At 38.4% G+C, this 104,463-nt stretch overlaps 3 protein-coding genes and 1 long non-coding RNA gene across 4 annotated transcripts; 1 reads left to right on the forward strand and 3 right to left on the reverse strand.

Moving 5' to 3' along the window:
- Positions 1-3,649: 3,649 nt before the first annotated feature.
- igsf9a (immunoglobulin superfamily, member 9a) lies at positions 3,650-57,638 on the reverse strand. The gene is made up of 21 exons (XM_067574268.1): positions 57,364-57,638; positions 47,191-47,285; positions 46,835-47,035; positions 39,928-40,074; positions 33,662-33,810; positions 31,995-32,106; positions 30,021-30,162; positions 25,820-25,965; positions 22,370-22,512; positions 20,611-20,751; positions 19,770-19,886; positions 16,612-16,762; positions 16,220-16,331; positions 14,398-14,588; positions 12,874-13,091; positions 12,428-12,512; positions 11,091-11,261; positions 10,678-10,714; positions 8,029-10,356; positions 7,309-7,382; positions 3,650-4,983 (listed from the first exon to the last, which is right to left on the reverse strand). The coding sequence occupies exons 2-21, from the start codon at positions 47,249-47,251 to the stop codon at positions 4,820-4,822; spliced, it is 4,890 nt and encodes a 1,629-aa protein (XP_067430369.1). The 5' UTR covers positions 47,252-47,285; positions 57,364-57,638; the 3' UTR covers positions 3,650-4,819.
- An 819-nt stretch (positions 57,639-58,457) lies between these two features.
- tmem230a (transmembrane protein 230a) lies at positions 58,458-66,473 on the reverse strand. Its single transcript, XM_067574476.1, has 4 exons — positions 66,322-66,473; positions 63,985-64,099; positions 63,440-63,562; positions 58,458-59,416 (listed from the first exon to the last, which is right to left on the reverse strand). Exons 2-4 carry the CDS (start codon positions 64,084-64,086, stop codon positions 59,276-59,278), a joined length of 366 nt encoding a protein of 121 aa, XP_067430577.1. The 5' UTR covers positions 64,087-64,099; positions 66,322-66,473; the 3' UTR covers positions 58,458-59,275.
- Positions 66,474-79,397: 12,924 nt separating this feature from the next.
- On the reverse strand, positions 79,398-92,742 carry LOC137171151 (uncharacterized). Its single transcript, XR_010924717.1, has 3 exons — positions 92,601-92,742; positions 89,444-89,526; positions 79,398-79,782 (listed from the first exon to the last, which is right to left on the reverse strand). It is a non-coding gene; the product is annotated as an uncharacterized lncRNA (long non-coding RNA).
- On the forward strand, positions 84,497-94,108 carry adra1ab (adrenoceptor alpha 1Ab). Its single transcript, XM_067574923.1, has 2 exons — positions 84,497-86,575; positions 93,268-94,108. Exons 1-2 carry the CDS (start codon positions 85,678-85,680, stop codon positions 93,735-93,737), a joined length of 1,368 nt encoding a protein of 455 aa, XP_067431024.1. The 5' UTR covers positions 84,497-85,677; the 3' UTR covers positions 93,738-94,108.
- Positions 94,109-104,463: the final 10,355 nt, after the last annotated feature.

Consider the following 104,463-nt stretch of genomic DNA (forward strand, 5'->3'; position numbering starts at 1 on the left):
CATTGGTTGGGATACTTCATCTCTAAGCCCTTAATTTGCTTCAAACTAAGTGCTTGTCAGGATGTCTAACTAAAAATTTTGTAACTTCCTGAAACAGACCACAATACAATCACACCAACTTTAGGGCAGTGACTGGCCAGGTGTGCGAGGTGTGAAAGTAGGCAAGGTTTGACCTTCTCTCTCAAGCTCTCTTTCTTAATCTGTCACAAAACTACTTTTGTCACGTTTTGTGCAAAAACAAGTGCAACATCATGAATGCCTTCAAGGAGACACTGTTGATCTGTAAGATATGCAGACAGTTTTGCATTTAGATGTGGCTGGATGACACCTCAAACAAACTAGTTTGTTTCAAGCATACTGACCTCTAAATGATATCCGAGAAATAATCAGAGTAAAGGTCATTAGAGATTTTAGAAACAATATTAGACAATTAACCTGGAACTTTCAGCATTTTTAACATGATGAAAATGTCACCTGTGATTCAGCTGTGAAACATTTGTGTTAAGGGTCAATGAACAAGAGAGGATTACAAATCAAATATAGCACCATTCCTACAGTATTATCTACCTTCTCTATGAAGCTGATATAAAGCTGTCACTGTGTCACTTCTTGTATAGAAATCTTGGAAAAGGGAATCACAGGAGGAAAAATATCACTTCTCAAACAAACCGTCACTGATGTGTTGACAGTTACAGACTGAGCTGAGAAAAATGCCTGTGAATACATGGATCACACCATGAACATGTATCAGAAAACAAAAAAGTTACCTGTCAGTGTGAACTGCTGTTTGTCATTCGAATGCTGCAAGTGTTCGCCTTTGAAATAAGCTGTTGAAGTATCTGTACTGCACTTGTACACACTCATTACTGCATTCAGTGTTTGCTCTCAGCATTGTGAAAACTCTACTCCAAAGCCAGAGACAAGAAATACGTGTTTGTCCCACCCCATAATCTCTGATGTCAAAGTGATATAAATAAATGGAATTGCAGAGGATTAAAAAAGATGACTGTGACATTACCTCCAATCATTTTCTCGGGATGGGGTTGTCTGGTGCTGCAGTACCACCATTAGTATAATTGGAAGCTCGTTCAGATGTAAGACAAGTATTTTATCAGTCAATGAAGTCAGCTGCCCGCTAACTGTCAAAAGAGCAGAGCCGAGCTGTATATCTGTACACCATCACAGATTGCTTCGCTGGTTTAACATCGTGTAAATGGAGCAGAGAGAGGAGGGAGAAGCTGCTGTTGCCTTGAAAAATGTGCTGTCACTCAATTCTTGAAGATCAATGACAAGCACTGAACAGAGGCCTTAAACCACACATTTGTAGATGCGGAAATTAAGCTGTTTTAAATCTGATCAATCCAATACAACAGTAGTAAATAGTACTTCCTTTAATTTTCTTGAGTTTTTTTAAAATTTCAAAATATTTGAGCATCCTCGCTCACATATGGAGGGAAACCTTAACATGAATATCTTGATGAAATCCAACAGCACAAGCTATAGAATGGGCTTTTCATCGTTTTTTTTTTTTAAAAATCTGCAGCATGTCACAGCAACATTTTAAGCTTTAATAAAATCAATAAAAATCTGATTTTAAAAAAATCAATAATACAACACTGTGGTTGAGATTTGGGCTATTAAAGTACCGTTTGCAGCTCAAACCTTCTGTAGTTTAACAGTTTTTTAATTGCTTGTAAGGACTTTGGTACATAGTCAACAGCTTATTTGCATTTCCCTACATTTTTATCTTGACTTTATATAATATGATAATAATATCTTTATATTAATAAAGGAGCCCCTTTTGAATGTGCTGGTACAGTACATTCAGAGTGAAAATCAGTTTAAACTGATCTGCTTCAGTTAAAAAAATCTGGGTATTTTTTGGTGAAAATTGGTTAAAAAAAAACAAAACAAAAAAAAAACAATGAGCCCTAAAGCCACTATGTACAGAAACTGAACATTTCTGACTTAACTGGGACTGGCTTGTTTTTTCTACAAACAGACAGTTGCCATCTGAATTCTGAAAAATGCTGTAATCACATAGTTGTTTTTATACGGAAAATCCTATTGATGTTATTCTGACATTCACTCACATACCATAAAGACTTCAGTTAAGTACTAATTATGGCGAGTTTAGAACTCTACAAACGCAACATGAGCACAATGGTGTTACACTTTTCAATTTGTGTATGACATCTCAATTCATAAGACCTAAATGGGTTTCTAGCTAACCTTGATTGGTTTCTTGATTGGTTTCTAGCAGTGAATGAGTCACTTCCTGGCAAATGCCAGGAAGTGACTCATTCACTGCTTAATGGACATAATAAAAGAGTGCTCATTTTAAAGCTAATCCCCCTAAGTACACACAATAACTGAAAAAGGTAGCAGTATAATGATCAGGTTTATTAGCCCTCGCTGTTGTCCACATCTATTTTTGAACACGTTTCCTTTCTGCTGTTTATCCATGTAATTCTCTATAGCCAATGTTACATTTTTTGCAAGAGCACTTAACATACAACATACAGCAGGTCCCTGTAGGATCCTGCTATTCAGGTTTTAGCTCTGAATGTCAAAAACAAGCAGAATTACTTTTTTTAAATATTACATTGGGTATACAGAAAACTAATTTCACATACTTTTCCTTGTTTGATGTTTTGGAAGCACAATATTTAGATTCAAAAACGTAGGCAAAAAAGTAGTGCTGAGTATAAATCCCCAGAGCAGCACATGGGGTTTGATCATTTGTGGACTAGCAGTACAATATGTGTACAGCAGAAAATGAAAATGTTCTACAGAAGTGAAACATTGATTTGCAGTAAATGTAGCCTCTATGAGTGAATTCCAATTATAGGATGGATACCCAACAATGCTCTGGTACACTGGAGTTCTGAGTTAATTATTTGTTTGACTAATGTGAAGGCCTTGAGCTACAGCAGTGAGCAAAACCCCTTTTTCCTACATTGTTCACGAAGGCAGGGGAGCATGAGCATGTTTCTCTCAGCAGGTTTAGGGCCAGGTTTGTTCCTGGAAAGTTGTGTGGTTTAATCGCACAGAACAAACAGGAACTATCTTGATCTACATTGGGGTGCAGGGGTCGGTGAAATCAATGGTTTTAGTGTGTCCAATTTTCTAATATCAATAAACAGTGTATCACAAAAGGGGATATGTACCACATATAAAATAATGAAATAGGTGTTGAAAGCAATGATCAAAACATGTGAGTGCCCAATCACACCAGAAAGTGGAACAGCAAAATTCATTTGTGCTTGTCAAACAGGTATATTTATATAAAAATTTAAGGGTACACCACAGATAATATGACAGCCTCCCCCAGTTTGGACTCTCAGATTTACTCCGTTCCTTCTATCAAGATGGTTTTCAACTGGTCAACAGTGCAAATTTGTGTGTCAAAGTTCACCAAAGTTGAACTAATGCTACATTCATATCAGCAATGGGAAAGATTCCCATGTTGACCCCAAGCATTCACATACCGCACAACTCAAGATGGTTGTATGATTGCAGAGTTGGTTGTGTGAAATACCGTGTGTTGACAATACAGCACTATATCCATTAAATTTGGGTTTATTTACCTAAAATGGCAGATTTTGGCTGATGTGAGGCATCTATATTTGTTGGTCTTTTCGTGCACATCCATATTATCTAGTGCCAAGTGAGATATATTGGAGAAAATCTTGGGGATTCCATAGAGACGAATTGATTGTGGTCTGAAACTATTCTGTCGTAAATACTGATCTGATTTGCTTGTAACCCTTCATGTGGACAGTTAATGAAGAATAATGTTGAATTATCACCAAGCCCTAGGAGGATGTGTTAAGTATCCATTGTCAATGTGCCTTTGACCATTGGCATTTAACTACTCAAACTGTGTCACTAAAAGCACTCCCAAGTGTTATGTGAATAACATTGAGAATAAAGAAAGAATGAAAAAAAAAATCACTCAGTGAATTCACCCTTGGTAAATTAAAGTCAAAATAACAAATAACATTTAATTTCCCTTTTTGTCCATAAAAAATAAACAAGGACAAAACCTACAAGTTTACTTGACCCTCTTCAATTACTGGACATAATTAGAGGTCTTGCTTCAATGAACAAGGATTTCATCCAGCCTGAGTAGATTTTTGGAAACCAAACATTCACAGTACCTTAAGGGCAAAAAAGCAGATAATGATCTCTGTTGGGGAATTACACTGTTAGAAACAATGTTACATTTACAAAAAATATTAACATTGTAGCAAATATAATCTTTTATATTCAGTTTATCATCCTTATTTATTGGGTTTTCATAAGCAGCTCTTTTGTCTTTTGTTAAACTCAAAGGTGACTGATAGTATCTAAAAACTTTATCATCCACAGCCAAAACCAGTGACTTGATGATGACTGAGATCCTTTTTGTCCCTTCTGTCGCCACAGAATGATGAATGCATAAGAAACAACAGAGAATGTGGTGAATCCATCAGCACAGTGAACTGCTTTGATATTAGCAGATTGGCAGACTGTCTCAAAAGAAATTGTCAAGAGCGTGATGTGATGGTTTTGGGTCACAAATGTTTAAAGCTCTGCATAAGAGTAAAAGTAATTTTGTGACTTCATTACTCTGAGTTCAATACTTGTTGTTCCAATACCAAATGCGAGCAGTGCACAATACTGCCCAAATAAGCTGTTCTGAACTTTTTGAAAGAGAGAATTGGATTGATCAGACAAAAGCTCAGTTTCTGCCACATGCTCTTTTTGTCGCCTTTTGATCAGAGTCAATAAGTGAAAGGACACACCAGGTGAGATGAGCCGAAGGCTGGCGCTGTCAGAACAGCACGGTGTCTGGTTCTGGCTCAGCAGAGCAGCTGCTTTGATGCCCCGGGAGCAAAGAGAGCTGAGTGCAATTTTTCAGTGCCTTAGTGGAGCACTGCATGCTGGGAAGGCTACAGAACGGAGCAGGCTTCTGTAGATTCAATGAAGGAAGCAGGCCTGTGGGTAAAAAGAAATGGTAAAATAATCTTTGAGTTTCCTGATATTTTACCGCAGATGTTATTTCATTAAATTGCTTCTATCCTAAACTCCCACGGATATGAAACACTCACAGGTTAAGGATTGGATATTAAATATTTTCCTGTATGACTTCAAATTCAGCTTAGCTTCTGAATTAATTCAGAGGAACCAAAGAGTGAAGACATATCTGGCCTTTCTCTTAATTCCTGATGTCACCTTCTTCAGATTTAAAATTGCTTAATGTTTCAGTAATGGCCCTTCAATGTTGGTCTCTACCACACATGCTGAACTACACACCACTGAAAATCAAGTTAAGATACATGGTCCGACAGGTCTGGTTTGAATATATATTTGAGTCATTAGAGGCCACAATACTATATATATATATATATATATAAATATACATATAAATCATATCAAATATAATAGCACAGACAGGTACTATTATATTTAAAGGAAAAACCAGTATAGGCTGAATGCTTGACCCCTACAGTGAAGGGATCTGGTGGCTCTGTTATGCTGTGGGGGCCATTTTGCTGGCATGGTTTGGGTCCACTTGTCCCCTTAAAGGGAAGGGTCACTGCAAATCAATACAAAGTTGTTCTGAGTGATCACCTTTATCCTATGATGAAACAATTCTATCCTGATGGGAGTGGTCTCTTCCAGGATGACAACGCCCCCATCCATAGGGCACAAGGGGTCACTAAGTGGTTTGATGATCAATCAACTCAATCAATTTCATTTAAAGTGCAGAATCACCATGCATCATGGTCCCAATACACTTTACAGTTAAAAAGGACAACATACAGCATGAGTATGAAAATGATGTGAATCATATGCTATGGCCTTCACAGTCACCAGATCTCAACCCAATTGAACATCGATGGGAGATTTGGACCAACATATTAGACAGCGCTCTCCACCACCATCATCAAAATACTAAATGAGGGAATATCTTTTTGAAGAATGGTGTTCATCCCTCCAGTAGAGTTCCAGATACTTGTAGAATCAATGCCAAGGTGCACTGAAGCTGTTCTGGCAGCACGTGGTGGCCCAACACCTTACTAAGACACTTTATGTTGGCTTTTCCTTTAATTTGTCACCCATTTGTATATACCCAGTATCTACTGTATATACTGTATATCAGCAGACAAATCAATTCATCAAAAAAACCTGTTTCCAACTGCAGCAACTTTTCTGGAATTTCAGGAATTCAGGAACCTTATCCTGCATTTTGACCAGAGTCTAAATTTTGTTTCTCAACCATAGTTGCTGGTGCTAAGAATGCCTCTGCTCCAGGAGTTGTACTTTCTTATGGTAAGTATTAGGGCAGAGTTTGCAGAGCTGGACACCACTCATTGCTCAAAAACATACCTTGCAGCTTCTACAACTTGTGTATTCACATTCTTACAATCAGCACTAAAATCATGAGAACAATTTCTGATGTTAAAAACAGAGTTATGTAGTCAGCTTCCTGACTAGTCTAAAAACAGCAAGATAGAGAAAGAAAACTTTGCTGTTTGTTTTCCATGTAGTTACATTCTAAAGTAGAAATATATAACCCTAAAACACTCATCGGGTTATCTTTAATTTGGAGACAGGCACTTTGGATTTTCTCCTTTTCTACCTCTTTATGTCTCCTCTGCATCCATTCTTACATCCATTCACATGGCATTAAATAACAAAGAACATGATCACCCAGTGTCGAAAATTGCATCATCTAATTTTTCCAAATCTTAACAGTTTTTCTCATGCAGCAGAAGCACAAACAGGAGGTGGGACTTTTAGTTGCTAGTTTAGTTTCTGTCTCCCCATAATTCCTGGAACTATTTGGTCGAAAATGAGCTCATACTGCCACGTTAAAGGTAAATGCTACTGAAGAATGGTAGCTGACCACTCAGGTAACGACTATTGCTCTCCCATACCATCACCCAGTGAGATCTAGAAGCCCACCTCACACTGAATACAATGTCCCTTCCTCAGTTGATGCCCTGTCCAGTGGCTATTTCTCCATCTTTAGAGAGAAGTTATCCTTACTCATTTTACTCATCCACTAGGGTTCTTGGTATTTCAGCTGTTTAAATGGTGAGGATTTGTCTACTGAACTGATGAAGCAGTTTGAATTAACAGTGAAGAGTCCTCAGTGACCTCACAGCAATCGCCCAGCGTATCATTTTGATTTGTCTTGGCATGGTGCTGCCTTGATTAATGATTCCAGACACATTTATCTGTTTTTTTTTCTTCAACAGTGTTTGTACCTAAAAGCAAACTGCATGTTATTAATAAGAAAAGAAAAATCCTCACCATCATGGTCTCCAGGCTGTGAGCAGAAATCAGTAGCATCCCACTCATAATTCTCATCCACTGAGGGCTTTCTCCTGGAGAGAGCACAAAAGCATCACTTAATACCAAACATAAAGTTAGTTAGAATATTTAAAGAAATCATACACAAACTTCTTCCCAATAAACTATACATCAAGTCCAATAGAAATGCAACTTTTTTTTAAGTACACTCTTTTTCTTCTACTCAAACACTTAAATATAACATAATACATATTTGCTTTGAGTTTAATTCTTTTTTTAACTGACCAGAAATATGTTTGTGAAAAAGTCTTCTACATTTTACTTAATTGAATGTTAAATGAAGAAATGTTTACTTACAGCAGAAAAGGGATGATGAAATCACCATAATTCTCAGTTATGAAACATGTTGCTTTATGCAATTCATCAGTGTTTGTTGAGCTTTTCAATTTTGTTTTATTGTTTAAACACTGCTGACAGCTTTATATCGTTTAAACACTGCTGACAGTTATTTCAAATTCTTGCACAATCTACAAACAGAATTATGCACCCATGCCCTTGTGCACTTCTATAGTTTATATCACAAAATATCAAATAGTCTATATAAGCCTCACCTTGAAAGCCTTACAGTATATTGACCACACAAGACCCTCTACTGCTACAAATGCCAGCCCCCACATTTTCTTTTATAAAACATAATTTTCCATTTATATGTCCTATTACCTTTGGCTGTGTTCCATTTGGTGGCTGTGCTTGTCCTCTGTGCTCCCCTGACTCTCCTCTACAATCTCAGGTGAGACGGTGAGGGTTGGGGAAAGGTGACACAGGGACAGGCGTCTGTTAGCAGGCTCCATACTCCCTCGGCCGCTGCTGGCATAACTGCTGTAGCTGCTCCCAAACTCGGGCATTCCCTCGGAGCCTCCTGCCTCCACTTCCAGTACATCTTGATAATCGTGCAGCCCACTGTTGTTGGGCGGTAAGCCTCTGGAAGCTTCCTTCATGACCTCCAAGAAACCCCCTGCCTCTTTCGTGGGCTCCTGGTAGGTGACTGGCCATTTGGCGGTATTGAGTAAGATGGATGCCTCACTTCTTGGCTCATAGTGGCAAGGCATGTCAGGATTTGGTATAGGACTCTGTGGACTGCTCCTTGGAGATAAAGCATCCACAGCATGAGGTGAACAGGAGCCAGCTTGGGTAGCAGAGGGAAAATTTGCAGGAGATTTCAAGATTTTCCTAGTAGGAGAGCTCTGTGGTTCCCAGAACAGAGAGTCTGGGTGACAGGAGGATGCAACAGAGCAGTTCTCTTGGCTGAGAGAGTCTACCCAAGCATCAGGAGTCAGGAAATTCCTCTCTTTCCGTCTCCTTGAGTCTAGGCTCTGACTTCGCTGCTTTGCGTTGCAGAGTTTAGAGCCTTGGCTCACAGCTCTCCGGAGTTCTGGTTCTGGAGGTTGCGGAGAATCTGTGACCCTGATGATATTGTCCACTGAAGTAGGACTACGGCAGTTAAAGCTTGTGCTCCTCCTCGTGTCTTCATACCGGCCTTTGAGAGTCAGTGAGTGCCCGTGTTGCAGATGAGAGGCGATTCTGTGGTGCAGCATGGGCTTTGTAGGCCGCATTACACATACCTCAAACTCTGGCTCATCCACACTCATCTCAACACACACGTCTTCATCAGTGGGCTCCGGGAATGCTACCTCCGCTTTTGAAGTGCCTGGCACAGCATCGAGAGCCGAATTAGATCCTTCAGTATATTTATTGCTATGGAAAGACAACATTGAAAGGCTGCCATAACTAAGATTGTTCTGTCTCCGTGCCTCAGAGCATGAATCATTCGTTTGCATTTCTAAAACTGTGGATTGTGGTGAATTATCATAGCCCTCTGGTGCTGCCTCTACCCTTTCATGTCTCTGGTGCTTTGAGGAGAGATGTGGGAGAGTTAATCTGTCTTTGGAAACACTGCCTGCCTCCTCAGATCGGAGGGGGGTCTGTTTGTTGAAGGATGGAGCAGGATAATGGTTGCCGGACTGAAAACAAGAAGGACTCAAAGGTGAAGACACATTGAAACCGGTCCTGTCTGGGATCAATGTGGGAGGAGAGACAAGAGGACGAGCTTCCCAGTTGACAGAAGATAAAGAGTAAGGGCTTGGTGACAGGCCAAAGCTTTCCTTGCTGCCCTGGGGGTATCTATGCGGCAAGGTGCTGCTCTTATATTTCCAGACAAGCTCATTACCACAGTCCTCTCTCTCCTCCGAGTCTGGCTGCTCCATCCTCATTTCCCTCATAGAGTTTCTTTGCAATGTGTACTTCCGGAGCTCCCTCTCCAGCTCCTCCCTCTCCTGAGCTAGTTTCAGACAGTGACTCAGGTTTCCTGTCTCCCGCTCATGCTCCATTTGGAGCACCAGAGTGCTGGCAGTTGTAGAAGGCTGACCAAGGCTGGATCGAATATGCGGGAGCACAGGAAATGTGGGAGTTAGGTTTCTGTCTTTGTAAGGAATAGTGGCAAAAGTGCTGTTTGAGCACAGGCTGGTAAGGTCAGGACAGCCATCATAGTTTGTCTTTTGATCCGATGTATAAGGACCATGACAGGGGAGGTACTGGGCCGTACCACAGATTTGGCTTGAGGAATTAGTTGATTTGGAAAGTGGGAGATCAATAGAGAGCACAAATGGCGGCTCTTTCCTGTCTTCCTTGTCCGAGCGCAGCGACACAGACCTTCGGACGCTAGCAGATTGGTTATATTTTATACTTTTCTTGCTGTGAACGCTCAGCGTATCATGGTCATACGGTGGGAGTACGAACCGCCCATCTGGACCTCTACCGATCAACTCAATTGAGGGAGAGATTGGAGAAGATGTTGTCCTAGTAAGGTTGCCTCTACTGTAGCTGGAAAGGAATTGTTTCCGCCGATTATGATTCTCAGTGCTGAGGGAGGAACAGTCTGTCTGCGAGGAGGAGGAGTTGGTGGTAGAGGAATTGTTGGGATAGAGGGGACTGGCTGGAAGTAGGCTTTTCTTCAACACACTGTCTGGACTGCTGGTGCCTGAAGTCTTTCTGTAAGAGAGAGACAGAGAGAGAGAGAGAGGGAGAAGGGGGGGGGGGAGAAAATTGTAAGAAAAATTGGAGGTGTAAGAGGGAGAGAAATAGAGACAGAAAATAAGATTGAACAAGAGTGAAAGAGGGGGCGGGAAAGATGTAGACAGAAAGAGACCAAAACAGCAGCAGCGGCAGCAATAGAAAAAGATGAAGAAGAAAAAAAAAAAGAAATAGAAAACAACTGAAGTTCTAACTGTTTGAACATACTTTAGCTTCTAAAGGAAGCAGAAAGAAAGGTCAATGGGAGGTATAACAATGACATGATAAAGGGGTACTTACCTTGATGGGGAGTATTTATAGATGGCAGAAGAGGGCTCTGAAAGGGAGGGAGATGGGCAAGATGGTATCTGACTCATTAGGATACAACCATACTGACCAAGAAGTAAAAACATAATCAACCCTAATAAGAGCCCATTAAAGGGCCTGAGGCACTCAGGCTTGTCCAAAAAGTTAATTACACTTACATTTATCAGCCACTAATGAGAAATTACCCTAATTAGCAAGTAATGTAAATGACATCAATAACTTTTACAACTGAATGGACGAGCAGGGACAAGATCCAATGCAGTGGGGTATGATTTATATAATGGATTGAAAGCGCCTTCAATATTTTATAGAATAAATGATGATATTCATGATGCAGTTCATCAAAGCGAGTATCTGCTGAGTCTCAGGAGTGAGGGACGGTTTACCATCGTTCTTCTTTCTGCGGCGCTGGTCCCTCTTGTGGCTGATGACACAGGCGGACCCCAGCAGCAAGACCAGTGCCAAGCACATGAAGCCAACCCCTCCCAGCACCCCGGCAAGTAATGGCTCCGGGATGAACTCCAGGAGTCGGGATGTGGCAGGGTAGATCTCCATCCCTGTGACATCATTTCATCAGTGATATATTGGTAAATACAAATAAAGGCGATCTAAGTGTGACTGCAGAGTTAGCTATAACCATAAAAAACAAAAAAAAATGTCATTTAAAAAAAGTTACCATAATGACAACATACATACTTGAGAACAATACTAATAACTTAAAGAACAGTTAAAAAAATATAGATAATCTTTTTTCCTTACAAATACATATATATATATATATATATATATATATATATATTCATTCATAAATGTGTTTAATTTTTTAGAAATTACAAAAATTATAAATTTGTACTCAATTTAAATCATGTTTAAAAAATATACTGATTTATAATGAAGATAAGACATAAGATAAGATAAGAAAAACAGTTTTCATTATTTTTATATATTAAATTATAGTTGTGTATGTGTGTTTAATGTATACAATATATAATAAAATATATATAAACATAATATTTAAGTTTATATATTCATTGTTTTTATTTTTAGGTTGAAAGAAGAAGCTTTGTTCATAAAGCTGTACAATCATCTGATTGTACTGACTGACATGCATATTTCATGCCTCTTGCATCATCAGCCTGTTACTACTACATTGAATACAATTCATATTCACATAAACAGGGAAACTCATAAATACAAGATTGCTATGAGGTTTGATATTACCACTCTTAAGTGCATCTACTCTCCAGCCTGATGATCATTATCATCAAGTCATAAACTTGATTGTTCTGCATAATTTGCACAGTCAGACACTAGACTGAGATTATCAGCTGAGCTATGTTAAACAATATACAATCTATGGCTCTGATTGCTGTAAAGCTCCTTGGGTAAGCAGTGGGGGGTTGAAGATCTGTTTGATATCTCTAGACCGTATCTAATGAAACATTCTTCTCACATTCACATAGGAATCAGAAAAGACCGGTGCAAATTTTATCACCAACTCTTTTGAGAAGTTATTAGTGAGCTATTTCTATCATTCAGACTTCTAATGGACAGCGTTCCCCGGGGCCCTGCTCCAATTCTGGTCTAACATTGGGAACAAAGGGATGGGGGAAAAATAGAGAAAGAGAGAAAAGAGTTAGAACAAGAGACTGAGAGGAGGACTGGTTGAAACACGGGTAGGGGCAAGAATGCGAAGGGGGCAAGGTTGCTCTCGAACACCTACCCATGGTGGAGACATTGACTGATGGACCGGGCTCGCTCAGCAACTCCCCGCGACGAGATAGCAGTCGCAGCTCGTACACACAGTCCTGTGACCGGCATCCGCACACACACACACACACACACACAAACACACACAGTGGAGAGGACAGAGGATGAAACCACACTTTGTCAACACGGGACTGTGCCTGCAATGCTAATGAATCTCATTTGAATTTGTGTAGGCCTATATAGGAGAAAAAAAGGAGGATGAAACAGGCAGAAAGAAGAAATGGCAGCACATACAGATTGATAGAAGACAGAAAAGTGATGGCTGCCATGTAGTGTGCATAATTGAGAGTCTACAAAAGTAAAAGCACAGAGGTATAGCCTAGATAAAAATCTCCAAGGCATTCAACAAGCAGCTTGGACTGATTAGTCTCAGAGGGAGCAGTACGACTGGCTTGTTACCTTGTGCAGACCCGGAACGACTATCTCGCTACTGTTAGCACTGATATCCTCATCCAAATTAAACCACTCCCCTTGCTCAGTGCGAGATTGGAGTACAAAGCCTGTGATGGGAGGGTGCTGAGATTCAGGAAGGGACCATTGCAGAACAACACCTGCTGAGCCCTGATTAGCTGACAGCGACGCGGGGGGCTTTGGTTTATTTCTCTTCAGCAGAGGATCTGATGGAGAGGGAATAAAAAAAGACCTTCAGTTGTTCAGCAAGATACCTTCTGGCAGAAAAATTAAATTACAGTGGAGGAAATTGCTGCTGCCACAGATGCTCAACCTTGAGAGTGTGAGGGTAGTAGGTTTGGTTGTTCTTTAGAGTCCAAATAAGTTGCAGTATATATCACTCCCTGCCCAGCTTGTTAGCATTCATAACATTCAAGGCAAACATGATGTGATGTAATTTTACTATATAATGATTGATTACAATTGTAATAATAACATTGACCATGATATCTTTGGCCACAATAATCATAGCATTAATATTTGATAATAGCATATGCCTTTGGTACATCTTATTATTCACAAGCTACTTGCTCCAAATACTGGACTTCCCATTTCCATTTCCCACTATTAGACTGATAAGCTGGAAATACTGATGATGATTGATTATGCATGAAAATTTAATTGGGAGAGCCCAACTACTGAATTTGTCATGATCAGCTAGATTGTTTCATTGTCCTGGCCTGCCACAGGCTAGGGCAGAGGACTAAACAAACCCAAATGTACTTTAGATCCCGCTAAGAAAAAGAGAACAGCTGCAGCACATCTGAAGATACCACTCACTTCTAAATAACAAGTACAACAAGACTAGGAGTCTACAGACACACTAGCGGTTCTGCAATTAGGCACGGCAGCGCTTCGATGTAAATGCATGCAACATGCTCTGACAATGCTGACATGCTGATCATTTGCAGGTTAGTTTTGCAGATTAGCAGCGACTACAAAGTGCAGCTGAGGCTGATGGGAAGGTCATTAGTTATGCAGGTGTTTGGTCATAAACCAAATTTTGACCTGATTATGGAGCTAGATGAAAAGTTAAAGAATAACCAAAGTTATTAATTCCTGAGGGTTTGTGTTGGGAAGGTGACCACACAGTACTTAAGTAACAGATAAGGCTACTTGAACTCAAAAACCACCCATGATCATAAGGTGGTGTTAGTGATGACACAGGCTTGCAGCAAGCCTAGTAACCCTACTACAGCCAAGTCTTATTTTGGTCTTTGGGCAAGTTAGTTATGTAATAAACTTTAATTAGCAACAACTGATATAATCTACTGCCTGCAAAGTTTTGACTGCCGAAAATGACAGCCAGCACCAGCTTAAAATGAAAAGCCTGCTATATGAATGTTTGTGCATTGCTCATTGACAATAAAAAAAGAGAGAAAAACTCAGTTTTTTTGCCAACCTGCAACCAGTTCCAACATAAAACCAGCTATTATAATTCTGATTCACAAGACATTGGGAGATGGTACTGACCCAAGGTCCTTGTAGTGGCAATTTCACTGAATGGTCCCATGCCCATTTTATTGTGAGACAGGATGCTGAACTGGTAGTCAGTGGCAGGAGACAGGTCTGTCATCTGCAGCCTGTTGCCAGAGGAGGAGGGCACGGGCACAGAGAACCAGTCCTGTTTCCCATCATTATCACTCGCTGAAATCTTCTTCACCCTACAGAGGGAGAGAGACCGAGAGAAAGAAAGAAGTGAGAACAAAAGAATGGCGGGGAATTCTGGGAGTCTGGTTTTATGAAACATGACAGAAAAGTAGGTTTCATTAATCATTCATACTCATCATCAGCTCCAGATTTTGTAGCAGAGACAGTACTGATGTCTCCCTACAATTGCACAGAGAGCTTGCAACTCCAATTATGGTGATTTCCATGTTCCTACCAGAGCTGAGGTTTTACATATCTATTTAATACAGAGGAAATTACTTGACCCCCGAGGCTAAAAAAAGACCTCGTCACCTATTCAAAACTGGAGGAACTTTTGAAAATTATTAATGTCAGTCTGGCAAGGTATCTGTTAATATGGTATTCTTTTGTTTTTGAAGATGATGGCTTTGACTCAACAGAACTGGTATTTTCTTTTTATGAGAAAATCGAAAAGGGCAGAATATTACTCATAATACTATGGTGTGATAATTATGAGGCCCTCTTTTAGGCACTCAAGAGTAATTTGAATTCAGCTTTGAAAATGTATGTTATTGTGGTGCATAATGCAGGTCATGTCTATAAAAGCAAAAAAAGTAGTAGTTTACTTTCTAACAACGAAACATGAAATATATGGATGCTTTTTCTATTCCTTAATCATTCATTTTACAAGTATATGGTGTGAATATTTACCTGTAGAGCTTTCACAAGAGTCGAATCACTGCATTATTATTAACATTTCATTTGTTGGAAGTCACAAAGTGCTAATAAGGCCTATCTGCTATCATTTTCAGTCTAAATGCAAAGAAAAGACTGCAGTTGAATTGTCATTGAGAAAACATTCACATTATATAATGTTCTTACGGTACAGAAAAAGCAGTAAAAAATTTCACTTTGACTCCCCTTCATAATGTATGGTCATGACATGTCAGGCTGTCATGGCAAGCAGTAGCTAAGACTTCGGGAGGGTTTTTATACTGATTGGCTGAACTATTTTTATATTTTTGATGTAATTTATATTTATGTCTGCGCTGCTCTTTGCTGCAGCAATGACCCAGTTCTCTCTCAGGGATTAAGATAGCTCATCTCATCTCCGTGCTCCCAGGTTACAATGTGATTAAGATGAGCATTAGAAGAAGTTTTCTGTAGTTTCTCTGTTTCCTCAGTTGCATTCTCTGACAAAAAAATATGAAAATTGTAGTTTCTATTTGATTAGAGTATCAAATCAAAGAAAAGCTTTTTAAGACATCAAGCCTGTACACTATAAGTGTGATAGTTACAGTGTACATCCCTTTTACCATGTCCATCACTCTCTTTTAATACAAAATATCACGGGCAGACATTATCTTAGACACTTCACATTTAACTAAACACAAGACATTCTGCTGTGATTTCTAAGCCAATATAAAAGTGCTGACTCACAAGAACAAATGTATTACGCTCTCTTTTGTCAGTAACCTTCTATTGTAGCTAGCATGGCCACTGCATTATAAAGCTGTGCTCTGCAGCAGCATATTTTATTGTAGCTGCCAAGAAGTGATAACAGATAAATGAATTCCTCATCCTAGAGATCAATAGAGTAATACCAGCGCTGTCGATGGCTGCCATGGTTACAGCCCAAGAAGAAAGTGGGAGGCTTTACACCCACCAAACTGAAAATGTCTGTGCTGATCCTCCATCAAAGCCTGCCTCCCAGGATATGTTGGCCTGCTTCACCCCTGAAGAGACGGACAGAGAGGTAGCTGCATGGGGAGTGGTTCCTGTAATGGAAGCAACAGAGAGGAGTTGATGGAAATCGGCCAGAACTTCAACTGCCTGCTACCGGTAAAGTTTAGAGGCCATCTCTAGATGTACCACATTTATCCGTTGGAGGCGGAGTGGAGGCACAGGTATCCGGCCTATGCTGGATGTAATCGAGGTTTACACAGGTATGCATAAAACAATTTGAGAAATAAAAATAAAAACGTGGACAGCTCATGTAATAGGAAAATTGACTTTTGTTATGGTCTTCTCAGATAGGATGCTTATATTTGCACTCACCCAGGACAAAGACTTGTGTGCCAGCTTTCACCGAGGCTACACGGTTAACAGCGCTGCACTCCCACGCCCCCTGGTGTTCCTTGGTGAGAGGCTGCAGCAGTAGCGAGCCGTTGGGTTCTATGGAGTAAGATATGCGGCGAGCCAGGTCGACCTACCAAAAGCACCAAAACCATTCATACATGAAACAGAACTCTCTGTATCTGTCTGAATATGCAGTATATACAGTAGGAATGGACAAAAACATTCTAATTTTGGAATTACCAACATAATGACTCTAATATCTCTCATTTACTCAAATTGCAAAGTTCAATAGATTGTCCAACTATCATAATTTATCTGAGAATAGATTCAACAACCTGTCTGTGAGTCTGTGTCAGCAAGGAACACATTTTAAACACATTTATATTTTACATCATTTAGCCTCATTTCCATTCAGTCACATGTGAGGCTGAAAATTCCTGAGTGTCAGGTTTGATATGAGTTACATCATTTCAATTTTCCCTGGAACATTTAGCCAAATACATAATTTCCAGAGTTCAAAAGACACCCTAACTATATTCTGGGCTATTAAATAATGAATTCAATTGTCAGATGTCTTTTGATTATTGATTGAGAATATCAATAAATACAGACACAACGATTAATAAATAATACAAACACATTTTCCGGTAGATATGTTCCTGTGCCTCTGAGCATGACACAGTGTAAATACAGAGTGCAGATTTTTATTCATGTGCAGGTGTTTGTTGAACAGGTAACAGGCTATAGAGAGAAAACAACTGCTGGCAGTGATAACTGTGCACCGTCATTAGTATTATCACAGTGCACATATGTGCAGACACAAACTCAATAAAAAGTCGCTACAGCTGTTGAAGCCGACTGACAGCTGATCCAGCTGTGATCAGCTGCTGCTGTCATCAGAAACAGATGTCGCTTCATATGACGCTTCAGAAAAAAGGACGTCTTATTTCTTTAAAAACATATTTCCTCATTTCTTCTCTCCTCGTGTGGTTTCCTTGGGTGCTTTTCATTATGCTAACATGTCTCCTTGCTTCCCTCACTCACGTCTCTTCCTCACGTCTTAGCTCCTCCCAGCGAGGATGTGAGAGAGAGAGATGCGAGGACGGAGGAATTTAATTCAAATGTGACGTCCTCGCTCAGTCCAGCATCATTTTGAGGAGATGGCAACTACTCATGTTGCACAGCACCTCAACTGTCAAATATGTAGAAGTCAGCTATTAATATGTAGAAATGATTAAGTAACAGTTAACACTCTAAAGTTTAAACTTCAAATTCATATATGCGTAATTAACACTTTCCACTGTTACTTAATAATTTCTACATAATGATAGCTGCAAGGAAAATACCTGACTATTTAAATCTGTTAATTACTAAAAGAACAACTGACAAAAAGGAGCAATAGAAACAGCTGTAGCCTGCAGAATATGTTTAAAGTCTGTGTAAAGGAAAATCATAGATTTCTTTTTAAACACATTATACATGTTAGAAAATAATTGCTGAGAACATTTTTATGTGGGAATTTGGTAGTGGTGTAACGGAATGTAGTTGATCCGTGATCCATATGGATCGCCCCCCACGGTTCAGCACGCATGTGAACCATGGATTAACTGCAAAATTGAATGTCTCATTTAAGACATAGTAAACAAACTATTGTATATACAAGTCATGGATAGACAGCGTGTTGCTAACAGGGATTTTAAAGAACAACGACCAAACCAGCATCTAACGGGTCCGTAGTGACATCTGCAGGTATGTTTATACACTGTTTAATGTGCTGCAGCTGAGCAGCTAATAGCTACCTAGCTGCTAACTGATGTTATCGGTGCACTTTTCCCTGGTGAATGTTTGTTTGGTGGCTCGTTCAACAAGCTGAGCTGCAGGACAAGATGTGTGTTCATGTTTGTAAGTTATCATCTAGTTTTGATGATGTGGACACAGGCTATTGTTTCATTCACTACCATGTTTAAAGGAGGAAGGTATCATGCCTCATTTTGTAATTTAATTTAACAACTGGGCATTGAATATTTATATATTTTAAGATTTTATTAAAACATCGGACATCTTGAATGTTGTTTTCATTTAAGACCATGGGCAAAAGTTCCGTGCTGTAAGTTTTTTAAAGAATATATGGAAAGCAAAGTTTTATTTGTCCATTTCAGGCTTGGGATGATTTTATAGGAGAAACGCAGCTGTGTGACATCATATTTTCCTAAAGGAGCTGAGACATACTTGAAACAAAAAAGAAGAAAGGGGAAGCCTTTGGCTTATGAAGAACAAAAATAAAGTTAGAAGAGTGTTTTTGTGATTGATTCATGATTTGAATGTACAGTTTTCCTGATCTGCTGTATTACTACAACAGCCCGACTGTTTATTGTCCTGTCAGATAACCTGATGATCAATAAACACATTGGATCAAAGGGGTGTTGCTGTCCAGAAAAACCTTTGCGTAGGATACACCTGTGGTTCCTTGCTTCCTCTCTCCTCGCTCCTCATCTCCTCCAGGTGCATTTAAGGGATTGGAAGATCCTCCATGATGGCGGAGGGGGATCGGTTTCCAGGTCACAGTCAAAGGATGGAGGAGAGAGGACGTGAGGAAGCATGGAGCAAAGTTAGCATAACCCTCCCTCAGTGGGAGGGAAATGTGGATGCAATTAAGAGATGTGAGATGTACTCAGTGAGTGAATCAGTCAGTCAGTCAGTCTGTCAGACTATTGCTACACTGACCTAAGGGGGTTGCATTTCTGACCACACTCATCACATCACAGTTGGGTCTGGCCAGGTATGGTCTATTTTACTTTTGATCATGCCCAACTATGATTTAGCATTGCACAGTTGTGTTTTTGTAGCTATGTACTGCACAGATTGTGCACAGAGCAAGGAGTAGATAGCAATACAAGCAGAATTTTTAGCCTGGGTGTAGTTACTCCATAGGGAGTAACTTAACACCAAAGCTGTGTCAAAGCAGTGTTTTATTGACACACACACACACACACACACACAACAGTGATGTCACAGTGCACTGACACCCTAGAGTACACTTCTACATCATTGTTGTAAGGAACATGGCCAAATTTTTTTAAAAAGTCTGAAGATTTGCAGTGACATAGCAGTTAAATAAATTGTACTGGGTTATTTACCTTGCTCCAGGTCACTTTAATTGTTGGGTCCTCGTTTCCTTGACATGGGATGAGCAGGGTTCTACCAACCTCCTGTTTGTATTGTTTCTTTGGAGTGACACTGAATGATGGGGGGTCCTGTGAATTGCCAAAGCAATATATCTGAATCAGGGAGATTTCAGCAATGCAAACAATGGATTTTAAGACTGGATTACTGCCGCTTTGGACAAGATTATCTTAATAACAAAAGGATTAGCCACACAATTAACTCCCCAATAGTGCTGCCGTTGTAGTGAGTCTGAGTTGACTTCTATTAATGCCAGAGGGCTCACGCATCGGAGTGAAAAGGTCAATAAAATGTCATTTCTGTTAAGTTTTTTAATTCACTGTGACAGATGCAGTTGTGGCTAATTAAAATACACGCACAGTGGTGTAGATAGACAGTTTTGTAGAACTAGGAGGACAGATTAAGTGTCAGTTTCTGCGCTTCCAGTGCATGACTGACCAACAATTTGGTGTTGGTATAAGAAATGTACATCCCACCAGACAAGTTGTAAGACATATATAATTCATCTGCTTTGAATAATAATTTGTGTCTAATATGATTTTTCCATGAAAAAGTTGAACTATCCAGTTGGAAATTCTTAAAATAACATCTGCTCCTCCTCTCTCACTGAAAAATCCAGAATCTATGAATATATATATATATATATAGTTCATTTCAAAAGTTTAACTTCTTGATGCAAGATGTTTCCTACTGCACTGAAACATGCATGTACACTGGAGGCTTCACCAAGTGAGGTAACAATGAGAAAAAAACAATGTTGAGTGCAGGCATACTTGGCCTTGAATACACACTAACCTGCAGAATTACGTTTGTTGGGCCAGATGGACCCATGCTGCCATAGCTGTTGTATGGAGTACACATGTACATGCCTGCCGCGTCATCATTGACTGTGGCCATGAACAAAGAGCCCTCTGGTGTCAAAGTCCATCCTGGATACTGAAAGAAAGGCAGAATGCTCACACCACTCTGACAGCTAGAAAGAATAGAAACTAGCACATGCAGTCTTGAATTATATATAGCATTAATGACAAAAAAGTTAAAAATGTACAGCTTAAAGTCTCAGTCTTACAATCTGTAACCACTCCAGAGCCACATATGAGCTCCTCCGTTGTGTTTGAAGGATTTACAGTTATAATGTTTTTGATATCTGCCTGCCACCATCCTGCAGTGGTTAAGTAATTAAGTCTCCACTGTGCAGATTATTCCCAAACTTCTTTAAAAATGTGTACTATTTATTAATGCTGTCACAGCTTTTGCAAGATTATATCTAAACTACATGTAAAAGATAAAGTGATCTTCTCTTCTCCTGATCATTTGGATATTCCCTTGATCATGTCTTAGGTGAATCCAGACACATGTGACAGAATTGCTCTGAAGAGTTTTCAAAATGATGTTATGAAGCATTTGCATTAAAAGCAGTTAAATGTTGGATTCATTTTTTTTTTTTACCATTAAGCCACAGCAGAAGGCTCATGTTGCACTTTGATTGCGCAAAAGGTTCCCACTCAGTTTAATGAAGTCGAAGTCTGCTATTATCCTCCCCAGAATGGGGCTGTGAGAAAGTATTACTGTGTGTATGAAAGCTTGTGACATCCAGGGTGGAATTGGAATAATTGGCTGAATAACAGCCTGACTCCATCCGCTGTGTCACACACTACAGGAATCTATCACATTTCCTGCGGTGCATCTCATCCACCGACATGTCCATCGCTCAGACCAAAGTGTTGGGGGTGGCAGAGGGACAACTCAGCATGTGAAAGGGGGTAAGTAGAGGAAATGGGTGGATCTTTTGCACACAAAACAAAGGGAATGGTTTTATAAGCTGTCACCCTGTGCCCTTATTTTTAAAAAATATGCAAATATGGTTTTCCAATCCAAAAAAGTGAGGAGGACAAGGGTTAATTTTTTTTTGATTACCTCCTGGGAGAGACTCCCTGCCCCTCATCTATAATGGTTCCTACACCCATCCCTCAAACGAGGTGAGCAGCAGATTGAAGTGGAAGTGAAAAAAAGAAAAAAAACTTGAGAGCAAGGGGCAGTGAAGAGTTCCTTGGAGATTGCTTGAAAAGCTTTTAAGATTGAACACATCGTCCCTGTCCATTAGAATATATGTTACTGAATATTCTTGCAATTGAAAAACTGAAAGAATATTTCCATCAGTGGACACAGAAAATGTCCCATTAAAATTCCTGAAAAAAACCCCATAATGTCTCACTCCATGTTCACAATGTAATAGCAAGAAAATGGTTCCTCTGCTGTTCAACAGGCAAGTTGAGTGGGCTGATTGTAAGAAAAGCTTTTGCATGATGGGCTGCTGACGGCTGATGTGTCATAGATGCCTGTAGTCAGTGGTGTCTGACATTTCACTGCTAAAAGAAAATGAATGGATTCAGCCACTGGCTTCCTGTGATGTTTGCAGTATCATGAATCAATAAATAGAGTAGTGTTGACCTTTGACAAAATGAGTGATAAAAATTTGAGTTTGGGCACACAGTAAAGGTCAGGAAGTGTTATGGTGACTGACCCCCCATCAGGAAATTTTTATTTTGATTACCAAGGACAGGTCAAGTGGTTCTCCATCTTTCGTCCAATCCACGCGGAGCAGCGGAGGCTGAGCTGCCACTGGGCAGTTAATCACGCCATCCATGCCTGTGGGAAGATACGTTTGCTGGGGCATCTGTAGAGCCTGGGCTGGGTCTGAGTAGAGGAAAAGAAATTAAAGTCATTTGCTTTGTAATAACTAACATAATTTAGATAGTGCTTAAATACCACAGGAAATCACATACTGGTGCAGAGAGACTGCGCTATGATCCATAACTTCTGATTCATTTTGAGAACAGATTGCTTTGTTGTAATCAATTTTCTGTGACCATGTTTTTACAAGTGCTGTTACTTGTATTAACAGCTTACCAAATGTGTCTGAACATTTTACTGTTGTTTGACTGCTTGTCTATGTTTCTAACTGTTAATGATTTAATCCAGGAGCATTTATTACCAACTACTGTACACAACAAACATGCGTCCTTTAAAAAAGGTACAATCCATGATAATAGGCCTACAATCATAAATTCAACACACATGATTGGAACCTGCTGCTGTCACCCGAAAAATGGATTAACACATCTATTAATACACTGACTAGCAATAAACAATAATAAATCTTAGTTATTAATGTTTTCTGATGGTGTTCAAGGTTAGTTTGCATTTGTACTGTTTGTGAACAACAGATAAACAGACTTATATTTTCAATAATGATTAGTTGACAAACACAATATGCTTGTTTTTCATATATACGTATGTCAAAGTCAATTATATGTGAGAATATACAGTGCTGCTTGAAAGTTTGTGAACCCTTTAGAATTTGCTCTGTTTCAGTATTAATAAAACGTGATCAGATTTCCATACAAGTCCTAAAATTAGATAAAGAGACATTAGTTAAACAAATGAGAATAAAACCTTACACTTGTTTGTTTATTTATTGAGGAAAATGATCCAAAGTTACATATTGATGCATGGCCAAAAGTACGTGAACCTCTAGGATTATCTATTCATTTGAAGGCGAAATTAGAGTCGGGTGTTTTAATCAATGGGATGACAATCAAGTGTGAGTCTGGGAGAAAAGAGAGAGAGATCTGGGTCTTCGCTATCAAAGTCTGAGCTTCACAACACAGGTTTGTGGAAGTGTGTCATGGCTCGAACGGAGATTTCTGAGGGACTTAGATGAAGAGCTGCTGATACTCACCAGGCTGGAGAGGGTTACAAAACCATTTCTAAAGAGTTTGGACTCCACCAGTTGACTGTCAGGCAGATCGTGTAGAAATGGAGCATAGAAATTGCTACCCTCCTCAGGAGGAACAACGAAGATCACACCAAGAGCAAGGTGTATAATGGTCTGGGAGGCCACAAGGGACCCCAGGGTAACGTCTAGGAAATTAAAGGCCTCTCTTGCAGTGGCTACGCTCAAAATTCAGGAGAACATTGAACATCAATGGTGTGCATGGCAGAGTTGCAAGGAAAAAAGTCACCTCTGTCCAAAAAGAACTTTGCTGCCGTCTATGGTTTGCTCAAGACCACGTGGATAAGCCAGAAGGTGATTGGAAAACCGTTCTGTGAATGGATGAGACCAAAATTGAACTTTTCGGCTTGAATGAGAAATGTTATGTTTGCAGATGAGCAAACACTGCATTCCAGCATAAGAACCTTATCTAATCTGTGAAACATGGTGCTGGCAGTATCATGGTTTGGGCCTGCTTTGCTGCCTCTGAACCAGGACAGCTTACAATCATTGATGGAGTTATGAGTTCTGAGCTGTACCAGCAAATTCTATAGGAAAATGTCAAGGTATCTGTCTGTGAACTGAAGCTCAACAGAAAGTGGGTCATGCAGTAAGACAATAACCCTAAACACAAACGTTGCTCTACCAAAGAATTGTTAGAGCAGAAGAAAGTGAATTTTTTAGAATTGCTGAGTCAGAGTTCTGACCTTAATCTAATAGAAATGTGTCTAGGAGGCAGTTCATGCAAAGAAGCCCACCAACATCACCGAGTTGAGACTGTTCTGTAAGGAGGAATGAGCTAAAATTCCTCCAAGCCGATGTGCAGGGCTGATAAATAGTTACCGGAAACGTTTGGTTGATCTTATTACTGCAAAAGGGGGTCACACTGGTTACTGAAAGCAAGGGTTCACATACTTTTGCCTCACACAAATATGTAAGATTGGATAATTTTCCTCAATAAATAAATGAATAAGTTTAATGTTTTTGTCTCATTTGTTTAATCGGGGTCCCATTATGTAGTTTTAGGACTTAAAAATCTGATCATGTTTTAGGTCATATTTATGCAGAAATAGAGCAAATTCTAAAGGGTTCACAAACTTTCAAGCAGCACTGTAGCTGTAATTCACAGTCAGGAAACTTTTCATTTAAGAAGTGCAAATACAACATAAAACATATAGTTTTGGGACTATAATCTCTGCTAAACTTAAATGACAAAGCAATATTAATAAAATATTAAAGTTCACCAATTATATTTCTTGCGAAAGTTTAAAAAATCTGGATTTTTAAGGAAAGCCATGGTCCAGTTTAACACAACAGTTGTGGAACATGTGCTAACTTTCTCATATCATATAATTTGTTACCATGGTTACAGTTGAAATTAATGTATTAGAGAAAATAGTTCATACTGTTTCTAAAATTACCCTAACTGGGCCCTCCAATATCTTTCTTTAATTTTGAGTAAACCTATGGCATTAGAGGTACTTATTGTTCTTTAGCTCATTGTCCTTGCTGCATTTATTTATGGTACTTTGAGTATTTTCATGTCTCTTTATATGATAGTTTTGTGAAGATGCTGTGTTGAATTAAAGTTCCTTTTACAACTTTTTGTTGTTATGGCAATAAAGTTAACTCAAATTAAAAATGAACTTAACAGCAGCTTAAAATGTTTTTATACTGCAGGGTGTGTCAGTACACTATGACATCACTGATGAGTGTGGTTACAGACACAGCAGAGCACTTCTGACCACACCTATCATTGTGGTCAGAGGTTAAATACACCTGAAACTTTCAACAACAGAGGACAGTGAAACACTGCTTTTCAGACCGGTAAGCCACTTCTTATTACTTAGCATTTTAGAACTAGGATAACTTACCTAGCTTAATCTAACCCATTCTAATTAAATAGACAGCAATGTATGTAATAATCTAGGATTAAGATGTCCTTTCAATTTAATAACAATTTAGCATTTATACATTTACAGTACCAGTCAAAAGTTTGGACACATCTTCCCATTCACTTGAATGAGAAAGTGTGTCCAAACTTTTGACTAGTGCTGTATATCAATAATAATTTGACTTTATATAATACTTCAGAAATGATGCTTTAGTGTACATAAAATATCCCTTTGATTGCAGAGTTAATTGTTGGGTAATACTTATGTTAAAAATTCTGAAGAAATATTTAATGTCCTCTGAAGACTCACAGCTACAGACTATACAGAAACGTACGCATCACTGTGAGGTTGGCAGAGGCGGTGGGTGGGGTCAGCAGGCCATTGGTCGGCATGCAGGTGTAGTTCCCAGAATCCTCTGGGGTGAGTCTGGAGATGAGTAAAGTTCCATCTACCATGATCTTCACTCGCGACTTCAAAGACCTTAAGAAAAAGCACACGGGAATTATTCAATATGAAAGAACAAACCAGCCACTACAGAATAACAGTGAGAGGTAATTCAGCTGTTCCATTCTAATAGAGTCAAACTGGCTCTCAGAGCATCAACAGTGTAGGAGGGTTTTGTTTTGTTTTTTTCTCCTGTGAGTTATTCAGCACTGTGCAGATGGAGGTTAAGGAAATTTCATTTCATTTCAGTTAAGAGTGGGAAGAGGAGTGCCCACTCATTTTATACACTCTTACATTTACAGAGAAAACCTGAGCTGTCTACCAGGCTGTAACACCTCATAAACAGGTTACATATGCATCATGATGATATGTATTCGTGGGACGACTCACAGTCACACATTTGGGTTAATCACTGTACAGGTCAGATGACTCATATACTGTAACGGACCTGGATATTGCTCATCACTAATCTGTTTCTTTCCCTCTGCTTTAAACGCCAACATGTGTGACTGATTGCTGCTGTTATCTCATCTCCACTTACTAATATTTTTCATATTAACAATGAATCAAATGACTAATGTGAAAGAGTCGCTCGTAGTAATGAACACAAAATGAATTATCACAAATTGCAGCTCTACAGAGCTTTTTAGCCTAATTTTACCTCATTGATATGATTTACTATATGTACAGTCTCAGTGCTCCCATTTAACCTTGTTTCCAACAGCAGCAGTCAGCTGTTTTCTGCTCTGCTAAACCCACTGTACACTGCACACTGTCCAGCACCAAACAGTAGACAAAGTTAGCAACTAGCTAGTGAAAAATTGGAACATTTAGCAGCTATGGAGCAAGATGGAGCAAAAATGAGTGAACTTAAATTGATCGGTTGGACACAAACAATACTCTAAACCAATGCTGATGTTGATGTGTGTACTGTAGGTGTTCATATGCTAACACTGTTTGCTAACATGTTAGCCATAGCAACTTTATGTCTGGGTTTGTCAGATTTAAGTGAAGTTCTACTGCCCCAAGTGGAAAAAAAGAAATAATGCAGCTTTAAGTGTAATAATTTAACCTCACCTCCTCCAATGAATATTAAGTTAACAGCTTTGATAATAAACTAAAAATGCACTTTACCAGCAAAACACAAGGAAACAAAACAAACCACACAAAAAAACACCATTAACTGAATTTAACAGTAACCTTTAAAAACTGCAGGAGGGTTAAGTTTAAACTGAGAAAAAAATCTAGAAAAACTAAACTGAAAGTCCATTTTGACATTTCTAGAGAGAGCACTATTTTTAACAATGCAATTACAAAAGAGCTTATTTCCCCAAATTAGTAACAGATAATCAGAATAATCCCGGGGTGCTCTACTCAGCTGTTAACAGCATTATACATCAGCCCCAAAAAGCCTCTCTGAAACTTTCTCCTCGTCAAAATCAGGTTAAGTATTAACCTGAGTAGGCTATAACTGTAATGAATAATCACATGTGCGATAGAGAGATGCTCAGGAGGAGAAGTAATGCAAATTAAGCCCTCCACCTGCTCAACTGACCCTATCCCAACCACCATTTTTTAAGAGTGTTCAATTGTCTGGTGGATGATGTGCTGGCAATCATGAACCATTCCCTGTTCACTCAGATCTTCTCCCTGGCGCTGAAAACTGCAATTGTTAAACCTCTCCTACAGAAAAGCTCATTCAGAGCTTCACAGTTTCAGGCCAATTTCCTTTTTTTTTCTTTTAAATTGACATGAGTGAGGCATTTTTCTCTCTTTCATTTCATCTGTTTTGAAGTGTCTATTTGGTGGGAACGACTACATATCGTCCTTATTAAGTGTGCATTCATTTATACAAAAACAGGCTGACAGACACATAGCTGAATATATCATTACTTTATGAATTTATTCTGCAGAACATGTTGATTGTGTTTATGTCCACCTGATGAATGTAAGTTAATTCAGTCTTGTCTGAAAACTCCATTCATCACCTTTAACACAAAAGCTGAAAACTATCACTTTCTGGCCCCCTCTGGGTAAAAGAGCGGAAACATGACAAATAAAAACAAAATGTTCAGCTTGTGTTAAGTTTCTCTTTAATATAACATGTGGGTAGGGTTGGGCAATATCATGACATATATGCATATATTTGTCAGCTGTTAGAAATTCTGCCATACTGTTTACATTGTGATCACTATCCTGTTAATATCACTGGTTGTATTGGTCTACTGTGGGCAATGTTGCAAATAAATGAGCAGACCTGCTTTATATACAAAACAATATATTTTTCAGCCACCTTACTATATCCTGATATGTATAAATATCTTAATATAAAGTTACATACAGTACCAGTCAAAAGTATAGATCCATACTTTTGACTGGTGCTGTATGTAAGATTATATTAAGATATTTACACACCTTCACATTCACTTGAATGAGAAAGTGTGTCCAAACTTTTGACTGGTACTGTATACTGTCATAGAGTCTTTTGTCCATATCTCCCAACACATTTGTGGGGTACCCCAAGGCTCCACTCTGGTACCTGTGTCTTTCGGCCTTTAAATGCTGCCATTGGGATAAGATTACAGAGCTGACAATACACAAGGTTGAGATTGAGATTATATCAATTTATGGATGTTATCGTGCAAAACACTGGAGCAAAAATCCAGAAGGAGAAGCTGTGCTTTAACTTAAAATCCCTGGCAAAAAATGTCAAGCCCCGAGCTATTAACCTTGATGTGTTTTTTAATGCTAATTTGAATTTCACATCAGAGGTAGCAAAAAAATCCACCTTTTATCATCTCAGGAATATTGCCGATGTACAGCTCTCTCTCTCCTGGGCAGATACTGGAGGAATAAAGCATTCTTTCTTCTCTAGCAGGCCTGATTACTGCAAAGCTCCATTTTTTTTGTCTGCCAACGAAACCTTTCAGTGTATAGTTGGACCTTAGATCAGCACCAGCCAGTGAAAGTGTTTTGTGCAGCCAATGTTAACTACAAGTAAAAAGAAATCAAACATGATCTATTTCAGTTGATTATTCTGTCCCTTTAAATGTTTTCCTTCATACTATGGCAACCAAAGCAGGAATCACCAAAGACCCTCCCAGGGGAGGCCACTGTCTTTGTGAATAACAAAAACATATGGAGTGGTATGTATTTATTCACACAGAGTGCAGCATCAGTGTGAAGAGTCTGAAAAGAAATTGACCTTATAGCTGACTTTTTCATACTTGAGGGGCAGAGGTGTTGAGTGTGTAATAAATTATTGAGTAATAACATATAAAATGGATGGTTTTGGACTAAAATTACTGTAAATTTAATGAGAACATTTGGTGTTTTCTCACGTGGTTCTCTATCTAATGCAGAGCAAACTCCTCAGAATATAGCAACACATGTGTGAGACCTGAAGCAAAGCAGGTATTGCACTTGTCGCTACACTTACTCCATGTCAGTTTAAGAAGAAAATTCAACATGTGTCATCAAATCATTCAGTGGACCAGCACATAAGTACATGTCAGACAGGCTTTTAAGAAATGCCCTTCTAGATTTGTCTGGTCCACTGGTAATGGCTGTCATGTAGCTCTATGGGCCAGAACAAAGACCTATGACGCAATGGATTTTAGTATCAATTGACAAAGACGCATATTGTAGCACCTGTGGACATAAAGATTGCAATTTTAGTTGCTATATATCTCACTTTCAGTACACCCTTCCAGAGGACTTGAGGAGACCAGACCTGGAACATTTTAAAACAAACAAACTGCTTTTTTGTTTTGGTATCACATGGTAATTTGACTGATCTTGATTAGTGTCATTTGTTTATTTCACATTTCCACTATTGTGTTCTATCTCTTTTTGTTGATTTTTTGGGGGTTATTTTCTTTGTGAAGCACTTTCTTTTGCAGCCCCCCATGAAAAGCACCATGGAAACAAAGTTAAATTTAAATTAGATGTAACAACCACGACCTAGAATGTTTAGAATTTTAAAAAGATTAAAGCCACAAAGGTAGAATTGTTCTCCACCTGCTCAAACACACTACATAAAACATCAAAGGGTAAAAATGGACTTGCTCAGGGACAATGATCACACTCACTCTATGTGATAGACGTTTTCTCCACCTTTCTGCCACACGTAGGTCATGTTGGGGGGGTCGGCCACTGCCTGGCACTGGAGAAGGGCATTCTGGGACATGTTGAGAGAGGTGCTTTTGGGAGGGACAATGATGACAGGTGGACCTAGAGAGAGGCAGGTCACATAAATTCATAATGACATCATACATTGATCTGTTGCCAGTTATGTTAATATTATGTTATGTTATATTATATATTATTTTACTTATAGGTGGGTAGGTTATTTCTATTTGGTTTCTTTGACTTCCTTATATTTGTACAATATATTTGTTTTTTGGTATATAACTTATATTATAATGTATCAGCTAGATTTGTTTTCTTTGTTATCTTGGCCTCACCTACACTGAGGTTTGCTTTAGCTCCATCTTTTACATAACAAACAATCAAATAAGTAATTATATGCAATCATGTGTCTCTGTAGTTACTTAAGATTTGAGGAAGCTACTGTAGGGTCTTTTAAAGGATGGGTTCACAACTTTTCAAGTCTGTCTTAAAACAATAGTCAGATGGCCAATGAGCATGAAAATAGGTTTTTCTTGCCATATTCCTCCTGTTCCAACCAACCATTAGAAGATCCCTTCATAATGCACTTACAGTGTAAGTGATGGGGGACAAAATCCACAATCCTTCTGTGCAAAAATGTATTTAAAAGTTTATCTGAAGCTAATATGAAGTGTCAGTCATCCATTTATGTATGTGTGTGCGTGTGTATATGTATATATATATATATATATATATATATATATATATATATACATATATATATATATAAATAACTGTGCCGTCAAATGTGCTGATGTAATTATCACATACAACCTATCTTCCCTCTGCCGTACATGCAAAGAGCTAATAAAAGAGGCTTAACACACCACATTTCTCATGTATAAATAACCACATGATCTCTACAGCAGTCATTACTGATCAGGTTTATAACCCAAAATGCTGGATGGATATATGCATGAGTGACACTTTAGAGGTTACTTAGGGCTTTTAGACTGAGTTCATCCAGATCAGCTATAAGGCTACTGTAATCTATCCATGTGGCAACGCTGTTGAAAAATGCAGCCAAAGCTCAGATAATGTGACTTAGATCCGAACAGTATTAGTGCAGTTACGTGCCACTGATGATTATTACTCAAACACGGTAATTCAAAATATGACTACATGTAACTGTGAGATCCCAAAATTAAGTGAAACCTCAAGAAGACATTGTGTCAAAAACAAAATATTTCCCCATGCACCACACTCCAGAAAAGTGCTGGTTCTCCAGAGAAAATCAGCAGTAGGAGTAGGAGTAGGAGTACAGGAGGAAGTCAAAAATAAATTCCACAACGTATTATGCAGTGGTGTGTTGGTGTAATCCAATGATATGCAGTTCCATACGGTATTTGCATATTCTACATGTATTTCTCCTTAAACTGGACTGTAAATTTGTTAATCTGTAACCTGAAAACTGAATCTGTCACGGGTGTATTAGGACCTGAAAATACTGAAAATCACAATATACTATCACAATATACTTTTTTGACCACATACCTCAAGAGAAAATTAACAATGTGAATTTGATAACTATACTAGAAACATTTGCTCATTTCACTCAGCTACAGCAGCCTAACAAGCTCAGACAACTGTCACGTCTCTATAATGCAGCCTTGAAATTAAGTAAAACACATATTTAAGTTTTATCACGATAAAGCCATGCCCCAGATCCCAAATATCTTGTCTTAAATCATGACATGAATATTATCTACACAGGGACAGAATAAGAGTCAAGTTGAGTTTGAGTTGCTGTTACCACTCTGTAATATGATGCAAGAGGGAGAAACCAAAATGTAAATCATGGTGGCTCACAACCAGTCAGGCACACAGACATCAGAACGATTGAAGGAATTGGCAGGCGAACAGACAGATAGACAGGCCATCAGGCGACAACTGACCTTTGATCTTCACTTTCGTCACGCAAGTCACGTTTCCCTCCGAGTTGGAGGCGTGGCAGGTGTACTGTCCTGCTGACTGCATGCTCACTGCTCGCAGAGATAAGGCTCCTTCCTGGTAAATATGATATGATAGATAAACAGAGAGGTGGATGGGTGCAAAGAGTACATGTAGACACATATTTTGATTGACTGATAGAAACATATATACATGCAATAGATACACAGACAGATCAACAGACAGACAAAAACACACATACATATGACAGACAGATGTCATCCTTCATTTCCTCAGTTTGACACTATGAACTCTGGATGGCGCTATAGGATGCTTTTGACAACCAAAATTAGTTTTAAGAATTATTTTATTATTAAGTGCAAACAGGATTTTAAACAAAAAAAAATACAAATAAATACAGCTAATAGATAGATGTGATAGATAGAAGTGTAACACAAAGCTACTATCTGTATCTGTATATGTCACAAAAATATCTGCATTCGTATCTGTATTCAATTTTATACCAGAAGTGGGTGTGACTTATACCAAAAGTTGTTAGAAATAGACTATTTTCACTGCACACATTTTGACTTGTCAAAGCAGGAAAAGCACAGCTGTAAATAATAACACTAACGATGGCTCTATCGCATTAGGTATCCCAGTAAACCATGTCAGTGAGTGAGTATGCACAGTACCAGAGCCTCCTGGCTTATCATTAGTGTTATTCATTCCACCTGTGCTTTTCCTGCTTTGACAATTTCTAAACATCTGCCGTGAAAAGGTTTTATTATCTAGGCTGCTTCATTTTCTGCATCAAATTGTTTTCTACTACTATTCATACTCCTCATACATATAACCACCAGTTAATCTGCAAACAAAATAAGATCATACTTCACTTTAATCAAATAATAAAACATTATCTGTATTTGAAAATTGAAGTCAGAAATATATTGGGCCATATTGCAGGATTTTCCTTACAAATTAGGGGTTGTATATATAATGGGAGAAAATCTAGATGAAATTAAAGTTGGTCTGAAGTATGTATAATAAAAAATAAGACAAATGGGCCATAGTAGCTCATTTGCCCGCACTGCATATTTTTAAAAAAGGGAGGTTGTGCATGCAGTGGGAGGAGGTCCAGATGAAAATAAAGTTGGTTTGAAGCGTCTATGAAAAAAATGAAAACGCTACTGACAAAAATCTGAAAAGCTCCCTTGGCCCATTTTGCATACACTCTTGAGATGGTCCCTAACTTCAGCTCGTCAGTCAGATCTTCAATGTGCCAAACTTCAATAATGGATTATAAAGTAAGAATAACAGCTGTGGAACATCAGTCAAGCTTTATCCTCACTGAGTATTGAAATTAAATCTGAGTACATCTCCATGTTTTTAGCCTACAGCCTATTAGTTTACATTTTGTCACATCTTTATCATGAGAAGTGCCTGCCTCTAGCAGTCCGTACAGACGACAACCACCTGGATTACTCTGAAACTGAAGAAAGTCTAAATATGATGATTATGCAAAAAGAGCACCTTTTTGCATATGTTTTCTGAACTGATTTATAGAAGTCTATCCTTGATGGATAGATAAATGAGACGGATAGAGAAATTCATATATTCAGTCAAGTGTACATAAATGCATTACATTATTGTATTATCAGTCCACACATACCTGATAATTTATTCTTTGAATCATACTGCCGTCCTTTAGCCAGGTTATGGTCGGAGTAGGGTTGCCATTAGCAACACAGGCGAGAGAGAGGTGACTTCCAACCAGACGCTCCACTACAGGAGGCGGGGCTTGGGTAAAGGTGGGTGGAGCTATAGAACAAAACATTAACATTAAATCAAAGATTTTCATGATATCAAACCTAGTCAGCCTTTTTTTCAGAAAGAGCCATTCATTGTATTTACATTATGTAATAATTACCTTTTTGTATATTCATTTTTATTGTTAGTGGCAGAGTCTGCCATTCCCACTCCAGATTAAACTTGCCTACCTACACATGCACAAGAGATTCATAGGAAATTATGTATGCATGTAAGATAGCCATACTGTTTTTAATTTGATCTGATCAATAACAGCCTCACTGTTAACTCTTCACTCTCTTTACTCCATATCAGAACTGTATTGAGTTACTGCTGATAGAAAAAGAACATTTCATAATGTCTCTGCTTCATGTTAAAAGCATTCAACTGGTAAATACAGGGTGGCTTTTATTGTAAAGCAGTCACAGGAAACACAATGCATTTTCTCACCGACAATAGTGCTAACCACAGTTGTTCATTAAAAATGTATCTACATGTACAGCATGTTTTGACTAAACATTTCCCATTGATGACAGAATTCTCCCATCAGTAAGATCATGCTCATATGATGCAATATTGATATATGACCACACCCTTCTCATTATGAATATTCATTTTAAAGATTTGGATAATCCAAGCCTTTTGTGGCACCTAAACACGCACTTTCTATCAAATGAAGATTTCGTAATATTTCTTATAATCAAACAGATTTGTTCTTGGACACAAACAAAACTCCAGATATCTCTGCATCTTTACTATGGGAGACGTTGGAAGCATAAAGATAAAATTAGATGAACTAACTGGACAGATTTCAAATCTTGATAATATTTATGCTACCTCACACTTGTAAGATGTATACAAGGAATGTCTCATTTTACAATCAGAATTTAATAAACTTATTTCTCATCAAGCTGCTCAATCTCTCTTGAGATCTAGGTATACCTATTATGAACAGGGTTACAAAGCTAGTAAGCTCCTGGCACATCAGCTAAGACAAGCATTATGTTCCCATCAAATTCTCCGAATTAGAACGCCATCTGGTATCACTACAGAGCTCAAAAGAATTAATGAGTTTGAAAAATTCTACACTTCCTTGTATGCATCTGAACATCATGCTGGCTCTTTCAATTTTGACAGCTTTTTCAATACACTTGACATACCCTTGGTTAGCCTTGGTAAGTGTCTACTGGGTTGGAGAAACTATTGAAGAGCTCTCTACAACGACTAAGTCTATGCAAATTGGTAAATACCCTGGTCTTGATGGCTATTTGTTAAGAGTTTTATGAAACATTTTTGCATAAATTGGCCCCTGTTCCAATATGCATGTACAATGAATCATTTGAATCTCTGAGTCTGCCTCCAACGCTTAACCAGGCATCGATTTCTTTGATTTGAAAAAAGATAAAGACCCACTTATTTGCTCCTCTTTTTAGACCAATCAGCCTACTAAATGAGAACGTAAAACTACTTTCCAAGATGCTTGCTTTACGGTTGCAGGCAATATCACCAACAATCATATCTACTGATCAGACAAGATTCATTAAAAACAAACATTCTTTTTTAAAACTCAGACAATTTCTTCCCCCACTACATCAGAAGCCCTCATTTCCATAGATGCAGAGAAGGCATTCGATCATGGGGAGCAAGAGTACCTTTTCTACACTCTATGTGAATTTGGCTTTGGTAATTCTTTTTCCACCTGGATTAAGCTACTGTATTCATCTCCCCAAGCCTCAGTGAGGACTAACAACACCCAGTCTGACTTTTCCTCTACAGCACTATACCTGGCAAACTTGCTCCCTCAGCCCTTTACTGTTTGCGATTGCCACTGAGCCTCTCTCCATTGCATTCCACTCCCATCCAGGCATCTCTGGTATTACCAGGAATGATGTAGAGCAGAGGGTGTCCTTCTATGCAGATGACCCTCTGCTCTATTTCTACAATCTTCCAGCATCCATTCCTCTTATCCTTACAACTCTGGAGTCTTTTGGTCACATTTCTGGCTACAAGCTAAAATTGAATAAGAGTGAACTATTCCCCTTAAATAAGGCAACATGCAACTACACAAAACACAATTTACCATTTAAGATCTCTGAATGTAGCTTTGTGTATTTGGGGGTTAATGTCACAGATAAATTCAAAGATTTGTATAAAGCAAATTTTGCCCCAGTTCTTACTACTTTATCTAGGGATTTTGAGAAGTGGTCACTCTTAAATCTATCTTTGGCTGCAAGAGTTAATTCAGCGAAGATGACGACTCTTCTGAAATTGCTGTACTTGTTTCAATGCCTGCCCATTTTTCTCCCTCAGACTTTCACCTTTTTTTTGTGCAGACAATTTTACAAAGGCCTTAACCACTAGGTGGACTGTTCCTCCCCAATTTCAGGTACTATTATTGGTTTGCCAATCTTAGAATTATACAATATTGGTTACAACAAGATACACTGAGCTTCCATCCTTCCTGGTTTGTAATAGAATCCATGTCTTCCAAGCCAGCATCACTTACGGCTCTGGCCCACTCCCTTCTTCCCCATATAAAACAAATATAATAGTTAAAACCTCTTTGAAATTCTGAAACCAACTCAGGTGCTGTTTTGGCTTTTAAGCATTTTCATCCTCTGCTCCATTAACTACAAACCATGCCTTTCCTCTGTCTGTTTGACTGACGGTGCATTTAAAATATGGTTCAATCTTGGTATCCAAACGTTCCAGGACCTCTACCTTTACCTCCTTCAAGCAGTGATCAGGGAAGTATAGTCTCCCTAAACATCACTTCTTTACATGTCTACAAGTTTGTAGTTTTATCTGCCTGAGACTACACCTTTGGATAGTGTTCTCATACCTATCCCTAAGTTGAAAAGCATGTTGTTTTATCTTTACAGTAAGACACTCACTACGTCTGGCTCCTCTAGACTTTGTAAGAAGTCTATGGGAGAGTTATCTTGGAGAGGAAACTGCAAAGAAGCTCTGGAAATAAGCTCTTAACAAAGTACATCTATCTGTGCCTAACATTGGCTCATACAGTGCAAAATTATTCATTGCTCTCATTTTAAAAAGGTCAGAATCTCTAAGATTTACAGAGATGTAGAACCAGTCTGTGACAGATGTCATTTAGCTCCAGCTACACATGCACATATGTTTTGGTCCTGTCAAATGAGACATTGTCGGGAACAGTTGGGAAGCTGATTAAACCACATGCTATGATTGCAGTATTTGAGGTTTCCCCACCCCTATTATCACTCTGTGCCTTAGAAGTGGATCTGATTGCATTTGCCAACTTGCTGGCCAGACGCTTAATACTGCTGAAATGGGAATCTTCTGTACCCCCCTCCCACAACCTTTGGATTGTTCATGTTTTAACTATATCAAACTTGAGAAGATAAGATATATGGTTATTTGTGGGGGTCCACAAATAAATTCAATAAGGTGTGGGGCCCATTCTTTAGACTTGTTGAGGGGTTCAGTTTCCCTGCTGTTCCTGAGTGAATCACATAAGGGTTCCCACCCATTTTCTAGAGTAATTATCACAACTTGGAAATGTGATATAGAGTGTAAGATTATATGATTATAACTCACTTTATTTATATGATATATGGTGTATAGTGTATATCGTGACAGAAATTAATGATTTTATATATTTTTGACGTTCATTTTTTTATCTGTTTGTTTCTTGAACTTATTAGATTTGTGTAACTGCTCAATCAGGGTTTCTTTTTTGGTTCTTTTGTTTGTTTGTTTGTGGGTGGGGGATGGTTGCTGTACTTGTAATTGTATGTTTACTTTGAAAATTTAATAAAAATTTTATTACCATCTCTCGGAACTCATACTCCTTGAGTTTGAAAATGGCTTCAGTATTATTATCTTTATAAGAAAGAGTAACGTTTCTTCTATGAATAACAAGTTGACATGTTAGTTGTGTTGTCTGTAGACAGGAGTTCTAGCAAAACTCTTTAATTACAAAAACACCTGCAAAATACTAATTGCTAAATTACTCCTGGTCTTGCATGTAAATAGATTTAGTCTCACATTAACAGGACTTTTTTCTAAAAACCACTTTTCTTTCATGGGGATTCAGAGTGCTCTCATCTGTGTATTCCCAGCCTCTGAGGGCCACTGACAATCTCACACATTTGAGGCAGAGTGCAAACAACAGGATATGAAAAGCGTACCTGCAGGGCATGTCGATGAAGTTACATCCAAGGCCTCAAGTACACAGTCATAATCTATTATAATTCTCATCTCTAACCTGATGCTCACACAGACCAGCTCTGTGAAACTGTCTCGCCTCGCTTTGATCTGCAGCGTGCGCCGATACTTTGTTCTGTATGTTTGTGCGTAGAGTCATAGCAAAGGGTTTCTAAAATACAGATAAACTTCAAAGCACAAAAAATAATGATGCACATTTCATATTTAGATCTATTATTTAAAGACATAAATAAATATGACAATAACTCCAGTCAGCGATGATTACTCCGAACCCTGCGTGAAGAAAGTCAAAACTTATTCAAATTACCTCATCTCTCTAGAAGATTTTAGACACTTTTGTCTTTAAAAAGGAAGTTTTTGAGAAGGTTGTTTAAACAAAACTTTAAGAAGTTCAAAGAAGTGTTTGAATAATAATTATGATGTTTAAGAAGATTAACATTAATTATGTTAAAATGTAGATAAAAGTATAAAAGACAAAATGTGCAGGAGATTTAAAAGCACTATGAGAGAGATTTAAATAGTAGTTATCATATGATGCATTTCTTGTATATATTATCTATGTTACAAATGTTGTTGCTCTCAGTTCAGTGTGATGTAAGATAATGTCACTGTGACACTGTGGTATAAGAAACCCCACTCCTAGGCTAGTTGAACTCTTGAACTTGTTTCTATCTTAGGGTTGTTTGCTGACTTGTTAGCTAGAGATATCTTTGCCTTAAGCTTATTGTCTTAGAAACTGTGTGGATCATGAGGTACCTAGTTGAGCTAAATTGGAAAAATGTCCTTGTTTGAAGTTATTGACTGACCGATAGGTCTCTGCGGGATCATACTTGTTTTAGAAGGGGTAACAGTTTGTGGAAGTGTCCATTTAGGGACCTGACCGTTTTTAGCTTTGCTTCTGGAGAGATATAAAGCTGCCTGGTTTGTGTTCACAATCTTTAGAGAAAGGGCCGACTGAACAACATGCTTTCTCTCCAAAAATACAAGATAATTGTATTTTTGTTTTGTGTTTTTGTGGATTTGTATAATTGTTACTGATTGTGTGATGGATTGTACAGTGTCTACAACTGCTTCAACAAGTAACAATGTTAAATGCTGTCTTTATGTCTCTGTGTGGTTCCTGAGCAACGATGCAAAAACTTCCACAACAGTACCTGTTCAATCAGCCTTGTACTGAGATCCCACAGATTTGCATGACTTTCTGCCAAAACATTTTTTCTTAAATCATCACCATCTCTACCAGCCAGTAAGAAAATATATGTGGATAAGAAGATATTTCATTAATTAAAGATCATTTCTTGCTGCCTCTGTAGGTCACCAAAGTGTAAACCAGCCTGGTACAACTTTCAGGGCCTAGTCAGTAATATTCTGACTCCATAAATTACAGGTATACTGTGTTTAATTGAAAGATTTAACTTCTTCAGAACTATTTTTCCTTCTCATTTGTTAAATGTCTAAAGACCGGAAGCTGTAGGAGAACTTCTTAAAATACAGTCAGTTAAATCAAGATCTATTTGATCAAAGAATAAGTAAACAAGACCACAAATTTGATCAGGCATTAAACACCAACTTTTGATACTTGACAGTTTTCTATACTCTGTGTAACAGACACATTTCTGTAGGTGGTTTAAAAAAGTATTGGGGTTCCATACCCAGCCCTTTACACATGCCCACTCGAGGCTGGCTTTTCTTTGTTGTATGTTGTGAGCGTACGCAGTTTACAGTCTGTTTGTATTGTACCAGGCAAGGGCCATCATCTGGATAAAATGTTATTTATCATGAAATCGGGTTTAATCTCATCCTTTGTTTACTATTTGGACCACTGATTTTGTCCAATGAAGCTAAATATAATCTACTTTGCAGACAGCCATAAAGACATGAAGCAAACATATACATGAACACACACTATTCCATAAACCTCACCAGTTACAGAAAGCAGGGTCCAGGTGCCATTTCGGAGCTCATCTGTGGGTTTATCCAGTAAGAGGATTCGACACTCGTACAAGCCCTGGTCATCCAGCTGCAGGCCCTCCAGCCTCAGAGCGGTGATTCGTACCAGAGACACCCGCCCTGCAGAAACAGAGTGCAAGTAAAAAGGTGAGAGGGAAAGCATGGTTGAGTGGTGTGGGGCATGAGAGAGGCCGCCAGCATGTGATGTTGATTTCACTTGTCATCTCCAAGGTCTGAACTGTGTGTAATAGTTGGAGTGTGATGCTTTGCTGTATTGAAAAAGGACATTGTCCTCAAACCTCGCCTGAAACGACTGCACACAAACACATGCACAAACTCACACAAACAACAGCCAACACATGCGCACACAAACTTAGAAATATGATCTCCTGGTTGCCAGGTGACGGCTCCCTCGAGCCATAGCGTAGCTCGCAACATCAACCCTTTATCTTTTCCAGTCTGCAACCCACACTTTCTGTGTCCCTCTACTTTTCACACTTTCTTAGACAGCCAATTGTCCAGTGACCTAACAGCATGGAACAGCATGGCTGAGGAGAAACTGTCAATGAAAGCATTATGTAAGGACACACAGTCCTCTCTCTGTGCCATCTGAGAAATAAAAACATGTCAACAGCAAACACACTGCAGTGTGGAAGCCCCTGCGCCACTGGGATGTCTGTGTTAGAATGGTAATTATTAACAGAGGCTCTGATTTCTGGTGACTGTGGCAGGGAGGGACAGTCCTGACAGTCAAAAAGAACCAGGAAGTTTGAGTTAGGTATGTTGGCAGCGATAACACACCCTATTTACTTTTCCAAGCCACCAAAGGGGACTAAATCCACAGGGAAAAAGAGGGGTGGGGGGTTAAAGTAGAGCAAAATACACATCAGCATACACTCCGGGATTAGTAAATTTCAGAATCCTACCCTTTGACCCCTGGCAGATTTTTTCCTCTCTCATGTTTACTAGCTCAGTGTGATATAGGTCACCATAGCACCTTAGAGGGAAGGTTGTGCTGAGGCAGTGATGTTGTGGGAACGTGACTGGGAGTTGTCAGATAAAAGGAAAGGAAAGGGTGGGGATGAAGTCAGAGCATGACCTTACACCACAACTGCTGCCATCTGAAAAAGGCATGATTGCAAGAGATTTGAATGTGAGGTAAACTGAGCATGAGGCCGGATGAGAGGTAGAGCATGGTAAGAGAGAAACACATAGGAGAAATTTTGAGTAGTTGTTTCACAGCGCATACAGTAAAATTTACTGTATGTCTCTGTGTTTGTGCACTGAGAGTGTAAAAACAAGGGTGTGCAGGCATTCAACACAAGCTTTAGTTCTGCTTTAGTTCTCAGCAAACAAATCAAGGGTGTAGTTAAATTATGTCAATCTTGATTTACATTGTTGATGTAAAAAAACATTTCCATTTCTTCTTTCAGTCCAAACTCACACATGGCCACCGATGAAAACAAAGTGTTTATAGTGTATATGGGGGTTTCCATTAGAAACAATTAAAATTCTTTATCATAAAAGTTCCACATAAATTACTTTTATCAGTTGAAGAGATTTTCAACCATTAACACTATTGTAGCAGTAGAATTGCAGTTTCTTTTCTTTTGTTTTGCTAATTTCATTCACAAATGTATTATTTATTTTTAAATATCATTTGCACTCTTGCAGAGATTAGTCTGCTAACCCTATGTGGTCAAAACATACTTTTTGTGATTTTGGTCTGGGGCTGTTAGCTCTTAGTTCCAAATGAGCGTAATTTTAATGCTGCAGCATACACTAATATTTTAATAATGATGGTTTCAACAGTTTGGAAAAGACTGCTTCCTGTTTCAACGTGACAACGCCCAAATACACAAAGCCAGCTCCATAAAGAAATTGTTTTCCCAGTTGGCTGTGGAAGAGCTTGACCGGCCTGCACAAAGCCCTGACCTTAACCTCAACTACTTTGAGCCAGACTTTATCACCCAACATCAGTGTCTGACCTCACTAAAACTCTTATCTGAATGGAGGAAAATCCCTACAGCCAGTTCCAAAATCTTGAGGAAAGTATTTACAGAGGAGAGGAGGCTGTTAATGTCCATGATTATACAACAATCACATATGGATGTAATGTTAGGGTGTCCACACATTTTTAGCCATGTTGTTTATCCTTGTTCATTGAACTTTGTAGTCATTAGTTTTACTGGAAGAATAGCTGCACTGGTAAGAGCTCATGGAGATCCAAATAAAAAACACAACCATAAATTTCCCTGTGCTTTATTTTATGCAACATTTAGCCATCAGCTGTGTTTGCATGCAGTATGCAATACAAGCATAATGCTCTAAAGCTACAACAGGGAATGAAAATGATACAACAGGTAAGCCCCACCCCCTCCAACAACACTGACTGGAGGAAACTAAACTCACTCCTCCTCCACTTCCTCCTAACGTCCTCTGCCCTGCTCATCCCCCCTCTGCTCACTGGCTTTATTAAGTGATCTGTAGAGTAGCTTTTTGAGTGGTCCGAGCTAACCAATATCCTCTATCAGCTCAATTCATGCACACACACACACACTGACACACCGACACACCGACTCGCTCACACACACGCACACACAATTGCCCGATTTAACAAACTGTTTCCAACTGAAGCCGTCCCCCCACCCAAGGTTTCATCCCTCAAAACATTCTCAGGTGACAGAAACACAAAACCATTCAGCGCCGTGACGAAATACAACTCTCCAAAAATGAAAAGGTTCTTTCTGAAATGAAAAATCTGCACGCTCTGACAAAAAGTGTTTTGCTGGTTCAGAGAAGAATAGATTATCAAATGTGGTAGTCGTGTTTTTTATGTTGTTATTGCTTTACTGGTCTTGTGTTTTGTTGATTGATAATTCTGGTCTTGTCCAAGGCTTAGTAGAAAATGAAGAAATGGATCATGTGATTTCAGCTACAAAAAAGTCTGACTTCAAAATGACACATTTCAAACAAAATTCTTGAGACATAATTACTGATGTGAAATCCTTATAAAATTCAAGACAAGAGGCAGGCCCTTTACTGACAAAAGAAACACTTTCAATGCCATGGAGTGTGTGTTTTTTCTGAGCTTTATTCAGAGTGAAGGACCAGAGATATTGATTTTCTTTCATCCAAAATGGATATGTAACATTTTGGAAATAAAATTTTTAAATGATAAAGTACGTCTTTTGGTGAATCATTGGCAAAGTGTCTTGTGTGGTTTGACAGGGCTCTACACGAAAATGTATTTAAATTCAATACCGTTCCACACAAGACACGGACGTTTATGTCCCCGAGAATGTGATATTCACGGGCAGGAAGCCCACATCATCTCTGGGAGATGTCGTCAGCTCAAGGCAAGCCGTCCCGCTGCACAGAGTCATTCAGGTTTCAGCGACAGAAAGAAGCAGATAAGGTTTCACTCCTTGCTGCTTGTTGCCCTATTAAGCTCTACTGTGTGATCGTTTGAAATTTGAATTGAGAGCTCTGTTGCTACCAAAGGCAAAACTACTCACTGCTGTAAAACATGAGTAATCCCAGTGCAAACTCTCATGTACATGTGGGAAAGGAAGCATATTATATATGTATACATATAAGCCATGTTGGCTGTGTGTAATGTGCTACGCCTGCACACAGTCTGCTCTTGCTGATTGTGATGGAATTTACATGTGAAGAGCTGTATTTACTTTTTACAAAGTCTGGAGCTGTATGGGGGCTGAGGAACTCTGTCCTGTTCGCAGAGCAGACACTAATCCTTTGATCTTTACTGCTATTGCAACAAATACATTTTAAACCCTTTTAGCTCTTAACACTCTTAGAAGGGAAGAGGAAAATATAATGTATCTTGCACTTTTTGAAGCTATACAGACAGTCAAACACAAAGACTACTGATGTAGGAGGTGGCCTGCAATTGGAGAGGTTCATCCATTTATGGTGGCAAAGAGGGAGGAAAAGTGGGAAATAAATGAGTCTCAGCAGAGAGAATCGCCAGGTGAATGTCATAAGAATCCCAACAGCCAAACAACAGTTGGACTCCAGTAGAGCCCTGAAGCCAAACCGTTAAGACACCCGAGAACATTCACGGCCTGAGGAGGTGAAATCCACACCAGTCTCCATCTCTAAAGCGTTAGTTTCCCATGCTGCACCTGTTACTCCCACACCAGCCCAATACCTGTGAGAAAGCCTGATCTCAGCATCCGATTGGACAAAGCATCTTTTTCAAACCTTTTGTATCCGTAAAGAACAGCAGCTTTCTGTTTGTCACTGGAGAGCCATGTGATTAGCATACCTGTCCTTTTAAACAAGGTACTTTTCTGTGCAGGATGCTTTATGGTCGAGTGAAGTGTACAAAAAAAAACATTTTGCCAAGTGTTAATTCACGGGCCAAAGGGTGGGTAAATTTTAGGGTTTTTACTACCAGTATATTGCCCTGCCTCTTCTGAAACTGACATTGAGTGTAATGAAGTGTGACATCAGTGTATGTTGAAGGATCGTCTTCGGAGTCAGCGACAAAAGGCTACTGTCTTTTATGAGCCCGGGCTGGAATTAAAGTCTGCTCCGCTCCCACTCACGATAATTCATCAGCCAAGGTTCACACTGTCTTTATTGCTATGTAAATGTCTGTATCATATTTCCTGGTCAGGTTGGGTGAGGGAGTGGCATCCCACTCAGATGAGAAAGGCCTTGGCTAAGCTGAAAGCAGGTTATGATCCTTTGGCAAACAAACACCTAGATGCACTGATTACTGCTCTTTACTGAATATCAGAACTACCAATGAATTTGTCATACCAAAGATTTTTTTAATGTACTGATGTAATGACTTAAAGGATCAGCTTGCCAATAGTCTATATTTTTCTTCTTGTCAACAAGCTGCCCAAAAAGACTAAAACCAACAATGATCTAATCCTAACAAGTATTCCCTGTGTAGCTAAAGCTTGATATGCCTTATTCCTCTATGCCACAGACCCCCACTGTTGTCCAAAAACAAGTTAATTTTGAGTCAGCCCCACACACACACATCATCCTGCTGCTGGAAATACTGACTAGAGTACCAAAACATCTATTAATCCACAGCTGAAAATAGTCCCCAGCAAATGTGACATTTACTTCTGTTTAGTAATGTATTTAGTAATGTTTGTGAGAAACTAGAGAGCCCAGCTGTTTTAAGAATTTAAACCACATATCTGTGAACCATTTGTAAATGTACCAATGGACTTGCAGCATAGTCAGACAGTCGGTTTTTGGTTTTGGTCTTTTCATGGGCTTTGAATAAGAAATATAAAAAATAGATAGAAAATAGAAATAGAAAAATATTATTCTTAGGGCTGCAACTTACAAATATTCTCATTTTTTGATTAATCCATCTCTTTCCTCAACTGCTGTTTAGAAGGTTAAGAATGAAATTTCAACCTCAGTTTTTGCAACATGGGCAAGGGTCCTTAAAGTGCTCAGAAAAAATGGAAATTTGAACATTTACATTTCCATGACAACCGAGACAAACCCCATCTGCTAATGAAGATCATGTGACAGGACCAAAAGCTCCAGAAGAGCTACAACATGGAAGTTGTAATTGAGTTGGACATATGTGGCATCTCTGGGATCCCCACTAGAATTTAGTTGTCTGTTTGTAATAACTGACACAAAAGTGCACCAGGAGGGTTTAAGAGGTAAAATTTCTAATTGGTTCAGCAGTAATAATTGTTTGAAATATTGATTGCTTATATCCACAATCTACTAATATTCAAGCTGCTTAAACTAAATAATAATTAAATGTCTTAGTGCTAGTTAACTGTCTGCTACTGTGTCTGCTCCAGCCTCAAACTGGAATTTATTTTACTTTGAAGTGGTATCATCATGCCTGCTTGGGCAGTTTCTTTCTAAAAGTGCACTTGAGTCAAAACCCAACATGGTGCTCCTGCAGAAATTCAAATAGCCTTAAGGTCAATAGGTTGAATTTCACTTCAGGCAGCTCTGTGGAAAAGAGAACGACTCTGACAAAAGGAAGATCTGAGCCACCCAGACATGCTTTCCTTTTGTCCACATTAGTCCCATTGTTTGTGACTTTAAAGGATAACAGGGGCTACACAAAGGTATTCTTGGTCCAATGAGGATCTTTTTCCCCAAAGACTCTCTTTGTTCTCAGAGCCGTGGGCAGAAAGTACACAATAGATGATGATGCAATGCGAGAGATTCAGCTCCTTTAAAAGTAGCTCCCACTGAGGCTGGTTTGAAAGGCAATCAAGGTGTGGTGGTGACTATACTCTGAGAACCAGATATTGCTATCCTTTACATTCTTTCCATGGAAGAAACAGGGACTGAGATATGTTAAAACCGCCCTCATTCTAATGATTTTCAACTGTTATAATGACAATTTAGCAGACCCAGGCTGATACAGATACCTACAAAATGAACTTGCAAGTGCTCTCTGGTATCACAATTATGTATGTGTATGTAATTGTGGCACAGTTTGTGAATGACCACAAACACATCTTTAGATTTTTCTTTTCCTTTCATCATTTCTGTACTACGATTGCATGTTGCTTGGAAGCTGACATATCCGCTGATATGGATATATCTATGATAAAATAAAATTACACAAATGTTTCAAAGTTAGTGTCAAAATCCTAGGCTTCACATGCTTTCATCGTGACACGAACACCACGGAACACTGGCAGGAAGCTTTGATCATAATAAAATGTTATCATGCCATATAAAACAAGGGTCTGGAAAAAATTAACCAGAATTACTCTTCACATGTAGAGAAGGAAATAGCTGTTTTACATACAAATATATTGACGCATAATATCCTGCTTCATACTGTTGTAGATGATTATAGTCATTTTTTACGATAATTTTTTACGATTTTATAATTGCTCACCCTCATATTGTGGATGGACGCGAGGCACGTAGGATCCAAATTTGATCAGGACGGGAATGTCGAGTCCCTGTCGAACCCATTCCACTACATGCAGGGGCGCAGAGGACACAGCAGCTGGGTCTGATGCAGGAAAACTACACTCCAACTCCACCACACCTCCAACCTTTCCACGCACTTCTGGACTTGCACCTTCGATGGTCACTGTAGGGTTGTCAGAAGCAAAAATATGCAAAATAAATATACAAATAAAATAAATCCTTAATATGGACAATAATGTGCAAATATCTTGGATAAGATTAGCTGTAGGGACAGTGAGATGCAAAATATCTTTCTAATAATATGATGGAGATACTTACGAAATAGGCAAAAAACTGCCACCACAGTGAAAGTCTGCAAATATGATCTTGATGACCCCATATCTGTCACTCATACAACCTGCAGCATGTTCAGTCTGTTGGCAAAAAGAGACACAATTGTCACAATCACATTACTTCCTTGGCCGCACACAAGAAGACAGCCATCTGTGACAGATTTCCAAACTAAAAAGGCTATACAGCAGAGCTGCCACTTCTGTCATAATTTTACAGACAGGGGGAGACGAGCGTTCAGATTTTTATACAGCTTTCCAATAACTGGAATTCATCCCATATCATTACACAAATGGGCAGAGCCGCCTCTGCTGCCAGAAAACTCCCTGGCCTTATATCCCTTTCTGAAAGTAAATGTCATAAATGTCACATAAATCTTTTGAGAGTCACGTGCATAGTGACATCTAAGTGTTTTATTTAGAGCACATCAATGAAGACATTTGGCTGGAGTGGCCAAGAGACTCAGCACTCAAGGACAGAGATGTGACAGAGTGCAACGTAATGTCAAGATGCACTGACCGATTCCATCCGGACAAACCGATCCCTGCTTCCATTTTTGTCAAATGTGTAAAACAGAGTGAGGAAATCAACATGATGGAGCAACAGATTTAAGATAAAAACAACTTCCTTACACATTTGTCCTTTTGTGATATCATGCAGGCCATTTACAGTGTGCCAAGCTGCTAATGGTTAAGGTCAGATTTGATGGGAAATGGGGTGATATCAGCTCTGTAACTACACCAACCAGTCTTCCCTCCCTTGCTTCAGCCCACATTTACAATGACATCTCATTAAGCTAAGTTAATTACAGTACTCCCATGTAAGAGCAGAGGCTAATTTTTGGTAGCAATGCCACAGAAGAATATTGCAGGACAGTGTTAAACATGTCTTCATACCCACATAGGCAAACATCCAGAAGTGTGCCTGATAGAAGCCACAAACTGGCTCTTTGTTCAATAGACATACTAGGAACTAAATTGCAGTTTGAGTATATAGTATGTTAACACTGGCATAGTGGAAGAACTGTTCAGATTCTTTAGGCTACTTTAATACCCCTTTTCGACCAAGGCATCTCAAGGGCCAGTTCGGAGCTGGTGGCTAATCTCCTACCAGCTCTTCGCATTTCAACAGCAAAAGATCCAGTTCTCGGCCGGGAAAACTGGTTCTGGAGTGGCACTGACTCTTTGCTGGTCTAGAAGCAAGAACCATTTATGTCAGGGGCGGGATTATCGCCCCTGACAGGCAAGAAAGGCAAGAAAGTAATCATGTAGATTCCCAATATGTGGTCAGTTTATCCAAATAACACCTGTTTGGAAATTTGCTGCAACATGTTTCAGAGATGTGAAGGGGCCACTGTCTGGTGTTACACCATATTTGGTGACCCATCAGATTGTGTGACCTGCAGTGTTGGAAGAAGTACTCCTTTACTTAAGTAAAAGTGTCTAGTATATGAAATACATTTAAAAAAGTATATCATTAATACTGATGAGTCAATGCATAAGCAGCATTTTAATATAGCAGTCACAGCCTGATCTGAGTACTTCTTCCAACACTGCAGGTCACACAATCTGATGGGTCACTAAATACAGTGTAACATGGGGTGAGACAGCCGTCAGTCATGTGATACAGTCTGTCTTGCTTGAGTATACTTCAGTGTGATCAGTCTGCTGGTAATGGCATACTTAATCGTTCATTTAGTAGGCAGGATGCGGTATGTACGAGAGAAAATAAGGCTGTGATATACATAGATGGTAACGTAGTCCGCCATTGTTGTTGTGCTTGAAGTTCTTCCTTTTTCCGTTTTACGGTGGGTGGCAACCAGTGTTACGGTGCATCATTGCCACTGTGTTGGAGTGTGAAGTGTAGTTAGTGTTAGTGCTTGGAAACCAGAGGCATGTACAGTTTTGTACCCTCACTGTAGGGGTCAAGCATTCAGACTTGTACAGTTTTTTCCTTAAATTTCTCACCCATCTGTATATATATATATATATATATATTTCATGATGAACTTGTCTAGAGTATATGACAGGATTTTGTTTTTGTTTTTGAGAGTGAACGGTATCAGATGTAGCCATTTTTAAATCCCCCACCACCGTCAGGTGAATATAGGCTGTCGTAGCTGTCACTAGCTGTACTCATATGAGAGAAGTCAGTCTATGTTTTCGAACTGGATAACAGACAGGCTTAGGTGTAACACAGCAGTAGAGTTTCCTTCCGTCTCACACAGTTTCTCCATAAGCGATATGATCTAACAATACAATCTGATCTTGTTTGTTTTCTTTTTGGCTGCTTCCATTGGTGGCTGTGGGGAAGGGGGGGGGGGCGTTAGGTCATGAATATCAATTTTAAGTGTTAAGCACTGCTATGGTTACTGTTGACTAAATTATTATAATCATTATTATTATTATTATTATTATCATTATCATTAATGGCCTGTTGTTGCTGTTGTTACAGTGTTTGTTGTTATAGATTGTAGTTGTTTAACTAAATAAAATATATGAATGGTCAAACTCAAATTACTTATTCTCTAACTCTACTTAGTTCACTTTCATATAGTTTGTTTCAGGGCAACTGGCTGAAATTCACCATGACCATCCATCCTCCAGGCAAGGTTGGTCCCTGAATAAATACCAACATACACCAGCCAAAAACCACCACTATAGGCTGGTTACCAGTATGACTAGCACAAATACCAACTTAAACCAACCGGTCATCAACAAAAACCACCACCTTAGACTGGTCACCAGCACAACCAGCACAAATACAAGCTTAAACCAAAAGGACACCTGCAAAAACCACCAACATAGGCTGGTCACCAGCATGACCAACAAAAAAGTACCCACAGCACACTACAAGCTGGTCACCAACAAGAACAGCACAAATATGAGCTTAAACCAGCAGGTCACCAGCAAACACATCAGCATGACCAGCATGAATGCCAGCTTAAACCAGCACCAGCATACACCAGCAAAAACCACCAACATAGGTTGGTCACCAGCATGACAAGCAAGATGACCAGGAAAGATGGTCTATGCTGGTGATCAGTCCCCAACAAAACCAGCTTTGCTGGTCTATGCTGTGTTTTTCAGCAGGGAGAGTTTGCTTTGTTGCTTATGAATTCAACTTCTCATTCATAAGAGGGAAATTGTGTCATTTCTTCTTGCTTTATAAGTTATTAGTCTCGTTTTAAGTCCAAGTGGCACTACCACAATACCAAATATATAAAAATACAAGTAAAAGGTTTTTTTTTTAATATACTTTTACATATTTTTACATATTATACATATTCATAAGCTGATTATATTTTTTGTATCTAAAATATTTATCTGCAAAGTACAAAGTAAAGAGGCATCAAATAGAAATACTCAAGTAACTCAGTGGTTCTTAATTACAGCACTTAATTATAGCAGTACACCACTAATAATACTACGGACCATTTGAACTACACTTCACACTGCCAGCAAACATACTGAGATTGTCTAAGTCTTGAGGATGTTGTTGATGGACACTTTTGTTCAACACTGCAAGGCACAGCAGAAATGAAGGAGCTGTTCACAGCAGGAGAGAAGTGTTGGCAGAGGTACAGTGGCTCAAATGACAGCTCATAAAACAAGAGAGCAAAAAAAAAACAACACCACAAAACAAAAAAACCCATAAATCTTTGGGGAGAAAAAAAAAAACTTACCCTTTGTGAAATTTTCAAATTAGAAATCGGAGGTTACGAGTTGAGTGTAGGCACGCAGCTTTTATCATTATATTAAAACTTTACTATCCACCATCATTACAACTTGTTCTAGACTATACCTCAGCAGTATAAAACATTGCAACATGGAGACATGATACATTACAGGAAACGACAACATGTACAGCAATAATAGCATAATAGGCAAGCCACACTATACTTTATACTCACAGTACTGTATATTTATAGTGTTGGGATTTAGGACACTGAGCTTTCTTAAAATGAACTTCATAATGACAGCTTCAAATGATACTGTTATTATAAATGAGTCCCTTGTACAATAGTTTATTTTGTGAAGTTTCTTGTGCATGGTGTCGGTTGTACTTTCAAACTTTTACATAAAGGATAAAAGGTTCATTGTTAATTACAAGGTTGACTTCAATAGCTTTGTATGGTCAGAATAATGATGTCCTTGTCATCTTCGGTGAACTCTACACTTCCTGAATATGAAGAGTGAACACACCCTCATCCCAGCAGCAGCACAGACCATATCTGCTCTCCCTAACCATAACGCTTTTATGGGCTTTTTCATTTCATGGCTGGGGCAAAGTCTGAACCGGTGAAAAACAATTACGCAGGCTGTCAACAGCTGCTGCGCTCGTTCCAAACACACTCCCATGCTTCAGCAAACAGCACAGCATACAAAGATTTTCCACAAAGTCAAAGTCAAAATAAAATCCCCAATCGGTGGCGCGTCTGCTGATCGCCGTCTTCTCATACATCAACATACTTCTATTCCCTGGCCTTCACCCGCATGGCTTTATGCAAAGCAGCACAACAGAGAGTTTATCCAAACTTATTACATTTGAATTAGGCGTCGAGTGTTTGCTGAGAGAGCCAGACACAACAAGGTAAAGCTTCAACATTATGATTCTGTTGCTTCTCATCTTCACACAGTGGGTGAGGATGAAAGAACAGCACAAACACGCACACACACACACACACAAATTAAGACTGCCTGTCACCATGACTAAGTAGTGGCAACTCTTCCCTGTTTGACACATAATGAACAGATGCTCAGCATCTTTTCTTGGCTCTTCATACCAAGAGAAGCCTCTTGTTAATTCATAATAGATGGATGGAAATGATAAGGATTGTAAGGCTCTGTAATAACGTTCATCGTCTCAGTGATTAAAGAAATATAACCTGACAGTTCTGTTCTGCATCCAAATACAGACTGCTACAGATGAATAAAAACGTTGTTTATATTTTTATGGCGCTGACAAGGTAAGACTTATTTGTGGCTGGCAAAACAGCAAGGCAATAAAGTGAAACAGTAGTAAGAAAAATTTTCTTTAAATCTGTTGTGGAGAGACAGAGACCAGGGAAAGTGTGGCGAACACAGCAAGAAGAAAGATGAGAGGCAAAAAAAATCTCGTTAAGCTGCAGGACATTTTCTTTCATTAAATCTGAACCAAAAACTCAGAGAGCTGCCAAGCAAAGTGGCCTGCACAGGTGAAACAACTCAGCCATGGTAACACAGATGGTCTCTAGACATTCCCCTCACACGTATTCTTCCTTCCTCTGACATCGAGGACATGCATAAACATAAGCATAGTGACAGCACAGCATTCTGGAAAATGTTTAAAGCCATAAAAAACGAGCCAGTGGCTTACAAAAGAAAGCACCCTGTCTCACTCAGATTTATCAACTGACAGAAATAGAAATGTCAGTGACGGGCATGCTGTTTAAATTCTGTGTTGTTGCCGTTTTAATCTGCATAAGGAGGGAAACGGGGAACAGCTGATTAGTCGCGAGCGAGGCACAGTAACAGATTTATCAGCAGTTCTGCCTCCTCTTACCCCACCACATTTAAAACCGAAAGATAAAGGGGCTCGTACACATTTGTTTTCTGATCAAATTCCATTTCTTACCCATGAGTATTGCCAATGCCCATGTTTGTTTGTGTCTATGCTTAAACCATGTCCTTTATAAACATCCCAGGTATTTTTCTATACAGCTTTAGGTACTGTATCCTTCAGGGAATGTGATGCAGAGAATATTTGTTTAGTGGGTTAGGATTTTTTCAAGGCCGCTTGTATCTACCAGCGAGCGAAATTGGACATTAACCTCTGAACAGAGTGAGAGTAAAGAAAAAAAAGTCAACTGCCTAATGTGCTTTGACCTAAAGAGGAGAGACAAAATAATCTTAACACTTAAAACAGGGCTTTTCAATTAAACTAACAAGATCATAATGGTAAACACTGCTCCAACAGCACCACTAGAAACATTGTAACTTCCTACAGAGCTGCAGTATTGAGACCTGAGACCTCAACTTGAGTCAGGCACACCCCCACATGCTGTGCAACGAGATGAGATGTCCAAAATTAAAGTGTGACAACAGTGAAAGAAACACGGTGAAATCCTTAGTTGTCAATCCAAAGCAATCTTTTATCACACTGAGACCAACATGAGACCAAAGTCCACCAACGGCTGATTTAGAGCTTTGGCAGCCAAAACAATGCTGCATTAAAATTCTTCCATGAGATTCGTCAAAGTGACTGCTGCTACAACTCATGTAAAGTTAATATCGCATGAACTGACACAAAATACACTGGCCAGTGCAACACTCTATGTCCCTATAGACATAAACACATATACACCATACTGGCAATTTTATATCTAAGCTCCGTTGTACGGTGACCCTGAGAGCTCAAGCACTGCAACAGAAAACACATGCAAATAGACAAAACAAGCACTTGAAGAAAACATCCTCACTAGTCTGACAACACGTGCACAGCATTCAGAACAGCACTGCAAACACAGAAAGCACAATCAAATAAAGAGACTTGTTGCAAATCTCACACAACACAACAGAAATGATTGACAAAATAACTAAACTTTCCAGAGGACACGTGAACACACCTGAGACACGCTGCTTTAGTTCATTTCATGGGTTCATGTCAAACAAAGTAAATTGTGCTCCCTGTATTTGCAGCACGTCTCTATATGTGGTTGTGTTTTCTCTCTGTGCTTTTCTGAATGCTGCGCATATGTTGTCAAATTGGTGCAGATGTTTTCTTCATTTGCTTATGTTTTGTGTGTTTGCATCTGTTTTATGAAGTTGCGGTGCACTGAGATCTCAGTGCTACCAAAAAAAACAACCACATTTTTTCTATTCATATCCCAACACTATCCCAGTGAGCATTTTGTAAAGACATTTAAAAAAAACAGCTACAGTTACTGGTGAAAAGATGTTCACATTTAGATCATATTTTACTGCAATATTGGCTTTCAACTGAGAAATGTGGATGTGGTTTCTTAGTTTAGGCTCCAAGATGACAATGGGCTATTATTTGCACATTGTAGTGGATGAAAAATGAGGTGAAATATGGTCTAGCGAAGCAGGGTTACCACACCAGGTCTCAAACCCTGGTCTCCCAGACCACAGATGACTGCACTGATCACTCAACCAAAGGACTCAGCTCCACCTGACACACAGACCTGGAGCTATTCATACACCCATGACACAGAGACAGAGTGGAGCAGAGGAGAGAGATATAGACACCGATGTAACCTTACTAAGCTACGAGTCCCAACCAGAGTGTGTTATTTGATGTTATTGATTTTTTTGTTGAAATCCCAGTTGATGCTCACTGGGATTATTCACCAGGTATTTTAATCATATAGTCTGATGTACCTCAGAATTGATACACCGATTGCAAGCGAGAGTTTCTTTGACAGCACTGTATGTCAAGCTATGAACCTACAAGGCCACTGTTACCACTGTATTATAGTGGCCTTAAGTCACAAAAATGAGGACTATACACTTGACAATAAACTTGACTCCTGTGAGAAACGATTGTGACTTGAAATCAAGAACATTGGGTCAGAAGTCTCAAAGTCTAGACTGTCTTGACTTGGTAAAGAAAAAATACTATAAACACAACTTGGAGAAGAAATGTGTCATTTTAATGGTCAGCATCGCGACTGGCATGAAATTTACTTTTGAAGACTTGAGGATTGACCTGGACTTGCCCTAATGGACTTTACATGCTTTTGAGACAATTCTTCTTGACATAGTAAACATTTAACTGTCATTTTTACAGTAGCTCCTCTGAAATCTGTTAGTTGATGTACTTTGGAAAGTCACATCAGTGTGCTGATTGCCAGGCGTCTTTCACAGTTGCAAATGGTGCTCACTGTCATTCAGCTCGCTCTAACCCACCTCTGCAGCAGTAATTGTTACTGTTTTCAAGTTACTTCAGAACTTGAGTTCTTCCCCACAAAGTGCTTACATTATTTTGTCTGCCATCTCTATGTGTACATTTTATTTTTTTCATAGCTTGCACATGGCTTAGAAAAGCCCATTTTTAAATTCTAACACAAGCTTTCCATCACAATAGGAGACCTTCAAGTGACTCGGTTGGATGCGCACTTAAGAGAAAATAGGACAGATTGAAAAGAGGAGAGGGGAAAAAGGAAAAATAAAAGAGGTTTCCACTGTGTGAATATTGCATCTCTACGCTGAAGAGTACAAACATACCTTTTCTTTGAATCAGTGATGGGCAGGCAAATACAGATGAAAGTCACAATCTTTTTGTTGACTTAATCTATGAAATTCAGTCATGTGCAGAAAAGAAAGGACATCAAGGATCACTGTTTCACATGTCAAAAGGTATTTCTCAAGTCCCAAGTCAAGTCAAAGACAGAAACTTTGTTTTGAGTTCAAAACAAGTCACCAACCTTTCACCAAATTCAATGCCACTTCAAACAACTGTACAGAAAAAAATGAATGATTTTAAAATTTTGTATTAATCTCTAATAAACTAACTACGTGCAACCACAATTATTTGTCATTTGTAAGCCGAGTGTTTAGCATGCTGCCGTCTGTATTTTGTCAACAACAACAGTCTTTACATCTGAATCTGATAATCCGAGGTATCATCTGTTGTCTGTCTGCTGCTCTACACTGACAAAACGCACCTTTCCCTACAGAAATGAACAGTTTTCATTACATCATTTAATTTTATTTCATTTAATCTTTTGGTTTGGTGAAGATAATAAGTGATATCAATTCCACTGATAGGAGACAACCTGGTCTGTGCAAATGATGTAACTCAGTAGTAGGAAGGTGCTTCTATGGTCATCCTAACTGTAAAGCACTGAAAGGTTACAGCTGACAGCAGTATTTCTGTTCAGCAGAGCTACATTTTATTATTTTCCTACAATTACAACATTTCTGCAGAAATATATTGTGTTTTTCCTTCATTTTCTACATTTCATTACAGTGTGAAAATCTACTCCCAGAGTTGTTTGACATGGATAATTGATCACAGTAATCATCATGTCTCCTTCTACTTTGTCAAAGTTACATTATTGGTGAGTAGTGATTCAGTGCAGAATTTCCTCCCACAAACTACTGTATATTCTAAATCTAAACATTACAGCAGGGTTATGAGTAATGCACTGGGATAAAGCATGAAAAATACTGGTAATGCTCTGATAGTGTGCAGATGAATCATTTGCATCTATTCCAGTCTGCTTCAAGTATCTGGATGTCAAGTGTTTACTGCATCTGGATAAATGCATGTGGTGTCAGGCAAATCCCTGTCCTTCACGAAAATCTACACTAAATTAATTTCCACTCATCTCCCCACGATGATGTGAACTTTATGGGAAACTGTGCCCATCTGGCATCTCAGCAGACCCAATCAGAGCAGGAGCAGAATTTAAAATCATTAAATGAACCTTGTCGGGGTTGGGAGAATATTTCTCACATAATCTGTGAAAGGAAGAAAGACTCTGGGCTCAATATAAAGTCAATGAGTACAAAAAGATGAGATTTTGTATTATATTCTGGCTCTAGCTCTACATCTTACCACCATTGTAAAGGAAAGTTATACGTGTATCCTTTTAAGATATAATACCTTTTTTCCTTGTTAAATGTACTGAATAGGATAAAGACTGGACTCTGCTCCTCTGAACCGTAAACCATTAAAAACACATTAATCTGAATGGATTTTTCTGAGTGTTCTTTTATGATTTTAATAAAATTACATTAAACTGAAGTTTGTTAGTCCTGAATATGATAATAACTGATTGGAAAGATACCCCAGCATTATGTTTGGCAGCTTTTTGAAGCAAAGTTTCCAGTTTTCTAGAAATTCACTATCTCATCCCTGTTTTTCCATAGTTGTAAGGGTTCAAAAAGCTGACTATTGTTGAATTGAAGCTCCACTAACTTTCTGCCAGTTTCACATTTCACATTATAATGAAAAGCCCCCGTGGAAACTTCATTACTGACGTTTAAATGCATGACACAGTTCAGAGGATTGAGGGGAAATTTCGCACTCCCCAGTATGAGCTCGCAGCATTAATTTCTCATCCTTTCAAAGCTGCTGGGAGTCAGAAACACTTCCAGTATCATTAACTGTTTCTTTTTTTATTTTATTTTTTATCGTTTTTACTCATCCTACCTGTAGCTCGGTTACTGCCAGCCGCTGTGAGACTTCCTTAAAAACATCCCTCGTAAAAAAAAATCTTTTTAGTCCAATTTCTGCCTCAGCGTGATCCGTGTGGGGAGCAGGTCACTGTCTGGCAAACTAAAAGCAGGCCTTCTTCCTTTGTGGCGTTGCAAACTACCTGAAATATGAGCGTTTACTTTTTAAACCCCCGCTAGCAACAGGTGTTCATTTCACGTACAGGTGACAGTGAAGCATCGACGCACTTGCTGCTCCCTTCTGACCAGGATAGTCCAACCTCCCCCCTCCCACTATCCCTCCTCTGGCTGCTGCTGTTTCCTTGTTGTGTTTAAAACTCTCAAACCACACCAAACTCACATTTGCCCACCATATATAATGTTTAAGCCAATGCAGATTAAATAAAAGTGTGTGTTTGTGCATGCAGAGGATGAAAATACTTCTATTTTTTTGTGCCCTTAATCCCCTGATGGCATCCACTTTAGCCGTAACCACAAGAGGGTGTCCTTTACCTGATGTTGGTGGCCAAAGCAGGAAACAATGATGCACTTTGGACCTTTGAGTCAAAACAAATATTACATACAATAAATTACATGTTTTATTATTAACGTGAAAAAAGTGACTCCCAAGCATATTAATTCCCTTCCAAACAATATCAAAGACCAAGGAATGACAAAGAAGTAAATTGCTTCTTGTTTTGACTTTCATACTATAAATGTTTTCATGTTTTGTTCTGAGATAATATTCTGTTCACTTTCTGTTTATGTAAATGTCTTCTCTAAACATGCACAAGAAAAAACTGCAGTAGATAAAAAATATTTGTGTAATTCCTTTGCTTGTCTTATGTTAATTTACTTTCAAGACTCCTATTTTAATTGAAAAAAATATTTACATGTCTTGATTTTCTGTGTGTGGCTTTGTTTGGTTTAATTGTCGCCTGGTGTGAATAACTCTGTTGAAAAGTGTTCTATGAAAAAAGATGATCATTATTACTGTTGATATTAAATCAAGATTTATTACTAATCACGCCTCGAATGACTTTAAAGAATGAGCCTGTCTGTGATCAACAATCAAAAAACTTCAGATTCTAGTTCGGATGTCTAAATTTATTTATTTCAATCAAGCAAATCTATGTAAAAATACATTTCTTTGATATTCAATAATTCATTTCTTTAATTTAATATTCAAAATCAAATGTATACGCACATTCATTAATACTTCATACAGAAAATAATACATTTCATTGAAAAATATACTGTACTTTGACAAAGTAATCAATCTTTGGAAGATACTGTGAATATAACCCTTCAGGAGAAATATAGCCTCCCAAGATTTTCATCATAACAGAGTTTAAGATACACCATGTAACAGCTGGGTGACTGTGCAACCAGCACAAGGATTCTCATTCATACAGGTCATGGATGTTATAGTACATGTAATAGTATGTGTAGCAGTAGTGAGTTAAAGGCATCTGTGTAGTTTCCAAAAATGATTTTCACCACTCATCCGAGGTGTTATAATTTCTCGGATGAGTGGTGTGTGTTTTGTATTACAGCAAAATGTCGCATTTTTGTAGCAGGAAAGCAGCTAGTCAGACATCCTACCTGTATACTCAGACAGTGCTTGGTTCACTGTCAATAAAGTTGAATAAAGCCTGTGAGGCTTACCAGGCTTTCAAGCACAGAGCAGACAATAAACAAGACAGAATAATAAAAATCAACAAATCAGCTGAAATCCTGCACAGGTCACCTGTGGACAAACACAGGTCTCCATGGCAGCAAAGTATTAAATATTTGACTTTTATGCTACATACATTCAGTAACTAAAAGTAAACAGCAGGTAGAAGTCTCAGCATACAGAGTGTGACAAAAGGAGGGGATGCTCCACCAATCAGCAGCTGCCATTTGGCTCAGTCACCAAAATCTGGGATGTCATCATAGGAGTAACCTCGGTAACCCTTGGCGGCGAAGTAGGCGATTCTCAAATGGTAAAACCCAGGGAGGAAAACAAGGACGCCTATGATGATGACAGGAATGGTGCGATCTCGATGCTGAAAACAAATAGACAGAAAATATATCTATTATTCCCAACCTGGAGGTCAGAGAATGACTGTGAGTGATTCTGTTATAAAATCAGTTTTTTATATTCCTCTTTCCTTTTTCTCATTTTGGAGAAGTACCGGATAGTTTCATTTCTTCAAAATGAGTCAAACGAAACAAGCAGTCCTCAGCTGAACCCCTCACAGCTCACAGACATGCAGCCTGTGATAAGTTAAAAGCCAAAAAGCTTGGGAACCATTAATCTAATGTATGAGTGTGTCAGACGCACTATCTTACTTACTACTAGGCCCCTTAAACATGTGTAAATGAACATGATTTAGAGGAATATTGTACTAGAGGTGCTGGAGGAAGCATCGCAGTGCTTAATATACTCAGCAGGCTTTAACATACTTATCTCCACCTTGTCTGCCAGCATGATGTAAACATCCTCTGCAGGAGGCACACAGACATGATGACTTCATCTGTCTGAGATCTGGGTTCATATAAATCATCAGTCATTTCATATACAGGCCAACTAACCACCAGGAGGCACAGGCAGTCTCCATCAATGCCAAGTGAAGTGTTTCATTTCACCACCAGATGGCAGTCTTGTGCACTGAGTCACTGCAGCCCTCTCACATTCTTGAAAGATGCATTGTTGCATAGGCCAAGGCAATGTCAATCATCTTGTTGTAGTTTTAAGGGATTTTAAACATTACATTGTATGCCATGTGAAGTGGTATTTAAAGGGGCAGTTCACCCAAATTACAAAAAAAAAAAAAAAAAAACATTTTAAAAAACATGCAAAATATGTGGCTTTGTACAAGGTCCACTTACTTTCTTTTATTAGCTTTCAATGGAATCTCTCAGTCTTCATCAGCCAGTGGAGTTTGTTCATGGAGATTGCTCGGTTGTCATCACTTGACTTAAGTTTCATATTTGGGTCATGTGATGACAACTGAGCCGTGAGAGTGGAGCAAACGTCATCAGCTGATGGAGACCAGCTGATGCTGATGAAAGCTCCAAAAAAGCTAGTAAGTGGACCTTCTGTTCAATTTTTTTTTTCTTTTTTGTGACATACTACTATTTTCAAAAATCAAGGGTCAATAATTAACTTTTGACTTAATTTTCAATGTCTTGATAATTTTGGGAACTTGACCCTTGATTCTTCAAACTAAAATAAGACCTGTGATACCTGTGTTATTGGCATTATTGATAATTAGTCATCTGTTAAGGTTAAATGGTTTCAACATAAGCTTCGTTTTCCTTTTATTTGACACTGCAACGGTTGATTTTGCTCTTTTCACTTACTTCCCTGAAGACCTTGACATAGCTCCAACACACACACACACAATCTGCAGCTGAAACCTAAAGCGATTAAAGCAAATTCTTTCAACCCCAAACTCCTACAACTTCTTTCAACAAAAGCTGTTTGTGTCTTATTTCTCTATTATCCATTGCTTGAACCTTGAGTAATTTGAGGCATTAGCTATGCTATTTTAACTCGCGTGGGCTAATTGGCAAGTAGATGGCTCAAATACTGTGATGCTGCCTTCATGTCAGATCAAATTTTCTGCAAATACAATCTGCAGACTGGAAAGAAACATTCACATTAACCTCCTACTGATAATTACAAATATAATATGTGCAGACTCCGTTATCTCCCACATGGAGTCATGAATTTAGGAAGCAGAAACCACAGCAGGGGATCCAATGAAGTTGGCAATCCAAGATACAAAACATCAAAATCATTAGTTATATTCAAACACATACAAAACCTCCGTGGCCAGGAAAACCAAGAGCGAAGCTGAGAACTGGCAGCGGGGCAATAAAATGTCAGGACAAGTGCTCAATTACAGCTATTTTAAGATAAGATTAACTGCAGACTGAGTGTTTTAATTACTGCTTGGGTTGATATTTTGGATTAGGGCTGGGTAGCACACTGAAATACTTTTTTTGGTGCAGACTGAAATGTTATCAGAGCACAGAGTACCAAAAACTGTGAAGTACTGAAAGCTGGCAGCAAATGTATGGTCAGATTAAGTGTCTTGTTTACTTATTCTTTAGTCAGATAGTTCTGAATTTAAATCAAAATGTGGCAGAACTTAGACTATTCGACTTTAGGCAAAGTTCTTGTGGGGCTGCATGTGTTTGAACATTTAACACAGATATGAAGAAACAGTTCATTAGAAAAATGTTTATACTCCTCAAATTTAGGTATTGAACAAAGTATTGGTACTGGAACTCAGGTATTATATCGGCACTTGTATTGACAAATTTCAAATGACACTATTAAAAGAATATCAGTACTGCAAAACTGGAAAGAAAACTTTATCTTCATCTATAGCTATATCGGCAAAAGTGATACAAATTTGAACAAAAGATTGCAAAAGCACTACAAATTTGTTGTTTATTGTAGAATTTTTTGCAGTTCGTTCTGCAATCTAAAATCAAAAATGTACAAGTTATAATCCTGAATATTTTCATGAAATCAAACCACATTTTTTATGCTATTTATGGTTGGCATTTTTTCAGCAACAGCAATTCAATGTATTTACATTCTGTAATTAGCTCTCTATATAGTAGTTTTCATTGATAGTGGTGAAGTCTGTTTCCATGGTGGGTTGAAATTGCCAACCTATTCACAGGGGATTAACGATGCATGCATGCAATCTAGCGTTAACATTTTATCTCATTCATATCAGCCTAACTGTGGTCTCTGGTTCATCAAAAATGTGTCTACAAAACAAGAAAATGGCCATTTTCTGCATTTATTTTTGCAGCAGATCAGTTTTAAATATTGCAAGGAGTAATGGATCAAGAAGGAGCAGGTGTTAGATGAAGAGCTGCAGGCGACAGGCTGCACACCTCCAACCATGCCCTGAAGACTACTCATGCCATGCACAGACGATGGCTGCAACTGTTTTTTGTTTTTTAAACAATGTATTTGTTTGGTTGCATTGCAAACAGATATACCAGTCGCTCCTCTATTGCCTTTCTGACAAAATAGCTGTTCAAGGAATGTCTTCTGTGGGATCAAATCGCCAGTTACCACAAGTGTCACCAAATCAACCAGGACTGAAATCTGAAAGGGTAACTACACACCAGAGAATTTAGTGGAACTGAATTTTCAAATCCAAGCAGACATAAATAAGCTAATTTTGAGCAGTAAAAGTAGTTTTTATACACAATATGTATATTGTTGAAAAAATCACCTACAATTAACATTATATGCCAACGTGGACCTATGTGGTTACGTGTACAGCACAAAAACCATGGAAAAAAATGTTGAGTATCACTCCAGTGACCTAGATGCGTCACACAATGAATTATAGTACAGAATTACATGTATTACATATTATGTACTTAATTTGCATGGGGGGTGTTTCCTCAACTTGAAATTTTCCAAGAGTAGGCTAAGTTATAGACTACACAGTGCCAACACACACACACAGTGCCAACACACACACATACAGTGCCAACACACACACATACCCACATACACACACACACAGGTTGGCAGGTCTGTTACTCTTTAAGGATTACAACTTTAACTTTGGAGATGCATCCAAGTTGAGTTGAAGACTTGATTCAATCAAATCCCCCTCAGAGGGTTTTGGAAACACATTTTGGCCATATGAAAACAAAAACATACAACAAAGCTTCTCTTCTTCACATATTAGAGCAACATAAACAGAAACATATCTTCCAAACAGGAATTACACCCACAACAGACAGGAGGCATGCAGCTCATACAGCCGCATTTCTGTCACAGATGGATTTTCGGGAGACTTATATTCTGGGAAATAGCCAGACAGGGTATTTACTGTCAGCTGTAAGGGACTCAAACATTTTTAGTGACATGCTTAACAATAAGCTTTTTGGCAACAGAACAAGATGGATTTCAATTCACATGCTGGGGATATAACAAATACAGTCCAACAATATAGACTCCAGACAAAATCAAGACATAAGACCCATCAAAGTAATCTGCCATTTAAACCGGTTTTATAGCTTCAACTGAACAAACTCACCTCAACCTTTATGGTTCCTGCCAGAAGAAGGGCCCCGAAGATTATCAGTAAGGAGCCAACCAAAAACAGGAATATTGCCAGTGCAATCGCCTTGTACGGGACCTTTGGCGGGCTCTTCTTGAACTGTAAAGCGTTAAATTGCAAGACAAAATACAAGATATTCAGTTTCTGAAGTGGTTTGCATCATTATGGTTAAAAATGGCAAGTTGTGGTGCTGCTTCAGCATTGTGCTATAAAAGAACAGGTATCACTTTCATAATAAAAATTAGATTGATTTCAGATCACATCAAAACAAAGTTAGCCTGTGTTAAACAGACACAGAGAGACAGAAACAAAGAGTGTATCCGACTTGTTCTTTTCCAGGCAGATACTCATATCTATTCATATCTATAATCACAGGAACATTTCCTGGAAACCATTAAATGGATTCACCTCAGGTTAATTGCCTGTGTAAAAGGTTTACCAATTACCAAGCCACTGACCGATCAATAGAACAGCATGACATGACATCAGAGACGATGTCAAGGAGCTGTAGAGTCTTTTACCTGTAAGTCAATGTAACCGTCTTCATCAGCAGCAAGCCGTGAATACTTGACCTTGTTGTTGGACATTCCAGCACCCAACATATTGCTTCTGGTTGCTTTCATTATGACATGGGAGCTATTTGGGGAAAGAGAGACACACAATACATCCAGAAACATTAAAGTGATACTGTAGCTACTACGGTATAAACAGTATGTCAAAATCTCTGATGGTACAAAAAAAAAAAATGTATATCACCTCATAGTAATAACATCATATCACCCAACTCTGCTTTGATCAAATGTCAGCTACTGTACACCTTCGAAAAGCTCAACCGAGAAAAAAATCTCAAGCAGGCTGAGCAATTAATGAGCAGAAGATAGTCATTGCTTCTTTTTCTTTCCACTGCGTTCCCTCTGCTAGAGCATGTAAACGTTAAACTGACATTTTCACTCAACCTCTGACACAACTTTTCCGTTTCCATTCATTTTAAATGTTGAAACCATGACAAGATGTTTCTCTTTAAAGTATTCATTAGTAATATTAGATGTCTGCAGAACACTGAGTGGTTTTAGAAAGACTTAATCCTTCTTTTTTTCCACCGCAAAACTTTTGACAAAACCTGAGGCTGAACAAAGCATTTGATTCTTTGATTTGAGTTTTTCTCAATCTTCGAGCAACCCGTAAGCACACAGCAGGGAGAGAATCATTTCAAATTATCGCTCTGTTGAGCGAAATTCGTTTTAGTTAGCTTAATGAAGACAATTTACTCATAAATTGAACAGATTATCACTGCTTCATCTGATGCAGCATCCACACACAAGCAGAGAGAGTAACAAGAGAAATACAACTATACTGATCTGCCCCAGAGGGACTCAGAGAAGCGTGACTACACATGTGATCGGATCTTCCTCAAGGCCAAACCTTTGTTTATGTTTGGAGATTTTGGCTCTATGCATCGTTGCACTTGAGCCCCCCACAGGAGACAAAATCCATGAATAAAAGCTGTTGTTCCTGCTTGAACAAAGTACGGAGGAGCTTTCAGAAACACTGGTTGTTGTTTTTTTTTTTCGCTGGCAGCTGTCAACATCAACTCGCCACAGCGTCTCTCTGATGAGGAAAGCTCCAGGTTATGGCTGTTGTGAAGTTACAGCACTCACTGCAGCAAGGGAATACTGTGGATTTAGCAAAAATGGAAGAATGTTTTGTGGATGTCCTTCTATCCTCAGGAAAAAGAAAAAAAAAAACATTTGCAGCTTTGCATGAGAGCTAAAAATATGTGGGAGTATTCATTAGCATTCATTTGGTTTGGTTTCAAAGGGAGAGACAAAACATTTGAGCAAACTCTTTTTCACAAGATTGTCTTGATGACATATTGTTTTTTTTCTCCTTTGTCTTCTGCTTCTAAGATATTAAAAATAACTTTTATAAATTCTCCAAATCTTTGAAACTCTGCTGGAGGGATGAGCAACAATCTTCAACCAGATTTTCCCTCATTTGGTGTTTCCCGCAGGTGTTCACTGGGGTTGTGATCTCGAGACAGTGAGATCTGAAGAGGAGTTTATGTTGTACAACCAAACACAATGTATCTACATGGTGTGTTTTAAAGACCAATTCTAATATTTAGACTAAATGTCACTGTTTATGCAAAAAAAAGAAAGAAAAGAAAGAAAAATTAAAATACAATACAGGGATATAGTATTTCTACACTAGAATTCTACCTTGGCAGCGTGGAACATAATGAATGTAAGATACATTTTACTAACAGTTAATTGAATAATAAAATAAATTAAAGAAGACTTTTTTTAGTGGCTAGTGAAAACATTCTTAGGCAGAACTTGGATTTATGATTTATATTTCTTAAAACAGGTTTAATGTACACAATATGTTTCATATATAGCAGCTGCATTCTAGTTCATCACAGTATAGTAAATGACATTTAGCCTATGTATTCGCAATAATGAGCCGATTACACGTATTTAATACTGTATGACACTTTTTTACCCTTTCCTGCAACTGTACCTAGTCTTGCTATCAAGTAACAGACAAGAGTTATCCTTCCCAGAAGTGTGACCACTTTTGGATATGGCTAATTACTGACAACAGGAAATTAGTCAAAATTGTGCATTAATAACATAATGTAGCTGAGAGTTTTGTCCACCAAACAAGTAAAAATTGAAATGTTCACAACCGAGTGAGCTGCCAAGTCAACCAGCTGCTTTGGTTGTTTGCAGGAAGTCTTTTGTTTAACATTTGTACCTAATTAGCTGGAGCATTAGCTTGAGCTATCACAGACGAGCTACAACAAGCCGTACTGTGCGAACACCCTCGTTTAAAACTTCTCCTCCTTCCTTTCTTACCTTCACTTGAGGTAGAGTTAACACCGTTAATGTTGTTTTCTGCAACTTTACGGTGCCACATCTACAATATTATGTTGTTTTCATTGAGAGGAATCTCCGCCAACTTCCTTATTTTCTTCAAGTGCGCCTGCGCAGAATGAGTTGGTCCAGTTTCTTGTTCACTGGCTTCATGTCCGAGTGATGCGTCCTCATCCAGTCTGATTAGAGTACAAATACTCGATTACAGGTAAAAGTACTGAATTTAAAATTTCAGTAAAAGTACAGATGCATTATCAGCCGAATGTAGTCTACTTAAAGTATCAGAAAGAAGGGATTGCTATTATGCTGGGTTATTGCTATTATTATTAGTAGTAGTAGTAGTAGTATTAATTATACATTACTCTCTAAGCAGCATTTTAATGTTGTAGCAGATCAAGGCCAATTTTAATCAAATCCAATCAATCCAATTTTGATTCGATATATATAAATTAAATATATTTGTTATATTTGAATTGATATATTGTTTTGTAGTTTAATCTATAACAACTCTTCTCAATTTATAAAATGATCATTGATTTTGCATGTAAAATCTTGCAAAGTAAATGGTAATGTAAATGGTATTCTGCTCCTTTACTTGAGTAAGAGTAGAAAATGCAACAATGTAAAAGTACACAATTAAAAGTAAAAGTCTCACATTCCACATCTTACTTACAAATACAGACATATTATGAGCGAAATGTACTGAAAGTAGTAAGTAGTCTTCTCATTATGCATAAAAATGTCAAGTGTGAGTGGAATATTACTGTATTATTATCATTGATGCAGCTATGTGTAAGCAGTCACTGATGTAGCAGGATGCAGCATCTCATTCAGTGTGATGTACAGCTATGCACTGTATTTTATAAACTGATCATACACTGTGTATAAATCTGAAAGTTAACCAGTAACTGTAGGTGTCAGATGAATATAGTGGAGTAAAAAAATATGATATTTCACTCTAAAATACAGTGGAGCTGAAGTATAAAATAGCAAAAGTGTAAATACTGAAGTACCTAAACTTAACTACACTAATTGAACAAAAGTACTTAGTTATATTCCGCCACTGTATAAAATATAAAGTAGGATAAAATGGTAATATTGAAGTCAATTTCTCAAAACTGTGAGCACAGTATTTGAGTGAATGTACTTAATTCTACCATTGCTAGTTATTATTAGTTGGTTATCAAATACTTAATTCCAAAATTACAAAAATAAAACTACTGCTATTGCTGTTGCAGTAATCAGTCATTGCAACATTGCTACAATAAACAGAAAATTCAATTGTAAGATATTTCTTTCCATCCTGGAATTTTGCTGATTGTCCAAAAACATTTGGACAACAGGCATGTGACCTGTTCAGGACAAATTTCTTCACGTGTCCTTCAGTGGATTACAAAATATTGACAGAAAAGAATTTTCTGAAAAGCACATTTTTCCTTCTCTTCTCTTTTATTTAAAAGACCTTATAAACTATTCAGTGTCATATGGAGTATATTAGCTTGGTGTGCAGTTATGTCATTAAGATTAATTCAGCCCATAAATATGTGCATACCATTTTAAGACAAACAAAGGTAACTGAAGGTGAGCATCTTCACTGCACTCAAAGTTCCAGACATGCAGTCCTCCAAAAAAGCATCCTTGGGTTTCTCAAGGCTATTATTCTTTTTGTTAGATTTCCATTACTCTCCTTTATTCATAGTTTCATGCCAATATTTTTACTGTGAACTCGACCTCATATCTCATATTCCCTTCTGTAATCACATTGTAGTCTATTTGCAGAATGGCTGTGCAGCTGTTTGGTTAAACTGAAAGACACTTTTCTTAAAAACAAAAAAAGATCCTTCAGTTTGAGCTTTCTGTGAAGTAGATTGCCTGCCATGACAGTCAATGAAGGCTGAGACCATTACTGATGTTTCTGTAGAATTGTAGAGATGAGCTACCAGATTTATATTATTTGTCTGGAGAATATTACACATGTGCAATGAAAGTAAGACACTTTATGAGCTCTGTAATAGAAAATAAATATAATGTAGCCTTTACAAAAATGTTTAAACTTTGGTCTGCATGAAACCTCCATCATCTTATGTAACATATTCCTTTCCAGTTATGTGAATGTACGCCAGCATAGAGGTAGTTCCATGTGTGACTTTTACCATATTATAGTGTGTGTGTCGCTGTCAGCAACAGGTTTCCAGAAAGCAAGAATCTCCTCTTGAAATGGGTTGCTTGTTGGTGTGTCAACTACTTATAACAACCTAACTTGGAGAAATGCAGTATGTTCCAACCAAATCATATCAACTGAGGAAATACATGACTAATGAACACCTCGCTGCTAAACCAATCTTAACAGCCTCTGCTGACTATCAGCAGCATCAGCCACCTTCCTCCAGGCAGCATCAGTGGGAGTCAGAATCAGATAGGAAGAGGAAGAGACTTCATACAGTTCGGGTAATCCTGATACAATTATAAATAATTCATCTTTCAAAGACAATGCAATGAAACTGCATGCACAACTCACTGACCTCACTGGAGCTCCGTGCACAGCTTCTTAGCTCCAGTCATTTGTTGTGTTCTTATGTTAATAATAATGTTTAACTAGTAGTACTAGTTAAACATTAGTAGTAGTGTAAATAGAACAAAATAAATAAGGTAACACCAACCTCTTAGTAATAGTTGCATGCTACAATATGCAGTTTAACCTGTCTGTGAAAATGCTTCATAAAAGCTGAAAAAGAAAAAAAAAAACATCATTAAAAGCAGATCCTGAAGTCAGTGCATATTTAATCTGAGAAACCATCCCTCATTCGCATTAACAATTCCAGATAACTCAATAACAACCACATCAACACCATTTTTGGAAGCCACTAGCAGTAGAAGGACCTGAAGGAAGGAAACTGTTTGAGCCTGGAGTCGACTGTCTTATTTTGATGGCAGGAAACCAAGAATCTTCACTAATACCTCTCACTGTGCTCGAATATGAACTCTATTATCATAAATAAGAAAGCACGGTGCGAGTAACGAAAACATTCTTTTCTTTCTATAGTAAATCAAACATCACACCAGACTACTCCACAGCTGAGAAACTTATGAACAGTATATAAAAGTATAGTATATAAAAGAAACCTTAAAAAACTCTAACAGTAGCAAACCTTCTTCATTATTTGATAGCTCCTTGCATACAGTACATAATAAAACCGATACAATCAAATGAACAGTCTTCTGGTTTGAACTTGGGGTACACAGTGAGTATGCTTTGAAACCATCAATCAAAGACCTCATGGCACTTTAATAACACAAAGCCCAGTTTCTGTCTCTGGTCATCAGAAAGTGCTGAAAGTTGCTACTGAAAATTATTACCAGAATTGATGCCAAGGTGCTTCAGCTAAAATGGAAAATATTACATGGCCTGCACCAGCCTATTCTTTATATTCACAAGATGTTCGCTCCTTCTGCTGTTCCAGGCAGCAGTTCTAAAGAAAAACTACTGAGATGTACACGATGGCTCGCCTGCTGTGGCAGAGCTGGCAGGACATCCCGTTCCCCTCGACAGGACTATAATTTACCACTGATGTAATGCATGGTTTTGTTCTGCTCATTGTTTTTTACTGTAAAGGTGTTCCATCTTGTTACCACAAAATGCAAACAGTTCATAAACAGAAATAATATAGTAAATATGTTTATTCACCATTACACACAAATAATCCACTGTTTTGTTTATTTGTTTTATTTTCTGTTTATCTCTCTAGCTTTCATTTTTTACTCTTCTTCCAAGGCTTTCAGGTGTTTATGTAGACATGTATATGCATGAGCAGTCCACCCCCTTATATCAATGAAGACAGAATACATTTTAAAAACACCTCTCAGTATAAAACCATATGAAAATGATCGTAAAAGTGAATCAAACCCTTTCTAAAACAGTTTGCAATATAACCTTCATTGTTTAACATCATAACCATCATGTGGGTAGCAGTTATTGCATGGCTGTTGTATTAGTTGTAGCTTGGTGTACCTGGCTACTGAGTGTATGTGCTGATACTGCAGATTTATGCATTTACATACTGCAGTATGATATACACACAACCAGGCACCCATGTGTGTGTGTGTGTGTGCGTGTGTGTATGCAAGTGGCAATGCAAAAATGTTTATTTCTGGTTGTATTTCTGCAGAAATTTGAAAATATGTGCATATGTGTACTATACATAGTTAGCAGTTGGTGCATTCATGTATACGTGTACACGTTGTACGTAGGTGTGCTGGCATTATGTACTGCATATGTTGGGAAATTACACATGTATGTTTATTATGTTTACTATTTTTAATTCTTGCCCTTCGGGTGGTGAAGGTGGTGGAGGGTTAAGAGTTGATTTGTATTTTGCTGCAGTTTTTCAAAATGTATCAGGTGAACTGTTTTGCATCTACATGTGAAACATTAATAAATAACTAATTGCAAATGAATTAATAATATAAAAATGAAAATGGAAATAAAAAATGTTCCTAGAACCAATAAAATATCTTTGTTTTCACCATTTTCACATCTCAAAACTAAACTTCTAACAAATCCAATCACAAAGTGAATGCTATTTGCCCTAAGAAACAGACCTATTTGATGATTCAAAGTAGACATGTACAAATTGAAAGAACTGGTTACCCATTTGCTTATTCAAATAAATGAAGCAACCACAGTATTTGCAGCAATCAATAGGACTTTCCTCAAGTTGGCTTAGCCAAGTCCCTGCCATTAATTGCATGCCATGGGCTGTCTTCCCATTTCATTTCCATATGAGTTTTTTCCTCTCCTTGTTCCGACAGTTGATGTATCCATCCCGTTTTCTGTCAACCCCAGAGGCTTTATAAGTTAATGAAACAAAAGTGCTCATTTCAAATTCCATTTGCCCATCTGTAAGTGCATTCCATGATTAATTGGACCCACCATATCATTTTTCCCAAACAAGTCCCCTGATATCAAAGGCATGCACCATGCATCTCTGTAGAGCCCAGAGTCCAGCACAGGAAATCAAATTAGAATTGACATCATTTCTTTGAAACGCCTACTATGCTATGTCTACACAGGGAGGGAAAACAGTGTGTCATAGATTTGATGGATGTAAGTGCACCACCGGTCTCTCTTTAAAAATGAACTGTGGTCTGAGGGGCAGCAGAGAAATGTGCATCAGTTTCCTCACTCAGCATTCAGAGCTCAGGCTTGAGCTATTTGTGTGACAGCATGTCAGGGCATTACACAGGCTGCTAAGCATGACAGTGCGTGCCTGTTGGACCCACAGTAAGAGGTGTAGGATGTTTCAATGAGATTTTCAAAACTGTGGGTTATGATAAAAAGCTTTTTTTTCTTCTGCCCAGTACATGAGGCATTAAAGCTGCATTAATTGAGTTTTGGTCACAAGGGGGCAGAAGAACTTCAAAATAATCTAACAGAATCACAACATGGACATATTATCACCTTATAAAGTTGTTATGGCTAGAATGACAACAAATATTTACCTACTGCACACACAGAACAAGCATTCATTTGGAGTTGCAGTTCTGTCCACCTGAAGAATGTTAGTCCAATATTCAATTTTCCAGAGAATTTTACTGTGTGCCTCTGCTAGATGTTCCACTTTCTTCGCCAACTGGTTGCTAACTTTGTTTTTCTGCTTTTTGGATGCTGGGCAGGTAGCATACAGGGGATTTATCAGAGCTGCCTGCTGCAGCTGGAGTTGTGTTGAAGAGAGCACTGAGAGTGAACCATACACATATAAATGTGCCTTAAAACCAAAACAATGTGCTAAAAGACACTAAATAGCTTAAGAGGTGCAGAGTATAATAATAATTCTCTGTGGGTTTGGCACAAGCGACCTCTTTCACATTACATATTTTCTTTTATTTGACATCACACAATAACAAAGACTTGTGTTTGCCTACAAGAAGTACGTCAGTGAGTGTCTTTTTGCAGGAGTTTTGCAAAAAGGCAGAATATAGTTATAACTATGCAAACTTTTTGGAAAGTTTTTGATTGAGTGTGGCAAACAAATATCCAGCCCCTGCAGACAGTAGTGAAACTGGAAGTATTGCTCCCCTTTTAAATAGCCTTTTGCCAGGAGCTTTTGAAGAATGACTCACAGAAAAAGTGAAAATAGAAAAAGCCTGAGAGCAGTTAACCAAGAGCTCTGTGTGAGTTGGTCATCAGTTGCAACCAAGATACCAGTTAATATGTGTATGGAAACAAGCTGAACCTTCACACCCAAAGTAATAAATACTATTTGTATTTGTAGCTAAATGAACACAGCTTAAAGGACAGGGCCAAAATCCAGTGTGTCCACACAGTCATTTTGTGCAAAAATGCATTTAAAGTTGATGTGAAGCTTATATGAGGCTTCAGCAGTCTGAGTTAGTCATATAAAGTGGATATCTGCCACATTTACCGTCTTTTCAGCATCAAATTCCTTCTTTGTGTTTCCTCAGACAGTGTTTCCCTGTTGAGCTGCGGTGGAAATATAGTAACAAAAAGAGGGACTTTGGCACTAAAAAGACTGTAACATTGAGAGATTTTACTTGATTTAACTAATTTGGTTGGCTGAAGCTTCATATTATATTCAAATAAACTTTTAAACACATTTTTGCACTGAAGGAGGACTGTGGATTTTGGCTCCCATCACTTACATTGTGAGTACATTATGAAGGGATCTTCTAATGAGTATGAACAGGAGGACTGATTATGGCAAAAAAACATGTTTCAATGTTCATTTGGGTACCTGTTGTTTTTAAAAAAATTGTGAACCTATCCTTTAATGTCTGTGATATTTTGTAATATTTTAAACATTACATTACATACAATTATTTTGATATTTTTTTCACCATATTATGCAGTGATTCATGATTTCTTTGCTTATCTGCATATCTGCATACTTTAAACTGTATGTATCTGATGGAGCTTGAAAACAGTTCAATACGTAGCTCAATCAGTTAATTAAATACAGTTAAATAATCAGATTACAGTTAAATAATCAAAGTTATTAAGATTTTAAAAGGTGTATCAAAATTAAAGAGATACAGCTGTTATAAAATGGCTTTAACAGCCTTCTGGACTATGAGGTTTTACATGTAGGTTTTACAAAAACTAGAGCAGAGCGGAATAGAATAGAATAGAATAGAATAGAATAGAATAGAACAGAATAGAATAGAATAGAATAGAATAGAACAGAATTCCTTTATTGTCATTGCACAGAGTACAATGAAATTGAGTAGCAATGCTGATGGTGCATTCACACATAACAAACAGCTATTAAAAATAGAAAAGACTTCAAACTAAATTAATTTATGGTGCAGGGATACATCAGCACACTCTCAATGGAGCAGCGGTAAGAAGGACACCAGCAGCTTCTCCTGCAGGTTGATTTTCTGAGGATCATCAGGAGGTAGAGTCACTGCTGTGCCTTCTTGACTTTTACTTTTAATATGGTGGTGTTGGTAGTCCAGGAGAGATCTTCAGTGATTTAGCTGAGTATATTAAAAGTTTAAGGGGTTCTGTAAATAGTTTCTGAATGTCATGTCTCTTTTTCTCATTAAAGAAATCATCCAGGATGCTGGTGTTCAGCCAGCCTCTCTCCTGCATTCAAGCAGCAAACTGGATGAACAATTAGGCGCACTAATCTCATGAGGGCAAGCCTTTACCTCTCTATGAATAATTTAACATTTAACCAAGTGAAGCTGATAACAATGAAATGTATTTCTCTCTGCCAAGCCGAGGCTGGCGCCGTGCGTGTTTGCATTCCCCTGGCAATGAGAGAGTAGATTTTCCCCAAAATGTAATCAGTTAAATGTCTGAAGTCAGCGAATGTGAGAGAACATCAGTTATGAGAGGATGCCTTGAGCGCTACGGTGAAGTAATGGCTCTCTGGGATGCCTGTCTGCCCAAGTCGAGGAACCTGACCTTTAAAGTGAAAGAGTTTATTTTTTTGATTTTTTGAGAAAGGTAACACAAGTTGAACAGGAAAACTACAGAAAGTAGCTGAATAGCACAAACAAGAACACTGCTGAATGTTGTTATAGATCAATTTCAGGGCAACAAAGTCCTTCCCTCCTGTTGCTATGTAAGCACCAGTGTCAGTTTCCTTTTGCAAGCAGCAAATCACAGGTCAGCAAGTTGGCTTACCTTCAATAATCGTGCAGATCAAGGAAACTGAGAGTAGGAAATAGCAAGGAGAGGAAGAAACACTTTTCTTATTGAAGTCTAAAGTGCTGTTTGAATGCCTGAGTCATTCTCTAGACATTGCAGAAACCTGTCAACAAACTGTTATGCAAATGAGTTCAGAAAGAGGTTTTAAGATGAATACCTCTTCCCCCAGAAAAAAAACAGCCTCGGGGCTCTCAGTGTTAGATCTTCACACAAACCATATTGACACATTTGTTTTGAGATCTTTGTGTTTCGTTTTAATGTTAGGGACATTTGTTTCGTCATCAGTCAAAAGTTCTTAAACAGATATTCAGTGCTTTTTGACGTTTTTTTCTGTTTAGAAGCTTTTGTGGGTGTCTGGGAGGTGACAAAGAAGGTTCATTTGTTCTTTCAGTTTCCAATTTTGAGAGTGCACACACAGCCAGGTTCAGACTGGTACAAATCCATCAAGATCAAACAAGTCACACAACTTTTCTACAATATACCATGATTTATTGTTCAAACAATGCTATTCTGCCCTTACCATCTTATTATTACTTACCCTTTAAGTGCCAAGGTAGCCTCTGAGTTCTTACAAACCCGAGACAGCAGGATTCTTAGTAACTATATATTACAAATATATTTTTTAAAATACTAATATTTACAAAGTATAATAGATTTAATCTTAAATGTTTTTTTCAGTTTCAAAATGAAATATGTAGTTTAGCTATGTTTGGAATGGACCATGAAAGTTCATTCTTTTGTAGTCATATATTGACAGGCTTCCAACTTCATCTTTCACATTATATCCTGTTCATCTTACTAATTTTCTGATTTCTAAACATGACTAAGAGTCAACAGCCACACTGGCTGGCTAGTTTTTAAAATTCATCCTGAGTAGGACATGAATGTCTGTGCAAAACATCTTGGCAATCCATCCATTGTTGTTATGGTCACATAACTATCATGGCTAGCATGGCTACGGTTGACATAAACACATCTCTCCACTTGAAACATATAATGAAATGCACTTTTTAAGCCTATGCAGAGAAAAACAATTGTATGCTCTTATTCCACGCAGTAGGGTAGATATCAAACAATTAGCATTAACATCCAGGTGCATCACTAAATATTCATCTGCAAACTGTTATGTTCCCCACCCCGCTCTGGGGTGTGTGGCGTCCATGATATGATATTGATATCTAAATGTTGATACACGCAAAACAGAATGCAGCTCCTGGCTAACTGTGTATCTGTGGTTAATTTGATCAGAGGTGAGTGTACTAATCAATTTTTTTTTAGCTTATCCCATTTCCACTTTTTCTGATTTTGTTCTATCAGTGTAAGCAATGCAGATTCTAAACAAAACAACACTTTACCAGTCTAAGGACAATATAAGGGCAGACCTAAATGAGCACTGAAAGTTGTAATATAAACCCATAGACTAGAAAGATCCATACACTAGATCAATACACCCAGCAGTAGCAGACTTATGAGACAACTCTGAAGATGAATGCGTCACCCCAGCATTCGAGACAGAAATAGAAAAAAATTCTCAAAGTGATCGCTGCTCCTATGCCCTCAGTGGCATCTGAGACATCTGTGGTCAGGTCGCTGAGCTGTCGCAGAAGCCATAAAGAACTCAACCTGAAACAATAACCTGAGAGAAGAGAAAGCCTATTTGTCATCTTTGAGGTATTATTGATGCACTGGACCCCTCCTAACCCCTTTCATGGTCTGCCTCAGTATATATGGTATCCCCCTGCAAAGTAAAAGAGAGGACTGAGGCTGTCCCATCAGCCCCTGGAGCAGCTCTCCTCATCTCCTGACCAGTGTTGAGGCCTCTATTGCCAGTGATGCATGCACTCCGGCTAAACAACAGAAACTGGATTGTGAGGAGTAATAAGTAAAAAGTATTTTATTACACTTCCTGAGTAACTTGCCCAACACCTCTCCTGACTGGCTAAAAGTCCTCCAAAACACAACCTTAAACTTTACCATCCCTGACTGCTCAGCAGCATTAGCATGTGGACAGCTCTGTCATACTTTTGTGTGCTTTTGGTCTGGAGCTGGTTGTCATGGTTTCAGTTAGGCCCCTTATTGTAATCATATTGACATCTTAGTGCTACAGCAACAATAATATTTTTAACAATAGTGTACTTCCAACTATGTGGCAGCAGTTTGGAGAAGGCCATTTCCAACATAAAAAATGTTTTTTCCAGTTTGATGTTGAAGAACTTGATTAAACTTGACTTGGGTCTAAGGACAAAGGGTGTTGTTTGCTGTACATCTTGTAAAGCCCTTAAAGGGAAAGCTGTGATTTTGAGCTTTATAAATAAAATTTACACAGAGCCATGACCTCAACCCCATTCAACACATTTAAGATGAACTGTTATGCAGACTGCAAGCCAGGCCTTATCGCCCAACATCAGTGTTCAACCTCACTAATGCTCTTGTGTGAGAAAATCTCTGCAGCCAGGTTTCAAAATCTGATTGAAAGCCTTCTCAGAGGAGCGGATGCTATAATAGCAGAATATTAATGCCCATGGTTTTGGAATGAGATGTTCAGCTATCACATATGGCTGATGTTTGAGTGTCCACATAATTTTAGTGTATTCATGATACCACAATTCTTATAACCTTGGCACTAATAAGGTTTAAAATCTAATTTGTCTAGAAAGTTGTACTAGAGGATGTAATGATTTTATTAAAATTGAAAGGGTTTATCCCCTTAGAAGTATGAATGTGTTCCAATTGCATTACTATCAGCCCATTACATTATGCAATATCTTGAGTTAAAAGATTTGGCCTGCTTTTGGTGGTAGAGGAAAGCTCCAAATGTCTAAACTAAAGAAGAATCATCCTCTGCGAAGCATGAATCTGTCTTTAAATTTATGGCAAACTGCCCATTAGATTTAGATATTTCTGGTGTACCAGGAATGTTTTGTAAATACATTTATGTTTCCCAGTTAATGTCACCTAATGACCAAAGTGATCACCTGACTTTTCTTCTAGTACCACCATGAGGTTGACATTTTTGTTTGCCATTACATTTGGTACAGAATTTCATTCAGTTATTTTATATAATCTAAGAAATTAAAAATGAAAACATTTTGAAACATTTTTCAAATTTTCTGTGGACACCAAAATCCGCACATGAATGTGTTCCGTTTTTATCTTGAATTGGGTGATCAAATAAACAAGAAAAACAAAATCAAAAAAATATTTTTTCTGTTATTGAAAACTGAAATGACAGTTTGCCCAATTTGTAGTTTTATGATGAAACAACACTCTTGTTTCCCTAATGGACTCTCTGATTTGACATGCTCAACTTCTACAGGGACATCTAGTGGCCACAAGTCCTCAAAGCAGTTTCATTAGTAATTTAACACATTTAAAGATCCCTTCCAGACACATATTAAAGCTACACTGCGGGACTTTTGTCTCCCCCTTCCGGCAGTGAGAGTAATTACAAAAACACTGTCGACATGTGCTTATGCCATAGGCTTCACCGTAGCCTACTCCGTCGCTACTGTTGCGGTTGTAATACTGGATAAATTGTTTTGAGCGTCAGACAACCCCTGCAAAATGACTCATTAAACTATCAGAATTTGATCCATTCAGTCTGACAACATTCAGAAAGTCTAGAGGAGCCGCATGATTAAATCATTTTATCCCCATTCATGTTAGCAGAGAGCTAACCAGAAGTTAGCTGCTCAGCCAGCAGAAGTCTGTGGTGCGTAAGCTCTGCCCAAAGAGCATGTGCAATATGTATTCATCTGGCCAGCATGAGAATGTTGCCACAGACACCATATTTTAAAACTCCGTATACTGTGGAATCCAGAGAGATTTACCTCGCAGTGATAGGCTTAATCAGCATTTTGTGAACTCGTTTGGTAAGGGCTTGAATTTCACGGACGTTCATTTATATGTAAATGTTCTGCACTGCAGGTTTAATTAAGACATATAAAAATACTCTGCTTGGAACAATAATGTGTGCCTGATATGGTTTTTCTGCAGAATGAGTATAATTACTATCTTAAAATCATTAAAATGCCATCTCCTCCTAGTCCCTCAATAAAAATTCCAGAATCAATGAATATGCAAATATTTTTTGGTTCAAAAATTTAACAGCTAGACACAAGATGTCTCCTACTTGAACTGAAAAGTCCATTCTCATTATATGTATACTGGAGGCTTCAAGTTTCAAAATCAAAATTGTGTAAGTTGCATACTGGACCTGGCTTTCAAACGAATTGGGATGTCACAAATCACACTGATAGGCCCACCCCTTGAGACCAGATTTTCGATGAGCACAGAGAAACTTTCCACTTTCAGCAGATGAATGTGAAAACAGCTTTCTAGTGTCAAACTCTGCACATACATCATTCTGCACAGTGAAGCTCAAACATCCAACTTAAGTAATAAGAAGAAAAACATATGGTTGAGTTGAGGGGGACTTTAAGATTATTACTGTGTCTCAATACGGATAGTTCTGTTAGTACACTTCCATGTAGTACACTGTGTACTTACTTGCATGGTGCATGAATTTCAACAGGGTAGTGTTGTCTCAAATCGAATATGGCTGTTGTGCACTTACTGGAAATGACAATTGCAACATTTGACGGCATCCTCTCATCCTCAGAAGTTTGTACTCTGAGTCAAACTTGCCAAGTCCTCAACACAACTACCTGATTGTACTGTGACAAAATAGTATCAATTTAAAGCTCTGTTACCACTTTTTTCCTCACAAAGAAATAACCTCATTGACAGAGAGATGAAGTAAACTATGTTATTCAGTCTGTAATGTAGCTATAATAAAAATCCAAACTGTTATGTAGCTTAATAAAATGAAATAAAATGCAATATAAACTGTTCATTTGAATACATTTATATGTATTGAAATGTAGTGATATCTGTACATATGGAGCCTCAGAGGCAGCACTGTTGTTCTGTCCAGTAAAAACATGAACCTTCACTTTACATTCAGACAAACTATTGTGGCAGCTACAGTTGTTAGATTTCATCTGTGAGACCAACATTTATCTTCCAAAAGGATATATCAGGATTATATCATATAACAAATTGTTGCAGAGACGTTAGAGCCAGCGGTAAAGAGCTGCAAAGATCAGTTCATCTGATCCGGATCATTTTCTCCCCAGGATGACGATGCACACTGTTGGGCTGCTAGCAGCTGAGAGGACCGCAGAGTGTCCAGACGTCCCGAAAAATTGGGGACAGTCTTGAATCATGAGCAGTTGTCCCAAATCTGAAATCCTGTCCTGTTTGTCCTGAAAAATAGACAAAACCAGAGTTTTGAACAGCTATTAAACTGCTTACTGCCTACTTTGTGTTTGGTGCTAATTAGCAAATATTAACATGCTAACATGCTAGACATTAACATAGTAAGCACATGGATAATGGATGTAAATCGCTTTTCTCAGTTCAAGGAAAGTTTTACAAATATAAAATCTCCATGGATCAAAAGTTCATAATAGAAAGAGTCATAATTGACGTTGTTTGCAGTGCGAGGTGTCCTGTCAACAGTTTTACAGGAGTCTCTTTTACCATGGTGGTCTATGGGGAAAATCCTTTTTGGGTCACAGGGGGATTTTTTGCTGCAATACTGCGAGTGGCCACTGGGAAAAATTGGCTGCAAGGCTGAGCGGTGGCGCCCTATCCAGCTCTTATTATACATCCATGACATAAAAATCCATGACATTATCACAATGTAAAGTCTATGGGCCAAGCGAGGTCTCACAGGCGAGGTCACAGGGGGAAACACTACTGTGCATATTCAGTGGGCCGCACAATGAGGAAGCAAACCCGGAAGCAAACCCGGAAGCTAGAAACTTTTTTTGACATATGCGCAAGCCGAGCATTGGACTGAATGGGCACCATTTTTGGTTCAGTATCCAGCTCTTTTAATACATCCTTGGGAAACATCATTATGTTAGCATTGTCACTGTGAGCATGTTAGCATTGAGGCTGTGGTTAGCATGACATTGAATATCAAAGCTTATTTAATAATAATAATGTTAGCAACTAGCAAGAGCAATTCTTACACCTTACTCTTTTTCTTGTTTTTAGGATTTGAACTTGTTAAAATATTATGTTTATTTGCACAAGTTCAAATCTTTCATCATGGGGTGTGCAGATGTTATTAGCATGGTCAACTAAATCCCAGGTGCATTTTTGTATCTTAAGAAGGTGTTTTATTTTTCAAATTGTATGTAAGTTTTGAAAACTAATTGTTTGTCTTCTCTTCTATGTTGTAACAAAAACAAACTAAAGTTTGCTTTATTCCCTTATTAATTTCATTATTAATGTATAGTTGTAAATGTGGCACTGGGGTTACCGGGTCACATACAATAATAAAATGAGCAGGGCACATGACCACCCGTTAAATAAAAGGTATGAGCTGCTCGGGCAGGGGGTGGGGTCTGGGAGGATCAGGTGGGGTGGTCCACTGTGACTTTATTTCTCACTAGAGGCTGGCGGCAGGAGGATGGCAGGAGGGGATCACTTGACTTTGCTCTCCGTGCTGTCTCTAGCAGACAGAATAATGCATGACTGCTTTCAGAGAAAATTAGCTGAATTGTTTCCATTTTTTAAACTGGGTCCAGTGAGATGTGTGCGCTGTGATGAAGGTAAGACTTCTTTTTTTCTCTTTCCCCCTTCATCCCACAGCTTACTTCACTGGCTGAGTGACTGACTCCTGATTTCCATAATGGATCATTATGAATATTTTGATTAATTTTAATCAGGTGGAGGACATGGTGATTGGTTTTTTGTTTTGTTTTTTTTAACAGGCCAGTGACAAGCACATTGTGAAAACTGCTTTATTTTCATCATCACTTCATTATGCTAATTCATGCAGCCTAATGTTAAGTGTTTGTTTATTCAACACATACTTCAAAACTACTCAAACATGATAATAGCAAAGATAAATCTTTCATATTTATAACTCCCTTTTGCAGTTTCATTTAGATTTATATTCAGAACATTTCCTCTCAAAGGGTACCTAGGCCATCTTAGTCTAAAAAACAGTTGCAAAATGTGATGAGAATATACATATTTTATGAATATGGTGAAAATGATGAATGATTATAGTATTAGGAGACTACAAAGGCTCATGGTTTGAAGCTTGGGAAAATTAAATGTTTTCATCCTCTGAGATACATCTGCCATTTGGGAATAAACACTAATAACACAACCTCTTCACATGGATCAAAGCACAAGACAGAACACTTATTGTTTTTCCTGAAGGGCAGTGTGCAGCTAATGTTCAAGGTGATAAAACACAATGATTAATGTCATGAAGGAATTCAATTATGAACTTCAGACAACTGACTGCTGCCCTCAGAGAGTACAGCATTTTAGAAAGGGACCTCAAATATAAAGTAATTTATCATGGCAGTGCAGTGCAGTAGTGTAGTATGTGGTGCAGACCAGACTGTTATATTACAGAGTGTTTGCAGAAACAAATGATATATGAACTCTACTGTGGCCTGACACAATAGATCATCATCTTCAGGAGATTCATGTGAGCGTTTCAAAAGCACGTTGGATTTCATTTGTTCGATGAGACATCATGAGACATTATCATCTTATTTCAGTCAACAAGCACATTTAGCATCCATTTATCCATCCATTCATCCATTTACAATGGTGCTGTTGTGGAGAAATATTTAAAATATTTCAATAGGAGTAGTGATTTTAGCTATTATGGTTAATGATGAGTTGTTTGAATCAACTACCAAGAAAAAATGGTGAACATTTTCTGCTTTCAGCTTCTCAAATGTGAGGATCAGCTGCTTTTCTTAGTTTTAAATGAATTTATAGTGCAATTTGAAGATGCCTTTAATCGAGACATGTTGTAAGTGTGCAGGTTATTCAGCTCAATTTGCAAGGATGATGGACAAAGTAGCAGTCAAGCTCATTATTTTCTACAAGCTTGATAACACAAAATATAATGAATGTATAGACAATTGTGTAAGGCAAGGCAGAGGCATTCCATATATCATAGAGTGATGAGTGATGAGTGGCAAAGACAAACGCAGAACTTAAATGAAATGGTGTCAGAAAGGCTTACGTTAACATTGTGCATGACAGCCTTAAGGTAATAATGTTGTTGTCTGCCTGTGAACTGCTTTTGTGATTGAATGTGTCCATGGTCAGACTACATGAAGCCATTTAATATGCTTGCTAATATTCTCTCTGCTACAACAAAATCCTAATTATAATTCCAATCATAGATTTAATTGGCTGACATGTTTCAATTCTGCAATGGCCACTCAGACTGAGGAGGCTTACGGGAAAGTTCCTTCAAGGGCAAAGTGCCATCTTTCCATGAGATCCGCTAATGCAATAACCTGAGTGCTACATATTTGGATTACAGCTGTAGATTGGAGTGTAATGATGTTCACTGATAGCTTTTAATCAAATATTATCTGCCTAACAAGAGATGTGTGAAGTCTCACTGTTGGGGTGAGCTGCTGGTTGACGAAAAACAGTGCAACTAGTGATGGTTATAATTATCGATTAATCTCTCTTTATTCAATTCATTCAATTAAATGTCAGAAAATAGTCCATCGCAGGCTGATGTCTTCCATTCACGTTGTCTGACCAGCACTCCTTAATCCAAAGATGTTGAGATGATATAATGATATAAAGCAGAGAAAAACAGCAAATCCTCACATTTTAGAAGCTGGAATGAGCAAATCTTTGGTATTTTTGCTTGCTGCATTGATAAAACATTTTGATGATGTCTTTCCTGTATGACATATAAGCCCATCATTGATATGATTCATTTTTCTTGATACAGTTTTCCCTACTCTACATTTGTAGACCATGTAATCTAGGACATTTTCTCCCTTCAGTTTCCTATCTGTAGAAACTGAAGTGAGACTATCATTCTTCCTCTGTTTGCATTTGTTTTTTATATCTCATCCATATCACTATACCCTTTTATCTATATTTGTCAAATCACAAGCTGCTCAAAAATATTAGCATCTTGTCTGAAAATCCTGCTCCCCTATAGATGAAAGAAATCATAAAATACTCACACAATCTCCCAGGATGGGGGTGGAATGGGTTAAAAGGCAGTCAAGAGTGGAACAGACTAATAGGTCATTTTACACATCTTCACCACTTCATCATTTTGTCACATCGCTGATGTTACCCTGCCTCTTCCATACTGCATGAACACACGCATGAATGAAACATGAGGCAGAGAGACATGTAGAGGAGTTTTTAGTTTAGAGAGAAAGCCTCAGGGCAGACACCAACACAGCACGTGCAAATAAAATATAATTCTTCTAGTAAATACTGAATCTCGAGGCCAGTGAAGCAGGTCCAGGGCATAAATGTGTCATGCCCCAGACTTGCCTATCTAACTCAAGAGAGAATTATTTGTCTTTACGGACTGCAGTACCTCGAGACAAACAGTGCAGTGCTGCAGAATTTAGGAATGCTGCATTACATCTGCATTATTTCCCAGCACAATGTTCAGCATGATGAGCTGCTTTTACCTTTGTTGAATTGTCTCTACGTCTATAGTATTACCTCAAGTCAACATAAATCTCTTTCACACTTTTCACAGTAACAGCAGTCGTCAAATCACAGGTGAGTTGAAGAAATCAACTTTTTAGATGTAGCTAATCTCTTTTTGCAGGCACTTCAGTGTTCCGAGAAATCTCATTACAACCGTAAATGTATTCCAAATATCACTGCGTCTAGCTATTCTGCTGAGACAATCCAAGATATCCATTCACCGCCCATTTCAATTCAATTCCCCCTCTGGCCACTGAGGCGGAAATCCCAGCATTAAGTGTTTATTTGGGTGAATTTCGTTCTGCCTCGTGGTGGGATGTGCAGTGAGCGAAAGCCTTTGATCCTGTACGACCATGTGACAAGCATGACTCTGTTCACCGAAGGCTTTATCGCGGCTGCTTTTTCATTCTTTTTGCCTCGCCGGCATTTATCTCACTGGATGACATCCCAGATCTCCAACACGTACAATGAGAGTGGCACTGAGTGGGACTATCACTGGACCAAAGTCTCTGCTGCTGTAATTTAGTGTTCTCCTCAAGGTTCAATTCCTGGCCTGTCATCTGGCGGTTGAGTTAGAGCCCAGCTCACAGACACAAGACCTTCAAGGAAGCCGTCACAGGCTCCGACTGAATGTCTGCTCTTAAAAAAATTATCTCTGCTTTCATTTATCTTTGTATGCACTGCATGCTTGGCTGGTGTTCCCATAATACCACAGATGATTTTCTTTTTGCCCCCAAGGATTGTTATTGCCTCTGTGGTGTCCTTGTCTGTACCTCTGTTGTTTTTGATTATATCTTCTTTTTCTATTTTTTCTTTTCTATTATAATTCTCACCGCTCCAACTGTTCAAGAACATTGTTTCCCCCTCACAGTCTCTCTAAATAGAAATTTTCATTTAATCGATCCACCTATTTAAATAATTTAGAATTGTGAAAGGCACTTACTTCACTCAAGCATAAGTCCTGTTTTCTCTAATGCAGCTGTAATGAAGAGAGAAGAATTATATAGATTGTCAGACTGATAGTCAGAGTGATATTTTTACTCTCTAATCATAACTGGGTGCTGTGATTCACTTTTTTTTTTTTTTAGAATGTGTTCTGTTTTATCTGTTAAGTTTAGATCTTGTCCTACACTGCCAAGGAAAGAAGAGAGCTTAAGTGGTAGTGAACTTGTCTTGGATTATGAATGTGTTTTTAAATATACTTTATCTCTTCTCTTGTTTGAACAGGATTCCTTCAAAAAAAAAAAAGCCTATCACCATGGCTGAAAATGACATCTCAAATCCATGAATGACTGGCACTTAAAAAATGAATATTTGTAATTTCTATTAAGCTTTTTTGGACCAAAAATGGCAAACTGTAGAAGAGTTTTTCTTTCTACATATGACTTTCTGCCAAGGAATCCTTGCCAGGACCACGTGATCGGCGTTGGCAAGAGCCGCTGCATCTACAAATGAACTGGGAGAGCAGTCTATGCAGAAGGAAAAGCTTTTATCCCCTGTGTTAGGAGGAGCAGAAAGAGGCAGAGGGTTGCACTTTTATTAGTTAAGGAACTAATGCGGCATGAGTGTAATTAATCTACAAGACATTTAACAACCTAATACACCCAAAAGACCCAAAAGCTGCTGAGAATATGAGTGCCTTCTCTACAGCAGAGAGCTGTCCCAACTGCAGCTCCTCTGCCTACCCAAAGGTGGATGTAGCCAAGGCAGTGATTTTGGGAATGGTGCTGGTGGTGTTTGTAGTGTTCGGGGTCCTTGGCAACATCCTGGTCATCCTGTCTGTGTTGTGCCATCACCACTGGCGCTCTGTGACACATTACTTCATCGCCAATCTGGCAGCGGCGGACCTGCTGCTCAGCTCAGCTGTCCTGCCTTTCTCTGCCACCTCAGAGGCACTCGGCAGATGGGTGTTTGGCCGGCTTTTCTGCAACGTCTGGGCGGCCCTGGACGTCCTCTGCTGCACTGCCTCCATCCTAAGCCTGTGTGTGATCTCTATTGACCGCTACCTGGCTGTCAGCTACCCTCTGCGCTACCCCGCCATGGCGACGGGGCGGCGAGGCCTAACCGCAGTGGCTGCTCTCTGGGGACTCTCTGCAGCTATATCTGTGGGCCCTCTGTTTGGCTGGAAGGAGCCCGACCCGGAAGATGAGACAGTGTGTCGAATCACAGAGGAGCCCGGCTACGCTCTGTTCTCAGCGTTGGGATCTTTCTATATACCTCTGGCCATCATCCTGGCCATGTACTGCCGTGTGTATAGTGTGGCAAAGAGAGAGACAAAAACACACAGGAAGGGCAGTAAAGGACAAGGAGTTGAGGTGGAGGGGGTGATGCTGAGGATACACAGAGGGAACGCTGCTCAGACGAGGAAGCAGGAGGATGACAAGGGGATGATGAGGCATAAACGCAACACCTTTACCCTCCCGAAGTGGCTGAAGTTCTCAAGAGAAGAGAAGGCAGCCAAGACCCTTGGCATTGTTGTCGGGTGCTTCATTCTGTGCTGGCTCCCTTTTTTCGTGGTTTTACCAATTGGTACGTACCGCCTGATGTCTTGTGCTTTTTAACTTGCTTTTTGTCTCTCTCTCATATATTATATTTTTATAAAAGATAAATGCCTGCAAAGCTTTTAAAAACCCCAGAAGGTTGTTTAACAACACTTATTGCTGTTTTGAATGTATTTTCAGAACCTTTAAAGACTCTTCTGTCTGCAGCATGATTAAAAAGATTTTCAACATAATAAATTGCGAGTCTGCTCTTAATGAATAAAATATGGCAGTAACATGAAGTGACATCTCGTTTTGTAAGGTGCATCAACAAAATTAAAAGGTTCATTTTCAGGTAGACTTATCTGTATTGTTTACATTACATTATCGTCACATTATTATGTAAGGTTTCTATTTTTCTCCCATTGGTTAATATAAGAGACACAGATTTACATGTGTTCAAATAAAAGTGTAAATAATTTTAAAAATAACTTTAAAGAACAACCTAAAAACCAGTTAAAAATCTTGTTTTGGTAACACACACGATCCATAGTAAGTCGTTAATAAGACATTAGTTAATGATGAACTAATCATGAACAAAACATTAATATACCTTTGTAAATGATTAATTACTGCCATGTTAACATATCACAAATTTGTTGTAAGCCATCTATAAGTGATTGGTTGATTATGAAATATTCATCAACAAATCATTAGTAGATGATTAATTAATGATTTGTTGATATATTATGATTTATATTATGAATAATGTGAACTTTCAAAGCGATTATAAGAAGAATTGACTATACCTCTTCTGTTGCAACCTCAACCTCATCATTTACAAGTGCTTTTGCATCTCGTAAATGATCTGTATATGTAATTAAGTTATTTCTAAATTTTTTGATAGCTGTCTAATTGTAAATTGAATTTGTTAATGTACCAAGGCGTAGCACCAGAAGCACCTGGCTAATACTGGAAACACAGGAAAGCTGGGGATTGAAATCAGTGTGTTTACCCTGACTGTAAGTTATTTGTAAATATTTATCCACATAAAAACAAATTGTTTATGAATTATTTGACAATGCATTGTTCGTATAATATAGTGACATCATTTCTCATTATCGCTTTGAAGGTGATTCATAATATCAACAAATCATTAATCATCGACTGATGATTTGTCGTAATTAATTAATCATTTATAGATAATTTACAACATATTTGTGATATGTTAACATAAATTAATCATTTACTGAGGTATATTAATGTTTTGTACATGATTAGTTCATCATTAAGTAAATGTCTTGTAAATTATATATTACTAGTTATTGTAAAGTGTTACTCTTGTTTTTGCTGACCTCTAGTGGTTTAACTTGCAGTGGTGTAGAGTAGTGTACTCCAGGGTGTTTTGGGACACTGTGACATCACTGGTGGGTGTGGTTACAGGTGCAGCAGAGCATACTTCTGACCACACCCAACCATACTCAATGGGCCTCATGCAAGAAGCATTAGTACAAACAGATTTGTTCTTAAAATGCACGTACGAGTGATTTAAGAAAATTGTGGCATTCATCAGTTTTCTCATACTTTTAAATTTCTCTTACATAACTTTATGCGTTTTCTATTGGAATGTCCTAACTAGCCGTGAGCAACACAGTCAGTCAGTCGCGTCATTTTGAGCTGAACTTTTGTTGGACGCCGTGTATCTATTTACTTCCTGAAAGCGCTGTAGGACACTGTGGGCCTAATTCACTAATATATGCATAGAAATGTTCTTATTTTGCGTGCAGAAAAAGTGCGCACACAAAATTACCGTCAGATTCATGACACATGCACACCGGCCGATTTTGTTCTTACCACTGTGTGTGTTAGTGACTCAGAATCTTTCAAAATTGACAGACGTGTGCCCGGCTATCGGTAATTAGCATGCTACCACGCCGCCCATTTCTCTATATAAGGAAAGCTCTGTTGGCGCAGTGCAGCAGTGGAGAGAGCTGTCACTCTCTGCAAAAAGGGCTGTGATGGAAAAATTAAAAAAAAACTTTAGTGAAATCCAAACATTAGTTTCAGAAGCAGAAGCCAGAAAAGGCAAATTTGGCTGGTAAACATGTCATTGGCACAACCATTGGAGCCCAATCATGAAACCTGTATACAGCCTGCGAAGCTGTTGCACCACTACCACGCAGTACGTCCATAGCAAAATAAAAAATTGGTAAATACATAGATCTGTGGAACTGATCTAAATAAATCTCTACTGCTGCGCCAGGTGTGCATCGTGTTTCGTCTCCGTCCACAACAGGCCGTGATGTAGTGAAAGCAGAGCGTCCCTCCCTGTGCCACTGCTGAACTGTCAGGCTGTGAGGAACACTTTTAATGACAATTTTAATATATTAATAACTTCATCACATTTATGATGATGGATTACAACGTCTTAGCTATTAATTTTACAATTAATAAATACATTGTGTATGTTAGCATTTTCATGCTAGGCCCAATGCTTTTTAAAATAATTGTGGTTTAATATACTGTTTACATTGAATAAATATCGACTATATCATTTTTTAAGACTGTGGGATGTTTATGATTTGTGCGTACTCATGGTCTAAAGCAGTTTTAAATTCGTTTGCAGCGTAAGAACAAATTCAGGTAAGAACATATTGATGAATCACGGATTTGTGCTTAAAATGTTCGTATACACGATTTAAGCACAGATTTGTGTGTGCGCACTGTGAATGAGGCCCAATATCATGGACGAGAAACGGCTGATTCGTTTAGTTGAAATGAGTTATCTCTATGATACCTCCTCATTTCACTACTTAAGTTGCTATTGGCTATATTGTATGTCATTTCCAGTAAAGAAACATCTAAATATATCAATATAAAACATGTGTACAAACGTAGGAAGATATCAAGTACTCACCCATCTTTTACTTGAGTAGTTATGCCTCCAGTTGATCTCGAGTTCACAGCTGTTAGTTCTTATTTTCCTCTTATTGTTTTGTGCTAGAACAAATATAAGAGAAAAATAAGAAAACATTTCATGCATGAGGCCCAATATCACTGCCTGGATAATAAAAACATTTGAATTTTATGCTTCATACAAGTTAACATCTTTGTTTGGCTTAAGAAAAAGTGTCTCAAAATCTTCATAAAAACAATAATAATAATAATAATCCAGACGGACAGAGGAGTCCTTGAAGAATTTGAAAATACTTTCAAAACAGCAACAACAGCTGTTGTTTGACATTCTGAGTTTTTGAAGATCACCTTGACTTTATCTTTCAGAAAAACAGGTGCTTCCAGTGACTCTGTGACTTGACTGCGATGATAATACATGAGAAACTGGGACTACACGGAAGTAAAGCTTAAAATGATTCAGTTGCTGATGTTCTTGAGGAAATTGTTTATTCTCTGAATCTAAAAAGGGATTTTCATTATTCAGAAATTAATTGATGTCGTAATGAGTGCTGTAATGGTTGCTGTGGCCTCCTGTGTTATGAAACATTAATTAGAATGTTAGCAGAGCCAAAATTGAAAAGAAATTAAATCATTTTATTCTGCTGTTGTAGTGAAACTTCTCTGTAGATATGAGCTTCAGTTAACAATGTCAGGAGTTTCAGGAAAAGGTACATGGCCTTATCTTTAATAAATGATACTTCTATTTTGTCAGTCAGACTCTGATGCTGGGTCTGATGCTGATAGCGGGGATGTCATCATAGATATAAGAAAGGACAGAAACCAACCTTTGTGAAGCCTAATCTACAATCTTAATTGCTTCTGGAATAACTCTTATAGTTTGACTGCGATAAGTGATTGTCAGCATGGACCACTGTGTATTTAAGGGTAATAGTCTGTCAGCAGTTACCTCACAGGTCACAGATGGTGAGATTAATGCTGAAAAGTGTGTTTGGTTACACAAACTGTAATCTTATTAAGGGAGAGAGTAGTCTATTATACAAGATGGAGGAGACGTTGATGGAATACATCATCTGGGCAAATAATAAGCCATAATATGTGTCATCTTTTTTTGTTGCCAGCATGTACATTCATAACTATCCATATGAAAGACACAGTGTGTAGCCAAATGTAAACAAAAGGGTCGCTCTGTAAAACACTGGAAATTGTTGTCTCTCCTAAATTGATTACCAGGTCTTTTAACAGGGATAAATGCTGCACAAATTAAGTTATTGTAGTTTGACAAAACAATCCTGACTCAAGGTCCACTTGCTTCCTTTTTCCAGAACTTTCAACTGCATCACACAGTCTTCCTCAGTGGATGGAGTTTGCTCAACTGGATCTGTTATAATTTCATCAATAGCCCTTTCAGGATTTCTTGTTCATGTTGAAAGCTCTGGGAAAAGTTAGTAAGTGGACCTTTACTGAAGAATGAACTTTCATGTTTAAGTGATTATAGTTTTTCAAATATGAGGATTTTTTGCTTTGCATACACTGTATGTCATGCTGTATAGAATATCTTTGGCTTTCTGACTTTCGGTTGGCTAAAACAATCAATTTGATGACATCACCTGATGCTCTTAAGGCTGCAATATGCATTTTTACTATTTACTTGATAAATTTAAGATTAATGATATTTTTAAAAAAAAAATCTAAATAATCCTACATGCAGCCCTAATTTGCATAGATAATGTTTATAAACACAGAAAACTTATATTTATTATATATATTTATATGATTAAAAATACAGATTGAACCTTTAATATGTAGCTCTAACTGCAGCCCTCCTGTGGTTTAGTACTGTAGCTACAACTATTGTGATGCAAAAGCTGTTGAGGCCTGAATCATTCTTATAATGGTGCTTGATGGTATGTTTTGCTTTATGAACACAACATCAAGCAGGACCTTCCTCGTTCCCCGCCATGCCACAACTCTGCTACTGGAGTTTCTCATAAGGGACATCAAGAAATTCAATTACAAGCAGCCAAATAGAACAAATAAAACACCACAGTGGAGCAGAATGGGCTTCTGCTGTGGGATGAAATTGAATCAACCAAACTATTGCTCCCTCCTATGAAAGCTATTATAGATAACAAGCATGAGGCTTAATGGGCTGTAATGCTAGCAGGCATCCTCAGTCCCGCCATAGCCTCCCAAGACAGCCAGTCATCGGAGAATAGTTATGCATTTCAATTGAGACAGACCTTCACGGCTCACAGCGCAGCACTCATTCAAGCACTGAGGCAATGATAGTCTGAGATTCCCCGACTGAGGGTTTGAAAAACCACTGAATTTTTTATTTTGTATCTTTCCTGCGGTCTTCAGATGGAAAACTTGTTTTGTGCTAAAGGACTTAGTGGCCGCCAGTCTGACAGTGCAGCTGCAATGCTGGAATTACTTGTACAGTATTACAAAGCTCATAAAATGAGATGACTGTTGCTTATCAAAGGCAGCATTTACAAAAGCCACTGTGGCATTGCTTTGGTAAAAGAACATCGGTTTTGCAACATGAAAATCAGACCTGTGACTGGAATTTAACAGCTTTTATGTTCTCCAGAAAGGAGGCAGATGTTTTCAGTCTGTATGCTGTGCTTGGGGCAAGGAACAACTGAAGAGTGCATTTATACAGCACAGAATGTTGTCACTCATCAAGAATAATTGCAGTTTATTACAAATTGGATATTTTTTTATCAAATTGGATTTTTGAAGCTTTGGTCATCATAGAAGCAATTTTTTTCCTCTAGATCCTGTGGTTCAAGACAAATCAGTCTATGCCTGAATTGCTTTTCTGACATTGTTTTTTTTACAAAACACTTTTTCTTGCTACCAATTCTACATCTAATTATCAACAAATCTCGCACATCATCAGTGTGGTTGAGCCCCCCCAAAAGTTATTCTTTTATATTTTGATCTCTCAAAATGTTTGCCTAATTCTTAGAGGTGTGGTTTATTTTACATAACTGTAACAACATATAGAAGGTATGTGCACAGATCGACTCCAAGCCAAATTTAATGGCATTTCACTGATAGGTGTTGCTTCATTAATATGATTAATTTAAAGGTGTCCTGTGGAGTTTTCTTGTAAACAAACAAAGTTTCTGTTTAAATTCAATGTTACTCACCTCATCGAATGCATTGTTTGTCTACATAACATCCAAAAAACATGAATGGATTTCCTCACTTCTAAAACATTTTCAAAGAATTTGTTTAAACCTGTATCGTTTACATCCATGTTTGCTGTTAGCACGTCTTCTTCTTCCCCTGTCTTTGCTGGTGCATCGCTGTGTTTTTTGGCACGTTACTGCCACCTATAGATCAGTGGAAGAGCGTGAAACCATTGACAGGAATGTGGATCATACCACTCATGTGCATGAGTGTCCTCATGCATGTTTACAATGCAAACAAAAGAATGACCCAGTCATAAAAACATTGCTCAATAGCACTTCAAATATGAAAGGGTCTCCCCCAAACTGTTGCCTCAAACCTGGATCCACACTACTGTGTGAAATAGCCTTGTATGCATGTTAAATGGAATTAAGGGGCCCAACAATGAAAAAACAGCCCCAGACAAAAAGTATATGTCTACATACTTTTGATCATTGTAATGATCAATTACTCAGTGTAACACAGATGCCTCGAGTCAGAGTAGTTTGAAATTTTGTACAATTCATTCATTTTTATAAAAGGGCTCTCCAAGTGCTTTCTATTTCTACTTGGGACTTGAGGTATTAGTGCTGTGTTTGTGTGTTTTCATTCCTGTATTTATTTGTGTCTGTTTGTGTTCTCTAGGATCCACCTTCCCATCCTGTAAGCCATCTGAGACCGTATTTAAGATAACCTTCTGGCTGGGTTACCTCAACAGCTGCATTAACCCCATTATCTACCCATGCTTCAGCCAGGAGTTCAAAAAAGCCTTCCTCAATGTGCTCCGTGGGCGCTGCCTGAGAACTGGGGCTGCCAAACCACAGGGACACATCACAACCCATTCCTCCAGTCCAGGCCCAACGTCGAATACCTTTGTTCTCTCAGCGCAAAATCATGTCACTGTTTCCTCATGGGGTTGCTGCAGGGCGCTATCGACATCCTCGTCATCTGTCTGTGGTCCAGGTCAGACTCAAAGTGCACAAATCCAAAGTAAGAGTTTGCTGAAGGCGTGGTGTTTCTCAGCAAGTCAGCCTCCCATACCACAGAACCCCTCGAGTCACCGATCAACTAAGGTCTTATGCCTTTCTCTTGGAGTTACAGGAGAGGCTGTTTGATCAGCATGTTGAGATAATTTGTCCAGAGCATCCAATCTTGTATCTTGCCTCAAGTAATCTCTTACATATGACTTTTACATGTATATAGAGGCATCAAAGTACATGGTCAGCCGATAGTGACTTGCAGTCAGAAGATAACTCTAATATTTTGTCTACATCAACAACCACTGCTGAGCTCCTCTTGAACAGGGCACTAATGTTAAAATGTTCAAGAGGAGCTGCCCAGTGGCCAGAGGGAAGAAGTGTGAAGTATGTGTGTGTATGTGTGTGAAGTATAAATGCACAACAGGAGACTTTTGGAAAAAATCCAAACCTTTTTGGAGAAAATGCCAAAAAAAAGAAAGCCAGAACCTCTTTTTAATGCAAGTATGGACACTAGGTTACTAGGGATTACCATCAGTGCTTGGAAAAGAATAAAAGAGCTAATAGAATCTTATTGAAATGTCATTATAAAAAAATAAAAAAAAAAACTCCTGGGACATTATTTCTTTAAACACTAGTGGTATTTCTGCAGATTGCACGATAGCCCTTAAGGGGCAAGATACTCATTAATCCTGGCATAATTAGCATTCACTGACATCTCTGAGAAAGTGGAAGCTGGTGTTGTAGGATGTGTGTTGTTCTTACATGTGTGATCTCTGTTTTAAAAGGGATTTAATTTTGAAAAATCTATCATCACAGAGAGAAAACGTTATAAATTGTGAGATATCAGTTGATCACATATACAGGGAATGGGATAAATAATAGGAAAAGCCTACAATACAGTCTAACATGAAAGCCCCTCATTCTACTCCTCTGAAGCTTTGAATGTTCAGATGTTGTTGAGCCTGTAACAAAGAGCTGTTGAATCAATTTGTAATGTTTGACATCATCGCTTGTGGCGTTGTTGAATAAATGAAAAGGTGTCAGTTGTTTTTCTCTCAGTCTTGGTATTTGTGACTACTGGTCTTCTGCCAGCACAGCTCTCCTGCATTTTTACTGAGTTTTCCAAACGCAGTTGCATGTCTGACCTCTCATATCTGTTCATCTGTAACTTACACATCTGTATGTTGCCTTTAAAGCGGCATTAATTGATTTTTTGCCCCTAGGGGGCAGAAGAACTGGATAATATTATCACCAGGATTCTATTTGTTGACTTAAACTCTCCATTTAACACAGCTTCACTGCAACAAGCTCTCCTTGCTGACTGTGCCTGAGCCTCTCTGCCTGTTGATCACTAACTTCCTGGCAGACAGGAAGCAGCATGTGAGGCTGGGAAAGCATACCTCCACGCCTCTGACCATCAGCAGGACACCACAGGGATGCATGCTCTCCCCTCTACTGTCTGTATATGAATGACTGCACCTCCACAAGCTCCTGTGTGAAGCTCCTCAAGTTCCCAGGTGACACAACTGTCATTGGTCTGATCCAGGATGGGGATGAGTCTGTGTACAGACAGGAAGTGGTATGGCTAACATCCTGGTGCAGCCATAACAGCCTCAAGACAGCAAAGTTGATAATAGACTTCAGGAGAGCCCCATCCCTCCCTCCACTCACCATCAACAGCACCACAGTTGCAGATGTGGGATCATTTAAGTTCCTTGGCACCAGCATCTCCAAGAATCTTAAATGGGACATCAACATAAGCTGCATAACCAAGATGGCCTAACAGAGGATGTTCTTAATGAAGCAGCTGAAGAAGCTCAACGTGCCACAGGCAGTGTTGATCTAGTTCTACACTGCCATCGTCCAGGCCATTCTCATATCATCCACCACTGTTTGGTACAGTGCAGCAACCAAATAGGACATTCAGAGGCTGCAGCGCATCATTCATTCAGCCGAAAAGATCACTGGCTGCGAACTCCCCCCCCCCCATTAATCAGTTGCACTCCTCCAGAGCCAGGCAGCGTGCAAAGCAGGATCACCTCCCCAGCCTGGACACAGACTCTGTGAACTTCTTCCCTCAGGAAAAAGACCCATAAAAACGTCCACCAGCAGACACAGAATCTGTTGCCTTACTAAATATCTGAACATCCCTCATTTAATCCCTGCACTTGTCACTTTCGTATATTTCATCAAAGTGGACTTTAGATTGTACATTGCATTCAACCTCCACAGTTACATTATTTAATTATTTATGCACATGTCACATTTAATTTAATTTTTGCTCCTGTCACTTTCATATATTTCATACACTTCATTTCTTTGTCCGCAGCACAGTCCATATTTCCTTTGTACTGTCAATATTTCATTTCAAGTTTTATATCTCATTTCAAAGCTATTATTATTCCATTCTGTAGATTTTATTTTTTTAATTTAATTTTAATATTTGTTTATATCATTATTTATATTACCTTACTTTTGTTGTATTTCTATTCTTCTATGGTGCATTTGTAGGAGCTAACACCAAGACACATTCTTTATATGCTTGCATACTTGGCTAATAAAGGAGATTCTGATTCTGATCCCATATTACCATCCACCAGATGAATGAAGGTCTAATATCCACACCTTTTAGCTCTGGTTTGGTTCCTGAGAAAAGTATCTGGCTCTTCAGCTGATAAATGCTCCTCTGTGTTTGTCTGCAGTTTAGTGCTGGACTGGTCGTATACAGAGGGTGAATCACAGCTGCTGGAAATGTGGTTGATGAGAGCAATGACATACAGCCATACACTAAATGTGTCTTAAGACCAAAACAATGAGCTAAAAGAGGCCAAAAACCTCTGTAGAGTTGCAGAGTTAGTGATAATACTCTGTGGGTTTATCACTATGAGTGAAACCTTTCGCATCACATACAGTCATTTGATTGAGCTGTTTATTTGTGGAGCTTTAAATCTTACTTATCTTAGTGCCCAAGGCTGAAAATTAATTCCCACTTGTTGTCTTATGATGGATGGAAGGACATTACTGTGGGGTTCCTAGTATTCAATTCCCCAAAAGCAGTGTAACCACGTTCGTGATGTATAGGAGGTGTAGAAAATAAAAATATGACATTATGACAAGAAAGGATAATAACTTTGAAGAAACTAAATCGCTGCTGCAATAGAAGAAACAAAAATTATGACTGTAACCTTTAAAAGAAAAAGGCTGTAAGATCATCATGACATGTGCCAACACAGACAAGAGGACCCTCAACAAAAACTGAAAGGGCAATTGTACTGGACTGTATTATACTTTATGAACATGTATGGTGTGCCAACCCACTCTGTGTTCTTACTGAAATGAAGTGACTTCATTAATAAGCTAAGTAAAGCCTACCATTTCACACATAATCCAGAAACAAACATCATGCGGTTCAGTGTCAAGATAATTTGAGCATTTTGTTGATAAAACATGTCATAAATATTGATTAATAGCTTTATTAATATCATCCAAATATTTGTATTGGCTTTTTAAATGCAAAAACATTCAACTCATACAATCAGCAAGACCACAAACAACATCCACAAGATAGAGAGAAAATAAAAGCGACAATGATAAAACAATAAAAAAAAAAAAAAAAATTAAAAAATACCAGTTATTACACATATTACAGAGATGTCAATCAATTAAGTCATAATCCTATGTTTCAGTGTCTCTAGTGGGGAATTCCAAGTCAAAGTAGTCCAAAAAAGGCTGCCAGACCCTATAAAATCCCCGTGATTAATAGCTTTAAAAAGCATGTTTTGGGTGTCTTATCTTTTTTTTTTTTAAGTTGTCGCTTCTCCTTAGCCATTAATCCTTTGCCTCCTGCTACGAACAGAGTTGTTTTTCTTTCCTATGCTTGGATTAAAGGCATTTTTCCACCCTGCAGACAGCATGGCAGTGATGAATACCTGAGAATGCTTATCTGAGAAACGCAGAATGTTGAGGGAATTTCTAGAAGACAAATGATTTGTCATCTCATAGCCATCTAACTACAATAAGAAGAGTTTCCTTATTCTGCATTACTGTACGGGATTTGTACTTTAACCAGGGCATTATGTAGCTGTTCAGGAGGATAATGTCTCTGTTTAAACTCTGGTAAACTCTGTAAGCTCCCAGGCTTCACATTATTGTAGACACTAAACTGTCTCAGATACCTAATAAACATGCAGCTCTTGTTTTCAGAGATTATGCAGCAAAACACTTAAAGTCACACTGCATTAGGCAACAAGTAGCAGAAGGATGTGTTGACTTTTCCTTAAAGAGATACAACTGAATGTAATCAAAATTATATATTGGTAATAAATACCATGATATTTCATGTTTGGATATGTGTCACATTTGCATAATGCTTTTAAATTTTCATAATCTCTGTTTCACACTTACTCATGTAAATCAGACAGAGAATGTGTTTCCATCTCCAATTACAATTTTTCATGTATGGATGTGTCAAACCCACACACGCATGTCATTCTTGCATTTTCCTGTTTTGCTAAAATACGTAGCTTTACACTGCAGGCACCGTCAGAAATCTTGGAAATTCATGATTCAAAACTCAATATCAGTGCTAGAGAGACTCTAACAGACGAAGAATCATCAAACCTCTGCTTGCTTTTCTCTCTCCCTCTCTCTCTTTCTCTGTCTGTGTGTTTGTGTGTGTGTGTGTGTGTGTGTGCAAAGAGCAGTCGGCCGGTGTTGTGCCTGCTTCCATCAGTTCAGATATTAATTATGGAAATAGATGCATCCAATTCCTATTAAACATGCAACTCTCATTTTCAAAAAGCAGCACAAGATTTGAACAGTGGTGCAGCAGCTATCTAGACACCCATTACTGGAAAGACAAGTTTGTTCTATTTAACCTAAATCAGTTGACTTAGCAAAGTGATGTTTCATTACAAACGGCATCATGATATATAATAGTGCTGAGCAGCGAGTGAAACAGTTGACGAGAATTGTAACTGGCTCGGGAAGTCAGAGAGGTCTTCATCATTTGCGATGAGGAAAATATGGTTTGTTTTATGTGTCAGACTGGAAGACGCCTCTGAAACTTCTTCTGAGAGTCTTTGTTTACAGAACTGAAGTTCTGACTGAATGACTGAGCATACATATGCAATTTTTTTGACACTTTCAGAGGTGTTACCATCCCCACTGATGTAATAGTTTGTAAAGAAAAGCAACAGAAAAGTTTTCTATCTACACCTGCTTAAATTACTTAAGGAAATGGAACCATTTCATATGCAATGCATGTAATCTAGTGTAATGTCATAACACAGGTGCTTGCACTGATGTGCTAAACTGAGTCGCCTATTGGAAATGTAACTCTTGACATTAGTGTTGCTATTAGATTTTCTAAAATTCCCCAGTGTTGTTTACTGAAATTATTTTCTGTCTCACTGAACACTGAAATGATATATCATAATATTAGAGGTGACAAATTCTGTCTGCCTGCAGAAATTAAATTGGAAAGTTTTTATGGCTCCTGAATTATCTGTTCCAAATGCTTATAAAGTTTTGGGCAAAGGCCAAATGACTTCCCAAATTTGCCTCCTATTGAGCAGATTCTAATATTTACTTGGTTGAAGGGATTGGACAGCAGCTGTATAGAAAATCATATTATGACAAAAATAAATTAGAATAACCCTGCAGTTTTATTTGTTTTGCAAGAAGGAATTTATGTCCTTCCATCCTAGTCAACAATCAGAAATTCATCTCCAGCCTTAAAATACTAATATCTGTAATATTTATTTACCATTTATTGGAAATATTTAATGAATAAAATGACGCTCAAGTAGACAGTTGCAGTAATAAACCAACAAAGAATTATCACTAACTCTTCAGCTCCATGCAGCTTTTTAGCCTCTTTTAGCTAATTGTTTTGGTTGTACAACACATTTACTGTGTGGTTCAGTGTCACCGCTCTCATCAACCCCATTTCCAGCAACAACAGGCAGCTGTTTTCAGCAAAATATCTCCAATAAAGCTACTATATAATACCTGCCCAGCACCAAACAGAAGTCAAACAAAGTAAGCGGCTAGCTAAGTGGAATATTTACTGTAGCAGAATTTCCAGGAGTCGGTAGAGACCAAACCTGAGCTAAGAGGAGGGTGAATATTGGATTTAAATATGCTAATATTGCTCCATGTCTGCTGGATTTGTAAAATGTTTGCTAACATGTTCACAATAACAATAAAATGCCAGGGCTGTGTGTCTGTTAGCTCGTTTGGAGTTCTTCCAAATGTTCTGCCCCTTAGTGGCCAAACCTCAATTAATGCAGCTTTGAACGTGCAGAGAAATGAATACTCACATGTTCCAAAACAAATGTTATTCCCATTGTGGTGCTCATATTATTTGTGAACAAACACTGACAAAACGCTATAAATAAGCTCAGATGAAAGCCCCTACATACCCACTGTTCACAGGTGTTTTCATTTTTCCTTAATTAGTCCTCCTCTCAGGACTGTATGTACAGATGGAGCTTGATTGACACATGATATTCTTATTGGTAAGTTAAATTTCTAGGCACGGCTCCTCCAAACTTCAACCTGAGCAGAGGTTTAATCAACCACAGTCAATGAAAACACCTGTGCGGGTCCGCAGGTCCTTGGAGCTTTAAAAGAAGAACAAAACCGGCAGCAGCTCCATTATTACTGAAGCAGACACTGCACCCGCAGGCACACTGCCAGAGCCAGACTGTGACTGAACAGTGGTATGAACAATTTTATTGATCAGTAGATTTCAGCTTTGCAATGAAATGCTTTTATTGCAGAAGCTCAAGAACATCAAAATGTTTCTTTCTCCCAATTCACTTCTTGCTTCTGAGCAAATTAAGGCACACAATGAAATCAATACAAAAAAAAACACAAAAGACATATTTAAAAGACTCCACATATATAAATCATTCTAATTATTTACCTCTCCATAACACCTCGGTGTTCAGTTGCATTTGGAATTATTAGAGCTCATTGTGTGTGCATGTGTGGACTCAACTGATGTGAATGTTGGCAGCCATAAATGAAAATTAATTAGAAAAGACTTAAAGCCTTCACATACGAGAAGGAGCTAATGCCATGTAAGATGCATTTCATGGTCATGTCACTGAACATTTGTTTTAACAGCAGTCAGCTGCAATCTGGCACAGTGATGTCTCTTTCCCGGTCCATTCCAGTTGCTCTTAAATTAATCAAAACACCTTTTATATTTCAGCTAATCTCACAGCGCCTGGACATGAAATCCCTCTATTTCACTTCAAATTTTGCAGCTGTCAAATTTTAAATAACATTATTCACAGTATCTGAGCTGGGTGATGGACTTGTGGGTCTGGTGGTGGTAAAAATGAGGCTGTGGTCTGTTTTATAAGCACAAGACATGTTGAGAATCATGTTCCTGAAAGGAAGACTGGGCTTGAAAAGGTCTGGTCAGCAGCCCCATCTCGTCCTGTAGTGTGTATAGAATCTGGACAGCTTAATGGTACAGCAGCAGGTTTTGTATAAAGTTCATGACACGGCATGAAAATAATGAGCACTTCATGTGGACCTTTTCGTTCCCCAGAAAATCACAAGAAAAGGAAAAAGAACAAAGCAATAACGTGAGGTTAAGTTAGAACAGAATGTGGGATGCTTGGATTCATTTTAGGCTCTTTTCTTCGATACACCTGTTATCAGGTCTCCAAGTGTTTAAAAGCATAATCTTGATTTTTATTCATCAATTTATTTTAAAAAATATGAAAATCTTTAAATAATCTTGTAAATATTGTAAATCAATTTGTTTCTATAAATATTTCTTATTACTTTACTCCATAGTAATAACTCATAGTGTAATCTGTTTAAATCTAAGCTAAAAATAGCTGCTAATTGGTGCAAAGGCGCAAGTTGAAAACCTTTTACAACAACCAGATTTTGGGTGGAATATCACTTTAACTAGGACCACAAGCTTTCCATTGCCTTAACCACATACACTAACTTAATAAGCATAATTCCCACATGCATTAGCAAAGTGATGTTTCATTACAAATGGCAATGAAACATCCCACATACATGAGCATTTTCTCATAAATGAATAATAAATGAATGATACAATTGCATATGAATCTAATATACAGGTATGCATATTGTCATGAAGCGGCCACTAGAGGGCTCTATATGACATTACTATGCAGGGGAAGGACCCCTGTGGTAATATACTGTAGCTTCTGAGTCAGATCCTATCTATGAAAATGTACCTGTGGGCAGAGCACACACCCGTGAAACATCATGATATACAGTATATTTAATCATTTCATGGATGGAGAATACATGAGGCTGATCGTTCCTAATGAAATTACAGGTGAGCAAGAGTTTGGCCTTTAACCATTTTCCTGTTTAAACACATAATTATGCTTTTCATTTAAATCTCAAACTGTTCACTCATTATGGGGTTTTTTTTCTCACTTATATCTTTTTTTCACACATTTTTTTCATGTGCCTCTGAGGAAGGCACATGAAAGTGCTTCTGAAGTCAAAGAATGCTTTTATGTCAAAAATAGTTTTAATTCATTACAGCGCAGTGCATGGCAGATTTTTGCTTTTAATTCTCTTGGAAACAGCTCTGGTTGCTTGATAGTTGGTTACTACCTTTTATTACACATTTTAATTCTGCCCAATTTTGTACAAATTCTAAGTGGATATTAATTAATTACTGTGTTTTATTATTGGTAGTTAATGCATGAACAAAAAAGCAGCAAAAGGTGTGCCACAGATCATCCAACCCATCACTTTTCATTCATCTACTGAATAGAAGGAAATCCCATAAGAGTATTTGTCAGAGGAATCAAGAAGTGGTGAGTGAACAGCATGACAACACTGCCACCTAGTGTAGTCACATTTAATGCACCCCATCTAGAAGTGATATACTGCATGCAGCATGTCGTAATAACAAGCCATTTCCACCCTACTGAAGTGTTTTTGAGGCAGACCTACTTGTTAAATTGTGTCTGTCCTTCAAGGATTAAGTAAATTATCCATCTGTTATCAGTTCTACAACCTTTTTGGCCTGTTGAGGACTGCAAGGTGCTGGACTCCATAAAGTGGGGTATTTATTGGACATGTGTATCACAAGCTTTACAGACAGGAAGGCAAACACATTCACACCAGCATGCAGTTTAGTCTTTCAAGGTCACCTAACCTGCAAAGACTGTGGAAGGAAGAACACTTGAACACTGAAAGAACAAGCAAACTGCACACAGAAAGTCTCAAGTTAGAGGTCGGCCAGGTTGGGTTCAAGACAAGACCTTCTTTCTCTGAGGTGACAGTGTAACCACTCATCTACCGCACTGCCAACTCTACTAGAGGTGGAAATAATTACTCACTTTGGAGTAAGAGTACAGTCTAGACCTGCCCTATGTGAAAAGTGCCCTGAGATGACTTTTGTTGTGATTTGGCGCTATATAAATAAAAAATGATTGATCGATCGATTGATTGATTGATTGATTTGAAAGGTTTTGTTCAGTTCAAAGACTGACTATGTAGATAATTTTATTTTTCTAAGCTAAATGATCACATCACCACTCATAACACTATGATTTTGCAGTGCTTGAAGCCCTGTCTTTTCAACAGACTGACTGCAGTGAGGTCAGTCTGTTGCTGGTTCACTCAGTTTAATGTAAAAATGAAACCCTCAGTATGCTTCAAACAAATTGCTTGTTAGATCGTCTCACACGGTCTAAAACCAGTGTGCCTAACAGTTTTTGTAACGAAACAGACAATCCAACAGTGACTGGGCAGGTAAGTGGAGGAGTGAAGTTTGATTTTCTCTCTTAGCTCTCTTGTTTTATTCTGCACACAAGTACTTCAGTCAATTTTTGTGTGGACGACCGAGTGCAACACCATGAGTGCCTTCAAGGAGAGACTCAAAATTTATACGGTTCATCAAGTCAAGACTAAAAGGAGGCTAGGAGGCCTATAATTGCAAGCTTTTTGCCCCACTTTCAAGTGTAGCCATTCAGAATGAGCGTTAACACTTGAATGTGGTCAACCTATTTCATTTGAAGCATACTGAGGCTTGAAGCCTGTGTAAAAACTGGTCTGTGCTATCGGCTCCAGTTTTCATTGTCTCTGTGACTTTCAGTCTTTAAGTAGGGTTGCTACAACAAAGTAAAATGCTGCATCACAGCTGAGCTGAGGATACAAGTAGAGGTCCAATGCAAAAAGCTATTGATTTGGTAAATGGTTCAGCTAAAGGACTCTGTTAAAGATTAGTTTGTACATACACTGAGCACCTCTAAACTCTAATTTATGTTTCCTTCAAAGTGGTCTAAACTTGGTACCATGTAACTGAGACCTCAGAGACCCAAAGCCTTTGCCGAATATCATCACTGTCATGTTTGTCTACAGACAAATTCAAACAATAGTAAAATTAAAAAAGTGAGATTTTGTTTTCAGTAGTTAACCACAAATAATCTTGCAGGTGTAGCTATATTTCTGTTATCAGTTTTCTTGGTATGCTCATCTTGTTTTCGTTTGTGTCTCTATATTTCATGAGTTACAGAAAGTGTATAACATAACAATAAAAGCATAAAAGTCAGAAGAAAGAAAACAGAGATTTGATTCCTTTTTTTCTCATTTTTTAATTCTTTGAAGTCCTTGTTGTTTTTTTAACATCACCATCCATGGGATTCGACACTTTTTCCATAGTGAACAAGCATCCCAGAAACCCCACAGCCACCAAGACAAATACCATCACACAGTTTCACTTTCACAAAAGGGGAAAGGCTTACAGGGGGGACGAATGGGGTCAAGGGTGAGAAGGTGTTCAACAGCATCAACAACCTCAGAACGGAAGGAAGCTCCTCTCAGTCTGCAGCACATT

The sequence above is a fragment of the Thunnus thynnus genome, chromosome 19 (assembly GCF_963924715.1).
Source record: "Thunnus thynnus chromosome 19, fThuThy2.1, whole genome shotgun sequence".
In the NCBI taxonomy this organism is placed as follows: Eukaryota; Metazoa; Chordata; class Actinopteri; order Scombriformes; family Scombridae; genus Thunnus; species Thunnus thynnus.

Bases quoted from the DNA above. Each gene is read 5' to 3' on its own strand.
- tmem230a (XM_067574476.1), bottom strand. From the start codon at position 64,086: ATGAAAGCAACCAGAAGCAATATGTTGGGTGCTGGAATGTCCAACAAC. The intron at 63,563-63,984 runs GTAAAAGACTCT...AACGCTTTACAG, and splicing joins ACGGTTACATTGACTTACAG to TTCAAGAAGAGCCCGCCAAA. The intron at 59,417-63,439 runs GTGAGTTTGTTC...ATTTGTTTTCAG, and splicing joins CAGGAACCATAAAGGTTGAG to CATCGAGATCGCACCATTCC.
- igsf9a (XM_067574268.1), bottom strand. From the start codon at position 47,251: ATGGGGTCATCAAGATCATATTTGCAGACTTTCACTGTGGTGGCAGTT. The intron at 19,887-20,610 runs GTTAGTGTGTAT...GGCAATTCACAG, and splicing joins CAACAAACGTAATTCTGCAG to GACCCCCCATCATTCAGTGT. The intron at 10,357-10,677 runs GTAAGTACCCCT...TCTCTCTTACAG, and splicing joins TATAAATACTCCCCATCAAG to AAAGACTTCAGGCACCAGCA.
- adra1ab (XM_067574923.1), top strand. From the start codon at position 85,678: ATGAGTGCCTTCTCTACAGCAGAGAGCTGTCCCAACTGCAGCTCCTCT. The intron at 86,576-93,267 runs GTACGTACCGCC...TGTGTTCTCTAG, and splicing joins TTTCGTGGTTTTACCAATTG to GATCCACCTTCCCATCCTGT.